Source organism: Nesoenas mayeri (genome assembly GCF_963082525.1).
Source record: "Nesoenas mayeri genome assembly, contig: SCAFFOLD_41, whole genome shotgun sequence".
NCBI lineage: Eukaryota > Metazoa > Chordata > Aves > Columbiformes > Columbidae > Nesoenas > Nesoenas mayeri.
The window spans coordinates 501,556-645,139 of NW_027659957.1; positions in this window are offsets into that span (position 1 = coordinate 501,556).

Sequence of the window (143,584 nt, forward strand, 5' to 3'; positions counted from 1 at the left end):
CAGCATCCCAGATACAGCATCCTACATACAGCCTGTATACAGCATCCTAGATACATCATCTTACATACAGCATCCCAGATACAGCATCCGAGGTACATCATCCTAGATACAATATCCCAGATACAGCATCCCATATACGGCATCTTAGATACAGCGTCCCAGATTCAGCGTCCTAGATACAGAGTCCTAGATACAGCATCCGAGAAACAGCATCCCAGATACAGCATTCTAGATACTGATATATGTTCTTAACTATTAACTAACAAACCATTAAAAAACTAACACTTGACACTTGAAGAACTAACCCTACCCCACATCACTAAAGACTCTTAGAGAGCCGACCCTTTAACCCACATCACTATTGTCCAGCCTTGCTTAGCTCTGTGTAACTTACTGTACAAAAAACAGGACGTCACTGACGCCCTGCAAGGACAATAATCCTTGGTGCGTCCTTGGGTGAACTAGATTACAGGAACTCAGGCACAGGACAGGAGATACGCCAGTTTAACCAACTCCGCAGCCTGAGACCCAGCCAACTCATCACCAAAGGTGACCGTGTACAGAGAAGAGGACCCGGGGTCACGATCACTGCGCAGCTGCAACCAGGAGGAGCCAGAGCTGGAGACTGTGGAAATGGTCTCCTGAACTCATTCCAATAAGATCCACCTGCTCGGGGACAGGTTCTGAATATGTACAGGCGTTCCTAGAACTGTCATGAATATGTAACACTTTACTGCATTTAACCAAGCTCACAGCTACTGTAATTTTACACACGCACTAGGTGAAATGATTCCCCGTGTGTCCGGCATTGTAAATAAATGCATACCTTCCTTATAACTTCAACAACCCAGCTGTCAGGATGAGTTTACCCAGGGCAGTTCCGTATTCTGTATTAGGCCCTCTGATTCCAGTCTGAGATACAAATTCTGTAGAGGCACCATATAGACACAACCAACCTAAAACCACCTCGTGAAATCCCTCCACCAGGTTTGCTGCTGCGTTTGGGTTCTTTGTGCAAGTTCCATATATGCTTGAGAAGGTTTTAGAGAAAAAAAACTGGAGCAGGACATTTTCAAGCACGGGTGAATTATAGTAGGATGATTTTTTTTCCCTGTTGCTTCTAGAACTGTTGAAAGTTTAATTTTTAAAATGTTTCTGAAACAGTATATAGTTTTGCTCTAATAAATCACGCACAAAACATTATCTATATCTATTTTTCCAGAGGAGCCAAAGAGATTTGGAAGCAAATAACAAAGGAGAACGATATGTAGACATGAGCAAGAGATGAAATGAGTGTGTTAGTTTACAAGAAATTCAACTGGAAAATCTAAAGAGGAAAAGCGGCAAATTCAAAAAATAAGATGCAGGAAGTACAGTGTAACATTTCAGAACTGATAGAAATGGAAATTTAAAAACTGTGCTCTGGATGGTCACATATAAATGTCTTCAATAAATTTTATCTGTTTTGAAAATTTGATAATTGAAATTATTTTTACAGACTGTATTTAATGCACAGTTACTAAAAGGAATTGATACTATCAGTTTTACTTAGGACTTTCAGAGGACTTTTAATGTCAACAGCAACACTCATGCATTCTAGAAAGTCGTTGTTTCCGTGTGAAAGCCGGATCCTTAGATGATTCAGCTGTTCGCTGCATGTTCGAGGGCTCAGTCTGAGTGTGATCTGGAGATTTTGCCACTTGAGCAGGGCAGCAGAACTATGTGATGAACTAAATGAACTGTGCAACAAAACTTTCAGAATTAACTGAAATACGCTTTACACACACTTTAAAGCATAAAATATTTTATTTTTACCCCAATCCACAAAAAGGGCTGCAACTCCAGGCCTGGTAACTTCAGGCCCATCAGCCTGACCTCGGTGCCTGGCAGGGTTATGGAGCGGATCATCCTGAATGCAATCAGCACCTTCAGGATGGACAAGGGATCAGACCCAACCAGCATGGGTTTAGGAGGGGCAGGTCCTGTCTGAACAACCTGATCTCCTTTTGCGATCAGGTGACCCACCTGGTGGATGAGAGGAAAGCTGTAGATGTGGTCTATCTGGACTTCAGCAAAGCCTTTGACACTGTCTCCCATAATATACTCGAGCAAAAGCTGGTAGCCCGTGGCTTGGACAAGTGCACTCCACGCTGGGTGAAGAACTGGCTGGAGGGCCGGGCCCAGAGAGTGCTGGTGAATGGGGCCGCATCCAGCTGGCGGCCAGTCACTAGTGGTGTCCCCAGGGGTCAGTGTTGGGTCCAGTTCTGTGTAACATCTTTATTGACGATTTAGATGAGGGGATTGAGACCATCATCAGCAAATTTGCTGATGACACCAAGTTGGGAGGGAGTGTGGACCTGCTGGAAGGCAGGAGGGCTCTGCAGAGGGATCTGGAGAGACTGGAAAAATAGGCTGATTCCAATGGGATGAAGTTCAACAAGGCCAAGTGCCGGGTCCTGCACTTTGGCCACAACAACCCCCTGCAGCGCTCTAGGCTGGGCGCAGAGTGGCTGGAGAGCAGTCAGGCAGAAAGGGACCTGGGGGTACTAATGGACAGGAAGCCCAGCATGAGCCAATAGTGTGCCCAGGTGGCCAAGAAGGCCAATGGTGTCCTGTCCTGTACCCAAACAAGCGTGGTCAGCAGGACAAGGGCAGTGATCCTTCCCCTGTACTCTGCATTGGGGAGGCCACAGCTGTAGTATTGTGTTCAGTTCTGGGCCCCTCAGCTCAGGAAAGAGATTGAAGTGCTGGAGCAGGTGCAGAGAAGAGCAACAAGACTGGGGAAGCAACTTGAACACAAACCCTATGGGGAGAGGCTGAGGGAGCTGGGGTTGTTTAGTCTGGAGAAGAGGAGGCTTAGAGGTGAGCTCAGCACTCCCTAGAACTACCTCAAGGGCAGTTCTAGCCAGGTGGGGATTGGTCTCTTCTCCCAGGCAGTCAGCAATAGGACAAGGGGGCATGGGCTTCAACTCTGCCAGGGGAAATTGAGGCTGGATATTAGAAAGCAATTCTGTGCAGAGAGAGTGGTCAGGCATTGGAATGGCTGCCCAGGGAGGTGCTGGACTCACTGTCCCTGGAAGTTTTTAAACTGAGATTGGACATGGCACTTAGTGCCGTGATCTAGTCAATGGGCTGGAGTTGGACCGAGGGTTGGACTGGATGATCTCTGAGGTCTTTTCCAAATGAGTTGATTCTGTGATTCTGTGAATTAACTTAAGTTTTAAGAAAAAAAAAAAAAAACACCTAAAGTATACTTCTGGATGAGGATGGACCAGGTTCGGGATCAGGACCAGGGGTGCTGCAGGAGCAGGTGTCTCCCAGCACGGACACACCGGGGGGACCTGTTGACCTCAGCACCCTGGGCCCCACCAAGGCCCAGGGACAGCCCCACAACCAGGGTCAGAGCAGTTCCTGCTGCTGCCCCGAGGGTCACCAGCCCCAGGCAGCCCTGAGCCAGAGTGCAGGTGTCTGAGCTGGGCTGAGCTGGAAGGGGCTGAAAATCAGCTCATCGGAGGAGGCGATGGAAGAAGGTGCCATGTGTGTGGCACCGGGGTGAACCGACACCCTCCGTTTGGTATCTGGACCCGTGCTGGGCTTGCACATGGACTAAGCCCCAGCTCAGAGCACAAATTGCTGTTCCCAGCCCCGGCTGCCAAGCGCTGGTCCTGCTCTCTCCTGCCTGGTGCGGCCCCAGCGCACGACTGCCCTGCCTGCTCCTGCCTTGGGGCTTGGGGAGCTCGGGTCCAAAGGAAAGACAGACTGGGGTGGGTATGGGATCTCTTAAGTGTCCTGGCGTTGCTTTGCTAATCACTCTGTGAGGGTTCCTGGGCTACTCACTAGATTATGTGCCCAGAGAGGCAAATGAGGCATAAAGCGACTTTCCAGTTAAGGGTTTCCACCTTACAAAAAAACACAGGTGCATTTTCTCATCAGCAACAGACTGAAAGATGGCAGCTGAAGCAGCATGTGCCTCTTGTGAAAACAGGTAACAACAGATGGTTCCATTCAGTCAATCCTTCATTTATTTCTGCACAAGAAAACTGTCCATTAATTTAATCTCTGGTGTCCAGGCAGGGCCTTGCTGATGTTCCTGTGTCTCAGCAAGTGTGTGCATGTCAGGCTTCCTGCAGGTTTGTGGCTGAGTTTTCCATTTTCCCTAAGACGGACAATCTTGCTGTGGACTCCTGAAGTCTCCCATAAGCTGGTGGTTGAGAGAAGGCCGGGGAGCTCCAGTGAGCTCAGGGAGGACCAGGCAGCATCACAGGCAAAGCAGACGGGAACTCGATTGGGTGAACATTAATGGAATTTATTGATAGAAGAAACAGGAATGTCTCCCCCATCTCTGGGTGGATCACTGTGCACCTTGAACAGATACAGGCAGGTGTAGTCCGGGTGGCCCCAGTTGCTCAGCACCTGCAGCCTGATGTAATTCACGACCCCAGGGAGCTCGTTCTGCAAGGACAAAGAGAAATGAGTCGCCTTTTCCTCTCTGGCCCGTGAGCACTGACAGAAGTGCCGCAGTGACGGCCTCGATCAGCAGCTTCCTCCCTGCTGCCCTGCGGAGGCTTTGACCTGTCGTGGTGCAGATGTTCCCTCATTGGGCCATGAGAACAGCAAAGGAAGAAGCAGCGACCAGGTACCTCAGCAAATACACTGGAAAGTTCTCGCCTGCTTTGGGGCACAGGCTTCCACAGTCAGAAGACCCAGTGCTGGGGTCAGTATAACGTCTCGTTGCCTTCTCTAGAAAGCCACGGAAACAGAATGGCCTCCCTGTCACTGCTCACTGCCAGCACCAACAGAACCCTCAGGAAGCCCAGTATTTCTGGTCTCTAACTGGCAGACCAGCAGTCCCGCATCCTACGGGATGTGGCCGCTTGTGTGCACTTGGGGTCCAGACAGTCAAGCTGATTCCAGCTTCAACTGTGGTGCTTCTAAGCACTGAAGTTTAACCCCAAAATGAAAGAGAAGACGGCAGTGCAGCCATCCGCCACCAGGAAGTCAAAGTAGAAGAAAGGCAGCGTGGCACTCGCTCAAGGACAGGGCTGCCTGTACCCTTTGGCAGGGAAGCCTCTCCCTATCGAGCCGTATTTCTCCTCCTCTCCTGCAGTTCTCCTCCCTCTGTGTCCCCATACCTTCAGCTGGAAGGTCTGACTGGGATTCAGCGCTGCCAGGAAAGTGAACTGTCCCAGGAACGTTCCCTGCTCCTCGTGTTCTTCCTTGAAGCCCTACAGAAAGATGGGGTGGAGAAAACAGAGCGTCTGGTGCACCATGGGAGACTGAACTTCAGCTGGTGAAGTACGGGGTTATTTCAGCTACGGAGTCCAAGGACCATGAGCACAAGGACAAGATGAGAAGCTGCAGGTGGGCAGCACGTCACACTTGCCCACTCAACGAGTCCAGGCTGTCTGTCAGAAAAGGAGCAGACGCTCCCAGTGAGAGGGAGGTGACCTGAGGATCACAAATGCACTGGGACTGGAAGACAAGAATGTCTAGGACCATGCACTGTCCAGCTCCTTTTCCCTGTGGCTCCTGGAGTAGCATCTTGCCTCAGAAGCTTTGAGTGGTACATTGAATAAAAGAGGAATACAATGGGAAGGAAGCAACTCCAAGGAGCCTGTTTGTTCTGAGAGACAGGAGGAAGCTTCAGGCCACCAGAATCTTTGACCCATCTTCACCCCCTGCTTAGCAATGCTGTGCAACCCCTGGCCCTGACTCCAGAGAAATCACTTACATAGACAGCAAAGTCCTTGGGAGCTCCGGAGATGCTTTCTCCATGGAACGCTGTCCCTGAGACATGGGCCATGGTGATGGCTCTGGGAACAACCGGCATGGACAGCTTGATGAAGACATGTCCCTGACTCCCTGGGAAGGGCCAGCAGTTGCCAGGATGATTGTCCGGCTGAAAGGACAAGAAATACTCAGCAGGGAGACACAGGAGGAGAGCAGGTTCATGCGGGAAGGGGGCAGGAAAAGAAGCTTCGAGGAGCAAAGACAGGGGGGAAGGACACTCGGAGCAGTTTGTGTGGTTCATTCTCCCAGCCTTTGTGTTACTGCTTCCTGGTGCTCCTACCTCCAGAATCAGCTCAGGAGACCTCATGTAATCCATTAATGGCAGGGAATAAAAGAACACCTTTGCTTTGTCAGTCCAGAGGGATGGAGAAGTCTTGGACCAAATGATGGCTGCCCCTGGAAATTCAAACATGAGCACAATCATCAGACAGTGTCAAAGGAATATTACACTGTTGACTTGGAAAAGGCTTCTCAGTTGTCATCCATGTCCTACAGTGGGTTCCCCTCTGTCTTGCTGGCACAACCCCTCTGGAACACACAGTAGTGAGTCATCAAACTGTCATATTTGGCCATAGAAATAGGCAAGAATGTGAACCAGCCTTTCTGTTCCTCCCATGGGGTCTGGCCCGTTACAGGCTCTGTCAGTGGGGGCACTTTTAGGACACAAGGTGACCCGTGACTTCTCGCCCCTTCTCTCCTACCCCTGGGCACATTCTAATGCCCATCTTGTCAATCTGGACAGGAGGTGCTTTGAAACTGGTTTATTTGTACAATGTCACGGCACCTGCTGATTTCAGGGCTTAATCCGGCATCGGGACCTGCATTTCTTCCAGCTTCTCCAGGGCTTGATTGATGATCTCGTGAACAGCCTGGGAAGGAACACAAAGGAGAGCACCTGTTGGAAGGAGAAGGACCGGGGCAAGCAGCTCCCCTGCAAGGCCAGCCAAGGTGAGCGGGGACAAGGCCCGTTTCAGATGGAGGGAACGCCCACATTGCCTGGAAGCCTCCCAGGTTTGCTCTGATTGTCGGAATCAGGAAGCGGGGGCTGCTCACTCCAGGGCTCTGAATGCTAGAGCTGCGGGAAGGGGCTGTTCCTGTGGAGAGGCCCCAGGCCAGGCAGCACGGACAGACAAGCCTTCTGGGCATGAGATAGGCCTGGCTTAACTCTGGACCTCTGAGACCATTCTTTCTTTCCAGCCCTCCCCTGAGGAGGACCCGAGATCTGGGCGCAGAGGAAGGTCCGACTCAGACAGCTGTCATTCCTGTCACGCTCTCTCTTCCCCATAAGGAAGTGTGGAGCAACAGGAAAAGGAAGCGTGGCCATGGCAGCACTTGTTCCAGCAGCACCAGCCTGTTGGCTGTGACAGGAATGGAGTAGGATACGTGCGGATGGAGGATAAAACCCCTGAGCAGATCCTTCTGCCTTGTGCCCTTACCCGTCCGGTAACGCCTGGGAGCTTTGCCTGCTTCAGTCCTTCCTGCAGAGCCCGCTCGGTGACATCCTTTGTGCTCCAGCGCAGATGATAAAGCTGTTCCTGGAGCTTACGGAGCTGAATGGGCAGGGACAGGGCTTCGCTGAGGTCTCCCAATTCGGTTGTGGTGCTCCAGGTTAAGGCGCCAAGTCGTCCCACATGGTAAACACCTGTCAGACACACACCAGAGCTTAGAACTCGGTCTAAGTCTGGGCTGTGCCTTGGGCTGCCCGCTCCCCTTTCGGTGTCTCTCCAAAGAGCCATAGTTGTCTCTCCTCTTGTTGTCTTTGACAGTGGCCATCATGGCGTACAGGCTCCACAATAGATGGACGTTCCCTGCCCTGGACTGTGCTCCTTGTCCTGCAGAAGATCCTCAGCCCCTGGGGCAGGAGAGCTGAGCCACGGCCTCTCCCTGTGCTGAAGAGAACTGGCTCAGCCCTCCTGGGGAAGGCAACTCAGCCCTTCCTCACCCACACCCGTCCTGCTGGAGCAGGGACCGGCACAGCTCTGCGGGGACTTTCTGCTCTTGGCTGAGCTCCTCTGCTCACAGCGGAACAGGGCAGGATGGAGCCCCGAGTATCTCCTAAAGCACCGTCCTCAGGTCGGAGATCTGCAGAGACTCACCGAAAGAGAACAGACCGAGAAGCAGCACCAGGGTCGTTGCCTTGAGAGCCTTCATCGTCCTGCAGAGCAGATAAAGAAAAGGCTGGTGAAGCTGGCGGTTCCCGTGCAGATCAGCAGCAGACTGAAGAGCAGCAGCAGGGACTGCAGCCCTGGAGCCTGGTGTTCCTGCCGTGTGCATTGGCTTGGTCCTGCACCAGCTCCAGTCACTGCTGAAGGTGTCACCAGCTGCACCAGTGGGGGATTTGTCACGGCAAAGATTGTTTCCTTAGGGACAAAGGGCTCAAGGTTGACTCCGGACTAAGAGCAGGAGTTGCAACAAGAGCTGTGTCCACACTTCATGTCTGTGGGGCTGGAGAGGGATTCTCTGGAAATGGAAGGACATAACGAATGCCTGTTTCTCCTGCCCAGCATTCAACGGACACTTGTGCTGCTCCTGTTGTCCACCCTCTCAAGAGAAGGTTCAGCCTGTGCCCCTGCAGTTCAACAGCTGCCAGGGGGGTGTGTGTCTCCCCTCTCGCAGTGTTTCTTTAGCAGCCGGGTTATCTCTGGCCCTTCTCTTGGCAGAACTGCAGACAAATGCAGACCGGAAAGAGGGAGGGCGGCTGAATGTCAACGCGTGCTGGCAAGCAACGGGCATCCAAGGAAGCGCCAAAGAAACCCTCTGGTGTCTGGGCCCTGCTGCCCTGAGCCTGATCTGCCAAGACACAGCACACACCGCTCTGCAAGGGGGAAATTCCTCCTGCCTGTTCCAGGAGGCTCTCAACAGGCTCACAGTGACACTCATCAGGAATAAACAACCCCTTTTGTTCTCCTAGAGAACTCCTCGCAGCCCTCAGAGGATCTCGAGCCCCTTTCCTGAGGCAGAGCCCTGGTGAGGAGCTGACCAGGTTTCCCAAGGAATCCTCCTCTGTCAGGAACACAAGTCAGAGCCGCGGCCAACAGAGGACACGCTGGTGTCCTGCTGGTCCCCGTGGAGAGGAAAACCAAGCAGGCTCAGGGACAGAACCCACCCTGCAGAGCACAACACAGGACGGGGCTGAGCTCTCACAATCACTGCGGCAGGCTGTGTCTGGGCAGCCCCTGGGACTCTCTCTGTCCCGTCCAAAATGGACCTGTCCCTCATTCTGCAGAGATGAAGGGCTTTCTGGGCCCAGCCCTTGTGTTCATGAAGAGACTGAAAGGCGGCTGCTGCCTTCAGCAGCTCCAGACCCAGCTCCCAGGCTGCCCTCGTGTTCCTCTCCTGCCCACCCTCGACCCACCCCAGCTCATGAGGTGGAAAACACTCCTGGGGAAAGGGGAGGAGGAGTTTTCAAACATACCCGTTCAGACGTTCAACCTTCTCTGTGTGTCGCTTGGTACCTGCTGAGGTGCAGGTAAGAAGCATCTCGCTCGCTCAGGAATGAGCCGGAAACTCTGCGATCTCAGTTCCCTCAAGATCCAGAGTGACCGAGGCGCAGGGAGACCCCTGGTCTTACACCTGCTGTGCCGACCTCAGCGCTGACGCTGCTTTGTGACACAACGGCAGTGGCTGATGTCACAATGGACGAGGCTGCGCCACGTTTGGAATCAAAGTCCCACCTGGCAGGAGCGGGTCTCGCAGTCCCATCTGCCAGGGACGTCTCCCCCACGAGGTGACGCTGCCTCACATTGGTCCCCTGGGCCATCACTCTGCCCTGCTTGAGGCCCGCCCTTCCCTGAGAGCGGCCTCTGATTGGCCCCCAGCTGGTCAGGCTGCTCAGATGCAGTTCACCTGAAGTGACGCTCTCTCTGATTGGTCACCCGGGCTGTCACTCTGCCCTGGTTTGGGCCACCCTTTCCCTGAGGTGACGCTGGCTCTGATTGGTCACTGGCTGCTCAGGCTGCTGCACTGCAGTGCCCGCCCCTCAACTGAGATGTGACCTCTGATTGGCCACCTGTGCTGTCACTCTGTCTGGCTGTGTTACCTCTCCATGTGGTGGCCACAGCAGAGGAGATGAGGGTGAGAGGCACCAAATTCATCCTCAGGGCCCCAGGAGTTTTTCCTGACCTTGTGCTGACCGTGGATGTCGGGCTGTGCACGATCAGCTTTTGTTACAACACTGCCAGCAACTTCTGCTTCGGTAGAAATGGTTTCAGCAGCTGATGCAGTAACAAGAGTCTCAACCTCACGGCTGAAGTCGGAACGAGCCTTCCTGGACTAAAGCTGGAGGAGCACTTGGAGCTTTCGAAACGTAACATTCTATACTGGCCGGCAGCCGCCTTTGTTGGCTTGGCCGGCTGCAGGAGGCACCGGCTGCTTCGTGCTGGCGCCTTTCGCTGACATTTGGCGCTGTGAGAACGAGTGCAGCTGGCAATGACTGCCATTCCCAGTGCTCCCCGAACGCACAGGTAAAGGCTGCAGATCTCAGAGTGCTGTGGATCCTTGATTTCCTGACACAGCCGTGTTGACAGGGAGGTCTGTTATGGAAATGTAGAAGCTGATATGTCTCTCTGGGTCATGGCGGGGAAAAGGGGGGAAAAGTGGGGGACGTGTCCCTTGCTGTGAATCCTCTTGTGCTCTCCAGGTTCCCCATGTCCCCCCCTTCACACAGAGTTGAGGGCTCCGACACAGTTCCAAGAACTGGTGCCACCTTGTTTGGTTCCCGTCTGCAACCGTCCCCACGGTGGCCTTGACCCCGTGGTGACCCTGACCCCGCGGTGGCCTTGACCCCACAGTGGCCCCGACCGTCCCCGTAGTGGCCCTGACCCCACGGTGACCCTGCTCACGTCCCCAGTGGCCACGGCCACCCCTGCGGTGACCCTGGTGGCCCTGGTTGTCCCCTGTGGTGTCCCCTGATGGTGACCGTGCCCGTGGTGGCCATGGCCATCTGGCTGTCCCAATGGTGGCCTCTGATGGCCCTTGATGGCCCCGTTCTCCCCTGGGATTCCTCCAGTTTCATTGGTTTGACGCACTTGACCCAAAGCTGGTTTGGCAGAATCTGGGGGGGGGGACCTGGAGAGAGGGGAAAGGGGCCCCCCTAAACATGGAGGGGGAGGGGAGGGACCCCAGGATCCCAGGGGGAGGGGGGAAATTCTCCTTTCCCCCAAATGTGAGGGGTCCCCAAGTGGCCAGTGGGTTTTGGGGTGTCCCCCTGGCCCTGGGGAGGGGGGCTAGACCCCCCTGACCGGGAGCTTGAGCGGATCCCCAAAATATGGGGGTGTGTGTAAATACTGGGGGGGACACCCAAAGTCTGAGGGGGGGGGGATCCCCAAAACTTGGAGGGTTCCCCAGATTCCAAGGGAGGATCCCAAAGCCCTGGGAGGGTCGCATCAAACCATAGAGGGGATCCCCAAATTCGGGGGAGTTGCAGGGCCCAGAGGGGTCCCCAAAACTTGGGAAGGGTTCCCCAGATCCCTGGGGGGGGATCCTGAAGCCCTGTGGGGGTGTCCCCAAAATATGTGGGGGGGGCCTAAATACTGGGGAGTTCCCAAATTGAACAGGGTCCCCAAAACTTGGGGGAGGGTCCCCAGATCCCGCGGGGGACCCCAAGCCCTGAGCGGGGGGTGTCATTGTCCCTTTGTCCCCCCCTCCATTTTTGGGGTTAATTCCTGGGGGTCCCCCCATCCCTCTGTACAGCACAGAGAGGCGCCCCCAAGCTGGGGGGGGGGGGCTTGTGCTTGCAGGGGGGCCCCACCGGGATGGGGGGACCCTCGGTGGGGGGGGCTTTTGGAGGGGGGGGCTGGTCCATTTACATCTATATTACAAGGAAAATGTGTCTCTTTTTGGGGGAGATTGTGAGGGGTTTTGGCAACAAAAAGTGTCAGTCGGGGGAGGTCCCCACTTTGGGTGGGGCCCCGTCAGTCTTGGGGGGTTCAGCCCCGCCCCCCCCCTCGCCCTAGCTCAGTGCTGCCAATGATACAGGGGCCCCCTCGATGGCTTTTGGTGGGGCCCCCCTTCAAAATAGGGCTGTGTCCTCTCCACACCCACATGTGCAGGGTGGGGGGCACAAGGAGCCCCCACCCCCCCAGGTCCAGTGCTTTTGGGGGGGCACACGGACCCTCATGTCGACACAGGGTGGGGGGGCACGAGGGGCCCATGTCCAGCTGGGGGGGCACAGAGGGGCCCTCGTGCGAGGCTGCGTCCTCGCGCAAGGTCGGGTCTTTGCCTCAGGCTGGATCCTCGTGCAAGGCCAGGTCCACGTGCAAGGCCGGGTCCTCGTGTGCGGGGAGGACGACGTGCGAGGCTGAGGCCCCGTGCAGAGCGAGGTCCCTGTGTGAGAACGGCCCCGGGGGCGAGGCCGAGCCCTCCTGTGAGGCCGCCATCCCCGCAGGCCCGGACCCCCTTCTGAGGCCGCTGCCCCCCGGGGCGGGTCCCTCGTGCAAACCCTCGTGCGAGGGGGGTCACAGCCCGTCGGGCTCGGCCCCCCCGGCCCCTCGCGACCCCCGCCCTCGGCCCCCCCGCAGGCTGCAGCTGTTGAGGTTGCTGTTGAGGGGAAGCGGCTCTGGGGGGTCGCGGAGGCCGCCCCGGGGGGCTCTGCGGGGAGGGGGGGTCAGTTGGGGAAATGGCGGGGGGGGAACGAAGTGGAGGGAGCAAGGGGACCTGGGAGACACGAGAGGGGGGAGCACAAGAGTTGGGGGGGGCACAAAGGGACTAGGGGGACACAAGGGGGGTCACAAGATGGGGGAGAAACACGGTGACTGGGGGGGGCTAAACAGGGGGGTACAAGGGAGGGAATGAAGTGCAGGGTACGAGGGCAGACGTGGGGCACAAGATTTGATGGTTCTGTGATTCTTGATTGATTTGATTCTTCTGTGATTCTTCGATTCCGTGATTCTTCGATTCTTTGATTCTGTGATTTTGAGGTTCTTTGAATCTGTGATTCTGCGATTCTATCATTACATGATTCTATGGTTCTGCAATTCCATAATTCTTTGAGTCTTTGATTCTGTAATTCTGTGATTCTATGATTCTGTGTTTCTATGATTTGATTATTATGTGGTTATTTGATTTTTATTATTCTTTGATGGTTTTAGTCTTTGATTTTTTTGATTCTATAATTAATTGATTCTATAATTTATTGAGTCCAGGATATTGTGATTCTTTGATTCTTTGATTCTACGATTCTTTGATTCTATGGTTCTTTGATTTTCTGATTCTACAATTATTTCATTCGATGACTCTGTGGTATGGATTTGGTGTTTTTTTGCTTCTGTGATTCTATGATTCTACAACCCTGTGATTCTGTAATTCCATGATTCTGTTATTCTCTGATTCTATGATTCTATGATTCTATGATTCTACGATTCTTTGATTCTGGGATATTATGATTCCTTGATTCCCTGGTTCTTTCATTCTAAGATTCTACGACTCTAAGGTTCTATGATTCCTTGATTTCATGATTCCATGATTCTTTGATTCTGGGATATTACGATTCCTTGATTCCCTGATTCTTCAATTCCAAGGTTCTATGACTCCAAGGTTCTACGATTCTTTTATTCTACAATTCTACAACTCTTCGATTCTTTCCTTTGATCCCAGAGCAGTTTGGAGCCTTCAACCCTACTGGACCCCCCGTGTGTCACCTGCTCCATCCTCGGCTTGGCTGGAGATCCCCAGCGGTCCCCTGTGGGGTGACAATGGGGCCCTTTGTCACCTCACTGGTGACACCGCCTGTGGTCACCACGGGGCCGGGCCCGGCTGCACTTTGTGGCAGGACGGCGATGGGACCAGTGCGAGCCCTGAGCACAGCCCACGTCTCTTTAGAGTCACAGACTCATTTGGTCTGGACGAGACCTTCGGATCGAGTCCAACCACAACCCGACTCAAGCTGCCGGGGGCAGATCCGTGTGAGGAGCTCCCGAGCTCATCCCGCGTCTTTTTGTGGCGAGGAGCTCCCGAGCTCATTCCACATATTTTCGTGGCAAGGAGCTCTTGATCTCAATTCACGCCTCTTTGTGGGGAGGATCTCCCAGGACCATCTCACATCTTTCCCTGGTGAGGAGCTCCCGAGTGCGTCTCAGATCCTGAAGACTTTCCTTTTTGCTGAAGCTTTTCCTTTTCACCAAAGCTTCCCCGCGAGCTGGAGCAGAGACCCGCCCAGCCACCCCGGGTGGCCTGGGAGCAGGTGAATGTTCCCCAGGCCATCAGACCTCGACGGCAGCCCGACAAGGTGACCAGGTTCCGGCTGCTGCCGCATGAGTGAGGGTCCAGAGGGGCCAGCGGGGACAGAGGGGACAGCAGGGACAGAGGGGACAGAGGGGACAGCGGGGACAGAGGGGACAGCAGGGACAGAGGGGACAGCGGGGACAGCAAGGACAGAGGGGACAGCAGGGACAGAGGGGACAGCGGGGGCAGAAGGGACAGCGGGGACAGCAGGGACAGAGGGGACAGCAGGGACAGTGGGGACAGAAGGGACAGCGGGGACAGCGGGGACAGAGGGGACAGAGGGGACAGCAGGGACAGCAGGGACAGCGGGGACAGAGGGGACAGCGGGGTCAGCAGGGACAGCGGGGACAGAGGGGACAGCAGGGACAGCGGGGACAGAGGGGACGCGGCTCCTGCTCAGAGGCATAAAATCACCTCAAAACACAAAATGGTGGCCCCAGGGGCACAAAATCACCTCAGGGCTCAACATGGCAGCAGAATCACCTCAGGGCTCAACTGGCGGCCCCAGGGGTGTTGGGATCACCTCACGCCATTAAAACCCTGAGGAGCGGGTTGAGAGGAGGGAACGGAGCTGGTGAGGGGCTGGAGAAGGAGGGTGAGGGTGGAAATTGGGAGTGATTCAGTCAGTCAGCTGATCGGAGCCAGCCCAGCGAGAGCCGGAGCCGGTGGGGTGCAGCCGACCACGAGGTTCGGCCGAGATTAGGAAGCTCAGAGGGAAACGTACAGGCACAGCCTGATTCCCGGCGGGTCCCCATCCCCAAAGCCCAGGCAGCCATTGCGAGAGAGCGGCTGACGTGGCGGGGGGCGTTCCCACCGTGACGGCGACCACACCCCCTCCCATTGCCTTGAAAAGTCCTTTGGGAGGGCAGCGACTAGTCGCTGCCCTCCAGTCGCAGGGAGGAGCAACCGGCTTGAGTAGCGGGTGAGTCCCACCCACACTGTGCTGCAGCAGCGGGTGTGGCAGCTTGTGCAACAGGGTGCAGAGAGCACTTGACGCTTGCTAGCCCCTTTAACTTATTGCCAGCATCCCAGACTACTGACGACCATGGTCGCCTCCAGGAGGAGAGCTTGTCTCAAACAGACGGTGGCTACGCAGACTGAGGTTCTGTCCCGAATGGTGGCTGTTCAGGTCTCCGGCTGCAGGGAGTGCCAGAGCCTGCTGCTGCTGGGGGAGGGAGGCCAGCACTCCACCTGTATGAGGTGTGAGCAAGTGCAAGATCTGCTCAGCATGGTGGTGAAGCTTAAGGAGGAAATTGAGACGCTGAGGACCATCAGGGAGTGCGAAAGGGAGATTGACTGGTGGAGTAACACCCTGACGTGCCAGTCGGAAAGGTCCCAGGGAGGTACCCCCCAAAAGGAGATGGACCTCCTGTCCTCTCGGACAGAGGCGGAAGTCCTGAGACGGCCCCACCCTTGTTGCTGTCGGGCAGAGGTAGGGGACCTAAAAGACGACGAGGGTTGGAAGCGTATTCCGATTCGGCGTCACAGGCAGCCCCCCTCCCTGCCTGCTTTGTCTCCTCAGGTGCCCCTCCATAATAGGTTTGAGGCCTTGGATCTGGAAGAAGAGGTAGGTGAGGAGGCAGTGCCAAGCCTGCCTACAAGATCACATAGGAAGAGGCGGTTGACTCCACAACTTAAGACTGCCTCTGTTAAGAAAGAAAGAAGGGTGATTGTCATAGGAAATTCCCTTCTGAAAGGAACAGAGGGCCCAATATGCAGAGTTGACCCTCATCTTAGGGAAGTTTGTAGTCTACCTGGAGCCCGGATCAAGGATATTGCTAGAGAGCTCCCAAGACTGGTGCACCCGACAGACTACAACCCGCTGCTGGTCTTCCAGACAGATGGGGAGAAAGCTGCTTCCCGTAGTCTGAGGGCAATGAAGAATGATTTCAAGGTCTTGGGAAGGATGGTGAAAGACTCAGGGCCTCAAGTGATCTTTTCTTCACTCCTTCCATCTTCAAGTGACGATGTGGGATGGAATAGGAAAATTCATTCTCTAAATGGTTGGCTCCAAGAGTGGTGCTACAGTCAGGGCTTTGGATTTTTTGATAATGGTTGGTTCTATAAGACACCAGTCCGGAGACAGTGTCACGTGGGAAAGGTTTATCTCAGAGGGGCAAAAGAATGCTGGGGCAGGAATTAGCTGGGCTCATTTGGAGAGCTTTAAACTAGGCTCGAAGGGGGATGGGGTTGTAGCTGGGCTTGTCCCAGTGGGGCAGCATTCTAAAACTGATGAGGACCAGGTGGCCTCCTATGCTCCTAGGGAGAAATGGGAGTGCTCTGCTCGCTCCCTGAAATGCCTGTACACCAATGCGCGCAGCATGGGGAATAAGAAGGAGGAGTTAGAATCCTATGTTCGGCTGGGAGATTATGACCTGGTGGCAATTACAGAAACATGGTGGGACAATTCACATGACTGGAATGTGGTCATGGATGGCTATGCCCTTTTCAGAAAAGACAGGCCGGCCAGGCGTGGTGGTGGAGTTGCTCTCTATGTGAGAGAGCAACTACAATGTACTAAATTCTGCCCAGGAGTGGATGATGAGCGAGTTGAGAGTGTATGGGTCATGATCAAGGGGCAGGCTGGCAGGGGTGACACTGTTGTGGGCGTCTGTTACAGGCCACCAGATCAGGCTGAGGAAGTTGATGAGGCCTTCTATGGGCAGCTGAGAGTGGCCTCGCAGTCACAGGCCCTGGTTGTTGTGGGTGATTTTAACTTCCCTGATGTTTGCTGGAAGGACCATTCAGCCAGCCAGCCACAGGCCAGGAGGTTCCTCCAGTGCCTTGATGAGAACTTCCTCATGCAGATGGTGGAGGAGCCGACTAGGAGAGGAGCACTGCTGGATCTCATCCTCACTAACAAGGAGGGTTTGGTTGAAGCAGTAAAGGTTGAGGGCTGCCTGGGTTGTAGTGACCACGAGATGGTGGAGTTCAGCATCTTGTGTGGCAGGAACAGAATAGCAAGTAGAATTGCAACCCTGGACTTTAGCAGGGCTAACTTTGGCCTTTTCAAGCAATTGCTGAGGGAAATCCCATGGGCAAGACTGCTTGAAGGAAAAGGGGCCCAAGAGAGCTGGATTGCATTCAGAGATTGCTTCTTCCACGCTCAGGATCAGAGCATCCCCACACGTAGCAAGTCAAGGAAGGGAGCCAGGAGGCCTACGTGGTTCAATAGGGATCTGTTGGGTATGCTCAAGCAGAAGAGGCGAGTTTACAGGTCATGGAAGCAGGGGCTGGCCACTTGGAAAGAATATAAGGCTGCTGTTAGAGGATGTAGGAAGGCAGCTAGGATAGCCAAGGCCTCCTTAGAATGACAGCTGGCGAGAGGGGTCAAGGACAGCAAAAAGAACTTTTTCAAATACATAGCGGATAAAACTAATACCAGAGACAATGTAGGCCCACTGAGGAATGGGGTGGGTGCCCTGGTGGCGGAAGATACAGAGAAGGCAGAATTACTGAATGCCTTCTTTGTCTCTGTCTACTCTGCCGGAGGCTGTCCTGGGGAGCCCTGTACCCCTGAGACCCCAGATGAAGCCAGGTCAATGGAGGAGCTTGCTTTAGTTGATGAGGACTGGGTTAAGGAGCAATTAAATAGACTGGACATCCATAAATCCATGGGTCCAGATGGGATGCATCCGCGAGTGCTGAGGGAGCTGGCTGAGGTCATTGCTGGACCGCTCTCCATCATCTTTGCCAAGTCTTGGGAAACGGGAGAGGTCCCCGAGGATTGGAGGAAAGCAAATGTCACTGCAGTCTTCAAAAAGGGCAGGAAGGAGGACCCGGGTAACTATAGACCGGTCAGCCTCACCTCTGTCCCTGGGAAAGTAATGGAACAACTTATCCTTGGTGCTATCTCAAGGCATATCAAGGATAAGAAAGTTATTAGGGGCAGTCAGCATGGCTTTACCAAGGGTAAGTCATGCTTGACCAACCTCATAGCCTTTTATGAGAATGTGACAAGGTGGATGGATGATGGCAGAGCCGTGGATGTGGTCTACCTTGACTTCAGTAAAGCCTTTGACACAGTCTCCCACAGCATCCTAGTTGCTAAGTTGCGGAGGTGTGGTCTAGACAATAGAGTAGTGAGGTGGGTTACAAACTGGCTGAAGGAGAGAAGCCAGAGAGTGGCAGTCAATGGTGCGGAGTCTAGTTGGAGACCAGTATCTAGTGGAGTACCTCAGGGGTCAGTACTGGGGCCAGTATTATTCAATATATTCATTAACGACTTAGACGAGGGAATAGAGTGTACTATCAGCAAGTTTGCTGATGACACTAAGCTGGGAGGAGTGGCTGACACGCCAGAAGGCTGTGCTGCCATCCAGCGAGACCTAGACAGGCTGGAGAGTTGGGCGGGGAATAACCTAATGAAATTTAACAAGGAAAAGTGTAGAGTCCTGCATCTGGGCAGGAACAACCCCAGGTTCCAGTATAGGTTGGGAAATTACATATTAGAGAGCAGTGTAGGGGAAAGGGACCTGGGGATCCTGGTGGACAACAGGATGACCATGAGCCAGCACTGTGCCCTTGTGGCCAGGAAGGCCAATGGCATCCTGGGGTGTATTAGAAGGGGGGTGGTTAGTAGATCAAGAGAGGTCCTCCTTCCCCTCTACTCTGCCCTGGTGAGACCCCATCTGGAATATTGTGTCCAGTTCTGGGCCCCTCAGTTCAAGAAGGACAAGGAACTGCTGGAGAGGGTCCAGCATAGGGCAACCAAGATGATTAAGGGAGTGGAGCACCTCCCTTATGAGGAAAGGCTGAGGGAGCTTGGTCTCTTTAGTTTGGAGAAGAGGAGACTGAGGGGTGACCTTATTAATGTTTATAAATATATAAAGGGTGAGTGCCATGAGGATGGAGCCAGGCTCTTCTGGGTGACAACCAATGATAGGACAAGGGGTAATGGGATCAAGCTGGAACACAAGAGGTTCAACTTAAATTTGAGAGAAAACTTCTTCTCAGTAAGGGTGACAGAGCACTGGAACAGGCTGCCCAGGGAGCTTGTGGAGTCTCCTTCTCTGGAGACATTCAAGACCCACCTGGACAAGTTCCTGTGCAACCTCACTTAGGTGTTACTGCTCCAGCAGGGGGATTGGACTAGATGATCTTTTGAGGTCCCTTCCAATCCAGAACATACTGTGATACTGTGATACTGTGATTTCTTCCCCAAAGGGCTGTGGGGCATTGGAACAGGCTGCCCAGGGTAGTGCTGGAGTCGCCACCCCTGGAGGGTGAACAGACGAGCTTCTTGGGGACGTTTTAGTGCCGGGGCTGGGTTAATGGACTCGATGATCTTGAGGGGCTTTTCCACCCAAAACAGTTGGCTAATTGGCTGATTTTGGGCATTCCTGAGTAGCCGCTCTCTCCTGGCTGGTCGGGCCGGCTCGGGGGGACACGGGAGTGTCTCTGCCAACATGGGGGTTCATCCCGGCTCCATTTCTCTCCCTGCAGCCCTCAGGATCCTGGAGCGGGACCCCGACCCCTCCACCCGTGCCCTGGCAGGTCAGACCATGCTCCTCCTCACCACCAGGACGAATCAGCCAAGACAGCAGCCGACCCTGTGGTCCCTCTGCTGCTGGCACCGCTAAGCCTGGCTTAAGGGCAGCTTTTCTCACCGAAACACCTGCATTTTCTGACAATAACTCTGGAAAAGGAGCCCGATCAATGGCGTCCTTCAGCCCTGGGGTGACGGCGGCGTTTCTGGCCTCTCCGGACGCCGTTTTTCTGGAAATCCCCCAGATCCTGAAGCTCAGGGACGTGAAGTCAGGATTTTTGTGCTTGCATCTCATTTGCTTTTTGCTTTTTTGGGGGTGTTTTGATTGTGCAGATGGTGTTGGCGCTCCCCTCTGAGCAGGGGTGGCACAGACCCCTTTTCACGTTGTTTAAATAAATTGTGTCAGATCAAGATTCTCCCACTAGAATCAACAGACGCATTGTGGGGAAGATCCCAATTAAGGAAATTCACGCTGATAAAAATGCCAAGTTTATCTCCATTAAGCAGCAGTGAAGTCCAGCCCACAGGGCAGCGAAACCCCCGTTATTTTGTGTTTGAGAAGAGCCCAGGGAGTTCATCTCAGTTTGAGAAACAAAAACGGGGCAAAATGGGGATTTTGCTGCAAACGTGAGAACTTGAGCATTCAAATGTTTCATCCGGGGGTCGCTCAGGGGGAATAAAATGCTCAAGGCCCAAAGGGATCCGTGGTAAATCAGCGACGGGTGTTTTGATTTCGGGTGCAGGGGAACGGTTGGGTCTTTTCGAACACAAATTATTTAGGAAGGAATTGGGGGTAAATTGTGGTGCAGGGAGGGAAAAGTGGGAGACGTGTTCCCCCCGTGATCCTCATGTCCCCTCCAGGTCCCCTGTGTTCCCCCAGCCACTGACTGCAGCCAGAGTAATGATATTGTTGGGCTTTGTGGGTGGGTTGTGCATTGGAGAGGGACTTTTGTGGGTTGTTGTATTTCATTGTTTTTTCTGTAAATAGTTTTGTTTCTTTGTGTGCTTGTTGGTTTTGGTAAATATATTGGTTTATGTTTTTTCAGACCTGTGCTCTCCGTCATTTTCCTGTATCTGCAGAGCTGTGGTTTCTGCTCGCTCTGGGTTCCTGGGGCTGGAGGTGGCTGGGGATGCTGGCACGGCCACCCCGGGGACAGGGGGGTCCCTGTGCACAGAGGGGTCCCACTTGCAGAGACATGGCACTGGGCACCAGTGGGGTTGGTTCATGAGTTGCTGGAGAGCGGTGTCCCCACCAGCAAAGCTGTCACCAGCAACGAGTGAGCCGTGAGAGCCTTGGGAACGGCTTGTGTCAGGATCAGGGAGAAGTTTTTGCAGCTGTAGGTGCTGCTGTTTAAGGCTCTGAACCTACACATGCGCAGGGCTCTGGAGCTGTTCCCCACCAGGCTAGTGTCAGGACCGCGGTTGCTCCCAGCTTGCAGAAGCGTCCGGGCTGGAGCCAGTGGGAGCTGTTCCTCTCCTCTGGACGCATGCAAGGGCATTCAAGTCCTTCTCAAATGGTGGGGCTCAGCCCGACACACAGTGCTCCAGGTGAGGCTGCAGCAAGCCTGGACCCAGTGGGACAATCCCTTCTCTTGGCTGGCTGGTCAGGCCGTGTTTGACGTCCCCAAGACGCCGTTTGCCCTCTCCGAGCCCGGGCACGCTGCTGGCTCCTGAGCCGCTGCCCCCCAGCACCCCAGATCCCTTTCTGCAGGGCTGCTCTCCAGCTGCTCCTCTCCTCGTTTAGACTTTTGCAGCTGTTGCCCCCTTCCAGGGGCAGAAACAACATTTGGGTTTGTTACACATCAACCCATTCGTCATTGCCCAATGCTCCAGTCTGTCCAGATGCCTCTGCAGGGCCTCTCGTCTCCTGAGAAACTCAACATGGAATCACAGACTGCTTGGAGTTGGGAAGGACCTCTGGAGATCACCTAGTCCAGCCCACCTGCTAGACCGGGTTCACCAGAGCAGATGGCACAGAATGGCCTCTACGTGTGTTCTGAGTGTTTCCAGAGGCGGAGACTCTCCATCGTAGAGAAGGCAGCCTGTTCCAGGGCTCTGGCACCCTCACAGGAGAGAAGTTTCTCCTCCTGTTGAGACAGAACCTCCTGTGTGTCATTCTGTGCCCGTTGCCCCTCACCCTGTCATTGGGCACCACTGAAAAGAGTCAGGCCCATCCTCTTCACACCCACCCTGGGGATATTTAGCAGCATAAACACGATCCCCTGTCAGCTTCTCTTCTCCAGGCCAAACAGACCCAGTTCTCTCAGTCTTGCCTCTTCAGAAAGAAGCTCCAGAGCCCTCATCATCTCTGTGTCTCTCCACTGGACTCTCTCCAGCAATTCCTTCTCCTTTGTAAAGTGCTGTCGAGGGTTTAGATTGCGGGGGAGAATAAAACGTTGGCAGATGTATTGTTAACCTCCTCTCCTGCCTCCGCTTCCCCCTTTTGCCCCTCCCTCTCCCCCTTCCCTCTCAGGACAGGTGATCAGGAGGGAAAGAAGGACCGACAGAAGAGAGTTGGTAAAAATTAAAGATGTTTTACTAATGCTACTGATAAGAATAGAGAAAATAATACAAAATATACAAAACCAATCTTGAAAATCCCCGCAATTACAGAGCCAGCACCCAAAGTCCTGGATTGGACTCTGCAGCCAACTGGAGCTGGATTCAGTCTCTCACTAGGCCTAAGTTCGCAGGGATGACTCGCAAGGTCCTCTCCTAATGTCGGCCATAAGTAGAAGGGAAAAAGCAAAGGCAAAAAGGGAAAAAGGGGCGAGATCCTCATGATCTTCCACTTTTATATGAATTATCCAGGTGGATGGAATGTTATACTCAGTTGGTCAGTTTCTTGGTCACCTGTTTCTCCTTGCCCCTCTCACGAGATGTCCATCCATGCTTATCAATGACCTCGCATTGCATTGCTATGTTCACCAAAACATGTATCTGGTTTTCCAGGAAAATGCAGCTGATATGAAGCTTGAGCTGAGAGGCAAATTCACTAAAAGAGGATCTTGTTTTTTAACAAAACCAGGACATTCTACACCTTATAATATGCCATTCACCGAATATTTAAACCTTATCAATAAAATCTATCAATACAATCTAATTAATCACTACTATATATATATATATATATGTATATACACATATGTACATATATATTCAGGAGTAATTAATCTTAATCAGTGGACCATCCTTTGAAAAGTTCATTAAGTTCATTTTGTCACAGCAGCCTTCCAGGGCAGGAAAAATGGTACAAGTGCATCTCATGACCACTGTTTGTGGGTTAAAGACATCAACTTCGAAGAAGTTGTCAGGCACCACTCCAAGAAGCTAGCTTTGGTTTCATCATCACTGTCTTGACCTGAAAGACACTTATGAAACACTGTCAGGTCCTTGGGAAAAACAATCCCAGTAATGGGCTTGCCTTTGCCTGAGGCAGGAGTAACCCAGAGCACCTTTCCTAACATGTTTTTCATGTGTACTACAGGGACTTTATCTCCTTCCACAGGATGAAGAATCTCTGATTGGGCAGGCCCGGCTCGGTTGGTTGATCCCCTGGTGTTGGTCAACCACGTGGCTTTTGCTAAATGTGAATCCCAGTTTTTAGAGTTTCCACCACCAAGTGCCTTTAGTGTAGTTTTTAGCAAACCATTGTACCTTTCAGATTTCCCAGAGGCTTGTGCATGTTATGGAATATGATATACCCACTCAATACCATGTTCTTTGGCCCAATTGTCTATAAGACTGTTTTTGAAATGAGTACCATTGTCTGATTCAATTCTTTCTGGCGTACCGTATCATCAAAGGACTTGCTTTTCAAGGCCCAAGATAGTATTTCAGGCTGTAGCATGAGGTACAGCATATGTTTCCAACCATCCAGTGGTTGCTTCCACCATTGTAAGCACATAACGCTTACCTTGACGTGTTTGTGGAAGTGTAATATAATCAATCTGCCAAGCTTCTCCATATTATACTTTAACCATCGCCCCCCATACCATACAGGATTTGACCGTTCATCTTGTTTGATTTCAGCGCAAGTTTCACATTCATGAATAACGTGTGAAATAGTGTCCATAGTTAAATCCACCCCTCCATCACGAGCCCATTTATATGTTGCATCTCTACCTTGATGCCCTGAAGCATCATGGGCCCACCGGGCTAGGAAAAGTTCACCTTTGTGTTGCCAGTCCAAGTCCACCTCAGTTACCACCATCTTAGCAGCTTGATCCGCTTGTTGATTGTTTAGATGTTCCTCAGTGGCTCGACTTTTAGGCACATGAGCATCTACATGCCGAACTTTCACAGGCAGGCTCTCTAGCTGAGCAGCAATGTCTTGCCACAGTGTGGCAGCCCAAATGGGTTTACCTCTGTGCTGCCAGTTGCTTTTCTTCCATTGCTGTAGCCACCCCCACAAGGCATTTGCTACCATCCATGAGTCAGTATAGAGATAAAGTATTGGCCACTTCTCTTGTTCAGCAATGTCCAAAGCCAGCTGGATGGCTTTCACTTCTGCAAACTGACTAGATTCACCTTGTCCTTCAGTGGCTTCTGTAACTTGTTGTGTGGGACTCCACACAGCAGCTTTCCACCTTCGATGTTTTCCTACAAGACGACAGGATCCATCTGTGAACAGTGCATACTGCTTATCAGTCTCTGAAAGTGTATTATACGGTGGTGCTTCTTCAGCACGTTTTACTTCCTCCTCATCTGGAGACATCCCAAAGTCTTTGCTTTCTGGCCAGTCTGTAATCACTTCTAAGATCGCTGGACGGTTGGGACTTCCAATTCGAGCTCGTTGCGTGATCAGTGCAATCCATTTACTCCACGTAACTTCGGTTGCATGATGTGGAGAGGGAACCGTCCCTTTGAACATCCAGCTCAGCACCGGCAGTCGCGGTGCCAGGAGGAGCTGTGCTTCAGTACCGGTCACTTCTGAAGCAGCTCAAACTCCTTCATATGCTGCTAGTATCTCTTTTTCAGATGGAGTATAGTTGGCCTCAGATCCTTTGTATCCTCGACTCCAAAAACCTAAGGGTCGACCTCGGGTTTCTCCTGGTGCTTTCTGCCAGAGGCTCCAGGTAAGTCCATTATCTCCGGCTGCGGTGTAGAGCACATTTTTAACATCTAGTGCAGTCCGAACTGGTCCAAGGGCCACTGCATGAGTTATCTCACGCTTAATTTGTTCAAAGACTTGTCGTTGTTCAGGGCCCCACTCAAACTGGTTCTTTTTACGAGTCACTCGATAGAGAGGGCTCACAATCTGGCTGTAGTCAGGAATATGCATTCTCCAAAAACCTACAACGCCCAAGAAAGTCTGTGTCTCCTTTTTATTAGTAGGTGGAGACATTGCAGCAATTTTGTTGATCACATCCATTGGGATCTGACGACGGCCATCTTGCCATTTTATTCCTAAAAACTGGATCTCTCGTGCAGGTCCCTTGACCTTGCTTCGTTTTATGGCAAAACCAGCATCCAAAAGAATCTGAATTATTCTCTCACCTTTCTCAAAGACTTCTTTCACTGTGTCGCCCCATACGATGATGTCATCAATATACTGCAAGTGTTCTGGAGCTTTACCTTGCTGCAGCGTGGTCTGGATCAGTCCATGGCAGATGGTAGGACTGTGTTTCCACCCCTGGGGCAAGCGATTCCACGTGTACTGGATGCCTCTCCAGGTGAAAGAAAATTGCGGCCTGCACTCTGCTGCTACAGGAATAGAGAAAAATGCATTAGCAATGTCAATTGTAGCATGCCACTTAGCTGCCTTTGACTCCAGTTCAAATTGCAGTTCTAGCATGTCAGGCACAGCAGCACTCAGTGGTGGCGTAACTTCATTCAGGCCACGATAGTCCACAGTTAGTCTCCACTCGTCACTAGACTTAGGCACTGGCCAGACTGGGCTGTTAAAAGGTGAGCGAGTCTTACTGATCACACCCTGGCTTTCCAATTGACGGATCAACTTCTGGATAGGAATCAAGGAGTCTCGATTGGTGCGATATTGCCGGCGATGCACCGTCGTGGTAGCAGTTGGCACCTGCTGATCGTCAACCATCAGCAGTCCTACAACAGAAGGGTCATCTGAAAGACCAGGCAAATCAGACAGCTGTTCAATTTTCTCAGTGTCCACAGCTGCTATACCAAATGCCCACCTATACCCTTTTGGGTCCTTAAAATACCCTCTCTTGAGGTAGTCTATGCTAAGGATGCACGGAGCATCTGGGCCAGTCACAATGGGATGCTTTTGCCACTTTTTTCCAGTTAGGCTCATTTCAGCCTCTACAACAGTCAGCTCTTGGGATCCCCCAGTCACTCCAACAATATTGATGGATTGCGTTCCTTTATAATTAGAAGGAATTATTGTGCACTGAGCAGCAGTGTCCACTAAAGCTTTGTACTCCTGGGGGTGTGTTGTACCAGGCCATCGTATTTGTACAGTCCAATAAACTCTGTTATCCCTTTCCTCCACCTGGTTGGAGGCAGGACACCTCCAATTTCTCTTTTGCACAGTCTCTGGGTGTGAATTAGAGGTTCCTTCAAGAGCATCAGAATCTCTTCTGCTCCTTTTGTAAACTGGAGCAGCCACCTTCCTAGGAGTTTTTCCTTTGATCTCACGTACTCGTTCTTTGAGTTCTGAGATAGGTCTTCCATGCCACTTATTCATGTTTTCTCCCTGCTCACGTAGGAAGAACCACAGTGAACCTCTTTTTGTGGTCCTCTCTCTCGAGATTGGAAATGCCTTTTCCTAACAGCTGAAACATAGGTTTGTGCAGGTCGTGAATGGTATTTGTCTTCTCTGAGTTCTTTGATCTCTTGCAATAGCTTTTCAAACCGGTCATCAGATTTTTCACACAGTTTCTCCACAGCAGAGACACAAGCCCGTAGAGAACCAGCAAGGCTGTCCTCAAAGTCACGGAGCTGCTCAATCACTTCAGTAATATCTTGTCCACCTCTAGATGACCAGAGCATTCCTGCCAATGACTTAGCATATGCAGGTGATGCACTTTGTACAAATCTGCGCCACAGAGGTCGTGAACAATTGATTCTATCTGGGTCTGTTCCCTCTTGGCTGTTTGGTCCAAAATAGATGATTTCTCGCACAGCTAATTCTCTCAGGAACTGAATACCTTTCTCCATAGTATTCAATTTCTCTAACTTGGATATACAGTCTTCCTTGTAGGGAAATCTTACTTTCATAGCTGCCAGGAGTCGGGTCCAGAGAGTAGTGACATTAGACTCTCTTGAAATTGTCCTGTCAATGGTGGAATCTCTTGACAGAGATCCCAGCTGACTGGCTTCACCACCTTCCAGTTCAATTGTATCTGCCCCATTGTCCCAGCATCGGAGCAGCCAGGTTAAAATATTCTCTCCTTCATGACGACTAAAGTCTTTTCGCAGATCTCTCAGCTCACCTGGAGAAAAGTACTGAGTGGTGGTCACTTTATCTCCTCCCTGTCCTGATGGTGCCCCTTGGGTTGATGTTGGCCCTGTGCCATCATCTGCTGCACGGGTGGTCTTTCTAGTGACTTTCTTACAACCAGCAACTGATGCTGATATGGGTTTACCATCATTTGATTCATTTCCAGAGTCTGAATGACTGTCACAGTGATCGCTATGGTTACAGCGGCAACAGTGCCCAGTGTGTGAAGAAGGGGGGGCTGCCTTTAAGGCTGCAGAATTATTGTTATCACTAGTGACCTTGGCAGAAGAACTCTACGGAGGAGCTGTAGCTTCAGCCTGCGAAGGCGTTGGGGGGGCAGCTTTCACTGTTTTGTTCTTCCTCGAGCGGCCAGGAGTGCTTTTTGCTGAAGCTTCCGAAGACGCACCGTAAATCTCAGGACTAAAATGGGACGCAAACCTCCTGTTGAACGCCATTTCTCTTAACAGAAGCACAAACTGACACACATTCAGCAAACCAGATAACACCATCACAGTTCTATCAAAACTCCAAGGATATTCAAAGCTCTCTAAAACATTTGCGAACTGGCCTAGCGAAAAAACAAAAGTATTGTTAGTCAGCCTTTCTAAAGATTCGCTTGACCAATTAGCAAACACAGAGCCGTACTGCTCTTTAATCTCTCCTGGAGGCTTTTCAAGGTAAAGCAGAAGCGAGTAGAAATTCATTAGTGGCTGCAGTATAATGAAATAAACCAGTGACAAACCACACAGTATCATCATGAGCATTGTCCAGTTCCTTGTTGTTATATAATGAATACTTCGATTTAAAAAGAAAGCCCAGCACAGATATGGAATCAGTGAGCACAATGTAGAAAATAACTGATACAACTTATGCCATAACATCATTAAATCAGTGTAATTCACTTTGCTTTAATACAACCAAATAATATCCAAAGCAAACAGGCGCGCGAGTATCACAACTCTATGAGTTGGCACCGTGCCAAGAAAATTGAAAGGTACATCAGAGCAGTAGAAAAGCCAAAAATCTCCAGATTTACCCCTTTCTCTTGCCCCACGTTGGGCGCCAATTATCTGTCGAGGGTTAAGATTGCGGGGTGACAATAAAACCCTGGCAGATGTATTCTTAACCCCCTGTTCCCCCCCACTTCCCCCTTTTTGCCCCTCCCTCTCCCCCCTTCCACTAAGGACAGGCGATCGGGAGGGAAAAAGAAGGACAGAGAGAAGAGAGTTGAAAAAATTAAAGATGTCTTACTAATGCTACTAATGAGAATAGAGAAAATAATACAAAATATACAAAATCAATCTTGAAAGTCTCAGCAACTGCAGAGCCGGCACCCAAAGTCCTGGATTAGACTCCACAGCCAACCAGAGCTGGATTCAGTCTCTCACTAGGCCTAAGTTCGCAGGGACGACTAGCAAGGTCCTCTCCTAATGTCGGCCATAGGGAAAAAAGGAAAAAAGGGACGAGATCCTCGTGATCTCCCATTTTATATGAAGTATTCACATGAATGGAATGTTATACACAGTTGGTCAGCTGTTTCTCATCGCCCCTCTCGCGAGATGTCCATCCGTGCTTATCAATAAGTTTGCATTCCATTGCTAGGTTTACCAAAACATGTGTCTGGTTCTCCAGGAAAATGCAGTTAATATGAAGGCTTCAGCTGACAGGCAAAATTCACTGAAAGAGAAACTTGTTTTTAACAAAACCAGGACATTGGATCCACACCCCATCACTCCAGGAGGTTCATGGATCCACCAGGTTCATGGATGATTCCTGAGGACCATCCAAGTGTGGGCAGTGTAAGAGAGGAGTAAAGCAGGGTCAGCTCATGGGTCATGACTGAGCACAGCCACCCCAGCAGCAGCCGTTCCCCATCTCCCAGGCACAGCCATGCCCACAACATGCAAATGGCACTGCCATACATGATTAGCCCAAGAGAGGCCTTTCCTCCTTCCATATTCCCAGGAAAATCTCCCTCCTGTTCCTCCTCCACCTGCAGACATCAACTGCTTTCCATTGCTGGGCTCAGACATGGCTGGAAGGGTTCACTGAAGCCATCAGCCATCTCATTGCTTCTCCCTGGCATGCCCTGACCCTCTCCCACACCTACAATGGCCAATCACGGCTGCTCAGGCCTCCCGCTCTTCAGAAGATGCCTCAAGCTTCTTGGTTCTTGATGGTGTTTCTTATAAACTTCCTCGCCCTCTCCAGAGTTCACGGTGAGCTTTCTTGTCCACAACAGCCCTTTATGACCATGTCTTAGTAAATGGTTGTGTTTGTATGATCATTTGTGCAGAAAGGGCAGTCACAGGACAGCACCCAATATGTCAAAACTGATGCCGAGTGAAATGCCGTAAAGCCCCGAGAAGGGGATCCAGCTCCTGCCACTCTCTGCAGAGGCACATGAGCAGTGTCCATCACCTGGGGACACAAAGGGTGACATTTGCCACACCACCCTTCATCTGAACCACTTAGATGTGTGCTTGTGGATGAGGTATGGAGCCTTATAGTGCAAATACCTATTTAACTGTCATTGCCAGAGGGGCGACCACACATGCAGAGTACCATTTTACACGTATTTAAATATAAGCATGTTAAACTTTTATTTTTCTTTTTAAAACCGTCATTCCCAGACAAATTACGCAAACACTTGAAGGATTATTCATGTCTTTTAACATGATTATCCTCAGAAGGCCACCAGCTTTGCTTCTCAGGAATTGGGATCCAGAGTCCAAGGGCAGGATGGTTTGGGCTCTGTGCTGGGATCTGGAAACTGAAATGTGCTCCCATCTCCCAGCCCCCTGCCCTCCTGAGTGAGGGTGTGAGACATTCTGCCAGCGAGGGCTGAACTCACAGCCATGACCAGTATCTTATGTCCAACTGCAGCCAACGGTGTCCTGCCAGCTGGGGATTGGAGCTTCCATTGCTGGAGGTGTTTAAAAGATGTGGAGATGTGGCGATGAGGGATATGGTTTAGTTGTGGACTTGGCAGTGTTTCATTGACAGTTGGACTCCATGTTCTTAAAGGTCTTTTCCAGCCTAAATATTTCTATGATTATATGGTTCTATGTTGCTATGATTCCATGATTTGGGTTGGAACTATTCCAGTTCCCATCATTTCCAGCTTCCCTCAGAGGCAGCTGTTGCGTGGCACAACTGTCCTGGCTCTCCAGGCAGGTTGGGCACTGGGTTGGTGTTGGCGTTAGGAGTTTTCCACTTCCTGGGATAAAAGACTGTTGAGCAGAGACAGTTGTAGAGGTTTGGGTCACAGGGGTTTGCAGCAATCCTGTCAAAATCTGAGCAGGATGAGCTTTGGAGCCCAGGGAGGACAGAGACATTCTCAAGGATGTTTTTGAACAGTGGCACTATCTATCACTAATAACAGCACCAGGGAACTCCTCATTCTTGGTTATGTTGCTGAACTAAAGGTCTTTAGTGTCCCTCCCAGCAGTCATTCTCACTTCTCAAAACTACATCTCAGTAGTTATCCTCTTACATGAGTTTCTGGTTCCAGCCAGGCGGAGGAAAGGGATAACAGAGTTTACTGGATGGTACAGGTAAGATGGCCTGCTACAACACACCCCCAGGAGTACAAGGCTTTGGTGGACACTGCTGCTCAGTGCACAATAATTCCTTCAGACTGTAAGGCGACACAACTCATCAGTATTTTTGGAGTGACTTGGGGGATCCCAAGAGCTGACTGTTGTAGAGGCTGAAATGAGCCTAACTGGAAAAAAATGGCCAAAGCATCCCATTGTGACTGGCCCAGACGCTCCGTGCATTCTTGGCATAGACTACCTTAAGAGAGGGTATTTTAAGGACCCAAAAGGGTATAGGTGGGCATTTGGGACAGCAGCTATGGACACTGAGAGAATTGAAGAGCTGTCTGATTTGCCTGGTCTTTCAGATGACCCTTCTGTTGTAGGACTGCTGATGGTTGAGGATCAGCAGGTGCCAGTTGCTAGCACAACGGTGCATCGTCGACAGTATCGCACCAATCGGGACTCTAGGATTCCTATTCAGAAATTGATTCGTCAACTGGAAAGCCAGGGTGTGATCAGTAAGACTCGCTCACCTTTCAGTAGCCTAATTTAGCCAGTGTGCGAGTCCAGCGATGAGTGGAGATTAACTGTAGACTACTGTGGCCTGAAGGGCGAAAGGGGAAAAAGGGTGAAGGGAAATCTTCTCCCACGGTTTTGATTGTCTCCCCACGATCAGACCACGACAAAAACAGAGAATCAGTGCGGTGAGGCTGTAGAGTGGCCCTTGGCTTGTCCTGCCAACAAGCTCTGAATGCGGATTCTTGCAGGTGTAGCGGAGCAGGCAGCAGCGTCTCTGAGCAAAGCTCTGGGGGACAGGGTCCTGTGTGCTGGGCACAGCTTCCCTCGCCATTCTCTGCTCCCTCCTCCGTCACGCAGGGGCTGCCCCACGCCGCGCACAGCCAGTCCCAGCCGGGCCCGGAGGTGGGTGTGTCCATGGCAACCGTCCGGGCTCTGTGACGTCATAACCAGAGCCATTGTGACACGGGGGTCCCCGCCCTGACCGTGGGGGTATTTAAGGAGCAGCTTCTCAGGAGCAGCAGCTTCTCAGGAGGCAGCAGCTCCCCTGGGTGCTCGCCGCAGCTCTGTGGTAGACGAGACCCAAGATGCCCATTGACGAGGAGGCGTATGCCCACTCCCAGCCCCCCGTGCTCCATAGGCCACAGGGGAGGGTCGGGACAGGGCAGGAGGGAGAGGCCGACGACGCGGCTCTGTGGGACACAGCCCTGCGCATCGTCACTGAGGCCATGCGCAGGGCTGTGGCTGAGGTCCTGGCAGCTGGCCAGGAACCGGAGGAACAGCAGAACCTGGCCCAGAGCATGGACTTGCAAGACAAGAACAGCAAAGAGGGGTGCCAAGGCGGAGACACCATCCACAGTACCTGGATCAAGCCCTCGGTCCAGGAGCACCTCCAGGACGCCCCTGCAGGTCCCCAGGAGGGGCCTGACTTGACCAGCTGCACAGACACAGAGGTGGCAGCAAAGGCAGAGCGCCCGGCACCTGCCCAGCACAGCCCCACAGAGGACGATGTGGCTCTGGCAGACATTGTGGAGTACATCGTCAGTGAGGCCGTGCGCAGGGCTGAGGCTGAGGTCCAGGGACCTGGCCAGCAACCCGTGGAACAGCAGCACCGGGCCCAATGCACGGACGTTCCAGTGGAAGCACCTGATGCCGTTGAAGCTCACTTGGTTGGAGAGGATGAGGGACAGGCCAGCACAGCCCCTCTCGTCCCAGCTGCAGAGGAGGAAGAAGAGAGCACGGTTTCTCCAATGCCTGCGGAACATGGAGGAGAGACCAGCGCAGACATGGCCTGCCCAGCGCAGGGCCCAGCTCCACGGCGACGGCCTTCCCGGTTCAGGAGGGCGCTGCGGGCTCTGCGCAGGGCTTTCCGCTGCAGCTGCACCACGGGACAGCAAGAGGAGTAGAGCCCGGCTGCCAGCGCCACGCGGGTGCCTGGACATGCGGCTGGTCCTGAGCCTGTGCAGCGTCCAGAGGGAGCGTCTGAGGGTGCCACGCCAGGGATGGGTGCATGCACGGTGACAGCGGCGTTCACCTGCCCTGAGGACGTGGTGCTGCCAGCCTCTGCTCGGCCTTGGATTGTTTTCAGAAATCAATAAAGCCCATTAAAAAAAAAATGACAGTTTTCCCCCTGTGCTCATCTGTTTCTGCTCCACCTCGGGACAAAGAAGGCTGCAGGAAATCTCTGTCCTCGGGGTGTCCCGACATTGGTTGCGGGAAGCCCTGGGCTGGTGCTGCCGCAAGCCGGCAGTTCGGCTGGATCCCCCTCAGGCTCCCTTCCCACCCGCCTGTCTCCAATTCCAGTCCAGGACTTGGAACATTTGAGATCTGTTGCTGACTTGGTCTGGTTGACCTGCACCGTATGGCATCCCTTTCATCTCATAAGGAACCTCCCCATTGCAGGGGTGTTTCGGAGCACCTACATGAGCTGATACAGGCGAGACCGTCCAAGCCCACATGTGGTCCCTCACCTCCACCGAGGGTCTTCCAAGTCAGGAAGAGCCGGCTGCTCGCTCCCTTGCTGGAAATCTGAGCCATGATCCATCTCTGCACAAGGCTTCCAGCATCACGAGAGCACGTTCAGGCCAGAGACACCGGGGAGGAGCGCTGCAAGCAGTGCTGGTCTTGAGAAGAAATCCACCCGCTCAGAGCTTTGTCTCAGATGCGAGTTATTCTGCACTGGGTTTCTGGGGCCCAGAAATGGAGGGAGGCTCAGGTATAAACCCCGTCAGTCAAGAGCCGCAGCAGCTGCTGATCCCTGCGTGGCGCATTGCCACGCGGCGGATGATGGAGGGGTACGGTGTTTTGAGGTCAGTTGCATCTCAGACACTCATAATCCAGTCAGAATCATGTGGCTGTGAAGGGGACAGGATATGAGAAGTAAGAAATGTCACTGGAAAGGCAGTGCTGTGGTGCAAGAGGTGACCCAGAGGGAGCTGCATCAGCCCATGGTTTGTGTTCCAAAGAGCAGCCAGTGAAGGTGCAGACACAGCAGTCAAGGTGCAGAAATGCTGGGGTGAGAGCAGGTGGGGAAGTGAGATGTATGTCTGCAGCCTGCAGGAAAAAAGGGGCAGGGGTAGGACCATGTAGAACAGCCTGTGGTGGAGATGGCAAAGGGCACTGTAAGGCTGGAAGGGACCCACAAAACCCAGGTCTCTGTCCCCTTGGCTATGGCGGTTGTCTCTGCCACTGAGGCCCAGGAGAAGACACGTTGTCCTCATGGCACTGGGGCCTCGCTGCCTCCTTGCAGCCCCATGGGGAAGCTGGAAGCTGTTGTCCTTCCCTGCGCCTTGCACACCCACATCCCACGGTCCCAGGAAGAGCCCTGAGCCGTGTGTGAGAGACAGGATCCCCTTCCCATTGCCTGGAGCTCATGGCTTCTCCTTTCTGCTTCAGAAAGCAAAGCAAGTGGTTTCTGAGCATCAGAGCTGAAGAAAAGACTCAAAGGAGACCTCCTGGTGGCTACAGCTTCCTCACAAGGGGAGAAGGAAGGGAAGGTAATGATCTGTTCTCTGTGGTGACCAATGACAATACCCAAGGGAATGGAAGAAGGGTGTGTCAGGGGAGGGTCAGAGAGACATGAGAAAAGGTTCTTCACCCACAGGGTGCTGGACACTGAACAGGCTCCCCAGGGAGGTGTCACGGCCCCAACCTGACAGTGTTCAAGAAGAGACTGGACAACGTCCTCAGACACACGGGGTGACCTGTGGGGTGTCCTGTGCAGGGACAGCAGTTGGACTCCATGATCCCTGTGGGTCCTTCCAACTCAGGACATTCTATGATTCTATAAAACACTAGGTCAAAAGTCCGTGTTTTCATTGTGCAGATGAGTTGCAAACATACACATGATGTGCATGCCCAGTGTGTTCACGTGGTGAGATGAACCCAAGGGAGCACAAATGCTATCAGCTATTCCTTGGGGTGCCATAAAGGTCAGTGGGACAGAGATGGTGTTCAGGGGTCTCTTCCGACCTGTGTTAGTGTAGGATTCCATGAATCTTTTCCTTGGAGAGCTCTTTCACATCAGAATAGAAATAGGAAGAAGAAAAAAAGGCAGAAGCAGAGATGTAAAATGTCTCAGAGTAAATACAGCAGCTCCTCTGAGGAACGTTTCTCCACTCAAACCCTTGATAGGAATCTATTAGATACATTTCATGAAAGCAGCTCAGTTTGATCTGCTCACACACTGGACCACAAAGAGGGTGATGGTGGTTACGACGTCATGTGGTCACTGTGTCTCAGGAACTCATAGTCCAGTAGGAATCAATGGGTGTGGAGGGCACTGTGAGGTCACTTCTGTCTCTGCAGGGGATTGGCCAACAGCAGGAACACGGCTGGGAAAGGACTGTGAGGTTACACACACGAGACGAGCAATGGGGCCCAACCAGCATGGCTTGATGAAAGGCAGGTCCTGCTTGACCACCCTGATCTCCTTCTGTGACAAGGTGACCGGCTGAGCAGATGAGGGAAAGTCTGTTGTGGGGAGTGAATCCGCCACACGGGCTGTGGGTGTTGTGTCCTTAGATGCAGTGAAGCCTTTGACACCGTGTCCCACAGCATCTCCTGGAGAAGCTGCAGCTCATGGCCTGGATGGTGTATCTGCGATGGGTAAAGAACTGGATGGAAGGCATTTCAGAGCCATTTGTCCCCTTCCTGTTCACATGGGCATGCCATTGAATGCATTACTGCTCTCTACCCCAGTGTAGACAGGCACAAGGCCTTCTCCACCTGGACCTCTCACCAATGCCACTGTTTTCTCCAGCACCCTCATCCTGGACTGTGGGATGCCCAGAACAGCCCTCCCAAGACAGTTTGACAAAGCATTTTTTCTACACCTTCCCCACATCCCTGCTCAATCTCCTCATGTAAAGCTTAAGGACCAGAAAGGTTGGGTACAAGCGGGACATGGAGAGAAATGGTCAGGAAAGCTTTGAGGTGCACAGGGAGGCCATCACCATGTTGGCAAGCTGTTCTCTCTGAACAGGCCCAGAGGACCTGGACAGCATTTGCTGTGTCCCAGAAACTCGCCTGGAAGGTTGCCTTATGGAGAAAAGGTTTGGTCTGGGAAGGGACAGACAGGGGCTGGTGGAACTGGCTGGTGTGACCGTGAGACATCTCTCCAACACCTCAGAAAAGTCCTGGCTCTCAGGGAGGCTGCATGGTCCTCTGAGAAAGAAAATAGCAAAAATGACTTATCGTAGAATAATTGTGGTTGGAAGAGACCCTTAAGATCATCGAGTCCAACCATAACCTAAATCTAGCACTAAACCATGTCCCTAAGAACCTCTTCTGTATGTCTTTTAAACACCTTCAGTGATGGTGACTCCACAACCTCACTGGGCAGTCTGCTCCATTGCTTCAAAACCCTTTCCCTGAAGAATTTTTTCCTCATATCCAATTTAAACGTCCCCATGTGCATCTTGAGGTCATTTCCTCTTGTCCTATCACTTGCTACTTGGGAGAAGAGACCAACACCCTCCATGATTAAACCTCCTTTCAGGTAGCTGTAGACAGCAACAAGGTCTCCCCTCAGCCTCTTGTTCTCAAGGCTGAACAGCCCCAGCTCCCTCAACCGCTCCTCATAAGACTGGTGCTCCAGACCCTTCACCAGCCTTGTCACCCTCCTCTGAACTCTCTCCAGCACCTCAATGTCTTCCTTGCCATGAGGGGCCTCAAACTGACCCCAGGATTCAAGGTGCAGCCTCACCAGTGCCCAGTACAAAGGGATGATCACTTCTCTAGTCCTGCTAAAGCTCTGATTGAATCAAGGCTTGAACAGCTTAGTGTGACCCAGTTGGTGACAGGTTGGACTGCAGACTCCCGAGGCCCCTTCAACCTCAGTTCTCTCATGATCCCATTGTGATGTTGGGCTCTGTTTCAGACTGGAGCAGAGCAGGTGATGATGGGGCAGGACCCACCTGTGCTGTAGGTGACCATCTAAACCAACATCTCAGCCAGGGAACCAGCCAACACCTCAGTGTGACTCGCTCTGGGCAAAGTGTGAGGAGTCCTGGGCAGGGAAGGTTCAGAGGGCATGGGGTGCTAGGCAGAGCAAGAGGACTATAGCCCATAAGTTGGCAGGGCTGATCAGGAGGGCGTTAAACTAGGTTTGAAGTGGGAAGGGATTGAAACTGGGCTCTGCAAAGATCAGCCTAAGGATGGAAAGCCCAAATTAAGAGTGAAATCAGCAGCCCACCTGAAGTGCATGTACACTAATGCACGCAGTATGGGCAACAAACAAGAGGAGCTGGAAGCCATTGTGCAGCAGGAAAGCTATGACATAGTTGCCATCACAGAAACATGGTGGGATGACTCTCATGACTGGAGTGCTGCTATGTGTGGCTACAAGCTCTTCAGAAAAGATAGGCAGGGTAGGAGAGGTGGAGGGGTGGCTTTATATGTTAGAGAGTCACTCGACTCTGTTAAACTTGAGGTCAGCAGCGACAAGGTTGAGTGCCTGTGGACCAGAATCAGAGGGAAGTTCAACAAGGCTGACATTCTCGTGGGTGTCTGTTATAGACCACCCAACCAGAACGATGAAGGAGATGAATTATTCTACAAGCAGCTGGCAGATGTCTCAAAGTCGACAGCCCTTGTTCTTGTGGGTGACTTTAACCTGCCGGATATCTGCTGGGAGCTCAATACTGCACAGAAGAGGCAGTCTAGGAAGTTCCTAGAGTGTGTAGAGGACAATTTCCTTCATCAGCTGGTAAATGAGCCTACGAGGGGCAAGGCCCCACTAGACCTACTGTTTACAAACAGAGAAGGGCTGGTGGGAGATGTAGTGGTTGGAGGCCGCCTGGGTCATAGCGACCATGAAATAATAGAATTTTCAATACTCAGAGATGCAGGGAGAACCATTAACAAAACCTCTACACTGGACTTCCGGAGGGCAGACTTTTGCCTATTCAGAAGCCTAGTTCAGAGCATACCCTGGGAAACAATGCTTAAAAACAAGGGGGCCCAGGAGGGGTGGACATGTTTCAAGCAGGAGGTTTTGAGTGCACAGGTACAGGCTATACCAGTGTGCCGAAAGGCTAGCCGTCGGGGAAGACAACCGGCTTGGCTAAACAGGGAGATTCTGAAGGAAATTGGAAATAAAAAGAGACTTTACCAACTGTGGAAAAAAGGGCTGGCTACTTATGAAGAATTTATGGAAATAGCTAGATCATGCAGGAAAAAAATCAGGGAAACAAAAGCGCAATTTGAGGTTAATTTGGCCAATTCTGTCAGGGATAATAAAAAGTCCTTCTTTAAATATGTTAATAACAAAAGAAGGGGCAAGGAAAACCTCCATTCTCTGCTGGACTTTGAGGGAAATATAGTTAACAAAGATGAGGAGAAAGCTGAGGTACTTAATACCTACTTTGCCTCAGTTTTCACCAGAAAGACAGGTGGCCCTCAGGACAACTGGCCTCTGGAGGTGGTTGACAGAGACAGGAAGCCAAACAGGTCCCTTGTATTCCAGGAGGAAACAGTTGGTGATTTACTGAGCCATCTGGATCCTCACAAGTCTATGGGACCAGATGGGATCCATCCTAGGGTGATGAGGGAGTTGGCGGAAGAACTTGCCAAGCCGCTCTCCATCATCTTCCAACAGTCCTGGCTCACTGGGGAGGTCCCATATGATTGGAAATTGGCCAATGTTACCCCAGCCCACAAAAAGGGCTGCAAACCTGACCCTGGTAACTACAGGCCTGTCAGTCTGACCTCCGTGCCTGGCAGGGTTATGGAGCAGATCATCCTGAATGGAATCACACAGCACCTTCAGGATGGACAAGGGATCAGACCCAGCCAGCATGGGCTTAGGAGGGGCAGGTCCTGTCTGAACAACCTGATCTCCTTTTATGATCAGGTGACTCACCTGGTGGATGAGGGGAAAGCCATGGATGTGGTCTATCTGGACTTCAGCAAAGCCTTTGACACTGTTTCCCATAATATACTCGAGTAAAAGCTGGTAGTCCGTGGCTGGGACAAGTGCACTCCACGCTGGGTGAAGAACTGGCTGGAGGGCCGGGCCCAGAGAGTGCTGGTGAATGGGGCCGCATCCAGCTGGCGGCCAGTCACTAGTGGTGTCCCCAGGGGTCAGTGTTGGGTCCAGTCCTGTGTACCATCTTTATTGACGATTTAGATGAGGCGATTGAGACCATCATCAGCAAATTTGCTGATGACACCAAGTTGGGAGGGAGTGTGGACCTGCTGGAAGGCAGGAGGGCTCTGCAGAGGGATCTGGAGAGACTGGAAAAATAGGCTGATTCCAATGGGATGAAGTTCAACAAGGCCAAGTGCCGGGTCCTGCACTTTGGCCACAACAACCCCCTGCAGTGCTCCAGGCTGGGCACAGAGTGGCTGGAGAGCAGTCAGGCAGAAAGGGACCTGGGGGGACTAATGGACAGGAAGCCCAGCATGAGCCAATAGTGTGCCCAGGTGGCCAAGAAGGCCAATGGTGTCCTGTCCTGTATCCAAACAAGCGTGGTCAGCAGGACAAGGGCAGTGATCCTTCCCCTGTACTCTGCATTGGGGAGGCCATACCTGGAGTTCAGTTCTGGGCCCCTCAGCTCAGGAAAGAGATTGAAGTGCTGGAGCAGGTGCAGAGAAGAGCAACAAGACTGGGGAAGCAACTTGAACACAAACCCTATGGGGAGAGGCTGAGGGAGCTGGGGTTGTTTAGTCTGGAGAAGAGGAGGCTTAGAGGTGAGCTCAGCACTCCCTAGAACTACCTCAAGGGCAGTTCTAGCCAGGTGGGGATTGGTCTCTTCTCCCAGGCAGTCAGCAATAGGACAAGGGGCCATGGGCTTCAACTCTGCCAGGGGAAATTGAGGCTGGATATTAGAAAGCAATTCTGTGCAGAGAGTGGTCAGGCATTGGAATGGCTGCCCAGGGAGGTGCTGGACTCGCCGTCCCTGGAGGTTTTTAAACTGAGATTGGACATGACACTAAGTGCCGTGATCTAGTCAATGGGCTGGAGTTGGACCGAGGGTTGGACTGGATGATCTCTGAGGTCTTTTCCAAATTAGTTGATTCTGTGATTCTGTGAATTAACTTAAGTTTTAAGAAAAAAAAAACAAACAACTAAAGTATACTTCTGGGTGAGGATGGACCAGGTTCGGGATCAGGACCAGGGGTGCTGCAGGAGCAGGTGTCTCCCAGCACGGACACACCGGGGGGACCTGTTGACCTCAGCACCCTGGGCCCCACCATGGCCCAGGGACAGCCCCACAACCAGGGTCAGAGCAGTTCCTGCTGCTGCCCCGAGGGTCACCAGCCCCAGGCAGCCCTGAGCCAGAGTGCAGGTGTCTGAGCTGGGCTGAGCTGGGAGGGGCTGCAAAACAGCTCATCGGAGGAGGTGATGGAAGAAGGTGCCATGTGTGCGTCACCGGGGTGAACCGACACCCTCCGTTTGGTATCTGGACCCGTGCTGGGCTTGCACATGGACTAAGCCCCAGCTCAGAGCACAAATTGCTGTTCCCAGCCCCGGCTGCCAAGCACTGGTCCTGCTCTCTCCTCCCTGGTGCGGCCCCAGCGCACGACTGCCCTGCCTGCTCCTGCCTTGGGGCTTGGGGAGCTCGGGTCCAAAGGAAAGACAGACTGGGGTGGGTATGGGATCTCTTAAGTGTCCTGGCGTTGCTTTGCTAATCACTCTGTGACGGTTCCTGGGCTACTCACTAGATTATGTGCCCAGAGAGGCAAATGAGGCATAAAGTGACTTTCCAGTTAAGGGTTTCCACCTTACAAAAAAACACAGGTGCATTTTCTCATCAGCAACAGACTGAAAGATGGCAGCTGAAGCAGCATGTGCCTCTTGTGAAAACAGGTAACAACAGATGGTTCCATTCAGTCAATCCTTCATTTATTCCTGCACAAGAAAACTGTCCATTAATTTAATCTCTGGTGTCCAGGCAGGGCCTTGCTGATGTTCCTGTGTCGCAGCAAGTGTGTGCATGTCAGGCTTTCTGCAGGTTTGTGGCTGAGTTTTCCATTTTCCCTAAGACGGACAATCTTGCTGTGGACTCCTGAAGTCTCCCATAAGCTGGTGGTTGAGAGAAGGCCGGGGAGCTCCAGTGAGCTCAGGGAGGACCAGGCAGCATCACAGGCAAAGCAGATGGGAACTCGACTGGGTGAACATTAATGGAATTTATTGATAGAAGAAACAGGAACGTCTCCCCCATCTCTGGGCGGATCACCGTGCACCCTGAACCGATACAGGCAGGTGTAGTCCGGGTGGCCCCAGTTGCTCAGCACCTGCAGCCTGATGTAATTCACGACCCCAGGGAGCTCGTTCTGCAAGGACAAAGAGAAATGAGTCGCCTTTTCCTCTCTGGCCCGTGAGCACTGACAGAAGTGCCGCAGCGACGGCCTCGATCAGCAGCTTCCTCCCTGCTGCCCTGCGGAGGCTTTGACCTGTCGTGGTGCAGATGTTCCCTCATTGGGCCATGAGAACAGCAAAGGAAGAAGCAGCGACCAGGTACCTCAGCAAATACACTGAAAAGTTCTCGCCTGCTTTGGGGCACAGGCTTCCACAGTCAGAAGACCCAGTGCTGGGGTCAGTATAACGTCTCGTTGCCTTCTCTAGAAAGCCACAGAAACAGAATGGCCTCCCTGTCACTGCTCACTGCCAGCACCAACAGAACCCTCAGGAAGCCCAGTATTTCTGGTCTCTAACTGGCAGACCAGCAGTCCCGCATCCTACGGGATGTGGCCGCTTGTGTGCACTTGGGGTCCAGACAGTCAAGCTGATTCCAGCTTCAACTGTGGTGCTTCTAAGCACTGAAGTTTAACCCCAAAATGAAAGAGAAGACGGCAGTGCAGCCATCCGCCACCAGGAAGTCAAAGCAGAAGAAAGGCAGCGTGGCACTCGCTCAAGGACAGGGCTGCCTGTACCCTTTGGCAGGGAAGCCTCTCCCTATCGAGCCGTATTTCTCCTCCTCTCCTGCAGTTCTCCTCCCTCGGTGTCCCCATACCTTCAGCTGGAAGGTCTGACTGGGATTCAGCGCTGCCAGGAAAGTGAACTGTCCCAGGAACGTTCCCTGCTCCTCGTGTTCTTCCTTGAAGCCCTACAGAACAACAGCGGTGGAGAAAACAAGAGCGTCTGGTGCACCATGGGAGACTGAACTTCAGCTGGTGAAGTACGGGGTTATTTCAGCTACGGAGTCCAAGGACCATGAGCACAAGGACAAGATGAGAAGCTGCAGGTGGGCAGCACGTCACACTTGCCCACTCAACGAGTCCAGGCTGCTTGTCAGAAAAGGAGCAGACCCTCCCAGTGAGAGGGAGGTGACCTGAGGATCACAAATGCACTGGGACTGGAAGACAAGAAGGTCTAGGACCATGCACTGTCCAGCTCCTTTTCCCTGTGGCTCCTGGAGTAGCATCTTGCCCCAGAAGCTTTGAGTGGTACATTGAATAAAAGAGGAATACAATGGGAAGGAAGCAACTCCAAGGAGCCTGTTTGTTCTAAGAGACAGGAGGAAGCTTCAGGCCACCAGAATCTTTGACCCATCTTCACCCTCTGCTTAGCAATGCTGTGCAACCCCTGCCCCCGACTCCAGAGAAATCACTTACATAGACAGCAAAGTCCTTGGGAGCTCCAGAGATGCTTTCTCCATGGAACGCTGTCCCTGAGACATGGGCCATGGTGACGGCTCTGGGAACAACCGGCATGGACAGCTTGATGAAGACGTGTCCCTGACTCCCTGGGAAGGGCCAGCAGTTGCCAGGATGATTGTCCGGCTGAAAGGACAAGAAACACTCAACAGGGAGACACAGGAGGAGAGCAGGTTCATGCGGGAAGGGGGCAGGAGAAGAAGCTTCAAGGAGCAAAGACAGGGGGGAAGGACACTCGGAGCAGTGTGTGTGGTTCATTCTCCCAGCCTTTGTGTTACTGCTTCCTGGTGCTCCTACCTCCAGAATCAGCTCAGGAGACCTCATGTAATCCATCAATGGCAGGGAATACAAGAACACCTTTGCTTTGTCAGTCCGGAGGGATGGAGAAGTCTTGGACCGAATGACGGCTGCCCCTGGAAATTCAAACATGAGCACAATCATCAGACAATGTCAAAGGAATATTACACTGTTGTCTTGGAAAAGGCTTCTCAGTTGTCATCCATGTCCTACAGTGGGTTCCCCTCTGTCTTGCTGGCACAACCCCTCTGGAACACACAGTAGTGAGTCATCAAACTGTCATATTTGGCCATAGAAATAGGCAAGAATGTGAACCAGCCTTTCTGTTCCTCCCATGGGGTCTGGCCCGTTACAGGCTCTGTCAGTGGGGGCACTTTTAGGACACAAGGTGACCCGTGACTTCTCGCCCCTTCTCTCCTACCCCTGGGCACATTCTAATGCCCATCTTGTCAATCTGGACAGGAGGTGCTTTGAAACTGGTTTGTTTGTACAATGTCACGGCACCTGCTGATTTCAGGGCGTAATCCGGCATCGGGACCTGCATTTCTTCCAGCTTCTCCAGGGCTTGAGTGATGATCTCGTGAACAGCCTGGGAAGGAACACAAAGGAGAGCGCCTGTTGGAAGGAGAAGGACCGGGGCAAGCAGCTCCCCTGCAAGGCCAGCCAAGGTGAGCAGGGACAAGGCCCGTTTCAGATGGAGGGAACGCCCACATTGCCTGGAAGCCTCCCAGGTTTGCTCTGATTGTCGGGATCAGAAAGGGGGGGCTGCTCACTCCAGTGCTCTGAATGCTGGAGCTGCGGGAAGGGGCTGTTCCTGTGGAGAGGCCCCAGGCCAGGCAGCAAGGACAGACAAGCCTTCTGGGCATGAGATAGGCCTGGCTTAACTCTGGACCTCTGAGACCATTCTTTTTTTCCAGCCCTCCCCTGAGGAGGACCCGAGATCTGGGCACAGAGGAAGGTCCAACTCAGACAGCTGTCATTCCCGTCACGCTCTCTCTTCCCCATAAGGAAGTGTGGAGCAACAGGAAAAGGAAGCATGGCCATGGCAGCACTTGTTCCAGCAGCACCACCCTGTTGGCTGTGACAGGAATGGAGTAGGATACGTGCGGATGGAGGATAAAACCCCTGAGCAGATCCTTCTGCCTTGTGCCCTTACCCGTCCGGTAACGCCTGTGAGCTTTGCCTGCTTCAGTCCTTCCTGCAGAGCCCGCTCGCTGACATCCTTTGTGCTCCAGCGCAGATGATAAAGCTGTTCCTGGAGCTTACGGAGCTGAATGGGCAGGGACAGGGCTTCGCTGAGGTCTCCCAATTCGGTTGTGGTGCTCCAGGTTAAGGCGCCAAGTCGTCCCACATGGTAAACACCTGTCAGACACACACCAGAGCTTAGAACTCGGTCTCAGGCTGGGCTGTGCCTTGGGCTGCCCGCTCCCCTTTCTGTGTCTCTCCAAAGAGCCATAGTTGTCTCTCCTCTTGTTGTCTTTGACAGTGGCCATCATGGCGTACAGGCTCCACAATAGATGGACGTTCCCTGCCCTGGACTGTGCTCCATGTCCTGCAGAAGATCCTCAGCCCGTGGGGCAGGAGAGCTGAGCCACGGCCTCTCCCTGGGCTGAAGAGAACTGGCTCAGCCCTCCTGGGGAAGGCAACTCAGCCCTTCCTCACCCACACCCGTCCTGCTGGAGCAGGGACCGGCACAGCTCTGCGGGGACTTTCTGCTCTTGGCTGAGCTCCTCTGCTCACAGCGGAACAGGGCAGGATGGAGCCCCGAGTATCTCCTAAAGCACCGTCCTCAGGTCGGAGATCTGCAGAGACTCACCGAAAGAGAACAGACCGAGAAGCAGCACCAGGGTCGTTGCCTTGAGAGCCTTCATCGTCCTGCAGAGCAGATAAAGAAAAGGCTGGTGAAGCTGGCGGTTCCCGTGCAGATCAGCAGCAGACTGGAGAGCAGCAGCAGGGACTGCAGCCCTGGAGCCTGGCGTTCCTGCCGTGTGCATTGGCTTGGTCCTGCACCAGCTCCAGTCACTGCTGGAGGTGTCACCAGCTGCACCAGTGGGGGATTTGTCACGGCAAAGATTGTTTCCTTAGGGACAAAGGGCTCAAGGTTGACTCCGGACTAAGAGCAGGAGTTGCAACAAGAGCTGTGTCCACACTTCATGTCTGTGGGGCTGGAGAGGGATTCTCTGGAAATGGAAGGACATAACGAATGCCTGTTTCTCCTGCCCAGCATTCAATGGACACTTGTGCTGCTCCTGTTGTCCACCCTCTCAAGAGAAGGTTCAGCCTGTGCCCCTGCAGTTCAACAGCTGCCAGGGGGGTGTGTGTCTCCCCTCTCGCAGCGTTTCTTTAGCAGCCGGGTTATCTCTGGCCCTTCTCTTGGCAGAACTGCAGACAAATGCAGACTGGAAAGAGGGAGGGCGGCTGAATGTCAATGCGTCAACGGGCAACCAAGGAAGCGCCAAAGAAACGCTCTGATGTCTGGGCCCTGCTGCCCTGAGCCTGATCTGCCAAGACACAGCACACACCGCTCTGCAAGGGGGAAATTCCTCCTGCCTGTTCCAGGAGGCTCTCAACAGGCTCACAGTGACACGCATCAGGAATAAACAACCCCTTTTGTTCTCCTAGAGAACTCCTCGCACCCCTCAGAGGATCTCGAGCCCCTTTCCTGAGGCAGAGCCCTGGTGAGGAGCTGACCAGGTTTCCCAAGGAATCCTCCTCTGTCAGGAACACAAGTCAGAGCCGTGGCCAACAGAGGACACGCTGGTGTCCTGCTGGTCCCCGTGGAGAGGAAAACCAAGCAGGCTCAGGGACAGAACCCACCCTGCAGAGCACAACACAGGACGGGGCTGAGCTCTCACAATCACTGCGGCAGGCTGTGTCTGGGCCACCCCTGGGACTCTCTCTGTCCCATCCAAAATGGAGCTGTCCCTCATTCTGCAGAGATCAAGGGCTTTCTGGGCCCAGCCCTTGTGTTCATGAAGAGACTGAAAGGCGGCTGCTGCCTTCAGCAGCTCCAGACCCAGCTCCCAGGCTGCCCTCGTGTTCCTCTCCTGCCCACCCGCCACCCACCCCAGCTGGCGAGGTGGAAAACACACCTGGGGAAAGGGGAGGAGGAGTTTTCAAACATACCCGTTCAGACGTTCAACCTTCTCTGTGTGTCGCTTGGTACCTGCTGAGGTGCAGGTAACAAGCATCTCGCTCGCTCAGGAATGAGCCGGAAACTCTGCGATCTCAGTTCCCTCAAGATCCAGAGTGACCGAGGCGCAGGGAGACCCCTGGTCTTACACCTGCTGTGCCGACCTCAGCGCTGACGCTGCTTTGTGACACAACGGCAGCGGCTGATGTCACAATGGACGAGGCTGCGCCGCGTTTGGAGGGAAAGTCCCACCTGGCAGGAGCGGGTCTCGCAGTCCCGTCTGCCAGGGACGTCTCCCCCACGAGGTGACGCTGCCTCACATTGGTCCCCTGGGCCATCACTCTGCCCTGCTTGGGGCCCGCCCTTCCCTGAGAGCGGCCTCTGATTGGCCCCCAGCTGGTCAGGCTGCTCAGATGCAGTTCACCTGAAGTGACGCTCTCTCTGATTGGTCACCCGGGCTGTCACTCTGCCCTGGTTTGGGCCACCCTTTCCCTGAGGTGACGCTGGCTCTGATTGGTCACTGGCTGCTCAGGCTGCTGCACTGCAGTGCCCGCCCCTCAACTGAGATGTGACCTCTGATTGGCCACCTGTGCTGTCACTCTGTCTGGCTGTGTTACCTCTCCATGTGGTGGCCACAGCAGAGGAGATGAGGGTGAGAGGCACCAAATTCATCCTCAGGGCCCCAGGAGTTTTTCCTGACCTTGTGCTGACCGTGGATGTCGGGCTGTGCGCGATCAGCTTTTGTTACAACACTGCCAGCGACTTCTGCTTCGGTAGAAATGGTTTCAGCAGCTGATGCAGTAACAAGAGTCTCAACCTCACGGCTGAAGTCGGAACGAGCCTTCCTGGACTAAAGCTGGAGGAGCACTTGGAGCTTTCGAAACGTAACATTCTATACTGGCCGGCAGCCGCCTTTGTTGGCTTGGCCGGCTGCAGGAGGCACCGGCTGCTTCGTGCTGGCGCCTTTCGCTGACATTTGGCGCTGTAAGAATGAGCGCAGCTGGCAATGACTGCCATTCCCAGTGCTCCCCAAACGCACAGGTAAAGGCTGCAGATCTCAGAGTGCTGTGGATCCTTGATTTCCTGACACAGCCGTGTTGACAGGGAGGTCTGTTATGGAAACGTAGAAGCTGATACGTCTCTCTGGGTCATGGGGGGGAAAAGGGGGGAAAAGTGGGGGACGTGTCCCTTGCTGTGACCCTCTTGTGCTCCCCAGGTTCCCCATGTGCCCCCCTTCACACAGAGTTGAGGGCTCCGACACAGTTCCAAGAACTGGTGCCACCTTGTTTGGTTCCCGTCCGCAACCGTCCCCACGGTGGCCTTGACCCTGTGGTGACCCTGACCCCGCGGTGGCCTTGACCCCACAGTGGCCCCGACCGTCCCCGTAGTGGCCCTGACCCCACGGTGACCCTGCTCACGTCCCCAGTGGCCACGGCCACCGCTGCGGTGACCCTGGTGGCCCTGGCTGTCCCCTGTGGTGTCCCCTGATGGTGACCGTGCCCGTGGTGGCCATGGCCATCTGGCTGTCCCAATGGTGGCCTCTGATGGCCCTTGATGGCCCCGTTGTCCCCTGGGATTCCTCCAGTTTCATTGGTTTGACGCACTTGACCCAAAGCTGGTTTGGCAGAATTTGGGGGGGGGGACCTGGGGAGAGGGGAAAGGGGCCCCCCCAAACATGGAGGGGGAGGGGAGGGACCCCAGGATCCCGGGGGGAGGGGGGAAATTCTCCTTTCCCCCAAATGTGAGGGGTCCTTCAAGTGGCCAGTGGGTTTTGGGGTGTCCCCCTGGCCCTGGGGAGGGGGGCTAGACCCCCCTGACCGGGAGCTTGAGGGGATCCCCAAAATATGGGGGTGTGTGTAAATACTGGGGGGGAACACCCAAAGTCTGAGGAGGGGGGGGATCCCCAAAACTTGGAGGGTTCCCCAGATTCCAAGGGAGGATCCCAAAGCCCTGGGAGGGTCACATCAAACCATAGAGGGGATCCCCAAATTCGGGGGAGTTGCAGGGCCCAGAGGGGTCCCCAAAACTTGGGAAGGGTTCCCCAGATCCCTGGGGGGGGGATCCTCAAGCCCTGTGGGGGTGTCCCCAAAATATGTGGGGGGGGCCTAAATACTGGGGAGTTCCCAAATTGAACAGGGTCCCCAAAACTTGGGGGAGGGTCCCCAGATCCCGCGGGGGACCCCAAGCCCTGAGCGGGGGGTGTCATTGTCCCTTTGTCCCCCTCTCCATTTTTGGGGTTAATTCCTGGGGGTCCCCCCATCCCTCTGTACAGCACAGAGAGGTGCCCCAAAGCTGGGGGGGGGGGCTTGTGCTTGCAGGGGGGCCCCACCGGGATGGGGGGACCCTCGGTGGGGGGGGCTTTTGGATGGGGGGGCTGGTCCATTTACATCCATATTACAAGGAAAATGTGTCTCTTTTTGGGGGAGATTGTGAGGGGTTTTGGCAACAAAAAGTGTCAGTCGGGGGAGGTCCCCACTTTGGGTGGGGCCCCGTCAGTCTTGGGGGGTTCAGCCCCGCCCCCCCCCTCGCCCCAGCTCAGTGCTGCCAATGATACAGGGGCCCCCTCGATGGCTTTTGGTGGGGCCCCCCTTCAAAATAGGGCCGTGTCCTCCCCACCCCCACATGTGCAGGGTGGGGGGCACAAGGAGCCCCCACCCCCCCAGGTCCAGTGCTTTTGGGGGGGCACACGGACCCTCATGTCGACACGGGGTGGGGGGGCACGAGGGGCCCATGTCCAACTGGGGGGGCACAGAGGGGCCCTCGTGCGAGGCTGCGTCCTCGTACAAGGCCGGGTCTTTGCCTCAGGCTGGATCCTCGTGCAAGGCCAGGTCCCCGTGCAAGGCCGGGTCCTCGTGTGCGGGGAGGACGACGTGCGAGGCTGAGGCCCCGTGCAGAGCGAGGTCCCTGTGTGAGAACGGCCCCGGGGGCGAGGCCGAGCCCTCCTGCGAGGCCGCCATCCCCGCAGGCCCGGACCCCCTTCTGAGGCCGCTGCCCCCCGGGGCGGGTCCCTCGTGCAAACCCTCGTGCGAGGGGGGTCACAGCCCGTCGGGCTCGGCCCCCCCGGCCCCTCGCGACCCCCGCCCTCGGCTCCCCCGCAGGCTGCAGCTGTTGAGGTTGCTGTTGAGGGGAAGCGGCTCTGGGGGGTCGCGGAGGCCGCCCCGGGGGGCTCTGCAGGGAGGGGGGGTCAGTTGGGGAAATGGCGGGGGGGGAACGAAGTGGAGGGAGCAAGGGGACCTGGGAGACACGAGAGGGGGGAGCACAAGAGTTGAGGGGGGCACAAAGGGACTAGGGGGACACAAGGGGGGTCACAAGATGGGGGAGAAACACGGTGACTGGGGGGGGCTAAACAGGGGGGTACAAGGGAGGGAATGAAGTGCAGGGTACGAGGGCAGACGTGGGGCACAAGATTTGATGGTTCTGTGATTCTTGATTGATTTGATTCTTCTGTGATTCTTCGATTCGGTGATTCTTTGATTCTGTGATTTTGTGGTTCTTTGAATCTGTGATTCTGCGATTCTATCATTACATGATTCTATGGTTCTGCAATTCCATAATTCTTTGAGTCTTTGATTCTGTAATTCTGTGATTCTATGATTCTGTGTTTCTGTGATTTGATTATTATGTGGTTATTTGATTTTTATTATTCTTTGATGGTTTTAGTCTTTGATTTTTTTGATTCTATAATTAATTCATTCTATAATTTATTGATTCCAGGATATTGTGATTCTTTGATTCTTTGATTCTACGATTCTTTGATTCTATGGTTCTTTGATTTTCTGATTCTACAATTATTTCATTCGGTGACTCTGTGGTATGGATTTGGGTTTTTTTTGCTTCTGTGATTCTATGATTCTACAACCCTGTGATTCTGTAATTCCATGATTCTGTTATTCTCTGATTCTATGATTATATGATTCTACGATTCTTTGATTCTGGGATATTACGATTCCTTGATTCCCTGGTTCTTTCATTCTAAGATTCTACGACTCTAAGGTTCTATGATTCCTTGATTTCATGATTCCATGATTCCTTGATTCTGGGATATTACGATTCCTTGATTCCCTGATTCTTCAATTCCAAGGTTCTATGACTCCAAGGTTCTGCGATTCTTTTATTCCACGATTCTACAACTCTTCGATTCTTTCCTTTGAGCCCAGAGCAGTTTGAAGCCTCCAACCCTCCTGGACCCCCCGTGTGTCACCTGCTCCATCCTCGGCTTGGCTGGAGATCCCCAGTGGTCCCCTGTGGGGTGACAATGAGGCCCTTTGTCACCTCACTGGTGACACCGCCTGTGGTCACCATGGCGCCGGGCCCGGCTGCACTTTGTGGCAGGACGGCGACGGGACCAGTGTGAGCCCCGAGCACAGCCCACGTCTCTTTAGAGTCACAGACTCATTTGGTCTGGACGAGACCTTCGGATCGAGTCCAACCACAACCCGACTCGAGCTGCCGGGGGCAGATCCGTGTGAGGAGCTCCCGAGCTCATCCCGCGTCTTTTTTTGGGAGGAGCTCCCGAGCTCATTCCACATATTTTCGTGGCAAGGAGCTCTTGATCTCAATTCACGCCTCTTCGTGGGGAGGATCTCCCAGGACCATCTCACATCTTTCCCTGGTGAGGAGCTCCCGAGTGCGTCTCAAATCCTGAAGACTTTCCTTTTTGCTGAAGCTTTTCCTTTTCACCAAAGCTTCCCCGCGAGCTGGAGCAGAGACCCGCCCAGCCACCCCGGATGGCCTGGGAGGAGGTGAATGTTCCCCAGGCCATCAGACCTCGACGGCAGCCCGACGCGTGACCAGGTTCCGGCTGCTGCCGCATGAGTGAGGGGCCAGAGGGGACAGCGGGGACAGAGGGGACAGCAGAGACAGAGGGGACAGAGGGGACAGAGGGGACAGCGGGGACAGCAGGGACAGCAGGGACAGAGGGGACAGAGAGGACAGAGGGGACAGCGGGGACAGCAGGGACAGCAGGGACAGAGGGGACAGAGGGGACAGAGGGGACAGCGGGGACAGAGGGGACAGCAGGGACAGAGGGGACAGCGGGGACAGAGGGGACAGAGGGGACAGCGGGGACAGAGGGGACAGCAGGGACAGAGGGGACAGCGGGGACAGAGGGGACAGAGGGGACAGCGGGGTCAGCAGGGACAGCGGGGACAGTGGGGACAGAGGGGACAGCAGAGACAGAGGGGACAGAGGGGACAGAGGGGACAGCGGGGACAGCAGGGACAACAGGGACAGAGGGGACAGAGGGGACAGAGGGGACAGCGGGGACAGAGGGGACAGCAGAGACAGAGGGGACAGCGGGGACAGAGGGGACAGAGGGGACAGAGGGGACAGCGGGGACAGAGGGGACAGCAGGGACAGAGGGGACAGCGGGGACAGAGGGGACAGAGGGGACAGCGGGGTCAGCAGGGACAGCGGGGACAGCGGGGACAGAAGGGACAGCAGTGACAGCGGGGACAGAGGGGACGCGGCTCCTGCTCAGAGGCATAAAATCACCTCAAAACACAAAATGGTGGCCCCAGGGGCACAACATCACCTCAGGGCTCAACATGGCAGCAGAATCACCTCAGGGCTCAACTGGCGGCCCCAGGGGTTTTGGGATCACCTCACGCCATTAAAACCCTGAGGAGCGGGTTGAGAGGAGGGAACGGAGCTGGTGAGGGGCTGGAGAAGGAGGGTGAGGGTGGAAATTGGGGGTGATTTCTTCCCCAAAGGGCTGTGGGGCGTTGGAACAGGCTGCCCAGGGCAGTGCTGGAGTCGCCACCCCTGGAGGGTGAACAGACGAGCTTCTTGGGGACGTTTTAGTGCCGGGGCTGGGTTAATGGACTCGATGATCTTGAGGGGCTTTTCCACCCAAAACAGTTGGCTAATTGGCTGATTTTGGGCATTCCTGAGTAGCCACTCTCTCCTGGCTGGTCGGGCCGGCTCGGGGGGACATGGGGGTGTCTCTGCTGACATGGGGGTTCATCCCGGCTCCATTTCTCTCCCTGCAGCCCTCAGGATCCTGGAGCGGGACCCCGACCCCTCCACCCGTGCCCTGGCAGGTCAGACCATGCTCCTCCTCACCACCAGGACGAATCAGCCAAGACAGCAGCCGACCCTGTGGTCCCTCTGCTGCTGGCACCGCTAAGTCTGGCTTAAGGGCAGCTTTTCTCACCGAAACACCTGCATTTTCTGACAATAACTCTGGAAAAGGAGCCCGATCAATGGCGTCCTTCAGCCCTGGGGTGACGGCGGCGTTTCTGGCCTCTCCGGACGCCGTTTTTCTGGAAATCCCCCAGATCCTGAAGCTCAGGGACGTGAAGTCAGGATTTTTGTGCTTGCATCTCATTTGCTTTTTGCTTTTTTGGGGGTGTTTTGATTGTGCAGATGGTGTTGGCGCTCCCCTCTGAGCAGGGGTGGCACAGACCCCTTTTCACGTTGTTTAAATAAATTGTGTCAGATCAAGATTCTCCCACTGGAATCAACAGACACATTGTGGGGAAGATCCCAATTAAGGAAATTCACGCTGATAAAAATGCCAAGTTTATCTCCATTAAGCAGCAGCGAAGTCCAGCCCACAGGGCAGCGAAACCCCCGTTATTTTGTGTTTGAGAAGAGCCCAGGGAGTTCATCTCAGTTTGAGAAACAAAAACAGGGCAAAATGGGGATTTTGCTGCAAACGTGAGAACTTGAGCATTCAAATGTTTCATCCGGGGGTCGCTCAGGGGGAATAAAATGCTCAAGGCCCAAAGGGATCCGTGGTAAATCAGTGACGGGTGTTTTGATTTCGGGTGCAGGGGAACGGTTGGATCTTTTCGAACACAAATTATTTAGGGATTCTAAAACTGGAGGGAATTGGGGGTAAATTGTGGTGCAGGGAGGGAAAAGTGGGAGACGTGTCCCCCCCGTGATCCTCATGTCCCCTCCAGGTCCCCTGTGTTCCCCCAGCCACTGACTGCAGCCAGTGTAATGATATTGTTGGGCTTTGTGGGTGGGTTGTGCATTGGAGAGGGACTTTTGTGGGTTGTTGTATTTCATTGTTTTTTCTGTAAATAGTTTTATTTCTTTGTGTGCTTGTTGGTTTTGGTAAACATATTGGTTTATGTTTTTTCAGACCTGTGCTCTCCGTCATTTTCCTGTATCTGCAGAGCTGTGGTTTCTGCTCGCTCTGGGTTCCTGGGGCTGGAGGTGGCTGGGGATGCTGGCATGGCCACCCCGGGGACAGGGGGTCCCTGTGCACAGAGGGGTCCCACTTGCAGAGACATGGCACTGGGCACCAGTGGGGTTGGTTCATGAGTTGCTGGAGAGCGGTGTCCCCACCAGCAAAGCTGTCACCAGCAACGAGTGAGCCATGAGAGCCTTGGGAACGGCTTGTGCCAGGATCACGGAGAAGGTTTTGCAGCTGTAGGTGCTGCTCTTTAAGGCTCTGAACCTACACATGCGCAGGGCTCTGGAGCTGTTCCCCACCAGGCTGGTGTCAGGACCGCGGTTGCTCCCAGCTTGCAGAAGCGTCCGGGCTGGAGCCAGTGGGAGCTGTTCCTCTCCTCTGGACGCATGCAAGGGCATTTAAGTCCTTCTCAAATGATGGGGCCCAGCCCGACACACAGTGCTCCAGGTGAGGCTGCAGCAAGCCTGGACCCAGTGGGACAATCCCTTCTCTTGGCTGGCTGGTCAGGCCGTGTTTGACGTCCCCAAGACGCCGTTTGCCCTCTCCGAGCCCAGGCACGCTGCTGGCTCCTGAGCCGCTGCCCCCCCAGCACCCTAGATCCCTTTCTGCAGGGCTGCTCTCCAGCTGCTCCTCTCCCCGTTTAGACTTGTGCCACTGTTGCCCCCTTCCAGGGGCAGACACAGCATTTGGGTTTGTTACACATCAACCCATTCGTCATCGCCCAATGCTCCAGTCTGTCCAGATGCCTCTGCAGGGCCTCTCGTCTCCTGAGAAACTCAACAGGGAATCACAGACTGCTTGGGGTTGGGAAGGACCTCTGGAGATCACCTAGTCCAGCCCACATGCTAGACCGGGTTCACCAGAGCAGGTGGCACAGAATGGCCTCTACGTGTGTTCTGAGTGTTTCCATAGGCGGAGACTCTCCATCGTAGAGAAGGCAGCCTGTTCCAGGGCTCTGGCAACCTCACAGGAGAGAAGTTTCTCCTCCTGTTGAGACAGAACCTCCTGTGTGTCATACTGTGCCCGTTGCCTCTCACTCTGTCACTGGGCACCACTGAAAAGGGTCAGGCCCATCCTCTTCACACCCACCCTGGGGATATTTAGCAGCATAAACACGATCTCCTGTCAGCTTCTCTTCTCCAGGCCAAACAGACCCAGTTCTCTCAGTCTTGCCTCTTCAGAAAGAAGCTCCAGAGCCCTCATCATCTCTGTGTCTCTCCACTGGACTCTCTCCAGCAATTCCTTCTCCTTTGTAAGCTGGGGAGCCCAGAGCTGGACACACAACTCCAGATGCGGCCTCACCAGGGTAGATCAGAGAGGGAAGATAACCCGCCTCGACCTGCTGGTCACGCTCTTCCTAATGCTCCCCAGGAGACTCTTGGCCACAAGGGCACATTGCTGCCTCATGGTCAACCTGTTGTCCACCAACTTGGGAGAAGACTCGTCGGCTTCTCTTTCTGCTCAGGGCCTGTAGGAAACGCCCACAACACGTCACCCCACATTAGTCTGGCCCTTCATTTTTACCCATAAGCTCTGGACTCATTTTTCATCCCCTCAGGCAGAGTTTGATACATTCGAGTTGCTCTCTCACATAAAGCGCAACTCCCCCACCGCCCTTGCTGGCCTGTCTTTCTAAAAAAGTACAGACCCTCTGTGACAGCGTTCCAGTTGTGTGAGCTGTGCCACCGTGTCTCTGGAATGGCAAAGAGATGGTGGCTGTGTGACCATACACGGATCTCTCGTTGTCCCTGTTTGTTCCCCGTGCTGTGTGCGCTGGTGCACAGACATTTCAGAGAAGGAATGGAGTGTGCAGGTTTCCCGTGAGGTCTGCAGAAGTATCCACCACAGCCATACACACCCTGGAGCTGGTTGGCCTTCTGGTCCTCGTCTTGGGAGGCAGCTCAGCAACATTTGTCACTTCTCTGCTTGGCCTGGCTTATGTTCCCCAGTTTGGATGAGTTGGCATGAGTTTTGCCACTTTGGACACTGTCCCCAAGCCCTTCAGTTGGAAGCCCACCTCACCAAGTTGGTCAGCCTGCTGCCAAACATTCCCTCACCTCTTCTAGACAGGTAGATCCCATCCCTCCCTAGCTGCTTATAGTCATCAATGTCCCATTGTCATAGCAGCCAAAACCCTTAGGAGGCCACCAGCTACAAAGCATGGAGCTGATGTGCATTATACATCTATTTCTGGCTGCGCCCTTTCCTTTAACTGGTAGAAGGGAGGAAAAGATGACCTGGGCATCAGATTTATTCACTTGTACCCCCAAGGCTTTCTAGTCTTCCTTGACAGTACCCAGGCTGGGACTTGCGGTGCCATTGGTGCCCACGTGGAAGAGCAGCTGTGCTGTACAGGGGCAGAGCGAGACCAGAGCCTGCAAAGGGATGGCCATGAACAGGGAGGTGAACTTCAGCTACGGCAGGAAGCAACTGGAGAACAACATTTCTGAGGGGTGAGGATGGTTGCCGGGCATGACGGGATGGTTGGGAAGAACCGCTCAAGGCTGCATGGAAGTAGAACTGGTTGGGATTCAAAATTCGGTGGAGGAGGTAGAGTAGTACCTCTCTAACCACCACTGAGGGTGTGTCATCCCCATCCCTGCTGCGCAGCCAACCCCAGAGTGCCCATGCAACCCAGGTGTGATGTCACGGCCCGTGTTCCACCTGCAGCGCTGGTGCCCGGCAACGAGCACAACAAAGAGAATCCCACCAGCACTGAGCAAAGCCCATCCTGTCTTCCCTTTTTGCTTTCTTACCACTTGCCCTGTTCCCAGTCCAGCCCTTGTATCCCATTCCCCATGCCTTGGCTGCAAAATCCAACCTTCTCACCTGCTCCCACCAACTCAGTCCCGTCTTTCGCTTCCCACTTTTTTTTTGTTATGAAGGTCCTGAAGAAGAGGAAAACCGCGCTGCTGGAGGTACGGCCCCCGCTGCCTTGGGGGATGGCGTGGCATGGGACCCCACTCTGGGGAGCTCAGGGGCCAGGAGCTCAGCTTGTCTTCTCCACCCAGCCCTGCAAGGCCACGGGCTGGGAGAAGCCCTTCTGGGCTGCTCGTCCCCTGGTGAAATCGAGCATCCCTACCTGTGGGACACGTCCCCATGGGAGCCCAGGGCACCCCGGGCTCGTGTCAGAGGGATGCTCAGCGGGAGCAGCTGGTGCTGCCCGGAGCCTGAGCCCGTGCCTCCTCTGCCCCTTTCCAGGCTGGAGCCAGGGCAGCCCAGCCCTGCCCGGGGAGCAGCGCAGAGGCAAAAAACCCACCTGTGCAAGGTAAGGGGCTTCTGGGTCCCCAGGCAGGTGTGGGACTGGGCTCTGTGCTTGGGGCACCCCACAGGGCAGGGACATGGCTGCTCAGCCCTGCCCTCTCTGCTCCCGCACATCTGCAAGACCGCGTCACTCCCAAATCTGTTGAAGGGCACAAAGCGCAGAATCCCCTGGCTGCAGGTGCTGGCCCGTGGGTGTTGGTGGCCCAGGAGCTGCCCAAACTCCAGGCAGCTCCTGCTGGGGACATACCATGGGGTCCTGTCACACCACAGCTCTCCCTGGGCAGTGAGAGGGGTCAGGGGTGCTGAGAGCCCCGTTCCACAGATGCGCTGGGCTGGGCAGGGCAGGACCAATGCACTTTTCTGCTTGTATTTTGGCTTAGGATACACCACGTCTTGCTGGGGAGCTGCATGTCCGGCTGCTGGGATCAAGGAAGGAGAGATGGAGGAGAAGACAGACGTAGATGTGATGGTGGAAGAACAGATGGAGGTTGATGTGATGGTGGAGGAAGAGATGATGGATGTGGACGAAGGGACAGAGGAAGAAATGGAGGTAGATGCAGAGATCGAGGAGGCAATGGAGGTGGATGGATAGCTGAAGATCAAAGATGGACGTACCAGCAGCCGGATAGGAACATGCTCCCCAGCCACTGCCTGCAGCCGCTGCAATAATATTGGTGGGTGGGTTATACATTAGACAGGAGTTTTAGGTTTTTTTTGTACTTATCTGTAGTTGTTTTTTCTGTACATAGTTTTGTTTCTTTGTGTGTTGGTTTGTTTTGGAAAATATATTGATTTATGTTTTTTCAGACCTGTGCTCTCTGTCACTTTATTGCATCTGCAGAGCTGTGGTTTCGGCTCGCTCTGGGTTCCTGGGGCTGGAGGTGGCTGGGGGTGCTGGCACGGCCACCTCGGGGACAGGGGGTCCCTGTGCACAGAGGGGTCCCACTTGCAGAGACATGGCACTGGGCACCAGTGGGGTTGGTTCATGAGTTGCTGGAGAGCGGTGTCCCCACCAGCAAAGCTGTCACCAGCAACGAGTGAGCCGTGAGAGCCTTGGGAACGGCTTGTGCCAGGATCACGGAGAAGGTTTTGCAGCTGTAGGTGCTGCTGTTTAAGGCTCTGAACCTACACATGCGCAGGGCTCTGGAGCTGTTCCCCACCAGGCTGGTGTCAGGACCGCGGTTGCTCCCAGCTTGCAGAAGCGTCCGGGCTGGAGCCAGTGGGAGCTGTTCCTCTCCTCTGGACGCATGTAAGGGCATTCAAGTCCTTCTCAAATGGTGGAGCCCAGCCCGACACACAGTGCTCCAGGTGAGGCTGCAGCAAGCCTGGACCCAGTGGGACAATCCCTTCTCTTGGCTGGCTGGTCGGGCCGTGTTTGACGTCCCCAAGACGTCATTTGCCCTTTCCAAGCCCAGGCACGCTGCTGGCTCCTGAGCCGCTGCCCCCCAGCACCCCAGATCCCTTTCTGCAGGGCTGCTCTCCAGCTGCTCCTCTCCCCGTTTAGACTTGTGCCACTGTTGCCCCCTTCCAGGGGCAGACACAGCATTTGGGTTTGTTACACATCAACCCATTCGTCATCGCCCAATGCTCCAGTCTGTCCAGATGCCTCTGCAGGGCCTCTCGTCTCCTGAGAAACTCAACAGGGAATCACAGACTGCTTGGGGTTGGGAAGGACCTCTGGAGATCACCTAGTCCAGCCCACATGCTAGACCGGGTTCACCAGAGCAGGTGGCACAGAATGGCCTCTACGTGTGTTCTGAGTGTTTCCAGAGGCGGAGACTCTCCATCGTAGAGAAGGCAGCCTGTTCCAGGGCTCTGGCACCCTCACAGGAGAGAAGTTTCTCCTCCTGTTGAGACAGAACCTCCTGTGTGTCATTCTGTGCCCGTTGCCCCTCATCCTGTCACTGGGCACCACTGAAAAGGGTCAGGCCCATCCTCTTCACACCCACCCTGGGCATATTTAGCAGCATAAACACGATCCCCTGTCAGCTTCTCTTCTCCAGGCCAAACAGACCCAGTTCTCTCAGTCTTGCCTCTTCAGAAAGAAGCTCCAGAGCCCTCATCATCTCTGTGTCTCTCCACTGGACTCTCTCCAGCAATTCCTTCTCCTTTGTAAAGTGCTGTCGAGGGTTTAGATTGCGGGGGAGAATAAAACGTTGGCAGATGTATTGTTAACCTCCTCTCCTGCCTCCGCTTCCCCCTTTTGCCCCTCCCTCTCCCCCTTCCCTCTCAGGACAGGTGATCAGGAGGGAAAGAAGGACCGATAGAAGAGAGTTGGTAAAAATTAAAGATGTTTTACTAATGCTACTGATAAGAATAGAGAAAGTAATACAAAAGATACAAAACCAATCTTGAAAATCCCCGCAATTACAGAGCCGGCACCCAAAGTCCTGGATTGGACTCTGCAGCCAACCGGCGCTGGATTCAGTCTCTCACTAGGCCTCAGTTCGCAGGGATGACTCGCAAGGTCGTCTCCTAATGTCGGCCATAAGTAGAAGGGAAAAAGCAAAGGCAAAAAGGGAAAAAGGGGCGAGATCCTCATGATCTTCCACTTTTATATGAATTATCCAGGTGAATGGAATGTTATACTCAGTTGGTCAGTTTCTTGGTCACCTGTTTCTCCTTGCCCCTCTCACGAGATGTCCATCCATGCTTATCAATGACCTCGCATTGCATTGCTATGTTCACCAAAACATGTATCTGGTTTTCCAGGAAAATGCAGCTGATATGAAGCTTGAGCTGAGAGGCAAATCCACTAAAAGAGGATCTTGTTTTTTAACAAAACCAGGACATTCTACACCTTATAATATGCCATTCACCGAATATTTAAACCTTATCAATAAAATCTATCAATACAATCTAATTAATCACTACTATATACATATATATATATATACGTATATACACATATGTACATATATATTCAGGAGTAATTAATCTTAATCAGTGGACCATCCTTTGAAAAGTTCATTAAGTTCATTTTGTCACAGCAGCCTTCCAGGGCAGGAAAAATGGTACAAGTGCATCTCATGACCACTGTTTGTGGGTTAAAGACATCAACTTCGAAGAAGTTGTCAGGCACCACTCCAAGAAGCTAGCTTTGGTTTCATCATCACTGTCTTGATCTGGAAGACACTTATGAAACACTGTCAGGTCCTTGGGAAAAACAATCCCAGTAATGGGCTTGCCTTTGCCTGAGGCAGGAGTAACCCAGAGCACCTTTCCTAACATGTTTTTCATGTGTACTACAGGGACTTTATCTCCTTCCACAGGATGAAGAATCTCTGATTGGGCAGGCCCGGCTCGGTTGGTTGATCCCCTGGTGTTGGTCAACCACGTGGCTTTTGCTAAATGTGAATCCCAGTTTTTAGAGTTTCCACCACCAAGTGCCTTTAGTGTAGTTTTTAGCAAACCATTGTACCTTTCAGATTTCCCAGAGGCTTGTGCATGTTATGGAATATGATATACCCACTCAATACCATGTTCTTTGGCCCATTGGCTATAAGACTGTTTTTGAAATGAGTACCATTGTCTGATTCAATTCTTTCTGGCGTACCGTATCATCAAAGGACTTGCTTTTCAAGGCCCAAGATAGTATTTCAGGCTGTAGCATGAGGTACAGCATATGTTTCCAACCATCCAGTGGTTGCTTCCACCATTGTAAGCACATAACGCTTACCTTGACGTGTTTGTGGAAGTGTAATATAATCAATCTGCCAAGCTTCTCCATACTTATACTTTAACCATCGCCCCCCATACCATACAGGATTTGACCGTTCATCTTGTTTGATTTTGGCGCAAGTTTCACATTCAGGAATAACGTGTGAAATAGTGTCCATAGTTAAATCCACCCCTCCATCGCGAGCCCATTTATATGTTGCATCTCTACCTTGATGCCCTGAAGCATCATGGGCCCACCGGGCTAGGAAAAGTTCACCTTTATGTTGCCAGTCCAAGTCCACCTCAGCTACTTTAATCTTAGCAGCTTGATCCGCTTGTTGGTTGTTTAGATGTTCCTCGGTGGCTCGACTTTTAGGCACATGAGCATCTACATGCCGAACTTTCACAGGCAGGCTCTCTAGCCGAGCAGCAATGTCTTGCCACAGTGTGGCAGCCCAAATGGGTTTACCTCTGCGCTGCCAGTTGCTTTTCTTCCATTGCTGTAGCCACCCCCACAAGGCATTTGCTACCATCCATGAGTCAGTATAGAGATAAAGTATTGGCCACTTCTCTCTTCCAGCAATGTCCAAAGCCAGCTGGATGACTTTCACTTCTGCAAACTGGCTAGATTCACCTTGTCCTTCAGTGGCTTCTGTAACTTGTTGTGTGGGACTCCACACAGCAGCTTTCCACCTTCGATGTTTTCCTACAAGACGACAGGATCCATCTGTGAACAGTGCATACTGCTTATCAGTCTCTGAAAGTGTATTATACGGTGGTGCTTCTTCAGCACGTTTTACTTCCTCCTCATCTGGAGACATCCCAAAGTCTTTGCTTTCTGGCCAGTCTGTAATGACCTCTAAGATCCCTGGACGGTTGGGACTTCCATTTCGAGCTCGTTGCGTGATCAAAGCAATCCATTTACTCCACGTAACTTCGGTTGCATGATGTGGAGAGGGAACCGTCCCTTTGAACATCCAGCTCAGCACCGGCAGTCGAGGTGCTAGGAGCAGCTGTGCTTCAGTACCGATCACTTCTGAAGCAGCTCGAACTCCTTCATATGCTGCTAGTATCTCTTTTTCAGTTGGAGTACAGTTGGCCTCAGATCCTTTGTATCCTCGACTCCAAAAACCTAAGGGTCGACCTTGGGTTTCTCTTGGTGCTTTCTGCCAGAGGCTCCAGGTAAGTCCATTATCTCTGGCTGCAGTGTAGAGCACGTTTTTAACATCTAGTGCAGTCGGAACTGGTCCAAGGGCCACTGCATGAGTTATCTCACGCTTAATTTGTTCAAAGGCTTGTCGTTGTTCAGGGCCCCACTCAAATTGGTTCTTTTTACGAGTCACTCGATAGAGAGGGCTCACAATCTGGCTGTAGTCAGGAATATGCATTCTCCAAAAACCTACAACGCCCAAGAAAGTCTGTGTCTCCTTTTTATTAGTAGGTGGAGACATTGCAGCAATTTTGTTGATCACATCCATTGGGATCTGACGACAGCCATCCTGCCATTTTATTCCTAAAAACTGGATCTCTCGTGCAGGTCCCTTGACCTTGCTTCGTTTTATGGCAAAACCAGCATCCAAAAGAATCTGAATTATTCTCTCACCTTTCTCGAAGACTTCTTTCGCTGTGTCGCCCCATACGATGATGTCATCAATATACTGCAAGTGTTCTGGAGCTTTACCTTGCTGCAGCGTGGTCTGGATCAGTCCATGGCAGATGGTAGGACTGTGTTTCCACCCCTGGGGCAAGCGATTCCATGTGTCCTGGACGCCTCTCCAGGTGAAAGCAAACTGCGGCCTGCACTCTGCTGCTACAGGAATAGAGAAAAATGCATATGCAATGTCAATTGTAGCATGCCACTTAGCTGCCTTTGACTCCAGTTCAAATTGCAGTTCTAGCATGTCAGGCACAGCAGCACTCAGTGGTGGCATAACTTCATTCAGGCCACGATAGCCCACAGTTAGTCTCCACTCGTCACTAGACTTAGGCACTGGCCAGATTGGGCTGTTAAAAGGTGAGCGAGTCTTACTGATCACACCCTGGCTTTCCAATTGACGGATCAACTTCTGGATAGGAATCAAGGAGTCTCAATTGGTGCGATATTGCCGGCGATGCACTGTCGTGGTAGCAGTTGACACCTGCTGATCGTCAACCATCAGCAGTCCTACAACAGAAGGATCATCTGAAAGACCAGGCAAATCAGACAGCTCTTCAATTTTCTCAGTGTCCACAGCTGCTATACCAAATGCCCACCTATACCCTTTTGGGTCCTTAAAATACCCTCTCTTGAGGCAGTCTATGCCAAGGATGCATGGAGCATCTGGGCCAGTCACAATGGGATGCTTTTGCCAGTTTTTTCCAGTTATGCTCATTTCAGCCTTTACAACAGTCAGTTCCTGGGATCCCGCAGTCACTCCAACAATATTGATGGATTGCGTTCCTTTATAATTAGAAGGAATTATCGTGCACTGAGCAGCAGGGTCCACTAAAGCTTTGTACTCCTGGGAGTGTGTTGTACCAGGCCATCGTATTTGTACAGTCCAATAAACTCTGTTATCCCTTTCCTCCACCTGGTTGGAGGCAGGGCACCTCTAATTTCTGTTTTGCACAGTCTCTGGGTGTGAATTAGAGGTTCCTTCAAGAGCATCAGAATCTCTTCTGCTCCTTTTGTAAACTGGAGCAGCCACCTTCCTAGGAGTTTTTCCTTTGATCTCACGTACTCGTTCTTTGAGTTCTGAGATAGGTCTTCCATGCCACTTATTCATGTTTTCTCCCTGCTCATGTAGGAAGAACCACAGTGAACCTCTTTATGTGGTCCTCTCTCTCGAGATTGGAAATGCCTTTTCCTAACAGCTGAAACATAGGTTTGTGCAGGTCGTGAATGGTATTTGTCTTCTCTGAGTTCTTTGATCTCTTGCAATAGCTTTTCAAACCGGTCATCAGATTTTTCACACAGTTTCTCCACAGCAGAGACACAAGCCCGTAGAGAACCAGCAAGGCTGTCCTCAAAGTCACGGAGCTGCTCAATCACTTCAGTAATATCTTGTCCACCTCTAGATGACCAGAGCATTCCTGCCAATGACTTAGCATATGCAGGTGATGCACTTTGTACAAATCTGCGCCACAGAGGTCGTGAACAATTGATTCTATCTGGGTCTGTTCCCTCTTGGCTGTTTGGTCCAAAATAGATGATCTCTCGCACAGCTAATTCTCTCAGGAACTGAATACCTTTCTCCATAGTATTCAATTTCCCTAACTTGGATATACAGTCTTCCTTGTAGGGAAATCTTACTTTCATAGCTGCCAGGAGTCGGGTCCAGAGAGTAGTGGCATTAGACTCTCTTGAAATTGCCCTATCAATGGTGGAATCTCTTGACAGAGATCCCAGCTGCCTGGCTTCACCACCTTCCAGTTCAATTGTATCTGCCCCATTGTCCCAGCATCGGAGCAGCCAGGTTAAAATATTCTCGCCTTCACGACGACTAAAGTCTTTTCGCAGATCTCTCAGCTCACCTGGAGAAAAGTACCGAGTGGTGGTCACTTCATCTCCTCCCTGTCCTGATGGTGCCCCTTGGGTTGATGTTGGCCCTGTGCCATCATCTGCTTCACGAGTAGTCTTTCTAGTGACTTTCTTACAACCAGCAACTGATGCTGATATGGGTTTACCATCATTTGATTCATTTCCAGAGTCTGAATGACTGTCACAGTGATCGCTATGGTTACAGTGGCAACAGTGCCCAGTGTGTGAAGAAGGGGGGGCTGCCTTTAAGGCTGCAGAATTATTGTTATCACTAGTGACCTTGGCAGAAGAACTCTACGGAGGAGCTGTAGCTTCAGCCTGCAAAGGCGTTGGGGGGACAGCTTTTGCTGTTTTGCTCTTCCTCGAGCGGCCAGGAGTGCTTTTTGCTGAAGCTTCCGAAGACGCACCGCAAATCTCAGGACAACAAAGAGATGCAAACCTCCTGTTGAACGCCATTTCTCTTAACAGAAGCACAAACTGACACACATTCAGCAAACCAGATAACACCATCACAGTTCTATCAAAACTCCAAGGATATTCAAAGCTCTCTAAAACATTTGCGAACTGGCCTAGCGAAAAAACAAAAGTATTGTTAGTCAGCCTTTCTAAAGATTCGCTTGACCAATTAGCAGACACAGAGTCGTACTGCTCTTTAATCTCTCCTGGAGGCTTTTCAAGGTAAAGCAGAAGCGAGTAGAAATTCATTAGTGGCTGCAGTATAATGAAATAAACCAGTGACAAACCACACAGTATCATCATGGCCATTGTCCAGTTCCTTGTTGTTATATAATGAATACTTTGATTTAAAAAGAAAGCCCAGCACAGATATGGAATCAGTGAGCACAATGTAGAAAATAACTGATACAACTTATGCCATAACATCATTAAATCAATGTAATTCACTTTGCTTTAATACAACCAAATAATATCCGAAGCAAACAGACGCGCGAGTATCACAACTCTATGAGTTGGCACCGTGCCAAGAAAATTGAAAGGTACGTCAGAGCAGTAGAAAAGCCAAAAATCTCCAGATTTACCCCTTTCTCTTGCCCCACGTTGGGCGCCAATTATCTGTCGAGGGTTAAGATTGCGGGGTGACAATAAAACCCTGGCAGATGTATTCTTAACCCCCTCTTCCCCCCCACTTCCCCCTTTTTGCCCCTCCCTCTCCCCCCTTCCACTAAGGACAGGCGATCGGGAGGGAAAAAGAAGGACAGAGAGAAGAGAGTTGGAAAAAATTGAAGATGTTTTACTAATGCTACTAATAAGAATAGAGAAAATAATACAAAATATACAAAACCAATCTTGAAAGTCTCAGCAACTGCAGAGCCAGCACCCAAAGTCCTAGATTAGACTCCACAGACAACCAGAGCTGGATTCAGTGTCTCACTAGGCCTCAGTTCGCAGGGATGACTAGCAAGGTTCTCTCCTAATGTCGGCCATAGGGAAAAAAGGAAAAAAGGGCCGAGATTCTCGTGATCTCCCATTTTATATGAAGTAGTCATGTGAATGGAATGTTATACACAGTTGGTCAGCTGTTTCTCATCGCCCCTCTCGCGAGATGTCCATCCGTGCTTATCAATATGTTTGCATTCCATTGCTAGGTTTACCAAAACATGTGTCTGGTTCTCCAGGAAAATGCAGTTAATATGAAGGCTTTAGCTGACAGGCAAAATTCACTGAAAGAGAAACTTGTTTTTAACAAAACCAGGACATTGGATCCACACCCCATCACTCCAGGAGGTTCATGGATCCACCAGGTTCATGAGTGATTCCTGAGGACCATCCAAGTGTGGGCAGTGTAAGAGAGGAGCAGAGCAGGGTCAGCTCATGGGTCATGACTGAGCACAGCCACCCCAGCAGCAGCCGTTCCCCATCTCCCAGGCACAGCCATGCCCACAGCATGCAAATGGCACTGCCATACATGATTAGCCCAAGAGAGGCCTTTCCTCCCTCCATATTCCCAGGAAAATCTCCCTCCTGTTCCTCCTCCACCTGCAGACATCAACTGCTTTCCATTTCTGGGCTCAGACATGGCTGGAAGGGTTCACTGAAGCCATCAGCCATCTCATTGCTTCTCCCTGGCATGCGCTGACCTCTCCCACACCTACAATGGCCAATCACGGCTGCTCAGGCCTCCCGCTCTTCAGAAGACGCCTCGAGCTTCTTGGTCCTTGATGGTGCTTATTATAAACTTCCTCGCCCTCTCCAGAGTTCACGGTGAGCTTTCTTGTCCACAACAGCCCTTTATGACCATGTCTTAGTAAATGGCTGTGTTTGTATGATCATTTGTGCAGAAAGGGCAGTCACAGGACAGCACTCAATATGTCAAAATTGATGCCGAGTGAAATGCCGTAAAGCCCCGACGAGTTCCCCCTGTGTCGGTGTCTCTCCTGGAAGGAGTCTGTCCCGAGAAGGGAATGCAGCTCCTGCCACTCTCTGCAGAGGCACATGAGCAGTGTCCATCACCTGGGGACACAAAGGGTGACGTTTGCCACACCACCCTTCATCTGAACCACTTAGATGTGTGCTTGTGGATGAGGTATGGAGCCTTATAGTGCAAATACCTATTTAACTGTCATTGCCAGAGGGGGACCACACATGCAGAGTACTATTTTACACGTATTTAAATATAAGCATGTTAAACATTTATTTTTCTTTTTAAAACCGTCATTCCCAGACAAATTACGCAAACACTTGAAGGATTACTCATGTCTTTTAACATGATTATCCTCAGAAGGCCACCAGCTTTGCTTCTCAGGAAATGGGATCCAGAGTCCAAGGGCAGGATGGTTTGGGCTCTGTGCTGGGATCTGGAAACTGAAATGTGCTCCCATCTCCCAGCCCCCTGCCCTCCTGAGTGAGGGTGTGAGACATTCTGCCAGCGAGGGCTGAACTCACAGCCATGACCAGTATCTTATGTCCAACTGCAGCCAACGGTGTCCTGTCAGCTCGGGATTGGAGCTTCCATTGCTGGACGTGTTTAAAAGATGTGGAGATGTGGCGATGAGGGATATGGTTTAGTTGTGGACTTGGCAGTGTTTCATTGACTGTTGGACTCCATGTTCTTAAGGGTCTTTTCCAGCCTAAATATTTCTATGATTACATGGTTCTATGTTGCTATGATTCCATGATTTGGGTTGGAACTATTCCAGTTCCCATCATTTCCAGCTTCCCTCAGAGGCAGCTGTTGTGTGGCACAACTGTCCTGGCTCTCCAGGCAGGTTGGGCACTGGGTTGGTGATGGCGTTAGGAGTTTTCCACTTCCTGGGATAAAAGACTGTTGAGCAGAGACAGTTGTAGAGATTTGGGTCACAGGGGTTTGCAGCAATCCTGTCAAAATCTGAGCAGGATGAGCTTTGGAGCCCAGGGAGGACAGAGACATTCTCAAGGATGTTTTTGAACAGTGGCACTATCTATCACTAATAACAGCACCAGGGAACTCCTCATTCTTGGTTATGCTGCTGAACTAAAGGTCTTTAGTGTCCCTCCCAGCAGTCATTCTCACTTCTCAAAACTACATCTCAGTAGTTATCCTCTTGCATGAGTTTCTGGTTCCAGCCAGGCGGAGGAAAGGGATAACAGAGTTTACTGGATGGTACAGATAAGATGGCCTGCTACAACACACCCCCAGGAGTACAAGGCTTTGGTGGACACTGCTGCTCAGTGCACAATAATTCCTTCAGACTGTAAGGTGACACAACTCATCAGTATTTTTGGAGTGACTTGGGGGATCCCAAGAGTTGACTGTTGTAGAGGCTGAAATGAGCCTAACTGGAAAAAAATGGCCAAAGCATCCCATTGTGACTGGCCCAGACGCTCCGTGCATTCTTGGCATAGACTACCTTAAGAGAGGGTATTTTAAGGACCCAAAAGGGTATAGGTGGGCATTTGGGACAGCAGCTATGGACACTGAGAGAATTGAAGAGCTGTCTGATTTGCCTGGTCTTTCAGATGACCCTTCTGTTGTAGGACTGCTGATGGTTGACGATCAGCAGGTGCCAGTTGCTAGCACAACGGTGCATCGTCGACAGTATTGCACCAATCGGGACTCTAGGATTCCTATTCAGAAATTGATTCGTCAACTGGAAAGCCAGGGTGTGATCAGTAAGACTCGCTCACCTTTCAGTAGCCCAATTTGGCCAGTGTGCGAGTCCAGCGATGAGTGGAGATTAACTGTAGACTACTGTGGCCTGAAGGGCGAAGGGGGAAAAAGGGTGAAGGGAAACCTTCTCCCATGGTTTTGATTGTCTCCCCACGATCAGACCACGACAAAAACAGAGAATCAGTGCGGTGAGGCTGTAGAGTGGCCCTTGGCTTGTCCTGCCAACAAGCTCTGAATGCGGATTCTTGCAGGTGTAGCGGAGCAGGCAGCAGCGTCTCTGAGCAAAGCTCTGGGGGACAGGGTCCTGTGTGCTGAGCACAGCTTCCCTCGCCATTCTCTGCTCCCTCCTCCGTCACGCAGGGGCTGCCCCACGCCGCGCACAGCCAGTCCCAGCCGGGCCCGGAGGTGGGTGTGTCCATGGCAACCGCCCGGGCTCTGTGACGTCATAACCAGAGCCATTGTGACACGAGGGTCCCCGCCCTGACCGTGGGGGTATTTAAGGAGCAGCTTCTCAGGAGCAGCAGCTTCTCAGGAGGCAGCAGCTTCTCAGGAGCAGCAGCTTCTCAGGAGGCAGCAGCTCCCCTGGGTGCTCGCCGCAGCTCTGTGGTAGACGAGACCCAAGATGCCCATTGACGAGGAGGCGTATGCCCACTCCCAGCCCCCCGTGCTCCATAGGCCACAAGGGAGGGTCGGGACAGGGCAGGAGGGAAAGGCCGACGACGCGGCTCTGTGGGACACAGCCCTGCGCATCGTCAGTGAGGCCATGCGCAGGGCTGTGGCTGAGGTCCTGGCAGCTGGCCAGGAACCGGAGGAACAGCAGAACCTGGCCCAGAGCATGGACTTGCAAGACAAGAACAGCAAAGAGGGGTGCCAAGGCGGAGACACCATCCACAGTACCTGGATCAAGCCCTCGGTCCAGGAGCACCTCCAGGACGCCCCTGCAGGTCCCCAGGAGGGGCCTGACTTGACCAGCTGCACAGACACAGAGGTGGCAGCAAAGGCAGAGCGCCCGGCACCTGCCCAGCACAGCCCCACAGAGGACGATGTGGCTCTGGCAGACATTGTGGAGTACATCGTCAGTGAGGCCGTGCGCAGGGCTGAGGCTGAGGTCCAGGGACCTGGCCAGCAACCGGTGGAACAGCAGCACCGGGCCCAATGCACGGACGTTCCAGTGGCAGCACCAGCACCCGCAGGACCTGAAGCCGTTGAAGCTCACTTGGTTGGAGAGGATGAGGGACAGGCCAGCACAGCCCCTCTCGTCCCAGCTGCAGAGGAGGAAGAAGAGAACACGGTTTCTCCAATGCCTGCGGGACATGGAGGAGAGACCAGCGCAGACATGGCCTGCCCAGCGCAGGGCCCAGCTCCACGGCGACGGCCTTCCCGGTTCAGGAGGGCGCTGCGGGCTCTGCGTAGGGCTTTCCGCTGCAGCTGCACCGCGGGACAGCAAGAGGAGTAGAGCCCGGCTGCCAGCGCCACGCAGGTGCCTGGACATGCGGCTGGTCCTGAGCCTGTGCAGCGTCCAGAGGGAGCGTCTGAGGGTGCCACGCCAGGGATGGGTGCATGCACGGTGACAGCGGCGTTCACCTGCCCTGAGGACGTGGTGCTGCCAGCCTCTGCTCGGCCTTGGATTGTTTTCAGAAATCAATAAAGCCCATTAAAAAAAAAATGACAGTTTTCCCCCTGTGCTCATCTGTTTCTGCTCCACCTCGGGACAAAGAAGGCTGCAGGAAATCTCTGTCCTCGGGGTGTTCCGGCATTGGTTGCGGGAAGCCCTGGGCTGGTGCTGCCGCAAGCCGACAGTTCGGCTGGATCCCCCTCAGGCTCCCTTCCCACCCGCCTGTCTCCAATTCCAGTCCAGGACTTGGAACATTTGAGATCTGTTGCTGACTTGGCCTGGTTGACCTGCACCGTACGGCATCCCTTTCATCTCATAAGGAACCTCCCCATTGCAGGGGTGTTTCGGAGCACCTACATGAGCTGATACAGGTGAGACCGTCCAAGCCCACATGTGGTCCCTCACCTCCACCGAGGGTCTTCCAAGTCAGGAAGAGCCGGCTGCTCGCTCCCTTGCTGGAAATCTGAGCCATGATCCATCTCTGCACAAGGCTTCCAGCATCACGAGAGCACGTTCAGGCCTGAGACACCGGGGAGAAGCGCTGCAAGCAGTGCTGGTCTTGAGAAGAAATCCACCCGCTCAGAGCTTTGTCTCAGATGCGAGTTATTCTGCACTGGGTTTCTGGGGCCCAGAAATGGAGGGAGGCTCAGGTATAAACCCCGTCAGCCAAGAGCCGCAGCAGCTGCTGATCCCTGCGTGGTGCATTGCAAACCAGCCATGGCTGCTGCATGCCCCGGGCTGCAGCCTTCGCAGCATCCTCCTCTTCCCCAGCACCCCCGTGCACTGCACAGAACCAGAGCTGATTGCAATGACTGGGGCAGCACCGGGCAGCAGCAGCATCTCTCTCCCCAGCCTCCAGCTGCCCAGTTGCCCTGCGGGGAATTTCTGCCTGGGAAGGGCAGAGTTGTATTGCGATCGGCTGGGGGCTCAGGACAAAGCACAGCACCGCCACGTCCCCGGAGCAGAGCCCTTCTTTTCCTGCCTTGGACCGGTGTATTCCTCCTGCTCACAGCGCGGTCCTTCTCTGGGATAAGGTGACGCCAGCACTTTCAGGGAAATTGCAACTTCATGATGGAGTGGACGTGAAACTGCGTCACTTCATGAAAAGTCAAAGGAGTAAAACTGACATGGAACAAAGCGAGTAACTTGCCACAGCTGTCCAACCTGCGCTCCTCAGGCAGGACGCGACCGGCGACATGTTCTGGTGCTGTGCCGGGGCTGTGCCGCAACAAGTCAGTTGGGGCCGTGGCCAGAAAGGTAGTGATGTACATCTAGATATACCCACATCGTCTTGTGGGAAGCATCTGTTTCCTCGGCACGATTTGGAACACTTTTGACACACGGGACTTGCTGGGCCCTAAATCACAGCAGCGTTGACTCCTCTAAGCCTCCCAGTTCCAATTCAGCAGGTGCCCAGTTCAAGGTGTTGACACAGCAATGTGTACTTCTCTTTAATCTGTATTATATGTTCTCTCTGAAGTCAACACGTCCTTCCTAGGAGCAATCTGGGTCCCAGTGTAGGCTACGAAGCCATTGGACTTGTTGACAGTAGATGACCAAGAGTAATTTGCCAACAGGAGGAGTTCTTGCTAAATTAACAGCAAAAGCCATGCTGAAAAATGCAAGGGAGCAATCAGGGAGGGCTGGAGTCGTACTCGGGAGCAGTGTCCGTGCGTGAAGGTTTATGTGTCTCGCTGGGTAGTGCCCAGAGAGTTGGTCTGATCACACTGCAGAGCTCCAGGAGACATCAGTTCGTTTGCTTTCTTTCCTACACCAAGCTTTAGAGGCTGGTTTTGATAGTCAAATGGGATTCAAACGTAACGTTCCTTCAAGAAGGCCTTGGGTAACTCATTTCCCAAAATTCAGACTTCTTTTCCCAGGGAGGCTGAATTTCCTCCATAGCAATCAAATGATCAGGTTGTGCACAGAAGAGCTGCTGTGGTTCTAAGCGTCTTTATTTTGTCTAGGCTGCCTTAAAGAAGCAGCTGTTCTGCCTTTTGCTTTTGGTGATGGAAGTCGGGAACGGCCAGCGCTGTGCTTCATGTCAGGACGGTTTCATTCTCGTTTTATTGAAACTGAACTTTTGCCAGATGCAACTCCAAGAAAACGCCTCAGCCTCTTCCAGGGCCCTGCTCTTTAGTCTGCTCTCAACATCACCGGCAAAGAGCTGCTGCTTCTCTTCTGCACTGGATGTTTGGACATCTCTTTGCTAGAGGGACAAAGTCCCTTCGATCAAGAGGCTGAAGCAGAAGCTTCAGAAATTGTCCTTCCTCCAAGTTTTCCCCCAGTGCCTCGAGTTCCAAAGCAAAGAGAAGGGCATGGCGATGGTGCCATTTTCTACCTCAGGGATAAAATTGTGGCAGGAATCGTAGTATGGAACATCTTCTACAGGATGCCTATTGCCGGCAAGTCAGCGCAGGACTGGTGTGCTGAACAGTGAGTCTTGCTTGGATTGGGGATTTTCTTGTGGAAAAATCCATCTGCCCATTTAAAATGATGAAAAAGAAATGGAGATGCTCTGTGTGTGTTGGTACGATACTTGTAAGAAACTTGTAGGTTGGTTGTGCTTTAGTTGTTAGCGGTGCAGGTCAGAGCGGCTTCACAGTATCACAGTATGTTTGGGATTGGAAGGGACCTCAAAAGATCATCTAGTCCAATCCCCCTGCTGGAGCAGAAACGCCCAGGTGAGGTCGCACAGGAACACGTCCAGGCGGGTTGGAATGTCTCCAGAGAAGGAGACTCCACCACCCCCCTGGGCAGCCTGTTCCAGTGCTCTGTCACCCTCACTGAGAAGAAGTTTTTTCTCAAATTTAAGTGGAACCTCTTGTATTCCAGCTTGATCCCATTACCCCTTGTCCTATCATTGTTTGCCACCGAGAAGAGCCTGGCTCCATCCTTGTGGCACTCTCCCTTTATGCATTTGTAAGCATTAATAAGGTCACCCCTCAGTCTCCTCTTCTCCAAACTAAAGAGCCCCAGCTCCCTCAGCCTTTTTTCATAAGGGAGGTGCTCCACTCCCTTAATCACCTTTGTTGCCCTATGCTGGACCTCCTCCAGCAGTTCCCCGTCCTTCTGGAACCGAGGGGCCCAGAACTGGACACAATATTCCAGATGGGGTCTCACCAGGGCAGAGTAGAGGGGAAGGAGGACCTCTCTGACCTACTAACCACCCCCCTTCTAATACACCCCAGGATGCCATTGGCCTTCCTGGCCACAAGGGCCCAGTGCTGGCTCATGGTCATCCTGTTGTCCACCAGGACCCCCAGGTCCCTTTCCCCTACACTGCTCTCTAATAAGTAAGTTCCCAACCTATACCGGAACCTGGGGCTGTTCCCGCCCAGATGCACTTGCCCTTGTTGAATTTCATCAGGTTATTCCCCGCCCAACTCTCCAGCCTGTCCAGGTCCTGCTGGATGGCAGCACAGCCTTCTGGCGTGTCTGCCACTCCTCCTAGCTTAGTGTCATCAGCAAACTTGCTGATAGTACACTCTATTCCCTCGTCCAAATCGTTAATGAATATATTGAATAATACTGGCCCCAGTACTGACCCCTGAGGCACTCCACTAGATACTGGCCTCCAACTAGACTCCGCACCATTGACTACCACTCTCTGGCTTCTCTCCTTCAGCCAGTTCGCAACCTTGCAACCCACCTCACTACTCTATTGTCCAGACCACCCCTCCTCAACTTAGCTGTGAGGATGCTGTGGGAGACTGTGTCAAAGGCTCTACTGAAGTCAAGGTAGACCACATCCACTGCTCTGCCATCATTCATCCACCTTGTTACATTCTCATAAAAGGCTTTGAGGCTGGTCAAGCATGACTTACACTTGGTGAAGCCATGCTGACTGCCCCTAATAACCCTCTTATCCTTGATATGCCTTGAGATGGCACCAAGGACAAGCTGTTCCATTACTTTCCCAGGGACAGAGGTGAGGCTGACCGGTCTATAATTACCCGGGTCCTCCTTCCTGCCCTTTTTGAAGACTGCAGTGACATTTGCTTTCCTCCAATCCTCAGGCACCTCTCCCGTTTCCCAAGACTTGGCAAAGGTGATGGAGAGCAGTCCAGCAATGACTTCAGCCAGCTCCCTCAGCACCCGCAGATGCATCTCATCTGGACCCATGGATTTATGGATGTCCAGACTGTTTAATTGCTCCCTAACCCAGTCCTCCTCGACTAAAGCAAACTCCTCCATTGACCTGGCTTCATCCGGGGTCTCAGGGGTACAGGGCTCCCCAGGACAGCCTCCGGCAGAGTAGACAGAGACAAAGAAGGCATTCAGTAATTCTGCCTTCTCTGTATCTTCCGCCACCAGGGCACCCACCCCATTCCTCAGTGGGCCTACATTGTCTCTGGTATTAGTTTTATCTGCTATGTATTTGAAAAAGTTCTTTTTGCTGTCCTTGACCCCTCTCTCCAGCTGTCATTCTAAGGAGGCCTTGGCTATCCTAGCTGCCTTCCTACATCCTCTAACAGCAGCCTTATATTCCTCCCAAGTGGCCAGCCCCTGCTTCCATGACCTGTAAACTCGCCTCTTGTGCTTGAGCATACCCAACAGATCCCTATTGAACCACGCAGGCCTCCTGGCTCTCTTCCTTGACTTCCTACGTGTGGGGATGCTCTGATCCTGAGCGTGGAAGAAGCAATCTCTGAATGCAGTCCAGCTCTCTTGGGCCCCTTTTCCTTCAAGCAGTCTTGCCCATGGGATTTCCCCCTGCAGTTGCTTGAAAAGGCCAAAGTTAGCCCTGCTACAGTTCAGGGTTGCAATTCTACTCACTATTCTGTTCCTGCCACACAAGATGCTGAACTCCACCATCTCGTGGTCACTGCAACCCAGGCAGCCCTCAATCTTTACTGCTTCAACCAGACCCTCCTTGTTAGTGAGGATGAGATCCAGCAGTGCACCTCTCCTAGTCGGCTCCTCCACCATCTGCATGAGGAAGTTCTCATCAAGGCACTGGAGAAACCTCCTGGCCTGTGGCTGGCTGGCTGAATGGTCCTTCCAGCAAACATCAGGGAAGTTAAAATCACCCACAACAACCAGGGCCTGTGACTGCGAGGCCACTCTCAGCTGCCCATAGAAGGCCTCATCAACTTCCTCAGCCTGATCTGGTGGCCTGTAACAGACGCCCACAACAGTGTCACCCCTGCCAGCCTGCCCCTTGATCCTGACCCATGCACTCTCAACTCGCTCGTCATCCACTCCTGGGCAGAATGTAGTACATTGTAGTTGCTCTCTCACATAGAGAGCAACTCCACCACCACGCCTGGCCGGCCTGTCTTTCCTGAAAAGGGCATAGCCATCCACGACCACATTCCCGTCATGTGAACTGTCCCACCATGTTTCTGTAATTGCCACCAGGTCATAATCTCCCGACCGATCACAGGATTCTGACTCCTCCTGCTTATTCCCCATGCTGCGCGCATTGGTGTACAGGCATTTCAGGGAGCGAGCAGAGCACACCGATTTCTCCCTAGGGGCACAGGAGGCCACCCGGTCCTCATCAGTTTTAAAATGCTGCCCGACTGGGACAAGCCCAGCTACAAACCCATCCCCCTTCGAGCCTAGTTTAAAGCTTTCCAAATGAGCCCAGCTAATTCCTGCCCCAGCATCCTTTTGCCCCTGCGAGATAAACCTTTCCCGCATGCATGACACTGTCCGGACTGGTGTCTTATAAAACCAACCATTATCAAAAAATCCAAAGCCCTGCCTGTAGCACCAGTCTTGGAGCCAACTCTTTAGAGACTGAATTTTCCTTTTCCATCCCACATCATCACTTGAAGATGGAAAGAGTGAAGAGAAGATCACTTGAGCCCCTGAGTCTTTCACCATCCTCCCCAAGACCTTGAAATCGTTCTTCATTCCCCTCAGACTACGGGAAGCAGCTTCCTCCCCGTCTGTCTGGAAGAGCAGCAGCGGGTAGTACTCTGTCGGGTGCACCAGTTTGGGGAGCTGTCTAGCGATATCCTTGATCCGGGCTCCAGGTAGACTACAAACTTCCCTACGATGAGGGTCAACTCTGCATATTGGACCCTCTGTTCCTTTCAGAAGGGAATTTCCTATGACAATCACCCTTCTTTCTTTCTTATCAGAGGCAGTCTTAAGTTGTGACATCAAGCGCCTCTTCCTATGTGATCTTGTAGGCAGGCTTGGCACCGCCTCCTCACCTACCTCTTCTTCAAGATCCAGGGCTTCAAAGCTATCACGGAGGGGCACCTGGGGAGACAAAGCAGGCAGGAAGGGCGGCTGCCCGTGACACTGACCCGGAATACGCTTCCAACGCTCGTCGTCTTTTAGGTCCCCTACCTCTGCCCGACAGCAACAAGGGTGGGGCCGTCTCAGGACTTCGGCCTCTGTCCGAGAGGGCAGGAGGTCCATCTCCTTTTGGGGGGTACCTCCCTGGGACCTTTCCGACTGGCACGTCAGGGTGTTACTCCACCAGTCGATGTCCCTTTCAAACTCCCTGATGGTCCTCAGAGTCTCAACCTCCTCCTTAAGTTTCATAACCATGTCGAGCAGACCTTGCACCTGCTCACACCTCACACAGGTGGAGTGCTGGCCTCCTTGCCCCGGCAGCAGCAGGCTCTGGCACTCCCTGCAGATGGAGACTGGAACAGCCACCATTCGGGACAGAACCTCAGTCTGCGTAGCCACAGTCTGTTTGGGACAAACTCTCCTCCTGGAGGCGACCATGGTCGTCAGCAGTCTGGGATGCTGGCAATAAGTTAGAGGGGCTGACAAGCGACAAGTGCTCTCTGCACCCTGCTGCACAAGCTACCACACCCGCTGCTGCAGCACAGTGTGGGTGGGACTCAGCCGCTACACAAGCTGGTTGCTCCTCCCTGCATCTGGAGGGCAGCGACTAGGATTTTTCAAGGCAAGGGGAGGGGAGGGGTTGTGGTCACCGTCACCGTGGAAGATGAGCTGACGAAGCTTCACTTGCAGTAAGAGAATAGACAGGGTGAACGTGGGCCTGCTGCTGAACTTCAGAAGAGTAGAATCAGACGGGACTGAGGTTCTTCATCCCAGCAGTGGATGGGGCTCAAGTCAGGGGTGACCTGAGCAAACTCAAACACCATTACAGAACAGGAGATGGGTCACTTGACCAGCTCCCTGAACACAAGCATCACTGTGCTGTGGCACCTGAGATTCCCAGGAACTCCCACCTCTTGGTCCAGAGGAGTGTGACTCCTCTCGAGGTGTCCTGGCCTCTCTCCTCACTCACATTGTGATTTAGGCAACCCATTTTGTGACATATTCAGTATTTATTAGGAGATGCTCCACACCAATATGAACTGGAGGCTGCTGAGACCACCTGTTCTGGAAAGGGAGGGAAGGGTGAGCAGAGAAGGAAATAGAAGAAATTTGGGTTAATTGCTATTTATTATGGAAATGCTCTGTGTTTGGTTATTCCTGAAATCTCCCTAATCATCCACACCAGACTTGAAGCCTTTAGGAAAATGATGCACAGAGCCTTGGCTTGTAAGAGCATTTTAGATGTCCATGAGCCCTCTGGTGCCATGAGCCTGAACTGCAGATACAGAGAGAATGAACAAACCTCCAATGAAGTGAAAGGCAGAAGCAAACCCCAAGTTTCTGAGGGTGTTTGGACCCCATGAAGGGCCATCACTTGACACAGCTGTGAAGGAAACAACCACTGCAGGTCCCTGTCCCTGGAGTCTGCTGAAGGAAAGACATGGAGACAGTGGTTCCAGGTGGTGAGGGCCATGTGGAGCTGGCTCTGATGCCATGTCAGCCCTTGATGCTTGTTCATCACCAGAATGGCTGAGCCCTGACCCCTGGGACCTGGTAGATCTTTCTCCAATGTTTTTCAAGGCTTTTCCTGTGGTCAGTGTGAGTGTTTTGTGTTTTGGGGGTGGGTTTTATGTCAAGTGCTGTTGCTTTAACTGCAAGTCTCTGGTTTTCTGTGGAGCTGGAAATGCCTGTGAGTTCCTCACAGCTCATCCAGCTTCTTTCATACACCTGGCAATGGTCACCAATCACCTCAATGTCCCACTCTAAAACTTGCTCGAATCCCCTATTTGGATCCACATCCCATCACTCCAGGAGGTTCATGGATCCACCAGGTTCATGGATGATTCCTGAGGACCATCCAAGTGTGGGCAGTGTAAGAGAGGAGCAGAGCAGGGGCAGCTCATGGGCCATGACTGAGCACAGCCACCCCAGCAGCAGCCGTTCCCCATCTCCCAGGCACAGCCATGCCCACAGCATGCAAATGGCACTGCCATACATGATTGGCCCAAGAGAGGCCTTTCCTCCTTCCATAATCCCAGGAAAATCTCCCTCCTGTTCCTCCTCCACCTGCAGACATCAACTGCTTTCCATTTCTGGGCTCAGACATGGCTGGAAGGGTTCACTGAAGCCATCAGCCATCTCATTGCTTCTCCCTGGCATGCGCTGACCTCTCCCACACCTACAATGGCCAATCACGGCTGCTCAGGCCTCCCGCTCTTCAGAAGACGCCTCGAGCTTCTTGGTCCTTGACGGTGCTTATTATAAACTTCCTCGCCCTCTCCAGAGTTCACGGTGAGCTTTCTTGTCCATAACAGCCCTTTATGACCATGTCTTAGTAAATGGTTGTGTTTGTATGATCATTTGTGCAGAAAGGGCAGTCACAGGACAGCACCCAATATGTCAAAACTGATGCCGAGTGAAATGCCGTAAAGTCCCAATGAGTTCCCCCTGTGTCTGTGTCTCTCCTGGAAGGAGTCTGTCCCGAGAAGGGGATCCAGCTCCTGCCACTCTCTGCAGAGGCACATGAGCAGTGTCCATCACCTGGGGACACAAAGGGTGACATTTGCCACACCACCCTTCATCTGAACCACTTAGATGTGTGCTTGTGGATGAGGTATGGAGCCTTATAGTGCAAATACCTATTTAACTGTCATTGCCACAGGGACGACCACACATGCAGAGTACTATTTTACACGTATTTAAATATAAGCATGTTAAACTTTTGTTTTTCTTTTTAAAACCGTCATTCCCAGACAAATTACACAAACACTTGAAGGATTATTCATGTCTTTTAACATGATTATCCTCAGAAGGCCACCAGCTTTGCTTCTCAGGAAATGGGATCCAGAGTCCAAGGGCAGGATGGTTTGGGCTCTGTGCTGGGATCTGGAAACTGAAACGTGCTCCCATCTCCCAGCCCCCTGCCCTCCTGAGTGAGGGTGTGAGACATTCTGCCAGCGAGGGCTGAACTCACAGTCATGACCAGTATCTTATGTCCAACTACAGTCAACGGTGTCCTGCCAGCTCGGGATTGGAGCTTCCATTGCTGGACGTGTTTAAGAGACATGGAGATGTGGCACTTAGGGATATGGTTTGTTGTTGGAGTTCTTATGTCGAGGTCTTATGTTTGAGTTCCATGTTCTTATGTGTCTTTTCCCAACTAAATGATTCTATAATGCTGTCATTCTATGATTGGAGTTTAAATATTTCAGTTCTCACTAACTGTAGCTTCTGTCCAGGCTGGCTCTTGTGTGGCACAACTGTCCTGGCTCTCCAGGCAGATTGGGCACTGGTGTGGTGCCTGCACTGGAAGTTTTTCCCTTCCTTGGGTAAAAGACTTGGGTCACAGATGTTTGAAGCAGTCCTGTCAAATACTGAGCAGGCTGAGCTTTGAAGCCAAGGGATGACAGTGACGTTTTCAAGGATGTTTTTGATAGTGGTACATTCACTAATAACAGCAACAGAAAATTCCCTATTCTTGGTTATGTTGATGAATTAAAGCTCTTTAATTTCGCTCCCAGCAGTCATTCTCACTTCTCACTTCTCAAAATACATCTTGCATCTCAGTAGTTGGCCTCTTCTACGAAGTTCTTGGAACAGTGCTTTCTCCCACTTCCACCTTTTTCTTATTGAAAGAATACCCTTCTTAGTCAGAACTTTTTCCCAAATCGTCCCTCTTCCATACATTTTCTCCTTTCTTTTTCTGGTGTGAGGGGCAGGTGGCATAGGAGAGTTGTTTCCTTTGTAGCCAATGAAAGCCAAGGAACAGATCCCAGCTAAGTGAAAAGGCACAAAGGAAGCCAGAATCTTTATGTGGTGTGCACTGGCAATACATTGTTCCCTACATTTCTAATCTCTGAAGAACTGTGCAGCAGATATTGGATTTATAAGTCCCCTTCATCTGCCCTGTTTGGCACCATGTGAAATGGAACTAGTCCAGTCAAGAAGTTGGTTTGGATTCTCTTCACAGCCTGGAGCACCACATGGGTCAGGAGATGAACCAGGATGCTCAGTGAGGACTAAAACTTCTCAGTTCTTAAAGTTCAGGTGTTCCCTGGAATCTCAGCAGACAAGGCATGCCAATTGCTCGGTGCAAGGAGTTGGTCAAGAGCCTCGTCTCTATTTCTATAATGATGGATTTGCTGCCTGGCTGATGAGCAGACTCTGTACATGGATGCTGACACTGGGGCACTTGTAAATCAGCCCTGCACCTCAGGTGAATTATTCCTGTGGTCAGGGAGAACCTCAGAGCTCTCCCTAACTTGAAAATCACAGAATCACAGAATTAACTGGGTTGGAAAAGACCTCAGAGATCATCCAGTCCAACCCTTGGTCCAACTCCAGTCCGTTTACTAGATCATGGCACTAAGTGCCATGGCCAATCTCGGTTTAAAAACGTCCAGGGATGGTGAGGCCAGCACCTCCCTGGGCAGCCATTCCAATGCCTGACCACTCTCTCTGGAAAGATGCCTAAATTTCCCCAGGCAGAGTTGAAGCCCATGCCCCCTTGTCCTATTGCTGATGCCTGGGAGAAGAGACCAATCCCCACCTGGCTAGAACTGCCCTTCAGGTAGTTCTAGAGAGTGCTGAGCTCACCTCTAAGCCTCCTCTTCTCCAGACTGAACAAGCCCAGCTCCCTCAGCCCCTCCTCATAGGGCTTGTGCTCAAGTCCTTTCCCCAGTCTTGTTGCTCTTCTCTGGACCCGCTCCAGCACTTCAATGTCTTTCCTGAACTGAGGGGCCCAGAACTGAACACAATACTCCAGGTGTGGCCTCCCCAGTGCAGAGCACAGGGGAAGGATCACTGCCCTTGTCCTGCTGACCACGCTGTTTTTGATACAGAGTCTCCTCACTCTCCATGAGCTTTCCAAGATGGTGGAAGGTGGCCTCACTGGGACATGGTCCTGCTGTCCCAGCTCTTGAGATGCTGCCCCTCCTGTCCCATAGACTGGAAAGGATTGTGTTAGTTCCAATGACCCCTGACTTGATCCCCATCCACTGCTGGTTGTTCTCCAGATTCTCGTCTCATGTCAGAGAGGCCTGGGACACATTGCTGGTGAAGACAGAGGACAAGAGGACATGGAAATTCTCACCTCTTTCTCTTATTAAAGTCATCAGTCACCGCACAGTATTTTTGTTTCTCCTTTAACTGTTCCTGCAGTAGTAACAGCTCATTATGGGCCCTGGAGTTTCCATACAGGTCTAGACTGAGTTCTGATCTGGACTGTTGCTGTGCTTGGAGGCTGCTGTCCTTGCAGACCAGATGAACTCACTCCTGCCACCCTGTCTGGCAGTTCATTCCCTCCGTATCACAGCTCTGTCTGCAGCACTGACAGCTCCAGTTCCCCCAGTCTGGTCCCTGGCTGAGGACATGGCCTCACATCTGGGCTGAACCACCCCAGCTGTGGCACCAGCCCAGCTCTGACCCGCCACAAGAAACCTGGTACCAAGTGTCCAAGAGCCCATGTGTGCAAAGGCTTTGCTGCAGAGCACAGACATGACATGGCCAAAGACTGATGAATGTCTCTCTAGACCTGGGAGTATAAAACCAGAATAAAATGCCTGAACTCATTCAACTGAGGATATTCCTCCCCCAGCCTGGAGAAATAAAATCCTTTGCTGTAACATTCCTGGTGTCCTGTCTAATGATGGGACAAGAAAAGATGATTCTCATAGCAATTGAATTTTTAATATGAAGAATACAATGCTGGTGAGAAGTGTCTCTTCAGAGGAGAGAGAATCAACATCACTGATTACTTGAAGTTGTTTGAAAGGATGTGCCCCTGGAGCCCCAGGGACACCTGGAGGAGCCCAGAGGGGACAGAGAAAGGGACATCATGGGCTGCTCCTGTGCTGCTGAGCTAGGCTGGGCTCCTGGGACACAGGGAGCTCATGGCAGCGGCAGCGCTGCAGAGAGACAGCTCTGCCCAGGAGCAGCTCCTCTGCACACGCAGCAGGGCTGAGGGCTCTGCCTGCAGCACCGAGAGCACAGGAGACAGGCACAGAGAGGGAAAGGCAATGTAGGGAGTTGGTTGCTGAGGGCTCATTGAGAGACCAGTCTTCAAAGTCCTTAGATGGTAAGTTTCTGCATGTAGGACAATGCAGCTGCATTTCCTGGCAGAATCTCCTAAAGCTCTCATGCTTTAAGAAGTCACTGAGACTCCTGAACTGTAACTCTGAGTGATCAGTACATCTGCCAGAAGGCTCATGACATCCCTTCACCACCCCTCTGCCTGTGCACGGCACCTGCATCACCTTGGCTGGACCCATCAGCCTTAGTCTGACCTGTCCTGTTTTCCAGCCTGCAAACAGGAAGATGCCCCCAGGCAGTGCCCTGTGAACAGGCAGGATCTGTAGGGCCAGGGGGAGGGCACAGAGGGTGGGATGGTCTGTGAGCACTGACAGGGAACAGACATGGACAGGCAAACACCTCCCAGGGGAGAATCTCCAGGCAGCAGGGAAATGATCAGAAATGAGAGGAAACCAAACCCAGAATTGTTATGGGAGGGAGAACAGAGAAAAGTCCCTGTGACCCCCTGCAGGTCAGATCCCTCCTGTGAGCAGCCCCCTGGCCTCCTGTCCCACCCAGCAAAGCCTCTGCCCTCAGGGCCGGGGGCTCCAAGGCATGAAGCAGCTCCTGTGCAGCCAGAGCTGCAGTTCCTCTGCAGAGCACAGGGGCTGAGAGCAGCTGCCCGGCACTGTTGGTGTCTGGGAGGTGGCTGCACAGCTGGGGAAGGGGGACGCTGTCTGAGTGCCCGGCTGCCTCTGCCCTGTCCTCTCTCACAGCCACCCTCAGCGCATTTTCCTTCTTGCTCCCCTGCTCTGGGTCACTGCTGTTGGGGTCTTGTTCTTGCTGTCAGGCTCTCTGGGGATGGCAGTTTCAGCTGCAGAGTCACAGCCTGATCTTGTGGGTCCTTTCCTGCAGGTGTGTCCATGGGCACGTGTGTCCCAGCTTTGCTCTGACCTGTGGGCTGTGGGCAATGCAGTCTGTGGGGCTGGGCAATGAGCTGAGTCTCCCTCAATCAAATGCCATCATTAGGACTCTAGGCTGTTTCTTTGAGGTTTCCTTCCACGCTGTGAGCTTCCCTCCAGGATGCAAACCTGTCCTACACCATTGTTGTGTACCTGAAAGCCCCATGGAGAAGTGCAGAGATTCTGCAACCAAGAAAATGCTTTTTAGGAAAGGCTGAGACATGTTGTGGTTCCATCTGACACAGCTAAACCCCAGTTCTGGCCCCTGCCCCCCGTTCCCATGCCCCCTGCTGCAGAGCAGGGCTGACTCCTCCGCAGACAGTTGGGCACAGGCCCTGCTCCTCATGGCACCTCCAGCCAGCACCACCCAGGGCTCAGACACTGAGCTGGAGGAAGGTCTGGAAAAGGACAAGGGGTGTGGAGCAGGGGAGAGTGTGTGAGAAATGGCTTTGATTTTGCTCAGAGAAGTCACTGATAACTTGTCACTGTCTTTTCCTCCTATGACAGGTTTCCCATGACCATCAGCAGCAAATGTCCAACAGCAGCTCCATCACCCAGTTCCTCCTCCTGCCGTTCACAGACACACGGGAGCTGCAGTTCTTGCACTTCTGGCTCTTCCTGGGCATCTACCTGGCTGCCCTCCTGGGCAACGGCCTCATCATCACCACCATAGCCTGGGACCAGCACCTCCACACCCCCATGTACTTCTTCCTGCTCAACCTCGCCCTCCTCGACCTGGGCTGCATCTCCACCATTGTCCCCAAAACCATGGCCAATTCCCTCTGGAACACCAAGGCCATCTCCTTTTTGTGATGTGCTGCTCAGCTCTTTTTGTTTGTCTTCTTGATAACAGCAGAGTATTTTATGCTCACAGTCATGTCGTACGACCGCTACGTTGCCATCTGCAAACTCCTGCACTACGGGACCCTCCTGGGCAGCAGAGCTTGTGTCCACATGGCAGCAGCTGCCTGGGCCACTGAGTTTCTCACTGCTCTGCTGCACATGGCCAGTACATTTTCACTGCCCCTGTGCAAGGGCAATGCCCTGGGCCAGTTCTGTGAAATCCCCCAGATCCTCAGGCTCTCCTGCTCACACTCCTACCTCAGGGAACTTGGGCTTATTGTGTTTAGTCTGTTAATCGGTTTTGGCTGGTTTGTGTTCATTGTGGTGTCCTATGTGTAGATCTTGAGGGCCGTGATGAGGATCCCCTCTGAGCAGGGACGGCACAAAGCCTTTTCCACCTGCCTCCCTCACTTGGCCGTGGTCTCCCTGTTCCTCAGTACTGTCATGTTTGCCCACCTGAAGCCCCCTTCCATCTCTTCCACATCTATGGTCCTGGTGGTGTCAGTTCTGTACTCAGTGGTGCCTCCAGCAGTGAACCCCCTCATCTACAGCATGAGGAACAGTTAACTCAAGGAAGCCCTGTGGAAACTCATATCTTAGTGTTTTCTAAAGCAATAAACTGCCCATCTGCTTAGCCTTTTAAATGTAGCTAATTACAGGTCCAGCCTGTCATTCGGATTTTTTCTTATTCTTAGTTGTTTTCTTATTGTGATAATGTTGTCATCCCCTTTCTAATTCACTGTCAGCTTTTCTTTTATAACTGTTGGCTGTGTAAATGAGGAGCCGTGCTCTCCTTGTCTCTAAACACAATAAAGGGCTCTTTAGTGACTTGTTTTTCACTATATCCTTCCTGCAAGGCCTTTTTAGAGCTGTAGGGACAGTTCCTGTGTTCATGGGAGGAGGGTAAAAGAGTCCATCCTGGCAGCCCTGCCAGGGAGCAGCAGCGCTTGTTCTTCCAGAGCTGTTCTGGTTCCACTCCCACACTCTCCTTCTCATCCCTTGTGTTGGTGCAAGGCCTGAGTGCTCTGGCAGCTTGGTCACCGTCTTGCTGTGTGTCAGTGCTGTGAGCGCAGGCAGGGACAGGCAATGGGCACTGCTGTGACAGAGCTGGCCCCAGAACAGCCTTTCCAGATAGAAAGGTGATCTCCTATGGGCAGGGCCTGAAGGTTTAGGTCTTCTTCCAAACCTTCTCTCAAGAATATACCCAAGAAACTGGCCCACAGATGAAACACCATTGTACAGCTGAACAGTGTGTGAGTGCAGGGCTGGCACACAGCAGTGTCCTCTCACAGCCAGGCTCCTGCCAGAGACCTGCAGGACCAGCAGAGCAGGGGCTGGGCTGTGCCCCTGTGCACTGGACACCCCATAGAAGGAGCCTCAATCACCATGGACTGACGCCTCACAACCACCATTTCCAGCACTGGCTTCTCACCCACAGAGGCTGTTTTCTCTCCATGGATGGACACTCAATGAATAGTTCAGTAATCCACGTTTGCTTTGTACAGACGAGATGTGAGCATGCACATCATGTACGTGAGGTGACATGAACCTGAGTGAGCATAAACACCATCAACTCTTCCTTTCCATTCCGTGAAGGCCTGTGAGACAGACGAGGTCCTGAGGTCACTTCATATTGGGAGGAACAACCTATGGGAAATCACCTGCATGCAGTACTGGGATGTGCTTCCTTGAATTGTGATCCCTGTGTCCATTCCTCAGGACGCGGGACATCTCAGATGAGTGCAGAGCAGGTGACACACCACAGGGCTGAGGTGTCTCCCACCCCTTTGGAGCGGCAACAGGAGGCCAGAGGGACACTGTGACTCCTGCCTCTGTGTGTAAAAGGGACAGACTCTGTCTCTGAGCATCCCTGGGTGCATAAGGAGTCCTGAGACCAACTCAGACATGGATGCCTGATGGAACCCTGGCATTTCTGTGTGTGACTCCAGGAACAAACCTCAGTGGCCCAGTGAGATTCATCTCAGCTGCTGGGACAGGCTCATTGCAAGTGCTCCTGTCTGCTCTGTCACCCTTGCCTGTGATTCTGGGTTGTGCTCTCAAAGTAAGACAAAGTGGTAAGAGGGTTTCCGAGGTCTTTGGAAAAGGCAGATATCGAACCTATCTGCATGAAAAGCATGAAGGAGAATTAACAGCTGGTCAACCTGCCGCCATACCTGGAATTTTGCAGGGTCACAGACGTGGTGTTCCTTGGTGTCCTAGTAGCCAGATCAGTGATCTCTGGGCTGGAGATTTGGAAGCTGGGTGGGAAGTTGGCTGGACAATCAAGCCAAATGTCATCAGCGGTACAAAGCCCTCCGTGCAGCCAGTTACTAGTAGCATCCCTCAGTGACCAGCACTTGGACCAACACTGTTAAACATCTTTATTCTCCCTCTGTATGATGTGACGAGTGCACTTTCAGCTTCTCTGTGGATGATGCATAGTTGTGAGGAACCCTTGGACAACCTCACCTGGTTAACCCTGCCTGGAGCAGGACAGTGAGACAAGTGAGACAAGGGCTCTCTTCAAACCTGAAGTTATTCTGCGATTCAATGAATCTTTCCCTTGGAGAGGATTTTGAAGGCAGAATAGGCAGAGGAAGAATAGAAAGAATAAAAGACAGAAAAGGAGTTGGAAATGTTGTCAACAAAAATACAGCAGTTCCTCTGAAGAGTGTTTTTCAACTCAAATCTCTAGTAGGGAATATAATTGATGAATTTGATAAAATAAGTGTACTTTTATCTGACTGGGTCCTAGGCCATAAAAAAGGTGATGGATAGTTATGGTATTATGAGTTCAGTTGTGTCTTAGACACTCATAATCCAGTCAGAATCCTGTGGCTGTGAAGGGGACAGTGAGGCCAGTTCTGTGTCTGGAGGTGACAGCCCAGCAGCAGGGACATGGCTGGGAAAGAACCTCTGCCTAAGTATGACAGATCCTACCCAGGAAGAGATCTTGGAGACAGGTTGTCACATCCATCCCACCTGAGAACATGATGGGACAGCAGCAGGGTCACGATTGTGTGTATTAGAGAAGCTGAAAGGCCAGCAGCACTCATGGGATTTAGGAGATCACAGTGAGGTTACTTCTCTCTGGTCAAGTGCAAGACGACTAGAAGAATAACAGGTTGGGATCTCTGCTTGATGGGCAGTTTCTGAGGTGGTAAAGCTTCCAAAGGAGTGGGAAAAAGCAGCAGAGAAAAAAAAACAAAGCCACCAAGTGCAGATGTGGAAGTAGAGACTGGTTATCAGGAGGAAGAAATGTCACTGGAAGGGCAGTGCTGTAGGGCAAGAGCTCACTCAGAAGGAGCTGGATCAGCCCATGGTTTGTGTGCCAAAGAGCAGCCAGTGAGGATGCAGACACATCAGTGAAGGTGCAGAAATGCTGGGGTGAGAGCAGGTGGGGAAGCGAGATGGGTGTCTGCAGCCTGCAGGGAAAGAGGGGCAGGGGTAGGACCATGTAGAACAGCCTGTGATGGAGATGGCAAAGGGCGCTGTAAGGCTGGAAGGGACCCACAGAACCCAGGTCTCTGTCCCCTTGGCCATGGCAGTTGTCTCTGTAAAAAAAGTCTAAGAGAAGACATGTTGTCCTCATGGCACTGGGGCCTTGTTGCCTCCTTGCAGCCCCATGGGGAAGCTGGAAGTTGTACCAGTGTTGTCCTTCCCTTGGCCTTGCACACCCACATCCCACGGTCCCAGGAAGAGCTCTGAGCCATGTGTTTACATCTCATCTGTGCATGGACTTTTGATCTAGTGTTTCATAGAATCATAGAATGTCCTGAGTTGGAAGGACCCACAAGGGTCATCAAATCCAACTCCTGTCCCTGCATAGGACACCCCATAGGTCACCCCGTGTGTCCGAGGACGTTGTCCAGTCTCTTCTTGAACACTGTCAGGTTGGGGCCATGACACCTCCCTGGGGAGCCTGTTCAGTGTCCAGCACCTCTGGGTGAAGAACCTTTTCCTCATGTCCAACCTGACCCTCCCCTGGCACATCTTCCTGTCATTGAGTGAAGCAGGAATTTCAAGGATGTTTGAGGAGGTGTCTTTAAGATTTCACAAGTCTATGTTCTATAAAGACAGAGGTTCAACTTGTGAAGCACACAAGGCTAAACCTAAATTAGTGTGATTTGTGTTTTCTAAACTCTGGGTACAGTCACTTAAGCGTATTTACAAATCTCCTTCTTGCCAATCTTCCCTTATCTTCCCACACCTACAATTAGTGTCATGCTCAGTACAAAGCTGGAGCTGACATTTCTGGCTGGTTAATTCAGATTTGCCAGGTACTTTGGTTAGTTTAGTTTGGAAGTTCCGTTCTGTTGGGAGATTTGAGTGAGTTTTTGGCTGTTCTGCCATTTTGCAGTTGGCCCTTGGGCCTTTTTGCTCTGTCTTGCTGGGATTGGTTGTTTGGGACCAAGGTGCTCCTTTCTCCAGGACTGGCTGTTCCGTGTGACTGGAGTTACGTGACAGATTGCACTGAGTATATTTTTATAAATTTAATTTAGTTTGATTTTTTATATTTAATTTTAATTTTTAAATTTCATTTCATTTAATTATATACATAGTAGTAGTATATTATACTATTTTTATTGTCTTATTAAAATGCTATTTCTGAACCCACGGGTTTCTCCATTCCCTTTGGTTATCTTCCATATCACACTTAATATATTGGGGGAGTACGTGAGCAGCTATTGTGGTCTTAGTTGCTGGCTGGGGTAGAACATTGAGAGGGAAAGATAGTAGTGGCTCAAGAACTCTTGAAAATCACTTTCCAAGATGACGGCACTTTTTTTTTTTTTTTTTTTTTTTTTTTTGGTAATGGGAAACAGCATGAGAAAATAAAACCATTGAAACTGCAGTTCTGGAGGTCCAGAGTGGAGCTCAGGATAAAGAAATGTCATTCTGAGCGCAGTGCTGTGGTCATTCAGAGGGACTCTGGATCAGCCATGGCTTTGTGTTTCCAGGAACAGCTGGTGAGGATGGAGAGACAGCAGCACAGGTGGGGACACACTGGGCTGAGAACAAGGTGGGGAAGCGCATGGGGTGTCTGCAGCCTGTGGGGAAACAGCCACAGGCCTGGGACAGTGCAGGATGGACTGTGGTGGACATGGCCAAGGGTGCTGGCAAGGCTGGGTGTCCCTGCAAGAGCCAAGGTCTTTGTCCCCTTGGCTATGGCTGATGTTCCTGCCAGTGAGGCCTAAGAGGAGACACATGGTTGTCATGGCCATGGCACCCCATTGCCTCCTTGCACCCCCAGGGAGTGTCACACCGTTGTCCTGCACTGGGCATCGCACTCCCCACAGCCCCAGGAAGAGCCCTGAGCCACCCGTGAGGGACAGGATCTCCCTTCCCAGGGGCAGGGGCTCAAGGCTTGGCCATTGTCCTTCATCAAACAAACCAAGGGCTTTCTCAGCATCAGAGCTGCTGCACTTTGCCTTTGCCTGATGCAATCACTGCCTCCAATTATCTGCTCTAAGGAGTCCCTGGGGAGGCTTTGTCAGTAACAGACCTCAGTGGGGCCCATTAATGCTTCAAGGTACTTTGGAGTTTGTTCTGGCTTGGACTTCTTGAGCAGATTCCTCAGTCTGTCCTTGGTATCTGAGGTTCATGGACTCAGCACCAAATACACCATGGGGCTCATTAAAACACAGAAAGCCCTAACGAGCGATGTTTCTTTCCCTAATTTTTTTCAAATCTTCAAGACTTGCAGAACTAACTGGAGAGGTTTCAATGGGACACTTGCTGATGAAGGTTTCAAAGAAGATTTCATAAAGGAGGGTTTTTCTTTCAATGGTATTTTCTGACATTTTTCAGTGTATGGAAGAAGTGACAGCAGCATTCTACACTGGGCATTGATCCTGAGGGTCTCCTGAAGACATCTATACAGGCAGGAGAACAGTCCCTTGAGGCTGGACACTGTATGGGCAACCTGGCTCCTCACCCCCACCTCCAGTCTGCCGGTTCCCTCATTGGCCACCAGAGATTGCATCACTTTTCCTCCATCAGACTTCTCCACTGAACTCTGCAGGAGATGCTGCAGCTCCTGTGCACCAGCTCCACCTGCTCTCCTGTGCAAACACTGCACAGTTCAATCAACAGCAAAACACTTTCCTCAGCTGTGTGTGTAAGTGGATCTGATGAGGTCCAGCATCCACAAGGGACACCCACACAAGAACTGCTTTAGACAGAGAGACAGAAGAGGATAGAAACAAACACAATGAACGTGTTGACTGCCATGTCAATTAGAGCTCTGAAGAACGGGGCAAGTTTGTAACTCCCTGAAGCTCAAAGCAGAAACCAGACATTTGAGAGGCCACTGAATGACCAAAGAGTAAGTGGAGGAGAAACCTGAGAGCACTGGGAAGGGCAAACGTCCAGACAGTGCTGGAAAGTTGTCCTTGGACAGGGACATTGAATCAGGAGAGGTGGGAACTCCTGAATGACGAGGGAGATGAAATACTAGAGTGTTGGTAATAGAAGTACAGGGGAAGACCAATATTTCTTCTCCTTCCCTTGTTAAACTTCCCCATAATTCCCTTTTTGGCTTTTTTCTTTTAAATTTTAATATGTTAAAAAAAAAAAAAAAACCAACTAAAAAAGACTCTCCAAGAAAAGAAAATAACAAACCAAACAAAATAAACAAAAACAGCCACAATACAAAAGCAAAACAAAAACCAAACCAACCCACCAAGAACAACAACCAAAACCAAAACCCAAACCAACCAAGGAACCAACCAAACAAAAAGCCCCAAACAAAAAAACAACAACAAAATAGTGGAGGTTTCCAGGCAGAGATCAGTCATCAGCTGTCTCAACATAAACAGCCAGGGCCATTTTGGGGCCCAGTGTACCTGAGGTGCAGGCCTGGGATTGACATCTCTCACACAGGACCTGGGGATAGCAGAGCACCTTGCAGTGCAGGTGGAGCCTGGGCAGGGGTTCCCAGGGCATCTACACTGGCACCAGGTGTTTGTGTCCCTGGCGCTGAAGACATTTGTGTCTTAGATCCATGCCCAGGTCTGGAAAACACTTTCCATTTTCAACAAAAGAAACAACACCAAAGAAAAATAAATTATGTCGACACCTTCCTTTGCTTTGGATCTTTGTCTTCACTTCTTCTTATTTTAATATCCATTGACATCAACTGGCATCTGATGGGCCTGCAGGCATGAAGCCAAGATCATGTTGTGTCTTCACAGAATCACAGAATCACAGAATCGACTGGGTTGGACAAGACCTCAGAGATCATCGAGTCCAACCCTCGGTCCAACTCTAGTCTGTTTACTAGATCATGGCACTAAGTGCCATGTCCAACCTCACTTTAAAAACCTCCAGGGACGGCGAGTCCAGCACCTCCCTGGGCAGCCATTCCAATGCCTGACCACTCTCTCTGGAAAGAATTTCTTCCTAATATCCAGTCGAAATTTCCCCTGGCAGAGTTTAAGCCCATGCCCCCTTGTCCTATTGTTGACTGCCTGGGAGAAGAGACCAATCCCCACCTGGCTAGAACTTCCCTTCAGATAGTTATAGAGAGTGATGAGGTCACCTCTGAGCCTCCTCTTCTCCAGACTAAACAACCCCAGCTCCCTCAGCCTCTCCCCATAGGGCTTGTGCTCAAGTCCCTTCACCAGTCTTGTTGCTCTTCTCTGGACCCGCTCCAGCACTTCAATGTCTTTCCTGAACTGAGGGGCCCAGAACTGAACACAATACTCCAGGTGTGGCCTCCCCAATGCAGAGTACAGGGGAAGGATCACTGCCCTTGTCCTGCTGACCACGCTTGTTTGGATACAGGACAGGACACCATTGGCCTTCTTGGCCACCTGGGCACACTATTGGCTCATGCTGGGCTTCCTGTCCATTAGTCCCCCCAGGTTCCTTTCTGCCTGACTGCTTTCCAGCCACTCTGTGCCCAGCCTGGAGCGCTGCAGGGGGTTGTTGTGGCCAAAGTGCAGGACCCGGCACTTGGCCTTGTTGAACTTCATCCCATTGGAATCAGCCTATTTTTCCAGTCTCTCCAGATCCCTCTGCAGAGCCCTCCTGCCTTCCAGCAGGTCCACACTCCCTCCCAACTTGGTGTCATCAGCAAATTTGCTGATGATGGTCTCAATCCCCTCATCTAAATCGTCAATAAAGATGGTACACAGGACTGGACCCAACACTGACCCCTGGGGACACCACTAGTGACTGGCCGCCAGCTGGATGCGGCCCCATTCACCAGCACTCTCTGGGCCCGGCCCTCCAGCCAGTTCTTCACCCAGCGTGGAGTGCACTTGTCCAAGCCACGGGCTACCAGCTTTTGCTCGAGTATATTATGGGAAACAGTGTCAAAGGCTTTGCTGAAGTCCAGATAGACCACATCCACGGCTTTCCCCTCATCCACCAGGTGAGTCACCTGATCATAAAAGGAGAGCACCTGAAGGTGCTGTGTGATTCCATTCAGGATGATCTGCTCCATAACCCTGCCAGGCACGGAGGTCAGACTGACAGGCCTGTAGTTACCAGGGTCAGGTTTGCAGCCCTTTTTGTGGGCTGGGGTAACATTGGCCAATTTCCAATCATATGGGACCTCCCCAGTGAGCCAGGACTGTTGGAAGATGATGGAGAGCGGCTTGGCAAGTTCTTCCGCCAGCTCCCTCATCACCCTAGGATGGATCCCATCTGGTCCCATAGACTTGTGAGGATCCAGATGGCTCAGTAAATCACCAACTGTTTCCTCCTGGAATACAAGGGACCTGTTCGGCTTCCTGTCTCTGTCAACCACCTCCAGAGGCCAGTTGTCCTGAGGGCCACCTGTCTTTCTGGTGAAAACTGAGGCAAAGTAGGTATTAAGTACCTCAGCTTTCTCCTCATCTTTGTTAACTATATTTCCCTCAAAGTCCAGCAGAGAATGGAGGTTTTCCTTGCCCCTTCTTTTGTTATTAACATATTTAAAGAAGGACTTTTTATTATCCCTGACAGAATTGGCCAAATTAACCTCAAATTGCACTTTTGTTTCCCTGATTTTTTTCCTGCATGATCTAGCTATTTCCATAAATTCTTCATAAGTAGCCAGCCCTTTTTTCCACAGTTGGTAAAGTCTCTTTTTATTTCCGATTTCCTTCAGAATCTCCCTGTTTAGCCAAGCCGGTTGTCTTCCCCGACGGCTAGCCTTTCGGCACACTGGTATAGCCTGTACCTGTGCACTCAAAACCTCCTGCTTGAAACATGTCCACCCCTCCTGGGCCCCCTTGTTTTTAAGCATTGTTTCCCAGGGTATGCTCTGAACTAGGCTTCTGAATAGGCAAAAGTCTGCCCTCCGGAAGTCCAGTGTAGAGGTTTTGTTAATGGTTCTCCCTGCATCTCTGAGTATTGAAAATTCTATTATTTCATGGTCGCTATGACCCAGGCGGCCTCCAACCACTACATCTCCCACCAGCCCTTCTCTGTTTGTAAACAGTAGGTCTAGTGGGGCCTTGCCCCTCGTAGGCTCATTTACCAGCTGATGAAGGAAATTGTCCTCTACACACTCTAGGAACTTCCTAGACTGCCTCTTCTGTGCAGTATTGAGCTCCCAGCAGATATCCGGCAGGTTAAAGTCACCCACAAGAACAAGGGCTGTCGACTTTGAGACATCTGCCAGCTGCTTGTAGAATAATTCATCTCCTTCATCGTCCTGGTTGGGTGGTCTATAACAGACACCCACGAGAATGTCAGCCTTGTTGAACTTCCCTCTGATTCTGGTCCACAGGCACTCAACCTTGTCGCTGCTGACCTCAAGTTTAACAGAGTCGAGTGACTCTCTAACATATAAAGCCACCCCTCCACCTCTCCTACCCTGCCTATCTTTTCTGAAGAGCTTGTAGCCACACATAGCAGCACTCCAGTCATGAGAGTCATCCCACCATGTTTCTGTGATGGCAACTATGTCATAGCTTTCCTGCTGCACAATGGCTTCCAGCTCCTCTTGTTTGTTGCCCATACTGCGTGCATTAGTGTACATGCACTTCAGGTGGGCTGCTGATTTCACTCTTAATTTGGGCTTTCCATCCTTAGGCTGATCTTTGCAGAGCCCAGTTTCAATCCCTTCCCACTTCAAACCTAGTTTAACGCCCTCCTGATCAGCCCTGCCAACTTATGGGCTATAGTCCTCTTGCTCTGCCTAGCACCCCATGCCCTCTGAACCTTCCCTGCCCAGGACTCCTCACACGTTGCCCAGAGCGAGTCACACTGAGGTGTTGGCTGGTTCCCTGGCTGAGATGTTGGTTTAGATGGTCACCTACAGCACAGGTGGGTCCTGCCCCATCATCACCTGCTCTGCTCCAGTCTGAAACAGAGCCCAACATCACAATGGGATCATGAGAGAACTGAGGTTGAAGGGGCCTCGGGAGTCTGCAGTCCAACCTGTCACCAACTGGGTCACACTAAGCTGTTCAAGCCTTGATTCAATCAGAGCTTTAGCAGGACTAGAGAAGTGATCATCCCTTTGTACTGGGCACTGGTGAGGCTGCACCTTGAATCCTGGGGTCAGTTTGAGGCCCCTCATGGCAAGGAAGACATTGAGGTGCTGGAGAGAGTTCAGAGGAGGGTGACAAGGCTGGTGAAGGGTCTGGAGCACCAGTCTTACGAGGAGCGGTTGAGGGAGCTGGGGCTGTTCAGCCTTGAGAACAAGAGGCTGAGGGGAGACCTTGTTGCTGTCTACAGCTACCTGAAAGGAGGTTTAATCATGGAGGGTGTTGGTCTCTTCTCCCAAGTAGCAAGTGATAGGACAAGAGGAAATGACCTCAAGTTGCACACGGGGACGTTTAAATTGGATATGAGGAAAAAATTCTTCAGGGAAAGGGTTTTGAAGCAATGGAGCAGACTGCCCAGTGAGGTTGTGGAGTCACCATCACTGAAGGTGTTTAAAAGACATACAGAAGAGGTTCTTAGGGACATGGTTTAGTGCTAGATTTAGCACTCGATGATCTTAAGGGTCTTTTCCAACCACAATTATTCTACGATAAGTCACTTTTGCTATTTTCTTTCTCAGAGGACCATGCAGCCTCCCTGAGAGCCAGGACTTTTCTGAGGTGTTGGAGAGATGTCTCACGGTCACACCAGCCAGTTCCACCAGCCCCTGTCTGTCCCTTCCCAGACCAAACCTTTTCTCCATAAGGCAACCTTCCAGGCGAGTTTCTGGGACACAGCAAATGCTGTCCAGGTCCTCTGGGCCTGTTCAGAGAGAACAGCTTGCCAACATGGTGATGGCCTCCCTGTGCACCTCAAAGCTTTCCTGACCATTTCTCTCCATGTCCCGCTTGTACCCAACCTTTCTGGTCCTTAAGCTTTACATGAGGAGATTGAGCAGGGATGTGGGGAAGGTGTAGAAAAAATGCTTTGTCAAACTGTCTTGGGAGGGCTGTTCTGGGCATCCCACAGTCCAGGATGAGGGTGCTGGAGAAAACAGTGGCATTGGTGAGAGGTCCAGGTGGAGAAGGCCTTGTGCCTGTCTACACTGGGGTAGAGAGCAGTAATGCATTCAATGGCATGCCCATGTGAACAGGAAGGGGACAAATGGCTCTGAAATGCCTTCCATCCAGTTCTTTACCCATCGCAGATACACCATCCAGGCCATGAGCTGCAGCTTCTCCAGGAGATGCTGTGGGACACGGTGTCAAAGGCTTCACTGCATCTAAGGACACAACACCCACAGCCCGTGTGGCGGATTCACTCCCCACAACAGACTTTCCCTCATCTGCTCAGCCGGTCACCTTGTCACAGAAGGAGATCAGGGTGGTCAAGCAGGACCTGCCTTTCATCAAGCCATGCTGGTTGGGCCCCATTGCTCGTCTCGTGTGTGTAACCTCACAGTCCTTTCCCAGCCGTGTTCCTGCTGTTGGCCAATCCCCTGCAGAGACAGAAGTGACCTCACAGTGCCCTCCACACTCATTGATTCCTACTGGACTATGAGTTCCTGAGACACAGTGACCACATGACGTCGTACTCACCATCACCCTCTTTGTGGTCCAGTGTGTGAGCAGATCAAACTGAGCTGCTTTCATGAAATGTATCTAATAGATTCCTATCAAGGGTTTGAGTGGAGAAACGTTCCTCAGAGGAGCTGCTGTATTTACTCTGAGACATTTTACATCTCTGCTTCTGCCTTTTTTTCTTCTTCCTATTTCTATTTTGACGTGAAAGAGCTCTCCAAGGAAAAGATTCATGGAATCCTACACTAACATAGGTCGGAAGAGACCCCTGAACACCATCTCTGTCCCACTGACCTTTATGGCACCCCAAGGAATAGCTGATAGCATTTGTGCTCCCTTGGGTTCATCTCACCACGTGAACACACTGGGCATGCACATCATGTGTATGTTTGCAACTCATCTGCAAAATGAAAACACGGACTTTTGACCTAGTGTTTTATAGAATCATAGAATGTCCTGAGTTGGAAGGACTCAAAGGATCATGGAGTCCAACTGCTGTCCCTGCACAGGACACCCCACAGGTCACCCCGTGTGTCTGAGGACGTTGTCCAGTCTCTTCTTGAACACTGTCAGGTTGGGGCCGTGACACCTCCCTGGGGAGCCTGTTCAGTGTCCAGCACCCTGTGGGTGAAGAACCTTTTCTCATGTCTCTCTGACCCTCCCCTGACACACCCTTCTTCCATTCCCTTGGGTATTGTCATTGGTCACCACAGAGAACAGATCATTACCTTCCCTTCCTTCTCCCCTTGTGAGGAAGCTGTAGCCACCAGGAGGTCTCCTTTGAGTCTTTTCTTCAGCTCTGATGCTCAGAAACCACTTGCTTTGCTTTCTGAAGCAGAAAGGAGAAGCCATGAGCTCCAGGCAATGGGAAGGGGATCCTGTCTCTCACACACGGCTCAGGGCTCTTCCTGGGACCGTGGGATGTGGGTGTGCAAGGCCAAGGGAAGGACAACAGCTTCCAGCTTCCCCATGGGGCTGCAAGGAGGCAGCGAGGCCCCAGTGCCATGAGAACAACGTGTCTTCTCCTGGGCCTCAGTGGCAGAGACAACCGCCATAGCTAAGGGGACAGAGACCTGGGTTTTGTGGGTCCCTTCCAGCCTTACAGTGCCCTTTGCCATCTCCACCACAGGCTGTTCTACATGGTCCTACCCCTGCCCCTCTTTCCCTGCAGGCTGCAGACATACATCTCACTTCCTCACCTGCTCTCACCCCAGCATTTCTGCACCTTCACTGCTGTGTCTGCACCTTCACTGGCTGCTCTTTGGAACACAAACCATGGGCTGATGCAGCTCCCTCTGGGTCACCTCTTGCACCACAGCACTGCCTTTCCAGTGACATTTCTTACTTCTCATATCCTGTCCCCTTCACAGCCACATGATTCTGACTGGATTATGAGTGTCTGAGATGCAACTGACCTCAAAACACCGTACCCCTCCATCATCCGCCGCGTGGCAATGCGCCACGCAGGGATCAGCAGCTGCTGCGGCTCTTGGCTGACGGGGTTTATACCTGAGCCTCCCTCCATTTTTGGGCCCCAGAAACCCAGTGCAGAATAACTCGCATCTGAGACGAAGCTCTGAGCGGGTGGATTTCTTCTCAAGACCAGCACTGCTTGCAGCGCTCCTCCCCGGTGTCTCCGGCCTGAACGTGCTCTCGTGATGCTGGAAGCCTTGTGCAGAGATGGATCATGGCTCAGATTTCCAGCAAGGGAGCGAGCAGCCGGCTCTTCCTGACTTGGAAGACCCTCGGTGAAGGTGAGGGACCACATGTGGGCTTGGACTGTCTCGCCTGTATCAGCTCATGTAGGTGCTCCGAAACACCCCTGCAATGGGGAGGTTCCTTATGAGATGAAAGGGATGCCGTACGGTGCAGGTCAACCAGGCCAAGTCAGCAACAGATCTCAAATGTTCCAAGTCCTGGACTGGAATTGGAGACAGGTGGGTGGGAAGGGAGCCTGAGGGGGATCCAGCCGAACTGTCGGCTTGCGGCAGCACCAGCCCAGGGCTTCCCGCAACCAATGCCGGAACACCCCGAGGACAGAGATTTCCTGCAGCCTTCTTTGTCCCGAGGTGGAGCAGAAACAGATGAGCACAGGGGGAAAACTGTCATTTTTTTTTTAATGGACTTTATTGATTTCTGAAAACAATCCAAGGCCGAGTAGAGGCTGGCAGCACCACGTCCTCAGGGCAGGTGAACGCCGCTGTCACCGTGCATGCACCCATCCCTGGCGTGGCACCCTCAGACGCTCCCTCTGGACGCTGCACAGGCTCAGGACCAGCCGCATGTCCAGGCACCTGTGTGGCGCTGGCAGCCGGGCTCTACTCCTCTTGCTGTCCCGCGGTGCAGCTGCAGCGGAAAGCCCTGCGCAGAGCCCGCAGCGCCCTCCTGAACCGGGAAGGCCGTCGCCGTGGAGCTGGGCCCTGCGCTGGGCAGGCCATGTCTGCGCTGGTCTCTCCTCCATGTCCCGCAGGCATTGGAGAAACCGTGTTCTCTTCTTCCTCCTCTGCAGCTGGGACGAGAGGGGCTGTGCTGGCCTGTCCCTCATCCTCTCCAGCCAAGTGAGCTTCAACAGCTTCAGGTCCTGCGGGTGCTGGTGCTGCCACTGGAACGTCCGTGCATTGGGCCCGGTGCTGCTGTTCCACCGGTTGCTGGTCAGGTCCCTGGACCTCAGCCTCAGCCCTGCGCACGGCCTCACTGACGATGTACTCCACAATGTCTGCCAGAGCCACATCGTCCTCTGTGGGGCTGTGCTGGGCAGGTGCCGGGCGCTCTGCCTTTGCTGCCACCTCTGTGTCTGTGCAGCTGGTCAAGCCAGGCCCCTCCTGGGGACCTGCAGGGGCGTCCTGGAGGTGCTCCTGGACCGAGGGCTTGATCCAGGTACTGTGGATGGTGTCTCCGCCTTGGCACCCCTCTTTGCTGTTCTTGTCTTGCAAGTCCATGCTCTGGGCCAGGTTCTGCTGTTCCTCCGGTTCCTGGCCAGCTGCCAGGACCTCAGCCACAGCCCTGCGCATGGCCTCACTGACGATGCGCAGGGCTGTGTCCCACAGAGCCGCGTCGTCGGCCTCTCCCTCCTGCCCTGTCCCGACCCTCTCCTGTGGCCTATGGAGCACGGGGGGCTGGGAGTGGGCATATGCCTCCTCGTCAATGGGCATCTTGGGTCTCGTCTACCACAGAGCTGCGGCGAGCACCCAGGGGAGCTGCTGCCTCCTGAGAAGCTGCTGCTCCTGAGAAGCTGCTGCCTCCTGAGAAGCTGCTGCTCCTGAGAAGCTGCTCCTTAAATACCCCCACGGTCAGGGCGGGGACCCTCGTGTCACAATGGCTCTGGTTATGACGTCACAGAGCCCAGCCCGGGCGGTTGCCATGGACACACCCACCTCCGGGCCCGGCTGGGACTGGCTGTGCGCGGCGTGGGGCAGCCCCTGCGTGACGGAGGAGGGAGCAGAGAATGGCGAGGGAAGCTGTGCCCAGCACACAGGACCCTGTCCCCCAGAGCTTTGCTCAGAGACGCTGCTGCCTGCTCCGCTACACCTGCAAGAATCCGCATTCAGAGCTTGTTGGCAGGACAAGCCAAGGGCCACTCTACAGCCTCACCGCACTGATTCTCTGTTTTTGTCGTGGTCTGATCGTGGGGAGACAATCAAAACCGTGGGAGAAGGTTTCCCTTCACCCTTTTTCCCCCTTCGCCCTTCAGGCCACAGTAGTCTACAGTTAATCTCCACTCATCGCTGGACTCGCACACTGGCCAAATTGGGCTACTTTAAAGGTGAGCGAGTCTTACTGATCACACCCTGGCTTTCCAGTTGACGAATCAATTTCTGAATAGGAATCCAAGAGTCCCGATTGGTGCGATACTTTCGACGATGCACCGTTGTGCTAGCAACTGGCACCTGCTGATCATCAACCATCAGCAGTCCTACAACAGAAGGGTCATCTGAAAGACCAGGCAAATCAGACAGCTCTTCAATTCTCTCAGTGTCCATAGCTGCTGTCCCAAATGCCCACCTATACCCTTTTGGGTCCTTAAAATACCCTCTCTTAAGGTAGTCTATGCCAAGAATGCATGGAGCGTCTGGGCCAGTCACAATGGGATGCTTTGGCCATTTTTTTCCAGTTAGGCTCATTTCAGCCTCTACAACAGTCAGCTCTTGGGATCCCCCAAGTCACTCCAAAAATACTGATGAGTTGTGTCACCTTACAGTCTGAAGGAATTATTGTGCACTGAGCAGCAGTGTCCACCAAAGCCTTGTACTCCTGAGGGTGTGTTGTAGCAGGCCATCTTATCTGTACCATCCAGTAAACTCTGTTATCCCTTTCCTCCGCCTGGCTGGAACCAGAAACTCATGTAAGAGGATAACTACTGAGATGTAGTTTTGAGAAGTGAGAATGACTGCTGGGAGGGACACTAAAGACCTTTAGTTCAGCAGCATAACCAAGAATGAGGAGTTCCCTGGTGCTGTTATTAGTGATAGATAGTGCCACTGTTCAAAAACATCCTTGAGAATGTCTCTGTCCTCCCTGGGCTCCAAAGCTCATCCTGCTCAGATTTTGACAGGATTGCTGCAAACCCCTGTGACCCAAACCTCTATAACTGTCTCTGCTCAACAGTCTTTTATCCCAGGAAGTGGAAAACTCCTAATGCCAACACCAACCCAGTGCCCCACCTGCCTGGAGAGCCAGGACAGTTGTGCCACACAACAGCTGCCTCTGAGGGAAGCTGGAAATGATGGGAACTGGAATAGTTCCAACCCAAATCATGGAATCATAGCAACATAGAACCATATAATCATAGAAATATTTAGGCTGGAAAAGACCTTTAAGAACATGGAGTCCAACTGTCAATGAAACACTGCCAAGTCCACAACTAAACCATATCCCTCATCGCCACATCTCCATGTCTCTTAAACACGTGCAGCAATGGAAGCTCCAATCCCCAGCTGGCAGGACACCGTTGGCTGCAGTTGGACATAAGATACTGGTCATGGCTGTGAGTTCAGCCCTCGCTGGCAGAATGTCTCACACCCTCACTCAGGAGGGCAGGGGGCTGGGAGATGGGAGCACGTTTCAGTTTCCAGATCCCAGCACAGAGCCCAAACCATCCTGCCCTTGGACTCTGGATCCCATTTCCTGAGAAGCAAAGCTGGTGGCCTTCTGAGGATAATCATGTTAAAAGACATGAGTAATCCTTCAAGTGTTTGTGTAATTTGTCTGGGAATGACGGTTTTAAAAAGAAAAACAAAAGTTTAACATGCTTATATTTAAATACGTGTAAAATAGTACTCTGCATGTGTGGTCGTCCCTGTGGCAATGACAGTTAAATAGGTATTTGCACTATAAGGCTCCATACCTCATCCACAAGCACACATCTAAGTGGTTCAGATGAAGAGTGGTGTGGCAAATGTCACCCTTTGTGTCCCCAGGTGATGGACACTGCTCATGTGCCTCTGCAGAGAGTGGCAGGAGCTGCATCCCCTTCTCGGGACAGACTCCTTCCAGGAGAGACACCGACACAGGGGGAACTCGTCGGGGCTTTACGGCATTTCACTCGGCATCAGTTTTGACATATTGGGTGCTGTCCTGTGACTGCCCTTTCTGCACAAATGATCATACAAACACAACCATTTACTAAGACATGGTCATAAAGGGCTGTTGTGGACAAGAAAGCTCACCGTGAACTCTGGAGAGGGCGAGGAAGTTTATAAGAAACACCATCAAGAACCAAGAAGCTCGAGGCGTCTTCTGAAGAGCGGGAGGCCTGAGCAGCCGTGATTGGCCATTGTAGGTGTGGGAGAGGTCAGCGCATGCCAGGGAAAAGCAATGAGATGGCTGATGGCTTCAGTGAACCCTTCCAGCCATGTCTGAGCCCAGAAATGGAAAGCAGTTGATGTCTGCAGATGGAGGAGGAACAGGAGGGAGATTTTCCTGGGAATATGGAAGGAGGAAAGACCTCTCTTGGGCTAATCATGTATGGCAGTGCCATTTGCATGCTGTGGGCATGGCTGTGCCTGGGAGATGGGGAACGGCTGCTGCTGGGGTGGCTGTGCTCAGTCATGACCCATGAGCTGACCCTGCTCTGCTCCTCTCTTACACTGCCCACACTGGGATGGTCCTCAGGAATCATCCATGAACCTGGTGGATCCATGAACCTCCTGGAGTGATGGGATGTGGATCCAAATAGGGGATTCGAGCAAGTTTTAGAGTGGGACATTGAGGTGATTGGTGACCATTGCCAGGTGTATGAAAGAAGCTGGATGAGCTGTGAGGAACTCACAGGCATTTCCAGCTCCACAGAAAACCAGAGACTTGCAGTTAAAGCAACAGCACTTGACATAAAACTCACCCCCAAAACACAAAACACTCACACTGACCACAGGAAAAGCCTTGAAAAACATTGGAGAAAGATCTACCAGGTCCCAGGGGTCAGGGCTCAGCCATTCTGGTGATGAACAAGCATCAAGGGCTGACATGGCATCAGAGCCAACTCCACATGGCCCTCACCACCTGGAACCACTGTCTCCATGTCTTTCCTTCAGCAGACTCCAGGGACAGGGACCTGCAGTGGTTGTTTCCTTCACAGCTGTGTCAAGTGATGGCCCTTCATGGGGTCCAAACACCCTCAGAAACTTGGGGTTTGCTTCTGCCTTTCACTTCATTGGAGGTTTGTTCATTCTCTCTGTATCTGCAGTTCAGGCTCATGGCACCAGAGGGCTCATGGACATCTAAAATGCTCTTACAAGCCAAGGCTCTGTGTATCATTTTCCTAAAGGCTTCAAGTCTGGTGTGGATGATTAGGGAGATTTCAGGAATAACCAAACACAGAGCATTTCCATAATAAATAGCAATTAACCCAAATTTCTTCTATTTCCTTCCCTGCTCACCCTTCCCTCCCTTTCCAGAACAGGTGGTCTCAGCAGCCTCCAGTTCATATTGGTGTGGAGCATCTCCTAATAAATACTGAATATGTCACAAAATGGGTTGCCTAAATCACAATGTGAGTGAGGAGAGAGGCCAGGACACCTCGAGAGGAGTCACACTCCTCTGGACCAAGAGGTGGGAGGTCCTGGGAATCTCAGGTGCCACAGCACAGTGATGCTTGTGTTCAGGGAGCTGGTCAAGTGACCCATCTCACCGTGCTGTATCTAGGATGCTGAATCTGGGATATTGTATCTGGGATGCTGTATCAAGGATGCTGTATCTGGGATTCTGTATCTAGGATGCTGTATCTGGGGTGCTGTATCTTAGATGCTGTATCTGGGATGCTCTACATTGGATGCTGTATTTAGGATGCTGTATCTCAGATGCTGTATCTGGGGTGCTGTATCGAGGATGCTGTATCTAGGACGCTGTATCTAGTGTGATACATCTGGGATACTGTAACTGGGATGCTGTATCTAGGATGCTTTTTCTGGGATGCCGCATCTGGAATGCTATATGTAGGATACTGTATCTAGGATACTGTATCTAGTATGCTGTATCTGGGATGCTGGATCTGGGATGCTCTATTTGGGATCCTGTATCTAGGTTGTTATATCTGGGGGAGTGTATCTAGGATGCTGTGTCTAGGATGCTGTGTCTAGGATACTGTATATGGGATGCTGTATATAGAATGCTGTATCTAGGATGCTGTATCTGGGATGCTGTATCTGGGGTGCTGTATTCTAGAATGCTGTATCTAGTATGCTGTATGTAGTGTGATGTGTCTGGGTTGCTGTATCTGGGCGGCTATATCTAGGATGCTGTATCTGGGATTCTGTATCTAGGATGCCATATCTGGGATGCCGTATCTGGGATGCTGTATCTTAGATGTTGTATCTCAGATGCTGTATCTTGGATGCTGTATCTGGGGTGCTGTATCTAGTAAGATGTATCTAGGATGTTCTCCCTAGTGTGATGTATCTAGTATGCTGAGTCTTGTAAGCTGTATCTGGAAATCTGTATCTGGGATGATGTATTTGGGATGCCTTATCTGGGATGCAGTATCAAGTATGATGTATCTGGGATGCTGTATCCAGTATGTTGTATTTGGGATCTTGTATGTAGGTTGTTGTATCTAGGATGCTGTATCTAGGATGCTGTATGTAGGATACTGTATCTAGGATGCTGTATGTAGGATACTGTATCTGTGATGCTGTATCTGGGATGCTGTATCTGGGATGCTGTATCTAGCATGCTGTATACAGGATGATGTATCTGGGATGGTTTATCTAAGATGGTGTATCTGGGATGCTGTATCTAGGATGCTGTATCTGGGCTGCAGTATCTAGGATGCTGTATCTAGGATTCTGTATCTGGGATGCCGTATCTAGAATGCTGTATCTGGGATGCTGTATCTAGGACACTGTATCTAGAATGCTGTATCTGGGATGTTGTATCTAGGATGCTTTGCCTCAGATGCTGTATCTGGGCTGCTGTATCGGTGATGCTTTATCTGGCATGCTATATCTTTGTGCTGTATCCGGGATACTGTAGCTAGGATGCTGAATCTGGGATGCTGTATCTAAGATGCCGTATCTGGGATGCTGAATCTTGGATGGTATATCTAGGATGCTGTATCTAGGATGCTGAATCTGGGATATTGTATCTGGGATGCTGTATCTGGGATGCTGTATCAAGGATGCTGTATTTCGGATTCTGTATCTGGGATGCCGTATCTGGAATGTTGTATGTAGGATGCTGTATCTAGGATGCAGTATCTGAGATGCTGTATCAAGGATGCTGTATCTGGGATTCTGTATCTAGGATGCCATATCTGGGATGCCGTATCTGGGATGCTGTATCTTAGATGCTGTATCTCAGATGCTGTATCTTGGATGCTGTATCTGGGCTGCTGTATCTAGTAAGATGTATCTAGGATGTTCTATCTAGTGTGATGTATCTAGTATGCTGAGTCTTGTAAGCTGTATCTGGAAATCTGTATCTGGGATGATGTATTTGGGATGCCTTCCAAGATTCCGCATACTAGTTACATCACACTAGGCAGAGAATCCTAGATACATCATACTAGATACAGCACCCAAGATAAAGCATCCTAGATACAGCATCACAGATATAACAAGCTAGATAAAGGATCGCAAATACAGCATCCCTGAGCCATCATCTCAGATACAGCATCCCAGATACATCACACTAGTTACAGCATCCTAGACACAGCATCCCAGATACCGCACCCCAGATACAGCATTCTAGATACAGCATCCCAGATACAGCATCCTACATACAGCATCCCAGGTACAGCATCCTAGATACACCATCCTAGATACATCATCCTGTATACAGCATCCCAGATACATCACACTAGATACAGCATCCTAGATACAGCATCCTAGATACAGCATCCCAGATACAGCATCCCAGATACATCACACTAGATACAGCTTCTAGATACAGCATCCTAGAATACAGCACCACAGATACAGCATCCCAGATACAGCATCCTTCAAACAGCATCCCACATACAGCATCCCAGATACAGTGTCCTAGATACAGCATCCTACATACAGCATTCCAGATACGGCATCCCAGATACAGCATTCTAGATACAGCATCCTTCATACAGCATCCCAGATACACCATCGCAGATATAGCATCCTCGATGCAGCATCCTAGATACAGCATCCCAGATACAGCATCCCAGATATATCACACTAATTACAGAATCCTAGATACAGCATCCCAGAACACAGCACCTCAGATACAGCATCCCAGACACATCATCTGGATACAGCAATCTAGATACAGCATTCTAGATACAGCATTCAAGATACAGCATCCCAGATACAGCATCTAAGTTACAGCATCCCAGATACAGCATCCCAAATACGGCATCCTAGATACAGAATCCCACATACAGCATTCTTGATACAGCATCCCAGATACTGCATCCTACATACAGCATCCCAGATACAGCATCCTAGATACAGCATCCTAGATACATCATCTTACATACAGCATCCCAGATACAGCATCCGAGGTACATCATCCTAGATACAATATCCCAGATACAGCATCCCATATACGGCATCTTAGATACAGCATCCCAGATTCAGCGTCCTAGATACAGAGTCCTAGATACAGCATCCGAGAAACAGCATCCCAGATACAGCATTCTAGATACTGATATATGTTCTTAACTATTAACTAATAAACCATTAAAAAACTAACACTTGATACTTGAAGAACTAACCCTACCCCACATCACTAAAGACTCTTAGAGAGCCGACCCTTTAACCCACATCACTATTGCCCAGCCTTGCTTAGCTCTGTGTAACTTACTGTACAAAAAACAGGACGTCACTGACGCCCTGCAAGGACAATAATCCTTGGTGCGTCCTTGGGTGAACTAGATTACAGGAACTCAGGCACAGGACAGGAGATACGCCAGTTTAACCAACTCCGCAGCCTGAGACCCAGCCAACTCATCACCAAAGGTGACCGTGTACAGAGAAGAGGACCCGGGGTCACGATCACTGCGCAGCTGCAACCAGGAGGAGCCAGAGCTGGAGACTGTGGAAATGGTCTCCTGAACTCATTTCAATAAGATCCACCTGCTCGGGGACAGGTTCTGAACGTGTACAGGCGTTCCTAGAACTGTCATGAATATGTAACACTTTACTGCATTTAACCAAGCTCACAGCTACTGTAATTTTACACACGCACTAGGTGAAATGATTCCCCGTGTGTCCGGCGTTGTAAATAAATGCATACCTTCCTTATAACTTCAACAACCCAGCTGTCAGGATGAGTTTACCCAGGGCAGTTCCGTATTCTGTATTAGGCCCTCTGATTCCAGTCTGAGATACAAATTCTGTAGAGGCACCATATAGACACAACCAACCTAAAACCACCTCGTGAAATCCCTCCACCAGGTTTGCTGCTGCGTTTGGGTTCTTTGTGCAAGTTCCATATACGCTTGAGAAGGTTTTAGAGAAAAAAAAACTGGAGCAGGACATTTTCAAGCACGGGTGAATTATAGTAGGATGATTTTTTTTCCCTGTTGCTTCTAGAACTGTTGAAAGTTTAATTTTTAAAATGTTTCTGAAACAGTATATAGTTTTGCTCTAATAAATCACGCACAAAACGTTATCTATATCTATTTTTCCAGAGGAGCCAAAGAGACTTGGAAGCAAATAACAAAGGAGAACGATATGTAGACATGAGCAAGAGATGAAATGAGTGTGTTAGTTTACAAGAAATTCAACTGGAAAATCTAAAGATGAAAAAGCGGCAAATTCAAAAAATAAGATGCAGGAAGTACAGTGTAACATTTCAGAACTGATAGAAATGGAAATTTAAAAACTGTGCTCTGGATGGTCACATATAAAGGTCTTCAATAAATTTTATCTGTTTTGAAAATTTGATAATTGAAATTATTTTTACAGACTGTATTTAATGCACAGTTACTAAAAGGAATTGATACTATCAGTTTTACTTAGGACTTTCAGAGGACTTTTAATGTCAACAGCAACACTCATGCATTCTAGAAAGTCGTTGTTTCCGTGTGAAAGCCGGATCCTTAGATGGTTCAGCTGTTCGCTGCATGTTCGAGGGCTCAGTCTGAGTGTGATCTGGAGATTTTGCCACTTGAGCAGGGCAGCAGAACTATGTGATGAACTAAATGAACTGTGCAACAAAACTTTCAGAATTAACTGAAATACGCTGTACACACACTTTAAAGCATAAAATATTTTATTTTTACCCCAATCCACAAAAAGGGCTGCAACTCCAGGCCTGGCAACTTCAGGCCCATCCGCCTGACCTCGGTGCCTGGCAGGGTTATGGAGCAGATCATCCTGAATGCAATCAGCACCTTCAGGATGGACAAGGGATCAGACCCAGCCAGCATGGGTTTAGGAGGGGCAGGTCCTGTCTGAACAACCTGATCTCCTTTTGCGATCAGGTGACCCACCTGGTGGACGAGGGGAAAGCTGTAGATGTGGTCTATCTAGACTTCAGCAAAGCCTTTGACACTGTCTCCCATAATATACTCGAGCAAAAGCTGGTAGCCCGTGGCTTGGACAAGTGCACTCCACGCTGGGTGAAGAACTGGCTGGAGGGCCGGGCCCAGAGAGTGCTGGTGAATGGGGCCGCATCCAGCTGGCGGCCAGTCACTAGTGGTGTCCCCAGGGGTCAGTGTTGGGTCCAGTCCTGTGTACCATCTTTATTGACGATTTAGATGAGGGGATTGAGACCATCATCAGCAAATTTGCTGATGACACCAAGTTGGGAGGGAGTGTGGACCTGCTGGAAGGCAGGAGGGCTCTGCAGAGGGATCTGGAGAGACTGGAAAAATAGGCTGATTCCAATGGGATGAAGTTCAACAAGGCCAAGTGCCGGGTCCTGCACTTTGGCCACAACAACCCCCTGCAGCGCTCCAGGCTGGACGCAGAGTGGCTGGAAAGCAGTCAGGCAGAAAGGGACCTGGGGGTACTAATGGACAGGAAGCTCATGAGCCAATAGTGTGCCCAGGTGGCCAAGAAGGCCAATGGTGTCCTGTCCTGTATCCAAACAAGCGTGGTCAGCAGGACAAGGGCAGTGATCCTTCCCCTGTACTCTGCATTGGGGAGGCCACACCTGGAGTATTGTGTTCAGTTCTGGGCCCCTCAGTTCAGGAAAGACATTGAAGTGCTGGAGCAGGTGCAGAGAAGAGCAACAAGACTGGTGAAGGGACTTGAGCACAAGCCCTATGGGGAGAGGCTGAGGGAGCTGGGGTTGTTTAGTCTGGAGAAGAGGAGGCTCAGAGGTGACCTCATCACTCTCTATAACTATCTGAAGGGAAGTTCTAGCCAGGTGGGGATTGGTCTCTTCTCCCAGGCAGTCAGCAATAGGACAAGGGGGCATGGGCTTAAACTCTGCCAGGGGAAATTTCGACTGGATATTAGGAAGAAATTCTTTCCAGAGAGAGTGGTCAGGCATTGGAATGGCTGCCCAGGGAGGTGCTGGACTCACTGTCCCTGGAGGTTTTTAGACTGAGATTGGACATGGCACTTAGTGCCGTGATCTAGTCAATGGGCTGGAGTTGGACCGAGGGTTGGACTGGATGATCTCTGAGGTCTTTTCCAAATTAGTTGATTCTGTGATTCTGTGAATTAACTTAAGTTTTAAGAAAAACAAAAAAAAACAACTAAAGTATACTTCTGGGTGAGGATGGACCAGGTTCGGGATCAGGACCAGGGGTGCTGCAGGAGCAGGTGTCTCCCAGCACGGACACACCGGGGGGACCTGTTGACCTCAGCACCCTGGGCCCCACCATGGCCCAGGGACAGCCCCACAACCAGGGTCAGAGCAGTTCCTGCTGCTGCCCCGAGGGTCACCAGCCCCATGCAGCCCTGAGCCAGAGTGCAGGTGTCTGAGCTGGGCTGAGCTGGAAGGGGCTGAAAATCAGCTCATCGGAGGAGGCGATGGAAGAAGGTGCCATGTGTGTGGCACCGGGGTGAACCGACACCCTCCGTTTGGTATCTGGACCCGTGCTGGGCTTGCACATGGACTAAGCCCCAGCTCAGAGCACAAACTGCTGTTCCCAGCCCCGGCTGCCAAGCGCTGGTCCTGCTCTCTCCTCCCTGGTGCGGCCCCAGCGCACGACTGCCCTGCCTGCTCCTGCCTTGGGGCTTGGGGAGCTCGGGTCCAAAGGAAAGACAGACTGGGGTGGGTATGGGATCTCTTAAGTGTCCTGGCGTTGCTTTGCTAATCACTCTGTGACGGTTCCTGGGCTACTCACTAGATTATGTGCCCAGAGAGGCAAATGAGGCATAAAGTGACTTTCCAGTTAAGGGTTTCCACCTTACAAAAAAACACAGGTGCATTTTCTCATCAGCAACAGACTGAAAGATGGCAGCTGAAGCAGCATGTGCCTCTTGTGAAAACAGGTAACAACAGATGGTTCCATTCAGTCAATCCTTCATTTATTCCTGCACAAGAAAACTGTCCATTAATTTAATCTCTGGTGTCCAGGCAGGGCCTTGCTGATGTTCCTGTGTCGCAGCAAGTGTGTGCATGTCAGGCTTCCTGCAGGTTTGTGGCTGAGTTTTCCATTTTCCCTAAGACGGACAATCTTGCTGTGGACTCCTGAAGTCTCCCATAAGCTGGTGGTTGAGAGAAGGCCGGGGAGCTCCAGTGAGCTCAGGGAGGACCAGGCAGCATCACAGGCAAAGCAGACGGGAACTCGACTGGGTGAACATTAATGGAATTTATTGATAGAAGAAACAGGAACGTCTCCCCCATCTCTGGGCGGATCACCGTGCACCCTGAACCGATACAGGCAGGTGTAGTCCGGGTGGCCCCAGTTGCTCAGCACCTGCAGCCTGATGTAATTCACGACCCCAGGGAGCTCGTTCTGCAAGGACAAAGAGAAATGAGTCGCCTTTTCCTCTCTGGCCCGTGAGCACTGACAGAAGTGCCGCAGCGACGGCCTCGATCAGCAGCTTCCTCCCTGCTGCCCTGCGGAGGCTTTGACCTGTCGTGGTGCAGATGTTCCCTCATTGGGCCATGAGAACAGCAAAGGAAGAAGCAGCGACCAGGTACCTCAGCAAATACACTGGAAAGTTCTCGCCTGCTTTGGGGCACAGGCTTCCACAGTCAGAAGACCCAGTGCTGGGGTCAGTATAACGTCTCGTTGCCTTCTCTAGAAAGCCACGGAAACAGAATGGCCTCCCTGTCACTGCTCACTGCCAGCACCAACAGAACCCTCAGGAAGCCCAGTATTTCTGGTCTCTAACTGGCAGACCAGCAGTCCCGCATCCTACGGGATGTGGCCGCTTGTGTGCACTTGGGGTCCAGACAGTCAAACTGATTCCAGCTTCAACTATGGTGCTTCTAAGCACTGAAGTTTAACCCCAAAATGAAAGAGAAGACGGCAGTGCAGCCATCCGCCACCAGGAAGTCAAAGCAGAAGAAAGGCAGCGTGGCACTCGCTCAAGGACAGGGCTGCCTGTATCCTTTGGCAGGGAAGCCTCTCCCTATCCAGCCGTATTTCTCCTCCTCTCCTGCAGTTCTCCTCCCTCTGTGTCCCCATACCTTCAGCTGGAAGGTCTGACTGGGATTCAGCGCTGCCAGGAAAGTGAACTGTCCCAGGAACGTTCCCTGCTCCTCGTGTTCTTCCTTGAAGCCCTACAGAACAACAGCGGTGGAGAAAACAAGAGCATCTGGTGCACCATGGGAGACTGAACTTCAGCTGGTGAAGTATGGGGTTATTTCAGCTACGGAGTCCAAGGACCATGAGCACAAGGACAAGACGAGAAGCTGCAGGTGGGCAGCACGTCACACTTGCCCACTCAACGAGTCCAGGCTGCTTGTCAGAAAAGGAGCAGACGCTCCCAGTGAGAGGGAGGTGACCTGAGGATCACAAATGCACTGGGACTGGAAGACAAGAAGGTCTAGGACCAAGCACTGTCCAGCTCCTTTTCCCTGTGGCTCCTGGAGTAGCATCTTGCCCCAGAAGCTTTGAGTGGTACACTGAATAAAAGAGGAATACAATGGGAAGGAAGCAACTCCAAGGAGCCTGTTTGTTCTGAGAGACAGGAGGAAGCTTCAGGCCACCAGAATCTTCGACCCATCTTCACCCCCTGCTTAGCAATGCTGTGCAACCCCTGCCCCCGACTCCAGAGAAATCACTTACATAGACAGCAAAGTCCTTGGGAGCTCCGGAGATGCTTTCTCCATGGAACGCTGTCCCTGAGACATGGGCCATGGTGACGGCTCTGGGAACAACCGGCATGGACAGCTTGATGAAGACGTGTCCCTGACTCCCTGGGAAGGGCCAGCAGTTGCCAGGATGATTGTCCGGCTGAAAGGACAAGAAACACTCAACAGGGAGACACAGGAGGAGAGCAGGTTCATGCGGGAAGGGGGCAGGAGAAGAAGCTTCAAGGAGCAAAGACAGGGGGGAAGGACACTCGGAGCAGTGTGTGTGGTTCATTCTCCCAGCCTTTGTGTTACTGCTTCCTGGTGCTCCTACCTCCAGAATCAGCTCAGGAGACCTCATGTAATCCATCAATGGCAGGGAATACAAGAACACCTTTGCTTTGTCAGTCCGGAGGGATGGAGAAGTCTTGGACCGAATGACGGCTGCCCCTGGAAATTCAAACATGAGCACAGTCATCAGACAATGTCAAAGGAATATTACACTGTTGTCTTGGAAAAGGCTTCTCAGTTGTCATCCATGTCCTACAGTGGGTTCCTCTCTGTCTTGCTGGCACAACCCCTCTGGAACACACAGTAGTGAGTCATCAAACTGTCATATTTGACCGTGGAAATAGGCAAGAATGTGAACCAGCCTTTCTGTTCCTCCCATGGGGTCTGGCCCGTTACAGGCTCTGTCAGTGGGGGCACTTTTAGGACACAAGGTGACCCGTGACTTCTCGCCCCTTCTCTCCCACCCCTGGGCACATTCTAATGCCCATCTTGTCAATCTGGACAGGAGGTGCTTTGAAACTGGTTTGTTTGTACAATGTCACGGCACCTGCTGATTTCAGGGCGTAATCCGGCATCGGGACCTGCATTTCTTCCAGCTTCTCCAGGGCTTGATTGATGATCTCGTGAACAGCCTGGGAAGGAACACAAAGGAGAGCACCTGTTGGAAGGAGAAGGACCGGGGCAAGCAGCTCCCCTGCAAGGCCAGCCAAGGTGAGCGGGGACAAGGCCCGTTTCAGATGGAGGGAACGCCCACATTGCCTGGAAGCCTCCCAGGTTTGCTCTGATTGTCGGAATCAGGAAGCGGGGGCTGCTCACTCCAGTGCTCTGAATGCTGGAGCTGCAGGAAGGGGCTGTTCCTGTGGAGAGGCCCCAGGCCAGGCAGCAAGGACAGACAAGCCTTCTGGGCATGAGATAGGCCTGGCTTAACTCTGGACCTCTGAGACCATTCTTTCTTTCCAGCCCTCCCCTGAGGAGGACCCGAGATCTGGACACAGAGGAAGGTCCAACTCAGACAGCTGTCATTCCCGTCATGCTCTCTCTTCCCCATAAGGAAGTGTGGAGCAACAGGAAAAGGAAGCATGGCCATGGCAGCACTTGTTCCAGCAGCACCAGCCTGTTGGCTGTGACAGGAATGGAGTAGGATACGTGCGGATGGAGGATAAAACCCCTGAGCAGATCCTTCTGCCTTGTGCTCTTACCCATCCGGTAACGCCTGGGAGCTTTGCCTGCTTCAGTCCTTCCTGCAGAGCCCGCTCGCTGACATCCTTTGTGCTCCAGCGCAGATGATAAAGCTGTTCCTGGAGCTTACGGAGCTGAATGGGCAGGGACAGTGCTTCGCTGAGGTCTCCCAATTCGGTTGTGGTGCTCCAGGAGATCTGCAGAGACTCACCGAAAGAGAACAGACCGAGAAGCAGCACCAGGGTCGTTGCCTTGAGAGCCTTCATCGTCCTGCAGAGCAGATAAAGAAAAGGCTGGTGAAGCTGGCGGTTCCCGTGCAGATCAGCAGCAGACTGGAGAGCAGCAGCAGGGACTGCAGCCCTGGAGCCTGGCGTTCCTGCCGTGTGCATTGGCTTGGTCCTGCACCAGCTCCAGTCACTGCTGGAGGTGTCACCAGCTGCACCAGTGGGGGATTTGTCACGGCAAAGATTGTTTCCTTAGGGACAAAGGGCTCAAGGTTGACTCCGGACTAAGAGCAGGAGTTGCAACAAGAGCTGTGTCCACACTTCATGTCTGTGGGGCTGGAGAGGGATTCTCTGGAAATGGAAGGACATAACGAATGCCTGTTTCTCCTGCCCAGCATTCAATGGACACTTGTGCTGCTCCTGTTGTCCACCCTCTCAAGAGAAGGTTCAGCCTGTGCCCCTGCAGTTCAACAGCTGCCAGGGGGTGTGTGTCTCCCCTCTCGCAGCGTTTCTTTAGCAGCCGGGTTATCTCTGGCCCTTCTCTTGGCAGAACTGCAGACAAATGCAGACTGGAAAGAGGGAGGGCGGCTGAATGTCAATGCGTCAACGGGCAACCAAGGAAGCGCCAAAGAAACGCTCTGGTGTCTGGGCCCTGCTGCCCTGAGCCTGATCTGCCAAGACACAGCACACACCGCTCTGCAAGGGGGAAATTCCTCCTGCCTGTTCCAGGAGGCTCTCAACAGGCTCACAGTGACACGCATCAGGAATAAACAACCCCTTTTGTTCTCCTAGAGAACTCCTCGCACCCCTCAGAGGATCTCGAGCCCCTTTCCTGAGGCAGAGCCCTGGTGAGGAGCTGACCAGGTTTCCCAAGGAATCCTCCTCTGTCAGGAACACAAGTCAGAGCCGTGGCCAACAGAGGACACGCTGGTGTCCTGCTGGTCCCCGTGGAGAGGAAAACCAAGCAGGCTCAGGGACAGAACCCACCCTGCAGAGCACAACACAGGACGGGGCTGAGCTCTCACAATCACTGCGGCAGGCTGTGTCTGGGCCACCCCTGGGACTCTCTCTGTCCCATCCAAAATGGAGCTGTCCCTCATTCTGCAGAGATCAAGGGCTTTCTGGGCCCAGCCCTTGTGTTCATGAAGAGACTGAAAGGCGGCTGCTGCCTTCAGCAGCTCCAGACCCAGCTCCCAGGCTGCCCTCGTGTTCCTCTCCTGCCCACCCGCCACCCACCCCAGCTGGCGAGGTGGAAAACACACCTGGGGAAAGGGGAGGAGGAGTTTTCAAACATACCCGTTCAGACGTTCAACCTTCTCTGTGTGTCGCTTGGTACCTGCTGAGGTGCAGGTAACAAGCATCTCGCTCGCTCAGGAATGAGCCGGAAACTCTGCGATCTCAGTTCCCTCAAGATCCAGAGTGACCGAGGCGCAGGGAGACCCCTGGTCTTACACCTGCTGTGCCGACCTCAGCGCTGACGCTGCTTTGTGACACAACGGCAGCGGCTGATGTCACAATGGACGAGGCTGCGCCGCGTTTGGAGGGAAAGTCCCACCTGGCAGGAGCGGGTCTCGCAGTCCCGTCTGCCAGGGACGTCTCCCCCACGAGGTGACGCTGCCTCACATTGGTCCCCTGGGCCATCACTCTGCCCTGCTTGGGGCCCGCCCTTCCCTGAGAGCGGCCTCTGATTGGCCCCCAGCTGGTCAGGCTGCTCAGATGCAGTTCACCTGAAGTGACGCTCTCTCTGATTGGTCACCCGGGCTGTCACTCTGCCCTGGTTTGGGCCACCCTTTCCCTGAGGTGACGCTGGCTCTGATTGGTCACTGGCTGCTCAGGCTGCTGCACTGCAGTGCCCGCCCCTCAACTGAGATGTGACCTCTGATTGGCCACCTGTGCTGTCACTCTGTCTGGCTGTGTTACCTCTCCATGTGGTGGCCACAGCAGAGGAGATGAGGGTGAGAGGCACCAAATTCATCCTCAGGGCCCCAGGAGTTTTTCCTGACCTTGTGCTGACCGTGGATGTCGGGCTGTGCGCGATCAGCTTTTGTTACAACACTGCCAGCGACTTCTGCTTCGGTAGAAATGGTTTCAGCAGCTGATGCAGTAACAAGAGTCTCAACCTCACGGCTGAAGTCGGAACGAGCCTTCCTGGACTAAAGCTGGAGGAGCACTTGGAGCTTTCGAAACGTAACATTCTATACTGGCCGGCAGCCGCCTTTGTTGGCTTGGCCGGCTGCAGGAGGCACCGGCTGCTTCGTGCTGGCGCCTTTCGCTGACATTTGGCGCTGTAAGAATGAGCGCAGCTGGCAATGACTGCCATTCCCAGTGCTCCCCAAACGCACAGGTAAAGGCTGCAGATCTCAGAGTGCTGTGGATCCTTGATTTCCTGACACAGCCGTGTTGACAGGGAGGTCTGTTATGGAAACGTAGAAGCTGATACGTCTCTCTGGGTCATGGGGGGGAAAAGGGGGGAAAAGTGGGGGACGTGTCCCTTGCTGTGACCCTCTTGTGCTCCCCAGGTTCCCCATGTGCCCCCCTTCACACAGAGTTGAGGGCTCCGACACAGTTCCAAGAACTGGTGCCACCTTGTTTGGTTCCCGTCCGCAACCGTCCCCACGGTGGCCTTGACCCTGTGGTGACCCTGACCCCGCGGTGGCCTTGACCCCACAGTGGCCCCGACCGTCCCCGTAGTGGCCCTGACCCCACGGTGACCCTGCTCACGTCCCCAGTGGCCACGGCCACCGCTGCGGTGACCCTGGTGGCCCTGGCTGTCCCCTGTGGTGTCCCCTGATGGTGACCGTGCCCGTGGTGGCCATGGCCATCTGGCTGTCCCAATGGTGGCCTCTGATGGCCCTTGATGGCCCCGTTGTCCCCTGGGATTCCTCCAGTTTCATTGGTTTGACGCACTTGACCCAAAGCTGGTTTGGCAGAATTTGGGGGGGGGGACCTGGGGAGAGGGGAAAGGGGCCCCCCCAAACATGGAGGGGGAGGGAAGGCACCCCAGGATCCCGGGGGGAGGGGGGAACTTCTCCTTTCCCCCAAATGTGAGGGGTCCTTCAAGTGGCCAGTGGGTTTTGGGGTGTCCCCCTGGCCCTGGGGAGGGGGGCTAGACCCCCCTGACCGGGAGCTTGAGGGGATCCCCAAAATATGGGGGTGTGTGTAAATACTGAGGGGGAACACCCAAAGTCTGAGGAGGGGGGGGATCCCCAAAACTTGGAGGGTTCCCCAGATTCCAAGGGAGGATCCCAAAGCCCTGGGAGGGTCGCATCAAACCATAGAGGGGATCCCCAAATTCGGGGGAGTTGCAGGGCCCAGAGGGGTCCCCAAAACTTGGGAAGGGTTCCCCAGATCCCTGAGGGGGGATCCTGAAGCCCTGTGGGGGTGTCCCCAAAATATGTGGGGGGGGCCTAAATACTGGGGAGTTCCCAAATTGAACAGGGTCCCCAAAACTTGGGGGAGGGTCCCCAGATCCCGCGGGGGACCCCAAGCCCTGAGCGGGGGGTGTCATTGTCCCTTTGTCCCCCTCTCCATTTTTGGGGTTAATTCCAGGGGGTCCCCCCATCCCTCTGTACAGCACAGAGAGGTGCCCCAAAGCTGGGGGGGGGGCTTGTGCTTGCAGGGGGGCCCCACCGGGATGGGGGGACCCTCGGTGGGGGGGGCTTTTGGATGGGGGGGCTGGTCCATTTACATCCATATTACAAGGAAAATGTGTCTCTTTTTGGGGGAGATTGTGAGGGGTTTTGGCAACAAAAAGTGTCAGTCGGGGGAGGTCCCCACTTTGGGTGGGGCCCCGTCAGTCTTGGGGGGTTCAGCCCCGCCCCCCCCCTCGCCCCAGCTCAGTGCTGCCAATGATACAGGGGCCCCCTCGATGGCTTTTGGTGGGGCCCCCCTTCAAAATAGGGCCGTGTCCTCCCCACCCCCACATGTGCAGGGTGGGGGGCACAAGGAGCCCCCACCCCCCCAGGTCCAGTGCTTTTGGGGGGGCACACGGACCCTCATGTCGACACGGGGTGGGGGGGCACGAGGGGCCCATGTCCAGCTGGGGGGGCACAGAGGGGCCCTCGTGCGAGGCTGCGTCCTCGTGCAAGGCCGGGTCTTTGCCTCAGGCTGGATCCTCGTGCAAGGCCAGGTCCACGTGCAAGGCCGGGTCCTCGTGTGCGGGGAGGACGACGTGCGAGGCTGAGGCCCCGTGCAGAGCGAGGTCCCTGTGTGAGAACGGCCCCGGGGGCGAGGCCGAGTCCTCCTGCGAGGCCGCCATCCCCGCAGGCCCGGACCCCCTTCTGAGGCCGCTGCCCCCCGGGGCGGGTCCCTCGTGCAAACCCTCGTGCGAGGGGGGTCACAGCCCGTCGGGCTCGGCCCCCCCGGCCCCTCGCGACCCCCGCCCTCGGCCCCCCCGCAGGCTGCAGCTGTTGAGGTTGCTGTTGAGGGGAAGCGGCTCTGGGGGGTCGCGGAGGCCGCCCCGGGGGGCTCTGCGGGGAGGGGGGGTCAGTTGGGGAAATGGCGGGGGGGGAACGAAGTGGAGGGAGCAAGGGGACCTGGGAGACACGAGAGGGGGGAGCACAAGAGTTGGGGGGGGCACAAAGGGACTAGGGGGACACAAGGGGGGTCACAAGATGGGGGAGAAACACGGTGACTGGGGGGGGCTAAACAGGGGGGTACAAGGGAGGGAATGAAGTGCAGGGTACGAGGGCAGACGTGGGGCACAAGATTTGATGGTTCTGTGATTCTTGATTGATTTGATTCTTCTGTGATTCTTCGATTCCGTGATTCTTTGATTCTGTGATTTTGTGGTTCTTTGAATCTGTGATTCTGCGATTCTATCATTACATGATTCTATGGTTCTGCAATTCCATAATTCTTTGAGTCTTTGATTCTGTAATTCTGTGATTCTATGATTCTGTGTTTCTATGATTTGATTATTATGTGGTTATTTGATTTTTATTATTCTTTGATGGTTTTAGTCTTTGATTTTTTTGATTCTATAATTAATTGATTCTATAATTTATTGAGTCCAGGATATTATGATTCTTTGATTCTACGATTCTTTGATTCTATGGTTCTTTGATTTTCTGATTCTACAATTATTTCATTCGATGACTCTGTGGTATGGATTTGGGTTTTTTTTGCTTCTATGATTCTATGATTCTACAACCCTGTGATTCTGTAATTCCATGATTCTGTTATTCTCTGATTCTATGATTATATGATTCTACGATTCTTTGATTCTGGGATATTATGATTCCTTGATTCCCTGGTTCTTTCATTCTAAGATTCTACGACTCTAAGGTTCTATGATTCCTTGATTTCATGATTCCATGATTCCTTGATTCTGGGATATTACGATTCCTTGATTCCCTGATTCTTCAATTCCAAGGTTCTATGACTCCAAGGTTCTACGATTCTTTTATTCCACGATTCTACAACTCTTTGATTCTTTCCTTTGAGCCCAGAGCAGTTTGAAGCCTCCAACCCTCCTGGACCCCCCGTGTGTCACCTGCTCCATCCTTGGCTTGGCTGGAGATCCCCAGTGGTCCCCTGTGGGGTGACAATGGGGCCCTTTGTCACCTCACTGGTGACACCGCCTGTGGTCAACACGGCACCGGGCCCGGCTGCACTTTGTGGCAGGACGGCGACGGGACCAGTGTGAGCCCTAAGCACAGCCCACGTCTCTTTAGAGTCACAGACTCATTTGGGCTGGACGAGACCTTCGGATCGAGTCCAACCACAACCCGACTCGAGCTGCTGGGGGCAGATCCGTGTGAGGAGCTCCCGAGCTCATCCCATGTCTTTTTTTGGGAGGAGCTCCCGAGCTCATTCCACATATTTTCGTGGCAAGGAGCTCTTGATCTCAATTCACGCCTCTTCGTGGGGAGGATCTCCCAGGACCATCTCACATCTTTCCCTGGTGAGGAGCTCCCGAGTGCGTCTCAAATCCTGAAGACTTTCCTTTTTGCTGAAGCTTTTCCTTTTCACCAAAGCTTCTCCGCGAGCTGGAGCAGAGACCCGCCCAGCCACCCCGGGTGGCCTGGGAGGAGGTGAATGTTCCCCAGGCCATCAGACCTCGACGGCAGCCCGACGCGTGACCAGGTTCCGGCTGCTGCCGCATGAGTGAGGGGCCAGAGGGGACAGCGGGGACAGAGGGGACAGCAGGGACAGAGGGGACAGAGGGGACAGAGGGGACAGCGGGGACAGCAGGGACAGCAGGGACAGAGGGGACAGAGGGGACAGAGGGGACAGCAGGGACAGCGGGGACAGAGGGGACGCGGCTCCAGCTCAGAGGCATAAAATCACCTCAAAACACAAAATGGTGGCCCCAGGGGCACAAAATCACCTCAGGGCTCAACATGGCAGCAGAATCACCTCAGGGCTCAACTGGCGGCCCCAGGGGTGTTGAGATCACCTCACGCCATTAAAACCCTGAGGAGCGGGTTGAGAGGAGGGAACGGAGCTGGTGAGGGGCTGGAGAAGGAGGGTGAGGGTGGAAATTGGGGGTGATCTCTTCCCCAAAGGGCTGTGGGGCGTTGGAACAGGCTTCCCAGGGCAGTGCTGGAGTCGCCACCCCTGGAGGGTGAACAGATGAGCTTCTTGGGGACGTTTTAGTGCCGGGGCTGGGTTAATGGACTCGATGATCTTGAGGGGCTTTTCCACCCAAAACAGTTGGCTAATTGGCTGATTTTGGGCATTCCTGAGTAGCCGCTCTCTCCTGGCTGGTCGGGCCGGCTCGGGGGGACACGGGAGTGTCTCTGCCGACATGGGGGTTCATCCCGGCTCCATTTCTCTCCCTGCAGCCCTCAGGATCCTGGAGCGGGACCCCGACCCCTCCACCCGTGCCCTGGCAGGTCAGACCATGCTCCTCCTCACCACCAGGACGAATCAGCCAAGACAGCAGCCGACCCTGTGGTCCCTCTGCTGCTGGCACCGCTAAGCCTTGCTTAAGGGCAGCTTTTCTCACCGAAACACCTGCATTTTCTGACAATAACTCTGGAAAAGGAGCCCGATCAATGGCGTCCTTCAGCCCTGGGGTGACGGCGGCGTTTCTGGCCTCTCCGGACGCCGTTTTTCTGGAAATCCCCCAGATCCTGAAGCTCAGGGACGTGAAGTCAGGATTTTTGTGCTTGCATCTCATTTGCTTTTTGCTTTTTTGGGGGTGTTTTGATTGTGCAGATGGTGTTGGCGCTCCCCTCTGAGCAGGGGTGGCACAGACCCCTTTTCACGTTGTTTAAATAAATTGTGTCAGATCAAGATTCTCCCACTGGAATCAACAGACGCATTGTGGGGAAGATCCCAATTAAGGAAATTCACGCTGATAAAAATGCCAAGTTTATCTCCATTAAGCAGCAGCGAAGTCCAGCCCACAGGGCAGCGAAACCCCCGTTATTTTGTGTTTGAGAAGAGCCCAGGGAGTTCATCTCAGTTTGAGAAACAAAAACAGGGCAAAATGGGGATTTTGCTGCAAACGTGAGAACTTGAGCATTCAAATGTTTCATCCGGGGGTCGCTCAGGGGGAATAAAACGCTCAAGGCCCAAAGGGATCCGTGGTAAATCAGTGACGGGTGTTTTGATTTCGGGTGCAGGGGAACGGTTGGGTCTTTTCGAACACAAATTATTTAGGAAGGAATTGAGGGTAAATTGTGGTGCAGGGAGGGAAAAGTGGGAGACGTGTCCCCCCCGTGATCCTCATGTCCCCTCCAGGTTCCCTGTGTTCCCCCAGCCACTGACTGCAGCCAGTGTAATGATATTGTTGGGCTTTGTGGGTGGGTTGTGCATTGGAGAGGGACTTTTGTGGGTTGTTCTATTTCATTGTTTTTTCTGTAAATAGTTTTGTTTCTTTGTGTGCTTGTTGGTTTTGGTAAATATATTGGTTTATGTTTTTTCAGACCTGTGCTCTCCGTCATTTTTCTGTATCTGCAGAGCTGAGCCTGAGCCCGTGCCTCCTCTGCCCCTTTCCAGGCTGGAGCCAGGGCAGCCCAGCCCTGCCCGGGAAGCAGCGCAGAGGCAAAAAACCCACCTGTGCAAGGTAAGGGGCTTCTGGGTCCCCAGGCAGGTGTGGGGCTGGGCTCTGTGCTTGGGGCACCCCGCAGGGCAGGGACATGGCTGCTCAGCCCTGCCCTCTCTGCTCCCGCACATCTGCAAGACCGCGTCACTCCCAAATCTGTTGAAGGGCACAAAGCGCAGAATCCCCTGGCTGCAGGTGCTGGCCCGTGGGTGCTGGTGGCCCAGGAGCTGCCCAAACTCCAGGCAGCTCCTGCTGGGGACATACCATGGGGTCCTGTCACACCACAGCTCTCCCTGGGCAGTGAGAGGGGTCAGGGGTGCTGAGAGCCCCGTTCCACAGATGCGCTGGGCTGGGCAGGGCAGGACCAATGCACTTTTCTGCTTGTATTTTGGCTTAGGATACACCACCTCTTGCTGGGGAGCTGCATGTCCGGCTGCTGGGATCAAGGAAGGAGAGATGGAGGAGAAGACAGACGTAGATGTGATGGTGGAAGAACAGATGGAGGTTGATGTGATGGTGGAGGAAGAGATGATGGATGTGGACGAAGGGACAGAGGAAGAAATGGAGGTAGATGCAGAGATCGAGGAGGCAATGGAGGTGGATGGATAGCTGAAGATCAAAGATGGACGTACCAGCAGCCGGATAGGAACATGCTCCCCAGCCACTGCCTGCAGCCGCTGCAATAATATTGGTGGGTGGGTTATACATTAGACAGGAGTTTTAGGGTTTTTTTGTACTTATCTGTAGTTGTTTTTTCTGTACATAGTTTTGTTTCTTTGTGTGTTGGTTTGTTTTGGAAAATATATTGATTTATGTTTTTTCAGACCTGTGCTCTCTGTCACTTTCTTGCATCTGCAGAGCTGTGGTTTCGGCTCGCTCTGGGTTCCTGGGGCTGGAGGTGGCTGGGGGTGCTGGCACGGCCACCCCGGGGACAGGGGGTCCCTGTGCACAGAGGGGTCCCACTTGCAGAGACATGGCACTGGGCACCAGTGGGGTTGGTTCATGAGTTGCTGGAGAGCGGTGTCCCCACCAGCAAAGCTGTCACCAGCAACGAGTGAGCCATGAGAGCCTTGGGAACGGCTTGTGCCAGGATCACGGAGAAGGTTTTGCAGCTGTAGGTGCTGCTGTTTAAGGCTCTGAACCTACACATGCGCAGGGCTCTGGAGCTGTTCCCCACCAGGCTGGTGTCAGGACCGCGGTTGCTCCCAGCTTGCAGAAGCGTCTGGGCTGGAGCCAGTGGGAGCTGTTCCTCTCCTCTGGGCGCATGCAAGGGCATTCAAGTCCTTCTCAAATGGTGGGGCCCAGCCCGACACAAAGTGCTCCAGGTGAGGCTGCAGCAAGCCTGGACCCAGTGGGACAATCCCTTCTCTTGGCTGGCTGGTCGGGCCGTGTTTGACGTCCCCAAGACGCCGTTTGCCCTCTCCGAGCCCGGGCACGCTGCTGGCTCCTGAGCCGCTGCCCCCCAGCACCCTAGATCCCTTTCTGCAGGGCTGCTCTCCAGCTGCTCCTCTCCTCGTTTAGACTTTTGCAGCTGTTGCCCCCTTCCAGGGGCAGAAACAGCATTTGGGTTTGTTACACATCAACCCATTTGTCATCGCCCAATGCTCCAGTCTGTCCAGATGCCTCTGCAGGGCCTCTCGTCTCCTGAGAAACTCAACATGGAATCACAGACTGCTTGAGGTTGGGAAGGACCTCTGGAGATCACCTAGTCCAGCCCACCTGCTAGACCGGGTTCACCAGAGCAGGTGGCACAGAATGGCCTCTACGTGTGTTCTGAGTGTTTCCAGAGGCGGAGACTCTCCATCCTAGAGAAGGCAGCCTGTTCCAGGGCTCTGGCACCCTCACAGGAGAGAAGTTTCTCCTCCTGTTGAGACAGAACCTCCTGTGTGTCATTCTGTGCCCGTTGCCCCTCACCCTGTCATTGGGCACCACTGAAAAGAGTCAGGCCCATCCTCTTCACACCCACCCTGGGGATATTTAGCAGCATAAACACGATCCCCTGTCAGCTTCTCTTCTCCAGGCCAAACAGACCCAGTTCTCTCAGTCTTGCCTCTTCAGAAAGAAGCTCCAGAGCCCTCATCATCTCTGTGTCTCTCCACTGGACTCTCTCCAGCAATTCCTTCTCCTTTGTAAGCTGGGGAGCCCAGAGCTGGACACACAACTCCAGATGCGGTCTCACCAGGGTAGATCAGAGAGGGAAGATAACCCGCCTCGACCTGCTGGTCACGCTCTTCCTAATGCTCCCCAGGAGACTCTTGGCTACAAGGGCACATTGCTGCCTCATGGTCAACCTGTTGTCCACCAACTTGGGAGAAGACTCGTCGGCTTCTCTTTCTGCTCAGGGCCTGTAGGAAACGCCCACAACACGTCACCCCACATTAGTCTGGCCCTTCATTTTTACCCATAAGCTCTGGACTCATTTTTCATCCCCTCAGGCAGAGTTTGATACATTCGAGTTGCTCTCTCACATAAAGCGCAACTCCCCCACCGCCCTTGCTGGCCTGTCTTTCTAAAAAAGTACAGACCCTCTGTGACAGCGTTCCAGTTGTGTGAGCTGTGCCACCGTGTCTCTGGAATGGCAAAGAGATGGTGGCTGTGTGACCATACACGGATCTCTCGTTGCCCCTGTTTGTTCCCCGTGCTGTGTGCGCTGGTGCACAGACATTTCAGAGAAGGAATCGAGTGTGCAGGTTTCCCGTGAGGTCTGCAGAAGGATCCACCACAGCCATACACACCCTGGAGCTGGTTGGCCTTCTGGTCCTCGTCTTGGGAGGCAGCTCAGCAACATTTGTCACTTCTCTGCTTGGCCTGGCTTATGTTCCCCAGTTTGGATGTGTTGGCATGAGTTTTGCCACTTTGGACACTGTCCCCAAGCCCTTCAGTTGGAAGCCCACCTCACCAAGTTGGTCAGCCTGCTGCCAAACATTCCCTCACCTCTTCTAGACAGGTAGATCCCATCCCTCCCTAGCTGCTTATAGTCATCAATGTCCCATTGTCATAGCAGCCAAAACCCTTAGGAGGCCACCAGCTACAAAGCATGGAGCTGATGTGCATTATACATCTATTTCTGGCTGCGCCCTTTCCTTTAACTGGTAGAAGGGAGGAAAAGATGACCTGGGCATCAGATTTATTCACTTGTACCCCCAAGGCTTTCTAGTCTTCCTTGACAGTACCCAGGCTGGGACTTGCGGTGCCATTGGTGCCCACGTGGAAGAGCAGCTGTGCTGTACAGGGGCAGAGCGAGACCAGAGCCTGCAAAGGGATGGCCATGGACAGGGAGGTGAACTTCAGCTACGGCAGGAACCAACTGGAGAACAACATTTCTGAGGGGTGAGGATGGCTGCCGGGCATGACGGGATGGTTGGGAAGAACCGCTCAAGGCTGCATGGAAGTAGAACTGGTTGGGATTCAAAATTCGGTGGAGGGGGTAGAGTAGTACCTCCATAATCACCACTGAGGGGGTGTCATCCCTATCCCTGCTGCGCAGCCAACCCCAGAGTGCCCATGCAACCCAGGTGTGATGTCACGGCCCGTGTTCCATCCGCAGCGCTGGTGCCCGGCAACGAGCACAGCAAAGAGAATCCCACCAGCACTGAGCAAAGCCCATCCTGTCTTCCCTTTTTGCTTTCTTACCACTTGCCCTGTTCCCAGTCCAGCCCTTGTATCCCATTCTCAGTGCCTTGGCTGCAAAATCCAACCTTCTCACCTGCTCCCACCAACTCAGTCCCGTCTTTTCCTTCCCACTTTTTTTTTGTTATGAAGGTCCTGAAGAAGAGGAAAACCGCGCTGCTGGAGGTACGGCCCCCGCTGCCTGGGGGGATGGCGTGGCATGGGACCCCCCTCTGGGGAGCTCAGGGGCCAGGAGCTCAGCTTGTCTTCTCCACCCAGCCCTGCAAGGCCACGGGCTGGGAGAAGTCCTTCTGGGCTGCTCGTCCCCTGGTGAAATCGAGCATCCCTGCCTGTGAGACACGTCCCCATGGGAGCCCAGGGCACCAAGGGCTCGTGTCAGAGGGATGCTCAGCGGGAGCAGCTGGTGCTGCCCGGAGCCTGAGCTCGTGCCTCCTCTGCCCCTTTCCAGGCTGGAGCCAGGGCAGCCCAGCCCTGCCCGGGAAGCAGCGCAGAGGCAAAAAACCCACCTGTGCAAGGTAAGGGGCTTCTGGGTCCCGAGGCAAGTGTGGGGCTGGGCTCTGTGCCTGGGGCACCTTGCAGCGCAGGGACATGGCTGCTCAGCCCTGCCCTCTCTGCTCCCACACATCTGCAAGACTGCGTCACTCCCAAATCTGTTGAAGGGCACAAAGCGCAGAATCCCCTGGCTGCAGGTGCTGGCCCGTGGGTGCTGGTGGCCCAGGAGCTGCCCAAACTCCAGGCAGCTCCTGCTGGGGACATACCATGGGGTCCTGTCACACCACAGCTCTCCCTGGGCAGTGAGAGGGGTCAGGGGTGCTGAGAGCCCCGTTCCACAGATGCGCTGGGCTGGGCAGGGCAGGACCAATGCACTTTTCTGCTTGTATTTTGGCTTAGGATACACCACCTCTTGCTGGGGAGCTGCATGTCCGGCTGCTGGGATCAAGGAAGGAGAGATGGAGGAGAAGACAGACGTAGATGTGATGGTGGAAGAACAGATGGAGGTTGATGTGATGGTGGAGGAAGAGATGATGGATGTGGACGAAGGGACAGAGGAAGAAATGGAGGTAGATGCAGAGATCGAGGAGGCAATGGAGGTGGATGGATAGCTGAAGATCAAAGATGGACGTACCAGCAGCCGGATAGGAACATGCTCCCCAGCCACTGCCTGCAGCCGCTGCAATAATATTGGTGGGTGGGTTATACATTAGACAGGAGTTTTAGGGTTTTTTTGTACTTATCTGTAGTTGTTTTTTCTGTACATGGTTTTGTTTCTTTGTGTGTTGGTTTGTTTTGGAAAATATATTGATTTATGTTTTTTCAGACCTGTGCTCTCTGTCACTTTCTTGCATCTGCAGAGCTGTGGTTTCGGCTCGCCCTGGGTTCCTGGGGCTAGAGGTGGCTGGGGGTGCTGGCACGGCCACCCCGGGGACAGGGGGTCCCTGTGCACAGAGGGGTCCCACTTGCAGAGACATGGCACTGGGCACCAGTGGGGTTGGTTCATGAGTTGCTGGAGAGCGGTGTCCCCACCAGCAAAGCTGTCACCAGCAACGAGTGAGCCGTGAGAGCCTTGGGAACGGCTTGTGCCAGGATCACGGAGAAGGTTTTGCAGCTGTAGGTGCTGCTGTTTAAGGCTCTGAACCTACACATGCGCAGGGCTCTGGAGCTGTTCCCCACCAGGCTGGTGTCAGGACCGCGGTTGCTCCCAGCTTGCAGAAGCGTCTGGGCTGGAGTCAGTGGGAGCTGTTCCTCTCCTCTGGACGCATGCAAGGGCATTCAAGTCCTTCTCAAATGGTGGGGCCCAGCCCGACACACAGTGCTTCAGGTGAGGCTGCAGCAAGCCTGGACCCAGTGGGACAATCCCTTCTCTTGGCTGGCTGGTCGGGCCGTGTTTGACGTCCCCAAGACGCCGTTTGCCCTCTCCGAGCCCGGGCACGCTGCTGGCTCCTGAGCCGCTGCCCCTCAGCACCCCAGATCCCTTTCTGCCGGTCTGCTCTCCAGCTGCTCCTCTCCTCGTTTAGACTTTTGCAGCTGTTGCCCCCTTCCAGGGGCAGAAACAGCATTTGGGTTTGTTACACATCAACCCATTCGTCATCGCCCAATGCTCCAGTCTGTCCAGATGCCTCTGCAGGGCCTCTCGTCTCCTGAGAAACTCAACATGGAATCACAGACTGCTTGAGGTTGGGAAGGACCTCTGGAGATCACCTAGTCCAGCCCACCTGCTAGACCGGGTTCACCAGAGCAGATGGCACAGAATGGCCTCTACGCGTGTTCTGAGTGTTTCCAGAGGTGGAGACTCTCCATCCTAGAGAAGGCAGCCTGTTCCAGGGCTCTGGCACCCTCACAGGAGAGAAGTTTCTCCTCCTGTTGAGACAGAACCTCCTGTGTGTCATTCTGTGCCCGTTGCTCCTCACCCTGTCATTGGGCACCACTGAAAAGAGTCAGGCCCATCCTCTTCACACCCACCCTGGGGATATTTAGCAGCATAAACACGATCCCCTGTCAGCTTCTCTTCTCCAGGCCAAACAGACCCAGTTCTCTCAGTCTTGCCTCTTCAGAAAGAAGCTCCAGAGCCCTCATCATCTCTGTGTCTCTCCATTGGACTCTCTCCAGCAATTCCTTCTCCTTTGTAAAGTGCTGTCGAGGGTTTAGATTGCGGGGGAGAATAAAACGTTGGCAGATGTATTGTTAACCTCCTCTCCTGCCTCTGCTTCCCCCTTTTGCCCCTCCCTCTCCCCCTTCCCTCTCTGGACAGGTGATCAGGAGGGAAAGAAGGACCGATAGAAGAGAGTTGGTAAAAATTAAAGGTGTTTTACTAATGCTACTGATAAAAATAGAGAAAATAATACAAAATATACAAAACCAGTCTTGAAAATCCCCGCAATTACAGAGCCGGCACCCAAAGTCCTGGATTGGACTCTGCAGCCAACTGGAGCTGGATTCAGTCTCTCACTAGGCCTAAGTTCGCAGGGATGACTCGCAAGGTCGTCTCCTAATGTCGGCCATAAGTAGAGGGGAAAAGCAAAGGCAAAAAGGGAAAAAGGGGCGAGATCCTCATGATCTTCCACTTTTATATGAATTATCCAGGTGAATGGAATGTTATACTCAGTTGGTCAGTTTCTTGGTCACCTGTTTCTCCTTGCCCCTCTCACGAGATGTCCATCCATGCTTATCAATGACCTCGCATTGCATTGCTATGTTCACCAAAACATGTATCTGGTTTTCCAGGAAAATGCAGCTGATATGAAGCTTGAGCTGAGAGGCAAATTCACTAAAAGAGGATCTTGTTTTTTAACAAAACCAGGACATTCTACACCTTATAATATGCCATTCACCGAATATTTAAACCTTATCAATAAAATCTATCAATACAATCTAATTAATCACTACTATATACATATATATATATATATATGTATAGACACATATGTACATATATATTCAGGAGTAATTAATCTTAATCAGTGGACCATCCTTTGAAAAGTTCATTAAGTTCATTTTGTCACAGCAGCCTTCCAGGGCAGGAAAAATGGTACAAGTGCATCTCATGACCACTGTTTGTGGGTTAAAGACATCAACTTCGAAGAAGTTGTCAGGCACCACTCCAAGAAGCTAGCTTTGGTTTCATCATCACTGTCTTGACCTGAAAGACACTTATGAAACACTGTCAGGTCCTTGGGAAAAACAATCCCAGTAATGGGCTTGCCTTTGCCTGAGGCAGGAGTAACCCAGAGCACCTTTCCTAACATGTTTTTCATGTGTACTACAGGGACTTTATCTCCTTCCACAGGATGAAGAATCTCTGATTGGGCAGGCCCGGCTCGGTTGGTTGATCCCCTGGTGTTGGTCAACCACGTGGCTTTTGCTAAATGTGAATCCCAGTTTTTAGAGTTTCCACCACCAAGTGCCTTTAGTGTAGTTTTTAGCAAACCATTGTACCTTTCAGATTTCCCAGAGGCTTGTGCATGTTATGGAATATGATATACCCACTCAATACCATGTTCTTTGGCCCAATTGTCTATAAGACTGTTTTTGAAATGAGTACCATTGTCTGATTCAATTCTTTCTGGCGTACCGTATCATCAAAGGACTTGCTTTTCAAGGCCCAAGATAGTATTTCAGGCTGTAGCATGAGGTACAGCATATGTTTCCAACCATCCAGTGGTTGCTTCCACCATTGTAAGCACATAACGCTTACCTTGACGTGTTTGTGGAAGTGTAATATAATCAATCTGCCAAGCTTCTCCATACTTATACTTTAACCATCGCCCCCCATACCATACAGGATTTGACCGTTCATCTTGTTTGATTTTGGCGCAAGTTTCACATTCATGAATAACGTGTGAAATAGTGTCCATAGTTAAATCCACCCCTCCATCGCGAGCCCATTTATATGTTGCATCTCTACCTTGATGCCCTGAAGCATCATGGGCCCACCGGGCTAGGAAAAGTTCACCTTTATGTTGCCAGTCCAAGTCCACCTCAGCTACTTTAATCTTAGCAGCTTGATCCGCTTGTTGGTTGTTTAGATGTTCCTCGGTGGCTCGACTTTTAGGCACATGAGCATCTACATGCCGAACTTTCACAGGCAGGCTCTCCAGCCGAGCAGTAATGTCTTGCCACAGTGTGGCAGCCCAAATGGGTTTACCTCTGCGCTGCCAGTTGCTTTTCTTCCACTGCTGTAGCCACCCACACAAGGCATTTGCTACCATCCATGAGTCAGTATAGAGATAAAGTATTGGCCACTTCTCTCTTCCAGCAATGTCCAAAGCCAGCTGGATGGCTTTCACTTCTGCAAACTGGCTAGATTCACCTTGTCCTTCAGTGGCTTCTGTAACTTGTTGTGTGGGACTCCACACAGCAGCTTTCCACCTTCGATGTTTTCCTACAAGACGACAGGATCCATCTGTGAACAGTGCATACTGCTTATCAGTCTCTGAAAGTGTATTATACGGTGGTGCTTTTTCAGCACGTTTTACTTCCTCCTCATCTGGAGACATCCCAAAGTCTTTGCTTTCTGGCCAGTCTGTAATCACTTCTAAGATCCCTGGACGGTTGGGACTTCCAATTCGAGCTCGTTGCGTGATCAGTGCAATCCATTTACTCCACGTAACTTCGGTTGCATGATGTGGAGAGGGAACCGTCCCTTTGAACATCCAGCTCAGCACCGGCAGTCGCGGTGCCAGGAGGAGCTGTGCTTCAGTACCGATCACTTCTGAAGCAGCTCAAACTCCTTCATATGCTGCTAGTATCTCTTTTTCAGATGGAGTATAGTTGCCCTCAGATCCTTTGTATCCTCAACTCCAAAAACCTAAGGGTCGACCTCGGATTTCTCCTGGTGCTTTCTGCCAGAGGCTCCAGGTAAGTCCATTATCTCTGGCTGCGGTGTAGAGCACATTTTTAACATCTAGTGCAGTCGGAACTGGTCCAAGGGCCACTGCATGAGTTATCTCACGCTTAATTTGTTCAAAGGCTTGTCGTTGTTCAGGGCCCCACTCAAATTGGTTCTTTTTACGAGTCACTCGATAGAGAGGGCTCACAATCTGGCTGTAGTCAGGAATATGCATTCTCCAAAAACCTACAACGCCCAAGAAAGTCTGTGTCTCCTTTTTATTAGCAGGTGGAGACATTGCAGCAATTTTGTTGATCACATCCATTGGGATCTGACGACGGCCATCTTGCCATTTTATTCCTAAAAACTGGATCTCTCGTGCAGGTCCCTTGACCTTGCTTCGTTTTATGGCAAAACCAGCATCCAAAAGAATCTGAATTATTCTCTCACCTTTCTCGAAGACTTCTTTCGCTGTGTCGCCCCATACGATGATGTCATCAATATACTGCAAGTGTTCTGGAGCTTTACCTTGCTCCAGCGTGGTCTGGATCAGTCCATGGCAGATGGTAGGACTGTGTTTCCACCCCTGGGGCAAGTGATTCCACGTATACTGGATGCCTCTCCAGGTGAAAGCAAACTGCGGCCTGCACTCTGCTGCTACAGGAATAGAGAAAAATGCATTAGCAATGTCCATTGTAGCATGCCACTTAGCTGCCTTTGACTCCAGTTCAAATTGCAGTTCTAGCATGTCAGGCACAGCAGCACTCAGTGGTGGCGTAACTTCATTCAGGCCACAATAGCCCACAGTTAGTCTCCACTCGTCACTAGACTTACGCACTGGCCAGATTGGGCTGTTAAAAGGTGAGCGAGTCTTACTGATCACACGCTGGCTTTCCAATTGACGGATCAACTTCTGGATAGGAATCAAGGAGTCCCGATTGGTGCTATATTGCCGGCGATGCACTGTCGTGGTAGCAGTTGGCACCTGCTGATCGTCAACCATCAGCAGTCCTACAACAGAAGGATCATCTGAAAGACCAGGCAAATCAGACAGCTCTTCAATTTTCTCAGTGTCCACAGCTGCTATACCAAATGCCCACCTATACCCTTTTGGGTCCTTAAAATACCCTCTCTTGAGGTAGTCTATGCCAAGGATGCATGGAGCATCTGGGCCAGTCACAATGGGATGCTTTTGCCAGTTTTTTCCAGTTATGCTCATTTCAGCCTTTACAACAGTCAGTTCCTGGGATCCCGCAGTCACTCCAACAATATTGATGGATTGCGTTCCTTTATAATTAGAAGGAATTATCGTGCACTGAGCAGCAGGGTCCACTAAAGCTTTGTACTCCTGGGAGTGTGTTGTACCAGGCCATCGTATTTGTACAGTCCAATAAACTCTGTTATCCCTTTCCTCCACCTGGTTGGAGGCAGGGCACCTCTAATTTCTGTTTTGCACAGTCTCTGGGTGTGAATTAGAGGTTCCTTCAAGAGCATCAGAATCTCTTCTGCTCCTTTTGTAAACTGGAGCAGCCACCTTCCTAGGAGTTTTTCCTTTGATCTCACGTACTCGTTCTTTGAGTTCTGAGATAGGTCTTCCATGCCACTTATTCATGTTTTCTCCCTGCTCATGTAGGAAGAACCACAGTGAACCTCTTTTGGTGGGCTGCCTCTGTCCTCTCTCTCGAGATTGGAAACACCTTTTCCTAACAGCTGAAACATAGGTTTGTGCAGGTCGTGAATGGTACGTGTCTTCTCTGAGTTCTTTGATTTCTTGCAATAGCTTTTCAAACCGGTCATCAGATTTTTCACACAGTTTCTCCACAGCAGAGACACAAGCCCGTAGAGAACCAGCAAGGCTGTCCTCAAAGTCACGGAGCTGCTCAATCATTTCAGTAATATCTTGTACACCTCTAGATGACCAGAGCATTCCTGCCAATGACTTAGCATATGCAGGTGATGCACTTTGTACAAATCTGCGCCACAGAGGTCGTGAACAATTGATTCTATCCGGGTCTGTTCCCTCTTGGCTGTTTGGTCCAAAATAGATGATTTCTCGCACAGCTGATTCTCTCAGGAACTAAATACCTTTCTCCATAGTATTTCCCTAACTTGGATATACAATCTTCCTTGTAGGGAAATCTTACTTTCATAGCTGCCAGGAGTCGGGTCCAGAGAGTAGTGGCATTAGACTCTCTTGAAATTGCCCTATCAATGGTGGAATCTCTTGACAGAGATCCCAGCTGCCTGGCTTCACCACCTTCCAGTTCAATTGTATCTGCCCCATTGTCTCAGCATCCAGGAGCAGCCAGGTTAAAATATTCTCTCCTTCACGACGACTAAAGTCTTTTTGCAGATCTCTCAGCTCACCTGGAGAAAAGTACCGAGTGGTGGTCACTTCATCTCCTCCCTGTCCTGATGGTGCCCCTTGGGTTGATGTTGGCCCTGTGCCATCATCTGCTGCACGGGTGGTCTTTCTAGTGACTTTCTTACAACCAGCAACTGATGCTGATATGGGTTTACCATCATTTGATTCATTTCCAGAGTCTGAATGACTGTCACAGTGATCGCTATGGTTACAGTGGCAACAGTGCCCAGTGTGTGAAGAAGGGGGGGCTGCCTTTAAGGCTGCAGAATTATTGTTATCACTAGTGACCTTGGCAGAAGAACTCTACGGAGGAGCTGTAGCTTCAGCCTGCGAAGGTGTTGGGGGGGCAGCTTTTGCTGTTTTGCTCTTCCTCGAGCGGCCAGGAGTGCTTTTTGCTAAAGCTTCCGAAGATGCACCGCAAATCTCAGGACAACAAAGAGACGCAAACCTCCTGTTGAACGCCATTTCTCTTAACAGAAGCACAAACTGACACACATTCAGCAAACCAGATAACACCATCACAGTTCTATCAAAACTCCAAGGATATTCAAAGCTCTCTAAAATATTTGCGAACTGTCCTAGCGAAAAAACGAAAGTATTGTTAGCCAGCCTTTCTAAAGATTCGCTTGACCAATTAGCAGACACAGAGCCGTACTGCTCTTTAATCTCTCCTGGAGGCTTTTCAAGGTAAAGCAGAAGCAAGTAGAAATTCATTAGTGGCTGCAGTATAATGAAATAAACCAGTGACAAACCACACAGTATCATCATGGCCATTGTCCAGTTCCTTGTTGTTATATAATGAATACTTTGATTTAAAAAGAAAGCCCAGCACAGATATGGAATCAGTGAGCACAATGTAGAAAATAACTGATACAACTTATGCCATAACATCATTAAATCAATGTAATTCACTTTGCTTTAATACAACCAAATAATATCCGAAGCAAACAGACGCGCGAGTATCACAACTCTATGAGTTGGCACCGTGCCAAGAAAATTGAAAGGTACGTCAGAGCAGTAGAAAAGCCAAAAATCTCCAGATTTACCCCTTTCTCTTGCCCCACGTTGGGCGCCAATTATCTGTCGAGGGTTACGATTGCGGGGTGACAATAAAACCCTGGCAGATGTATTCTTAACCCCCTCTTCCCCCCCACTTCCCCCTTTTTGCCCCTCCCTCTCCCCCCTTCCACTAAGGACAGGCGATCGGGAGGGAAAAAGAAGGACAGAGAGAAGAGAGTTGGAAAAAATTGAAGATGTTTTACTAATGCTACTAATAAGAATAGAGAAAATAATACAAAATATACAAAACCAATCTTGAAAGTCTCAGCAACTGCAGAGCCGGCACCCAAAGTCCTGGATTAGACTTCACAGCCAACCGGAGCTGGGTTCTGTCTCTCACTAGGCCTCAGTTCGCTAGGATGACTAGCAAGGTCCTCTCCTAATGTCGGCCATAGGGAAAAAAGGAAAAAGGGCTGAGATCCTCGTGATCTCCCATTTTATATGAAGTATTCACGTGAATGGAATGTTATACACAGTTGGTCAGCTGTTTCTCATCGCCCCTCTCGCGAGATGTCCATCCGTGCTTATCAATATGTTTGCATTCCATTGCTAGGTTTACCAAAACATGTGTCTGGTTCTCCAGGAAAATGCAGTTAATATGAAGGCTTTAGCTGACAGGAAAAATTCACTGAAAGAGAAACTTGTTTTTAACAAAACCAGGACATTGGATCCACGCCCCATCACTCCAGGAGGTTCATGGATCCACCAGGTTCATGAGTGATTCCTGAGAACCATCCAAGTGTGGGCAGTGTAAGAGAGGAGCAGAGCAGGGTCAGCTCATGGGCCATGACTGAGCACAGCCACCCCAGCAGCAGCCGTTCCCCATCTTCCAGGCACAGCCATGCCCACAGCATGCAAATGGCACTGCCATACATGATTAGCCCAAGAGAGGCCTTTCCTCCCTCCATATTCCCAGGAAAATCTCCCTCCTGTTCCTCCTCCACCTGCAGACATCAACTGCTTTCCATTTCTGGGCTCAGACATGGCTGGAAGGGTTCACTGAAGCCATCAGCCGTCTCATTGCTTCTCCCTGGCATGCCCTGACCTCTCCCACACCTACAGTGGCCAATCACGGCTGCTCAGGCCTCCTGCTCTTCAGAAGATGCCTCAAGCTTCTTGGTTCTTGATGGTGTTTCTTATAAACTTCCTCGCCCTCTCCAGAGTTCACGGTGAGCTTTCTTGTCCATAACAGCCCTTTATGACCATGTCTTAGTAAATGGTTGTGTTTGTATGATCATTTGTGCAGAAAGGGCAGTCACAGGACAGCACCCAATATGTCAAAACTGATGCCGAGTGAAATGCCGTAAAGCCCTGATGAGTTCCCCTTGTGTCGGTGTCTCTCCTGGAAGGAGTCTGTCCCGAGAAGGGGATCCAGCTCCTGCCACTCTCTGCAGAGGCACATGAGCAGTGTCCATCACCTGGGGACACAAAGGGTGACATTTGCCACACCACCCTTCATCTGAACCACTTAGATGTGTGCTTGTGGATGAGGTATGGAGCCTTATAGTGCCAATACCTATTTAACTGTCATTGCCAGAGGGGCGACCACACATGCAGAGTACTATTTTACATGTATTTAAATATAAACATGTTAAACTTTTATTTTTCTTTTTAAAACCGTCATTCCCAGACAAATTACGCAAACACTTGAAGGATTATTCATGTCTTTTAACATGATTATCCTCAGAAGGCCACCAGCTTTGCTTCTCAGGAAATGGGATCCAGAGTCCAAGGGCAGGATGGTTTGGGCTCTGTGCTGGGATCTGGAAACTGAAACATGCTCCCATCTCCCAGCCCCCTGCCCTCCTGAGTGAGGGTGTGAGACATTCTGCCAGCGAGGGCTGAACTCACAGCCATGACCAGTATCTTATGTCCAACTGCAGCCAACGGTGTCCTGCCAGCTCGGGATTGGAACTTCCATTGCTGGACGTGTTTAAGAGACATGGAGATGTGGCACTTAGGGATATGGTTTATTGTTGGAGTTCTTATGTCAAGGTCTTATGTTTGAGTTCCATGTTCTTATGTGTCTTTTCCCAACTAAATGATTCTATAATGCTGTCATTCTATGATTGGAGTTTAAATATTTCGGTTCTCACTAACTGTAGCTTCTGTCCAGGCTGGCTCTTGTGTGGCACAACTGTCCTGGCTCTCCAGGCAGATTGGGCACTGGTGTGGTGCCTGCACTGGAAGTTTTTCCCTTCCTTCGGTAAAAGACTTGGGTCACAGATGTTTGAAGCAGTCCTGTCAAATACTGAGCAGGCTGAGCTTTGAAGCCAAGGGATGACAGTGACGTTTTCAAGGATGTTTTTGATAGTGGTACTATCACTAATAACAGCAACAGAAAATTCCCTATTCTTGGTTATGTTGATGAATTAAAGCTCTTTAATTTCCCTCCCAGCAGTCATTCTCACTTCTCACTACTCAAAATACATCTTGCATCTCAGTAGTTGGCCTCTTCTACGAAGTTCTTGGAACAGTGCTTTCTCCCACTTCCACCTTTTTCTTATTGAAAGAATACACTTCTTAGTCAGAACTTTTTCCCAAATCGTCCCTCTTCCATACATTTTCTCCTTTCTTTTTCTGGTGTGAGGGGCAGGTGGCATAGGAGAGTTGTTTCCTTTGTAGCCAATGAAAGCCAAGGAACAGATCCCAGCTAAGTGAAAAGGCACAAAGGAAGCCAGAATCTTTATGTGGTGTGCACTGACAATACATTGTTCCCTACATTTCTAATCTCTGAAGAACTGTGCAGCAGATATTGGATTTATAAGTCCCCTTCATCTGCCCTGTTTGGCACCATGTGAAATGGAACTAGCCCAGTCAAGAAGTTGGTTTGGATTCTCTTCACAGCCTGGAGCACCACATGGGTCAGGAGATGAACCAGGATGCTCAGTGAGGACTAAAACTTCTCAGTTCTTAAAGTTCAGGTGTTCCCTGGAATCTCAGCAGACAAGGCATGCCAATTGCTCGGTGCAAGGAGCTGGTCAAGAGCCTCGTCTCTATTTCTATAATGATGAATTTGCTGCCTGGCTGATGAGCAGACTCTGTACATGGATGCTGACACTGGGGCACTTGTAAATCAGCCCTGCACCTCAGGTGAATTATTCCTGTGGTCAGGGAGAACCTCAGAGCTCTCCCTAACTTGAAAATCACAGAATCACAGAATTAACTGGGTTGGAAAAGACCTCAGAGATCATCCAGTCCAACCCTTGGTCCAACTCCAGTCCGTTTACTAGATCATGGCACTAAGTGCCATGGCCAATCTCGGTTTAAAAACGTCCAGGGATGGTGAGTCCAGCACCTCCCTGGGCAGCCATTCCAATGCCTGACCACTCTCTCTGGAAAGATGCCTAAATTTCCCCAGGCAGAGTTGAAGCCCATGCCCCCTTGTCCTATTGCTGATGCCTGGGAGAAGAGACCAATCCCCACCTGGCTAGAACTGCCCTTCAGGTAGTTCTAGAGAGTGCTGAGCTCACCTCTAAGCCTCCTCTTCTCCAGACTAAACAAGCCCAGCTCCCTCAGCCCCTCCTCATAGGGCTTGTGCTCAAGTCCCTTCCCCAGTCTTGTTGCTCTTCTCTGGACCCGCTCCAGCACTTCAATGTCTTTCCTGAACTGAGGGGCCCAGAACTGAACACAATACTCCAGGTGTGGCCTCCCCAGTGCAGAGCACAGGGGAAGGATCACTGCCCTTGTCCTGCTGACCACGCTGTTTTTGATACAGAGTCTCCTCACTCTCCATGAGCTTTCCAAGATGGTGGAAGGTGGCCTCACTGGGACATGGTCCTGCTGTCCCAGCTCCTGGGATGCTGCCCCTCCTGTCCCATAGACTGGAAAGGATTGTGTTAGTTCCAATGACCCCTGACTTGATCCCCATCCACTGCTGGTTGTTCTCCAGATTCTCGTCTCATGTCAGAGAGGCCTGGGACACATTGCTGGTGAAGACAGAGGACAAGAGGACATGGAAATTCTCACCTCTTTCTCTTATTAAAGTCATCAGTCACCGCACAGTATTTTTGTTTCTCCTTTAACTGTTCCTGCAGTAGTAACAGCTCATTATGGGCCCTGGAGTTTCCATACAGGTCTAGACTGAGTTCTGATCTGGACTGTTGCTGTGCTTGGAGGCTGCTGTCCTTGCAGACCAGATGAACTCACTCCTGCCACCCTGTCTGGCAGTTCATTCCATCCGTATCACAGCTCTGTCTGCAGCACTGACAGCTCCAGTTCCCCCAGTCTGGTCCCTGGCTGAGGACATGGCCTCACATCTGGGCTGAACCACCCCAGCTGTGGCACCAGCCCAGCTCTGACCCGCCACAAGAAACCTGGTACCAAGTGTCCAAGAGCCCATGTGTGCAAAGGCTTTGCTGCAGAGCACAGACATGACATGGCCAAAGACTGATGAATGTCTCTCTAGACCTGAGAGTATAAAACCAGAATAAAATGCCTGAACTCATTCAACTGAGGATATTCCTTCCCCAGCCTGGAGAAATAAAATCCTTTGCTGTAACATTCCTGGTGTCCTGTCTAATGATGGGACAAGAAAAGATGATTCTCATAGCAATTGAATTTTTAATATGAAGAATACAATGCTGGTGAGAAGTGTCTCTTCAGAGGAGAGAGAATCAACATCACTGATTACTTGAAGTTGTTTGAAAGGATGTGCCCCTGGAGCCCCAGGGACACCTGGAGGAGCCCAGAGGGGACAGAGAAAGGGACATCATGGGCTGCTCCTGTGCTGCTGAGCTGGGCTGGGCTCCTGGGACACAGGGAGCTCATGGCAGCGGCAGTGCTGCAGAGAGACAGCTCTGCCCAGGAGCAGCTCCTCTGCACACGCAGCAGGGCTGAGGGCTCTGCCTGCAGCACCGAGGGCACAGGAGACAGGCACAGAGAGGGAAAGGCAATGTGGGGAGTTGGTTGCTGAGGGCTCATTGAGAGATCAGTCTTCAAAGTCCTTAGATGGTAAGTTTCTGCATGTAGGACAATGCAGCTGCATTTCCTGGCAGAATCTCCTAAAGCTCTCATGCTTTAAGAAGTCACTGAGACTCCTGAACTGTAACTCTGAGTGATCAGTACATCTGCCAGAAGGCTCATGACATCCCTTCACCACCCCTCTGCCTGTGCACAGCACCTGCATCACCTTGGCTGGACCCATCAGCCTTAGTCTGACCTGTCCTGTTTTCCAGCCTGCAAACAGGAAGATGCCCCCAGGCAGTGCCCTGTGAACAGGCAGGATCTGTAGGGTCAGGGGGAGGGCACAGAGGGTGGGATGGTCTGTGAGCACTGACAGGGAACAGACATGGACAGGGAAATACCTCCCAGTGGAGAATCTCCAGGCAGCAGGGAAATGATCAGAAATGAGAGGAAACCAAACCCAGAATTGTTATGGGAGGGAGAACAGAGAAAAGTCCCTGTGACCCCCTGCAGATCAGATCCCTCCTGTGAGCAGCCCCCTGGCCTCCTCTCCCACCCAGCAAAGCCTCTGCCCTCAGGGTCGGGGGCTCCAAGGCATGAAGCAGCTCTTGTGCAGCCAGAGCTGCAGTTCCTCTGCAGAGCACAGGGGCTGAGAGCAGCTGCCCGGCACTGTTGGTGTCTGGGAGGTGGCTGCACAGCTGGGGAAGGGGGACGCTGTCTGAGTGCCCGGCTGCCTCTGCCCTGGCCTCTCTCACCCCCACCCTCACCGCATTTTCCTTCTTGCTCCCCTGCTCTGGGTCACTGCTGTTGGGGTCTTGTTCTTGCTGTCAGGCTCTCTGGGGATGGCAGTTTCAGCTGCAGAGTCACAGCCTGATCTTGTGGGTCCTTTCCTGCAGATGTGTCCATGGGCACATGTGTTCCCGCTTTGCTCTGACCTGTGGGGTGTGGGCAATGCAGTCTGTGGGGCTGGGCAATGGGCTGAGTCTCCCTCAATCAAATGCCATCATTAGGACTCCAGGCTGTTTCTTTGAGGTTTCCTTCCACGCTGTGAGCTTCCCTCCAGGATGCAAACCTGTCCTACACCATCGTTGTGTACCTGAAAGCCCCATGGAGAAGTGCAGAGATTCTGCAACCAAGAAAATGCTTTTTAGGAAAGGCTGAGACATGTTGTGGTTCCATCTGACACAGCTAAACCCCAGTTTTGTCCCCTTCCCCCCGTTCCCATGCCCCCTGCTGCAGAGCAGGGCTGACTCCTCCGCAGACAGTGGGCACAGGCCCTGCTCCTCATGGCACCTCCAGCCAGCACCACCCAGGGCTCAGACACCGAGCTGGAGGAAGGTCTGGAAAAGGACAAGGGGCGTGGAGCAGGGGAGAGTGTGTGAGAAATGGCTTTGATTTTGCTCAGAGAAGTCACTGATAACTTGTCACTGTCTTTTCCTCCTATGACAGGTTTCCCATGACCATCAGCAGCAAATGTCCAACAGCAGCTCCATCACCCAGTTCCTCCTCCTGCCGTTCACAGACACACGGGAGCTGCAGCTCTTGCACTTCTGGCTCTTCCTGGGCATCTACCTGGCTGCCCTCCTGGGCAACGGCCTCATCATCACCACCATAGCCTGGGACCAGCACCTCCATACCCCCATGTACTTCTTCCTGCTCAACCTCGCCCTCCTCGACCTGGGCTGCATCTCCACCATTGTCCCCAAAACCATGGCCAATTCCCTCTGGAACACCAAGGCCATCTCCTTTTTGTGATGTGCTGCTCAGCTCTTTTTGTTTGTCTTCTTGATAACAGCAGAGTATTTTATGCTCACAGTCATGTCGTACGACCGCTACGTTGCCATCTGCAAACTCCTGCACTACGGGACCCTCCTGGGCAGCAGAGCTTGTGTCCACATGGCAGCAGCTGCCTGGGCCACTGAGTTTCTCACTGCTCTGCTGCACATGGCCAGTACATTTTCACTGCCCCTGTGCAAGGGCAATGCCCTGGGCCAGTTCTGTGAAATCCCCCAGATCCTCAGGCTCTCCTGCTCACACTCCTACCTCAGGGAACTTGGGCTTATTGTGTTTAGTCTGTTAATCGGTTTTGGCTGGTTTGTGTTCATTGTGGTGTCCTATGTGTAGATCTTGAGGGCCGTGATGAGGATCCCCTCTGAGCAGGGACGGCACAAAGCCTTTTCCACCTGCCTCCCTCACTTGGCCGTGGTCTCCCTGTTCCTCAGCACTGTCATGTTTGCCCACCTGAAGCCCCCTTCCATCTCTTCCACATCTATGGTCCTGGTGGTGTCAGTTCTGTACTCAGTGGTGCCTCCAGCAGTGAACCCCCTCATCTACAGCATGAGGAACAGTTAACTCAAGGAAGCCCTGTGGAAACTCATATCTTAGTGTTTTCTAAAGCAATAAACTGCTCATCTGCTTAGCCGTTTAAATGTAGCTAATTACAGGTCCAGCCTGTCATTCGGATTTTTTCTTGTTCTTAGTTGTTTTCTTATTGTGATAATGTTGTCATCCCCTTTCTAATTCACTGTCAGCTTTTCTTTTATAACTGTTGGCTGTGTAAATGAGGAGCCGTGCTCTCCTTGTCTCTAAACACAATAAAGGGCTCTTTAGTGACTTGTTTTTCACTATATCCTTCCTGCAAGGCCTTTTTAGAGCTGCAGGGACAGTTCCTGTGTTCATGGGAGGAGGGTAAAAGAGTCCATCCTGGCAGCCCTGCCAGGGAGCAGCAGCGCTTGTTCTTCCAGAGCTGTTCTGGTTCCACTCCCACACTCTCCTTCTCATCCCTTGTGTTGGTGCAAGGCCTGAGTGCTCTGGCAGCTTGGTCACCGTCTTGCTGTGTGTCAGTGCTGTGAGCGCAGGCAGGGACAGGCAATGGGCACTGCTGTGACAGAGCTGGCCCCAGAACAGCCTTTCCAGATAGAAAGGTGATCTCCTATGGGCAGGGCCTGAAGGTTTAGGTCTTCTTCCAAACCTTCTCTCAAGAATATACCCAAGAAACTGGCCCACAGATGAAACACCATTGTACAGCTGAACAGTGTGTGAGTGCAGGGCTGGCACACAGCAGTGTCCTCTCACAGCCAGGCTCCTGCCAGAGACCTGCAGGACCAGCAGAGCAGGGGCTGGGCTGTGCCCCTGTGCACTGGACACCCCATAGAAGGAGCCTCAATCACCATGGACTGACGCCTCACAACCACCATTTCCAGCACTGGCTTCTCACCCACAGAGGCTGTTTTCTCTCCATGGATGGACACTCAATGAATAGTTCAGTAATCCACGTTTGCTTTGTACAGATGAGATGTGAGCATGCACATCATGTACGTGAGGTGACATGAACCTGAGTGAGCATAAACACCATCAACTCTTCCTTTCCATTCCGTGAAGGCCTGTGAGACAGACGAGGTCCTGAGGTCACTTCATATTGGGAGGAACAACCTATGGGAAATCACCTGCACGCAGTACTGGGATGTGCTTCCTTGAATTGTGATCCCTGTGTCCATTCCTCAGGACGCGGGACATCTCAGATGAGTGCAGAGCAGGTGACACACCACAGGGCTGAGGTGTCTCCCACCCCTTTGGAGTGGCAACAGGAGGCCAGAGGGACACTGTGACTCCTGCCTCTGTGTGTAAAAGGGACAGACTCTGTCTCTGAGCATCCCTGGGTGCATAAGGAGTCCTGAGACCAACTCAGACATGGATGCCTGATGGAACCCTGGCATTTCTGTGTGTGACTCCAGGAACAAACCTCAGTGGCCCAGTGAGATTCATCTCAGCTGCTGGGACAGGCTCATTGCAAGTGCTCCTGTCTGCTCTGTCACCCTTGCCTGTGATTCTGGGTTGTGCTCTCAAAGTAAGACAAAGTGGTAAGAGGGTTTCCGAGGTCTTTGGAAAAGGCAGATATCGAACCTATCTGCATGAAAAGCATGAAGGAGAATTAACAGCTGGTCAACCTGCCGCCATACCTGGAATTTTGCAGGGTCACAGACGTGGTGTTCCTTGGTGTCCTAGTAGCCAGATCAGTGATCTCTGGGCTGGAGATTTGGAAGCTGGGTGGGAAGTTGACTGGACAATCAAGCCAAATGTCATCAGCGGTACAAAGCCCTCCGTGCAGCCAGTTACTAGTAGCATCCCTCAGTGACCAGCACTTGGACCAACACTGTTAAACATCTTTATTCTCCCTCTGTATGATGTGACGAGTGCACTTTCAGCTTCTCTGTGGATGATGCATAGTTGTGAGGAACCCTTGGACAACCTCACCTGGTTAACCCTGCCTGGAGCAGGACAGTGAGACAAGTGAGACAAGGGCTCTCTTCAAACCTGAAGTTATTCTGCGATTCAATGATTCTTTCCCTTGGAGAGGATTTTGAAGGCAGAATAGGCAGAGGAAGAATAGAAAGAATAAAAGACAGAAAAGGAGTTGGAAATGTTGTCAACAAAAATACAGCAGTTCCTCTGAAGAGTGTTTTTCAACTCAAATCTCTAGTAGGGAATATAATTGATGAATTTGATAAAATAAGTGTACTTTTATCTGACTGGGTCCTAGGCCATAAAAAAGGTGATGGATAGTTATGGTATTATGAGTTCAGTTGTGTCTCAGACACTCATAATCCAGTCAGAATCCTGTGGCTGTGAAGGGGACAGTGAGGCCAGTTCTGTGTCTGGAGGTGACAGCCCAGCAGCAGGGACATGGCTGGGAAAGAACCTCTGCCTAAGTATGACAGATCCTACCCAGGAAGAGATCTTGGAGACAGGTTGTCACATCCATCCCACCTGAGAACATGATGGGACAGCAGCAGGGTCATGGTTGTGTGTATCAGAGAAGCTGAAAGGTCAGCAGCACTCATGGGATTTAGGAGATCACAGTGAGGTTACTTCTCTCTGGTCAAGTGCAAGACGACTAGAAGAATAACAGGTTGGGATCTCTGCTTGATGGGCAGTTTCTGAGGTGGTAAAGCTTCCAAAGGAGTGGGAAAAAGCAGCAGAGAAAAAAAAACAAAGCCACCAAGTGCAGATGTGGAAGTAGAGATTGGTTATCAGGAGGAAGAAATGTCACTGGAAGGGCAGTGCTGTAGGGCAAGAGCTCACTCAGAAGGAGCTGGATGAGCCCATGGTTTGTGTGCCAAAGAGCAGCCAGTGAGGATGCAGACACATCAGTGAAGGTGCAGAAATGCTGTGGTGAGAGCAGGTGGGGAAGCGAGATGGGTGTCTGCAGCCTGCAGGGAAAGAGGGGCAGGGGTAGGACCATGTAGAACAGCCTGTGATGGAGATGGCAAAGGGCGCTGTAAGGCTGGAAGGGACCCACAGAACCCAGGTCTCTGTCCCCTTGGCCATGGCAGTTGTCTCTTTAAAAAAAGTCTAAGAGAAGACATGTTGTCCTCATGGCACTGGGGCCTTGTTGCCTCCTTGCAGCCCCATGGGGAAGCTGGAAGTTGTACCAGTGTTGTCCTTCCCTTGGCCTTGCACACCCACATCCCACGGTCCCAGGAAGAGCTCTGAGCCATGTGTTTACATCTCATCTGTGCATGGACTTTTGATCTAGTGTTTCATAGAATCATAGAATGTCCTGAGTTGGAAGGACCCACAAGGGTCATCAAATCCAAGTCCTGTCCCTGCATAGGACACCCCACAGGTCACCCCGTGTGTCCGAGGACGTTGTCCAGTCTCTTCTTGAACACTGTCAGGTTGGGGCCATGACACCTCCCTGGGGAGCCTGTTCAGTGTCCAGCACCTCTGGGTGAAGAACCTTTTCCTCATGTCCAACCTGACCCTCCCCTGGCACATCTTCCTGTCATTGAGTGAAGCAGGAATTTCAAGGATGTTTGAGGAGGTGTCTTTAAGATTTCACAAGTCTATGTTCTATAAAGACAGAGGTTCAACTTGTGAAGCACACAAGGCTAAACCTAAATTAGTGTGATTTGTGTTTTCTAAACTCTGGGTACAGTCACTTAAGCGTATTTACAAATCTCTTTCTTGCCAATCTTCCCTTATCTTCCCACACCTACAATTAGTGTCATGCTCAGTACAAAGCTGGAGCTGACATTTCTGGCTGGTTAATTCAGATTTGCCAGGTACTTTGGTTAGTTTAGTTTGGAAGTTCCGTTCTGTTGGGAGATTTGAGTGAGTTTTTGGCTGTTCTGCCATTTTGCAGTTGGCCCTTGGGCCTTTT